The sequence below is a fragment of the Chiloscyllium punctatum genome, chromosome 3 (assembly GCF_047496795.1).
Source record: "Chiloscyllium punctatum isolate Juve2018m chromosome 3, sChiPun1.3, whole genome shotgun sequence".
NCBI classification, from domain to species: domain Eukaryota; kingdom Metazoa; phylum Chordata; class Chondrichthyes; order Orectolobiformes; family Hemiscylliidae; genus Chiloscyllium; species Chiloscyllium punctatum.
The window spans coordinates 137,623,543-137,767,721 of NC_092741.1; the positions used below are offsets into that span (position 1 = coordinate 137,623,543).

Here is a 144,179-nt window from a genome sequence, read left to right on the forward strand (position 1 = left end):
ATTCCCTACAGTGTGGAAACAGGCACTTTGGTGCAACCAGTCCACACTGAAGAGCAACCCACTCAGACCCATTTCTCACTGACTAATGCACCTTGCACTATGGACAATTTAGCACAGCCAATTCACCTGACCTGCACATCTTTGGACTGTGGGAGGAAACCCACACAGACAACGGGAGAACATGCAAACTCCACACAGACAGTTGCCCAAGGCAGGAATCAAACTTGGGACCCTGGTGCTGTGAGACAGCAGTGCTAAACACTGAGCCACTGTGCCACCCAGTCAAGCTGTCAAGCTTTCAAGATTATTATGAAGTCTCTAACAGTTACATAATTATTTTCAGGACATTGTTGCCAGCAAACCTAGAGAAAATTCACTGGAACACTCAAAAAATAAATTGCTTGCTTCCTTTGAGAAGTATAACTTCTTAGTTACATAAATATTGGAAATGTTGGGGTAGAAAAACACTAGTCATCTGAACTGGGCAGTTGGCAGCAGGAAGTTAGGTGACAAAACCTGAAATACATTCAAGCAGAGTTAGAAACAGCATGAAGAGTGTGTGGATAGATGGAATAACCTTCCATCAATATTGCTAAACAGTTTGTTCATTGAATCTTACAACAAATATCATTTGCTTAAAAAAGTGTTTGAAGACCACTGAGTACATGTAGCAGATAGTTGACAGAACATTATTTGTGTTAATTTTCTGCAGACATTCTCTCTCTTATCCGTCCACAACACAATGGGAGAAGTGTAGATGACCCAAGAAAAACAGTGTCTACCATGTAGTCGTTCTTTCAAAGATGTGGAGCACAGTCAGGAGAACGACTGTGGAAATTCAGCTCTCTTATGCATTGGCTATTGGTATAATTCAGTAAATATGATGATAGACTATACGTTAGAGTTCATATTTCTCACTTTTGAAGAATCAAAGAGAACGCTGCACAATTCTTTATCTTCTTAAAAGATAAACCATCATTCTTTTCAGCTCTTTTAGGGAGTTCAATCCCTGATTTGATATGGATTAACTGATAATACTCTTGAGCTAAAGACCTGACACATAATTTAAGTTGTTGCATAATGAATGTTGCATTGTTGGAGGTGCAGCCCTTTTGTATGAATGTGTAAGTTGGTCAGGTGGATGTAAAAGATCTATAACTTTATTTGAAAAAGTTAGGTTGTTCTCCAAACACTCTCTCCCATACATTCACTAAACAGGAACACTGGTTACTTACCTCAAGCATGCACACATGGTTTATTTTGGGAGCAGCTTGTCATAGTGCCCACTAGGGAACCGGCAATTCTTGATTTGGTGATGCGCAATGAGGCAAACTTGATTAGAGAAGTTAAGGCAATGGAACTTGAAAGAGGCGGTGACCATAATTTGAGAGAATTCACTTTGCAGTTTGTCAGAATCATAGAGATGTACAGCATGGAAACAGACCCTTTGGTCCAACCCGTCCATGCCAAGCAGATATCCCAACCCAATCTAGTCCCACCTGCCAGCACCCGGCCCCTATCCCTTGAAACCCTTCCTATTCATATACGCATCCAAATGTCTTTTAAATGTTGCAATTGTACCAGCCTCCACCACTTCCTCTGGCAGCTCATTCCATACACATACCACTCTCTGTATAAAAAAAGTTGCCCCTTAGGTCTCTTTTATAGCTTTCCCCTCTCACCCTAAACCTATGCCCTCTAGTTCTGGACTCCCCAACCGCAGGGAAAAGACTTTGTCTATTTATCCTATCCATGCCCTTCTTAATTTTGTAAACCTCTATAAGGTCACCCCTCAGTCTCTGACGCTCCAGGGAAAACAGCCCCAGCCTGTTCAGCCTCTCCCTATAACTCAAATCCTCCAACCTTGGCAACATCCTTGTAAATCTTTTCTGAACCCTTTCAAGTTTCACAACATCCTTCCAATAGGAAGGAGACCAGAATTGCACGCAATATTCCAACAGTGGCCTGACCAATGTCCTGTATAGCTGCAACATGACCTCCCAACTCCTATATTCAATACTCTTACCAATAAAGGAAAGCATACCAAATGCCTTCTTCACCATCCTATCTACCTGCGACTCCACTTTCAAGGAGCTATGAACCTGCACTCCAAGGTCTATTTGTTCAGCAACACTCACTGGGATCTTACCATCAAATGTATAAGTCTTGCTAAGATTTGCTTTCCCAAAATGAAGCACTTTGCATTTATCTGAATTAAACTCTATCTGCTACTTCTCAGCCCATTAGCCCATCTCGTCAAGATCCTGTTATAATCTGAGGTAACCTTCTTCGCTGTCCACTACACCTCCACTTTTGGTATCATCTGCAAACTTACTAACTACACCTCTTATGCTCACATCCAAATCATTTATATAAATGACAAAAAGTAGAGAATACAGCACCAATCCTTGTGGCACCCCACTGGTCACAGGCCTCCAGTCTGAAAAACAACCCTCCACCACCACCCTCTGTCGTCTACCTTCAAGCCAGTTCTGTATCCAAATGGATAGTTCTCCCTGTAGTTTGTGTGATCCAACCTTGCTAACCAGTCTCCCATGGGGAACCTAGTCAAACACTTTACTGAAGTCCATATAGATCACACCTACCGCTCAGCCCTCATCAATCCTCTTTGTTACTTCTTCAAAAAGCTCAAATCAAGTTTGTGCGACATTATTTCCCATGGACAAAGTCATGTTGACTATCCCTAATCAGTCCTTGCCTTTCCAAACACATGTACATTCTGTCCCTCAGGATTCCCTCCAACAACTTGCCCACCACTGAGGTCAGGTTAGTCAGGGAGAAGCTTAAATCAGATGTAAAGGAAGTTCAATTGAGTAAAGGTGACAACCAGAACATGAGGGAGGGGCTGGCCAGAGTTGGTTGAAAGGGGACCCTAACAGGGAAAACGGTGGAGCAGCAATGGCAGGAGTTTCTGGGGGGATTTCAGGAGGCACCAACAGAAATTCATCCCAATGAAGAAGCAACATACTCGGGAGAGGAAAAGGCAGCCACAGCTGATAAAAGAAGTCAGGGATAATGTAGAACCTAAAGAAAAAGCAAAGACTGTGTTGAAGATTAGCAAGAAGCCAGAGGCATGGGAGATTTTAAAAACCAGCAGAGGACAACAAAAAAAGTCATAAGGGGGAGAAGATGAATCATGAGGGCAAGCTAACCAGTAGTATAAAAGAAGATTGCAAGAATTTTCTAAGATATATTAAAGGTAAGAGAGAGGCTAGAGTGAACAATGGATCACTGGAAAATGATGCTGGAGAAACAATAAAGAGGAACAAGGAATTGCAGAGGAGCTGAATAGGTACTTTGCATCAGTCTTTATAGTCGAAGACACCAGTAGCAAAACAGAAATTCAAGAGAGTTAGGGGACAGAGTTGAGCACAGTGATCATCATTAAGGAGAAGGTATTAGAGAAGCTGAAAGGTCTGAAGGTGGATAAATCACATGGACCAGAGAAGGTTTACAATAATGATCCCGGGAATGAAGGGTTTATCATGCAGAATGTCCTCACGGGGGAGAGGGGCCAGCAAGAGGTCATTGTCCACATTGGAACCAATGATATAGGAAGGGAAAAGGTTGAGATTCTGAAGGGAGATTACAGAGAGTTAGACAGAAATTTAAAAAGGAGGTCCTCAAGGGTAGTAATATCTGGATTACTCCCAGTGTTACGAGCTAGTGAGGGCAGGAATAGGAGGATAGAGCAGATGAATGCATGGCTGAGGAGCTGGTGTATGGGAGAAGGATTCACGCTTTTGGACCATTGGAATGTCTTTTAGGGTAGAAGTGACGTGTACAAGAAGGACGGATTGCACCTAAATTGGAAGGGGACTAATATACTGGTAGGGAAATTTGCTCGAACTGCTTGGGAGAATTTAAACTCGTAGGGAGATAGTGAGGAAAGAGATTGATCTGAGACTGGTACAGCTGAGAACAGAAGCGAGTCAAATAGTCAGGGCAGGCAGGGACAAGGTAGGACTAATCAATTAACCTGCATTTATTTCAATGCAAGGGGCCTAACAGGGAAGGCAGATGAACTCAGGGCATGGTTAGGAACATGGGACTGGGATATCATAGCAATTACGGAAACATGGCTCAGGGATGAGCAGGACTGGCAGCTGAATGTTCCAGGATACAAATGCCACAGGAAGGGTAGAAAGGGAGGCAAGAGAGGAGGGGGACTGGTAGTTTTGATAAGGGATAGCATTACAGCTGTGCTGAGGGAGGATAATGATGGAAATATATCCAGGGAAGTTATTTGGGTGGAACTAAGAAATAAGAAAGGGATGATCACCTTATTGGGATTGTATAATAGACCCCCCCAATAGTCAGAGGGAAATTGAGAAACAAACTTGTAAGGAGATCTCAGCTATCTGTAAGAATAATAGGGGTAGTTATGGCAGGGGATTTTAACTTTCCAAACATCGACTGGGACTGCCATAGTGTTAAAGGTTTAGATGGAGAGGTGACCATAATTCTATTCGTTTTAAAATAGTGATGGAAAAGGATAGACCAGATCTAAAAGTTGAAGTTCTAAATTGGAGAAAGGCCAATTTTGACGGTATTAGGCAAGAACTTTCGGAAGCTGATTGGAGGCAGATGTTCGCAGGTAAAGGGACGGCTGGAAAATGGGAAGCTTCAGAAATGAGATAACGAGAATCCAGAGAAAATATATTCCTGTCAGGGTGAAAGGGAAGCAGGTAGTTATAGGGAATACTGGATGACTAAAGAAATTGAGGGTTTGGTTAAGAAAAAGAAGGAAGCATATATCAGGTATGGACAGGATAGATCGAGTGAATCCTTAGAAGAGTATAAAGGAAGTAGGAGTATACTTAAGAGGGAAATCAGGAGGGCAAAATGGGGACATGAGATAGTGCTGGCAAATAGAATTAAGGAGAATCCAAATATATTAAGGACAAAAGGGTAACTAGGGAGAGAATAGGGCCCCTCAAAGATTAACAAGGCGGCCTTTGTGTGGAGCCAGAGAAAATGGGGGAGATACTAAATGAATATTTTGCAACAGTATTTACTGTGGAAAAGGATATGGAAGATATAGACTGTCAGGAAATAGATGGTGACATCTTGCAAAATGTCCAGATTACAGAGGAGGAAGTGCTGGATGTCTTGAAATGGATAAAGGTGGATAAATCCCCAGGACCTGATCAGGTGTACCCTAGAACTCTGTGGGAAGCTTGAGAAGTGATTGCTGGGCCTCTTGCTGAGATATTTGTAAAATTGATAGTCCCAGGTGAGGTGCCGGAAGACTGGAGGTTGGCAAACGTGGTGCCACCTTTTAAGAAGGGTGGTAAAGACAAGCCAGGGAACTATAGACCGGTGAGCCTGACCTCGGTGGTGGGCAAGTTGTTGGAGGGAATCCTGAGGGACAGGATGTACATGTATTTGGAAAGGCAAGGACTGATTAGGGATAGTCAACATATCTTTGTGCGTGGGAAATCATGTCTCAAAGTTGGTTGAGTTTTTTGAAGAAGTAACAAAGAAGATTGATGAGGGCAGAGCAGTAGATGTGATCTATATGGACTCAGTAAGGCGTTTGACAAGGTTCCAATGGGAGACTGATTAGCAAGGTTAGATCTCATGGGATACAGGGAGAACTAGCCATTTGGATACAGAACTGGCTCAAAGGTAGAAGACAGAGGGTAGTGGTGGATGGTTGTTTTTCAGACTGGAGGCCTGTGACCAGTGGAGTGCCACAAGGATCGGTGCTGTGCCCTCTACTTTTTGTCATTTACATAAATGATTCAGATGTGAGCATAAGAGGTACAGTTAGTCAGTTTGCAGATGACACCAAAATTGGAGGTGTAGTGGACAACGAAGAGGGTTACCTCAGATTACAACAAGATCTGGACCAGATTGCCCAATGGACAGAGAAGTGGCAGATGGAGTTTAATTCAGATAAATGTGAGGTGCTGCATTTTGGGAAATGAAATCTTAGCAGGACTTATACAATTAATGGTAAGGTCCTAGGGAGTGTTGCTGAACAAAGAGACCTTGGAGTGCAGGTTCATAGCTCCTTGAAAGTGGAGTCGCAGGTAGATAGGATAGTGAAGAAGGTGTTTGGTATACTTTCCTTTATTGGTAAGAGTATTGAGTATAGGAGTTGGAAGGTCATGTTGTGGCTGTACAGGACATTGGTTAGGCCACTGTTGGAATATTATGTGCAATTCTGGCCTCCTTCCTATCGGATAGATGTTGTGAAACTTGAAAGGGTTCAGAAAAGATTTACAAGGATGTTGCCAGTGTTGGAGGATCTGAGCTACAAGGAGAGGCTGAACAGGCTGGGGCTGTTTTCCCTGGAGCGTTGGTGGCTGAGGGGTGACATAAAAGAGGTTTACAAAATTATGAGGGGCATGGATAGGATAAATAGACAAAGTCTTTTCCCTGGGGTTGGGGAGTCCAGAACTAGAGGGCATAAGTTTAGGGTGAGAGGGCAAAGATATAAAAGAGACCTAAGGGGTAACCTTTTCATGCAGAGGGTGGTACGTGTATGGAATAAGCTGCCAGAGGATGTGGTGGAAGATGGTACAATTGCAACATTTAAGAGGCATTTGGATAGGTATATGAATAGGAAGGGTTTGGAGGGATATGGGCCGGGTGCTGGCAGGTGGGACTAGATTGGGTTGGGATATCTGGTCGGCATGGATGGGTGTGACCGAAGTGTCTGTTTCCGTGCTGTACATCTCTATGACTCTATGACTCTATATGAGGAGCAGTGGAAGATTCTGGGTCTGTACTCAATGGAGTTTAAAAGGATGTGGAAGCATCTAATTGAAACTAAAGGAATACGGAAAGACTTGGACAGACTAGACATGGAGAAGATGTTTCCATTAGTCAGGGAAACTCGGACCCAATGGCACAGCCTCAGAATGAAGGCCTGACCCTTTAGAATGGTGATGAGGAGGAATGTCTTCACCAGAGGATGATGAATCAGTGGAACTCATTGGTGCAAAAGGCTGTGGAAGCCAAGCCTTTGAGTGTATTTAAGACAGAGATTGATAAGTTCTTACAGTAATGGAGTCAAAATTTATGGGGAGAAGTTAGGAGAAAGGGGTTGAGAAACATATCAGCCATGATAAAATGGCAAAGCAGTCTAGATGGGCAGAATTACCTAATTCTGTTCCTATAGCGTATGACCTTATCTCCTTCAAACAGCCATCTCACATCCTTGCAACTAAAGGGGCATTTCTCAAAGTCATGAACACTTGATAACATAGAAACCTCTTTGTCCTTTATAACCAGTCCAGTCTTCACCAGCCCTAGTGAACATATCAGCACCACAGTTGCAAATCCATTAGAAGCAAATTGCTATACCATTGCACATACTCTTTCTTTCAGATAATTCCAAAGTTGCCAATTAATCTATGCTTTCTTTATAGTGTTCTTCCCCTGAATATCTACATGTCTTTTTTGTGCTTTATCTGATACTATTTGAGGTTCAGATGGTTAGAGGATTTTGGTTACTCATGCTGTGAAAGAGATTCATAGAAGCAACATGGGCCTTGTCTCAGGACAAATTTCTCCCTCTGTTTGATATCACCTTCCAGCTAAGGGGAGAGCCGAGAGCAAGAAGTGGAGAGGAGTAGAAACCAATGGTGACATATACCACTCTTCAGAGACACAGTGATCATGCAACTATGAATTCTAGATCATATCATATGGTCCTCAGCATTCTCCTCACCATTTTTTTTCTCTATCTTTGCCATTTGTTGATGTGCTGGATTCACAGGAATAAACATTCCTGCTACCTTTTGTTTCACCCAATGTTCTGAGCAAACAGACAATGTATAATCTTGAAGCCAGTCGAGTCTTTCCCAAAAACCGAAAAAAACTGCGAAAACGGGAAATCAGAAATAAAAACAGAAATTGCTGGAACCCATTTCTGAGGAAAAGTCATTGGATCTGAAACATTAACTCTGATTAATTTCCACAGATGCTGCCAGACTTGCTGAGCTTTTCCGAGGAGAAAGTGAGGACTGCAGATGCTGGAGATCAGAGCTGAAAATGTGTTGCTGGAAGAGCACAACAGGTCAGGCAGCATCCAAGGAACAGGAGAATCGATGTTTCGGGCATCAGCCCTTCTTCAGGAATGAGGAAAGTGTGTCCAGCAGGCTAAGATAAAAGGTAGGGAGGAGGGACTTGGGGGAGGGGCGTTGGGAATGCGATAGGTGAAGGGAGGTCAAGGTGAGGGTGATAGGCCGGAATGGGTGGGGGCGGAGAGGTCAGGAAGAAGATTGCAGGTTAGGAAGGTGGTGCTGAGTTCGAGGGATTTGACTGAGACAAGGTGGGGGGAGGGGAAATGAGGAAACTGGAGAAATCTGAGTTCATCCCTTGTGGTTGGAGGGTTCCCAGGCAGAAGATGAGGCGCTCTTCCTCCAACCGTCGTGTCTCCCCTTCCTAGACCTTTCCATTTCCATCTCGGGTGACCGGATCGACGCGGACATTTACTATAAACCGACCGACTCCCACGGCTACCTAGACTACACCTCCTCCCACCCTGCCCCCTGTAAAAATGCTAGCCCATATTCCCAATTCCTTCATCTCCGCCGCATCTGTTCCCAGGAGGACCAGTTCCAAAATCGTACCACCCAGATGGCCTCCTTTTTCAAGGACCGCAATTTCCCCCCAGACGTAGTAGACGATGCCCTCCACCGCATCTCTTCCACTTCTCGCTCCTCCGCCCTTGAGCCCCGCCCCTCCAACCACCACCAGGACAGAACCCCACTGGTCCTCACCTACCACCCCACCAACCACCACGTCCAGCGTATCATCTGCCGTCATTTCCGCCACCTCCAAACAGACCCCACCACCAGGGACATATTTCCCTCCCCTCCCCTATCAGCGTTCCGAAAAGACCACTCCCTCCGTGACTCCGTCGTCAGGTCGACACCCCCCACCAACCCAACCTCCACTTCCGGCACCTTTCCCTGCAACCACAAGAAATGCAAAACTTGCGCCCACACCTCCCCCTTACTTCCCTCCAAGGCCCCAAGGGACACTTCCATATCCACCACAAATTCACCTGCACCTCCACACACATCATCTATTGCATCCGCTGCATCTGATGTGGCCTCCTCTATATTGGGGAGACAGGCTGCCTACTTGCGGAACGTTTCAGAAAACACCTCTGGGACACCGGGACCAACCAACCCAACCACCCCATAACCCAACACTTCAACTCCCCCTCCCACTCCACCAAGGACATGCAGGTCCTTGGATCCCTCCATCGCCAGACCATAGCAACACGACGTTTGGAGGAAGAGCGCCTCATCTTCCGTCTGGGAACCCTCCAACCACAAGGGATGAACTCAGATTTCTCCAGTTTCCTCATTTCCCCTCCCCCCACCTTGTCTCAGTCAAATCCCACGAACTCAGCACCGCCTTCCTAACCTGCAATCTTCTTCCTGACCTCTCCGCCCCCACCCCACTCCGGCCTATCACCCTCACCTTGACCTCCCTCCACCTATCGCATTCCCAACACCCCTCCCCCAAGTCCCTCCTCCCTACCTTATACCTTAGCCTGCTGGACACACTTTCCTCATTCCTGAAGAAGGGCTGATGCTCGAAACGTCGATTCTCCTGTTCCTTGGATGCTGCCTGACCTGCTGCGCTTTTCCAGCAACACATTTTCAGTTGCTGAGCTTTGCCAGCAATTTCTGTTTTAGAATCATTCTAAATGAGTTTGGTAAAGTTGTGAGTCCATAACTAATGTTTTAACAGGTGGAAATTCAGCAATCATAGTATCCCCAGCAGGTGAAGAGAGTACAAGGAGGGACTAAGGATAGCAAATGTCCAACTGGTACATTTTTTGACAAACTTTTCTTTGAGGTTCTGGGAAGACTGCAGCAATTGGCCTGACCGGATTTGTCTCACCCCATGCTCTGCAAACATAAATGATTCAAAATGGATCTCAACTTCCTGTACCTGCTGGTCAACTGCTACTTCACTTCCATTTTGGTCAGCCAACCAAGCGAGTACATGGAGCTGAGATCCAGATCAAATCATCATCCTTCACACCGTTTAGGTGAGATGATGCAGCACCGGTCTTGGAGTCCACCCAGCCACATCCTTACACAATGAACAATCTGGGAATCTATGAGTAATGATGGTGCTCAATTAGATGTCACTGTTTCAATCTCTGGATTGTTTAGAACCTCATCTATGACATAAAACAAAGGGAATTGCAAACAGTGACATTTTTCAATATGTTATTAAAAATTTGGTCAAGGATAACATCTAATGAAAGCAATGAGGGAGGACATTGTCCAATTGGGTTGCATTAAAATATGGCCATGACACACTTTCCCATTTCTGCATGTCTTTTTGTCTTCAGGTCAGGAGTAGTCCTTGTGATGGTGCATTACAGAAGCATCACGCTTCCCCAACCTGCAGGGATGTCATTTGTCTCATAAAAGGAGCACATTTTAAGTGAGCTGTCTTGATATTTCAAAAGCATAGACGAGATACCAATCAGAATTCCAAATTTACCCAATTCGCTGTCTGCACTATGATGTGACGAGCTGCATTTACAATGTACTCATTAGACATTTTTTAAAATTCTCATCAGTAGCAGATCAAACATCACAACCCAGACTATCACAGGACTACACCAATTTCTATATGTTGACCTTTGTCTCTGGAATTAAAATAAGGTTCAACTGCATTGTGCTTTATATTATGGGTTAGACACGGGCTGAATTCTGTCCATAATAGTGGGCCAGTGTTAAGATTTCATTCATACATCACTGAAATATTACACACTGAGCATTAATTCAATTGTGGTCAATTACACAATTAGATAATTTGCCTCCATGTGTATAGGGAAGGCATTTGAGCAGAACATTCCTCACATTTCAATTTGGACAAAGGCAAAAATCACACAACACCAGGTTATAGTCCAACAGTTTATTTGGATGTACTAGCTTTCAGAACGCTGATCCTTTATCGGGTAACTAATGGGCAGGATCAAAAGACACAGAATTTATAGCAAAAGATCACAGTGTCAGGCACTTAAAATGACATAATGAACCAACCTACATTATTATTAAGTCTTTCATCTTTTAGAATGTGTTGCAGGTTTCGGTTTATTAATATGTCAATCCCAGAACTTCTTTTAAGTCACAATCTCGAGACAACTTAAGGTTTTCTTAAAAAAAGTGACATCTCAGCTCAGACAATGCATTAAAGGTGTGAGGTTAGAGTCTGTCTGTATCCCAATCTTGAGTCAGATTGGTTCTATCTCCAAAGTAGGAATTTATAAAATGGATTATTAAAAAGTATTGATTGCCTACAGATTGTGTGCACTTTAAACAACATAGAATGTATCAGCAAATACAATTCTGCAAATACAAATTCACTCCAGAAACTTCTATGTGTGTGTGCGTGCATGAGAGAGAGAGAGTGTGAGTGTGTGCATATGAGTATATGCATGTGAGTGAGAGTGCATATGAAAGTGTGTGTGTCTGCTTGGTAGAGTGTGTGTATGAGAGTGATGGAGTGGAAGCCTGTGAGAGGTTGTACGCTTGGATGTGAGTGTGGGGGATGTATGTGTGTGTGTATATGAAAGAGGGCCTTCATGAGTATGTATGTAAGAGTATGTGTGTATGTGTGCATGCATGGGTGTGTGTATGTGTGTGTGTGTGTGTGTGATAGTGCGTAGTATGGTGGGGTCACCTGTAGTGTGATATGAACCCAAAGTCCCAATTGAGGCCATCCCCAAAGGTACTGAACTTGGCTATCAGCCTCTGCCTGGCCACTCTGCGTGGTTGTGTATTCTGAATTTTAGTTTAGACACAGGCTGAATTTTGTTCACAATAGTGGGCCACTGTCAAGATTTCATTCATACATCGCTGAAACATTATGTAGTGAGCATTAATTCAATTGTGGTCAATCACACAATTAGATAATTTGCCTCTGTATGTTTAGGGAAGGCATTTGAGCAGAATGTCTCTCGCTCCAATTTGGGATAGTGTGGGAGAGTACCACTAGGTGGTGCTCTGCAGGTATGAGAAGCTGAGTAACAATCCTTCAGATGTAACACATTAATTTATCATCGCTTTTACCATCTATCTTCAGGCCCAGATTGAGGGCAAGAGGCTGTCATCCAAGTCCATCATTTACCTTCATGAAAAGAATGTCAGCTCCCATCTCTAGAAATGTTTCATGGGGGTGAACAATAAGCATGCCATACAGGGCAGTTTGAAGAGGTGCTGACAAACCCATTGAACGTTTCTCTACACACATCCTGCTAAGAGCAATTCAGGTCACTGGGTGTTGGCACAGAACTCTGTTTCCTAAAGACTGTTTGGACTTGCCCAGTGGAGATTATAACTTCTATAAGCAGTGCGATGATTACATTTGTTTTTTCAGGCTTGTTCTATAATATCATAGCACACTGCTTGATGGATTGGGTTACACTTCTGGCTTCTGAAGCAGACATACAGGAATACAAACTATTTAAATCATATGCATTTCACTCTATTTTGCTCTAAACTTAAAATATACAGTGCAAAACAAGGTATATTTCCTTTAATTTACGAAATCCAGAATAATCGGTACAAGAATCAGTTATCAATGCATTGCAGTCTGTTTTAGGAAAAGAATCATTCTGAAAACCTTAGAGTGGATTTTACCCACCAATAGAAACTTTAGTTTAATAAATTCTTTAAAATAATTCTTTCACTATCAGAAATTGGATAAAGGTAGTGCAGGAGAGTTGTCCTTTCTTCTGCTTTCTCTACCCCTTATAAACTCAAACATATTTTAAGTAACTTGCATTTTTTTGCAGAACCTATATCATCCCAAGAGGCTTTGCAGGACTGATTTCCAACAAAAGGTGAACCACATAAAATTACTAGAAGCAATGTTCAGAGAAAAACATTTTAAGGAGCACCTTGAAGGCATAAAGAGGGATGAAAATATTCTTCTGTTCTTTCTGCAGGGTCCTGATGAAGGGCTACTGCCCAAAATGTCGATTCTCCTGCTCCTTGAATGCAGCATGACCTGCTGCGCTTTTCCAGCACCACATACTCTTGACTCTGATCTCCAGCATCTGCAGTCCTCACTTTCTCCTGAAGCTAATGGGTCAAGCCATGTCCTGATTTTTAATACAGTTTCCTGGACACGTAACTTTTAATTTAGTTATAAGGCTAGTTAATAAGGTTTCTAAATAATTTCTTTCCTTTTAACTCCATTCTTTTGCTGAAAACACCACTGATTCTTGCTAGAGCAGTAGCTTCGCTGGTTCCAAGAAATGGATGGGGTTGTCTTTAGGCGTGAAACAACACTACGTGTTAGCAGACTATCTAAACATGGAGACTAAAAATTGATCCTGTTCTCACTTGACAGCCACAGACATAGAGCCTACCTTTCTCTTATATATGATATCAATTAATGGCAAGTGTCCAATATTAGCTTCTCTTTTACTCATTCTGGTCTAGGACTATTCTGGCTGGTTAAGATTGGTTGGCTCCATTTAGGTGAGGGTTGAACCAATGAACCTTCTTCATCTGGAAAACCTATCTAATTATTGTAATAAACCAATCTTATATTTTTCTAATTGCTCCTGTTGACCACTTATTGGCAAAAGAGTGAGACTGTAGCTTCCTAAAGCCCTGATGGATAAATATTATCTAGCTTGGTAGCTATCTAGCAGAAAGGCATTGTGCTAAATTAACTAATCTCTGCCTGTTGGTGCAATTAATCTCAACGTCCCTCTGGTAGTGAAAGGAAAGGAAAGTTAGACCAGATTTTTGACCACCTACAATTATTTATGCTGTAAAGTGTGTACTTGGGTATGTACTACGTGTGTTTTGGTTTAAGTTAAACTCTATTAATCCAGTTGCAGTAGTTTTGGAAGTGTACTCTTTAGGAATGGTCATTGTCAACAAATTGCAAAGTGAAACTCACTGTTATCAGTTTTTGGTATGTTTCATACAATGATGCATATCTCACTTACGTTATGCATCATTCAGTTTTACTTTTGTTATAAATGTTCTGTTCCCATTTGGAGAAGATGAAAGGATAAGTTGCAATGATGTTAGTTTGGATGGGACTGGTTTACATAGGATTTTTACAGTAATGTTATATGTGGCTGAGGTAACCATACAGAGGATTTTGTAGCTGATTATATTGGATTTCTTTCAACAAAGACAAAAACCTCTGATTTTTGAATGAAGTAAACACAAGAAATGTATAGACGGAATCTTCCCAGGTATTGAATTAAATACACGTTGTTAAGAAAATTGTGAAAATCTCTTGAGGTGGTCAGGGAGGACCTTCTCAATACTATGAGGAAAAAGATCCATTTTCCAACAAAGTGTTGAATAGTGAGACAAAATTCTCACGGGTAAGCAGCGAGACATCTATTTACATGCATTGGCATATGTCAGCATGTCATTATTATCATGGCTAGGCTGCAAACTCCCAATCTTGTGGTTGGAGTTAAAACCACTTTCGCTCCCACAGCTGATGAAGGAAAATGAACATTTATTAACAAAAGTGATAATGTATTTACATTGATGCTTCACCTGTGCCAGCTGTGCATTCTCAGAAAACCTTCTTTGTTCTTTCCTACCCACAACACCTCTGTGCAGTCCCGGATTCTGCAGCAAGGGTAGAGGGGGGCCTGTCCTGAAGGGGCGTCTGTTGGGTAACCCTGTTTGTGACCAGCCATGCTGTGTGAGTTGATTCACTCTCATCAACTGGAATTTCCAGATGAGTAAGAGTGGCAGGCAGGGTAGAGGTTGAAGACTCGGCCATCTTTAAAATATCATGAGGGGAACCTTCTGGGAGGGCCTAAATGTGGTTCCTCTTCCAGTGGGTGCCCAGTGTCACAGCCCTGTCTTCGTGTGAGGAAGGAATGAGCTCAGGGTCATCTGCTCTGTCCTGCCGCCTTGCTGTTGGTACTGAGTGATGGAGCACAGGCCTCTGGATATAACCAGAGGAACTGAAGCTCCTGGACCTGGCTCTCTAAGACAGCAGTAACCTCCCCCCCAAGGAGGCAGCCAGACCTTCCCATTGTCAGTTGACAGGGAATGTTGATCGAACAGTCAACAAAGCAGATTGGATCTTGGCTTTATAATAGAGGTGAAAATGTGTTGCTGGAAAAGCGCAGCAGGTCAGGCAGCATCCAAGGAACAGGAGAATCGACGTTTTGGGCATAAGCCCTTCTTCAGGAATTAGTGGGCGGCACGGTGGCACAGTGGTTAGCACTGCTGCCTCACAGCACCAGAGACCCGTGTTCAATTCGCGCCTCAGGCGACTGACTGTGTGGAGTTTGCACATTCTCCCCGTGTCTGCGTGGGTTTCCTCCGGGTGCTCCGGTTTCCTCCCACAGTCTAAAATTGTGCATGTTAGGTGAATTGGCCATGCTAAATTGCCCGTAGTGTTAGATGTAGGGGAAGGGGTATGGGTGGGTGCGCTTCGGCGGGTCGGTGTGGACTTGTTGGGCCGAAGGGCCTGTTTCCACACTGTAAGTAATCTAATCTAATCTAATTTTCAGCTCTGATCTCCAGCATCTGCAGTCCTCACTTTCTCCTTGAAGATTTTTCCCTGTATAATAGAGGTGCAGAGTACAAAAGGGAGGAACTTATGATGAACAATGCTTGTGGTCCAATGGTATTGCTGGGGTCTTGTAACCTTTGAGTCAGCTTTCCCAGTGCCTCCAACAAACCTGCCTGATGCTCCTGTAGCTGTTTTTGAAGGCGGCAATGATTTCCCCATGGAGTCCTTCCCTGCCTGGGACCAAATAGCTGCAAGGGCTCTGGCAGTCCTCTGGGTGGCAGCAGCCTGGACTGTTTCTTCCACAGAGAGAGTGCAGAATGTTCTCAATTGGGAAAGGGACCAGTAGGAAGTCATTGTACACATTGGAACCAATGACATAGGGAGGGAAAAGGATGAGATTCTGAAGGGAGAATACAGAGAGTTAAGAGGGAATTTAAAAAGGAGGTCCTCAAGAGTAGTAATATCTGGATTACTGCTGGTGCTGTGAGCTAGTGAGGGCAGGAATAGGAGGATAGAGCAGATGCATGCATGGCTGAGGAGCTGGTGTATGGGCCAAGGATTCACATTTTTGGATCATTGGAACCTCCTCTGAAATGATCTGTACAAGAAGGATATTGCACCTGAATTGGAAGGGGACTAATATACTGGCAGGGAGATTTGTGACAGCTACTCAGGAGGATTTAAACAAGTAAGGGGTGGTGGGGGGGGGGGCGGGTGGGGAAGTGGGACCCAGGGAGATAGTGAGGAAAGAGATCAATTTGAGACAGGTACAGGTGAGAAAAGAAGCAAGTTAAATAGTCAGGGCAGGCAGGGACAAAGCAGAGAACGAGGTAGGACTGATCAATTATACTGCATTTATTTCAATGCAAGAGGCCCAACAGGGAAGACAGATGAGCTCAGGGCATGGTGAGAAACATGGGACTGGGATATCATATCACTTACTGAAACGTGGCTCAGGGACGGACAGGACTGGTAGCTTAATGTCCCAGGATACAAATGCTATAGGAAAGATAGAAAGGAAGGCAAGAGAGGAGGGGAAGTGGCATTTTTAACAAGGGATAGCATTACAGCTGTACTGAGGGAGGATATTCCTGGAAATACATTCAGGGAAGTTATTTGGGTGGAACTGCGAAATAAGAAAGGGATGATCACCTTATTGAGATTGTATTATAGAACCCCTACTATTCTGCAAGAAATTGAGAAATAAATTTGTAAGGAGATTGCAGTTATCTGTAAGCGTGGTTATGGTAGGGGATTTTAACTTACCAAACATAGACTGAGACTGCCATAGTGTTAAGGGTTTAGATGGAGAGGAATTTGTTAAGAGTCTACAAGAAGATTTTCTGATTCAGTATGTGGATGTACGTACTCGAGTGCAAAACTTGAACAACTCTTGGGAAATAAGACAGGGCAGATGACTGAGGTGTCAGTGGGGGACGACTTTGGGACCAGCGACCGTAATTCTAGTAGATTTCAAATAGTTGGAAGAGGATAGATCAGATCCAAAAGTTGAAGTTCTAAATTGGAGGAGGGCTAATTTTGACTGTAATAAGCAAGACCTTTCAAAAGCTGATTGGGGGCAGATGTTCACAGGTAAAGGGACGACTGGAAAATGGGAAGCCTTCAGAAATGAGATAACGCAAGTCCAGAGACAGTATATTCCTGTCAGGGTGAAAGGGAAGGCTGGTAGGTATAGGGAATGCTGGATGACTAAAGAAATTGAGGGTTTGTTTAAGAAAAAGAAAGAAGCGAATGTCAGGTTTGGACAAGATAGATTGAGTGAATCCTTAGAGTATAAAGGCAGTGGAAGTATATTAAAGAGGGAAATCAGGAGGGCAAAAAGGGGACATGAGATAGCTTTGGCAAATAGAATTAAGGAGAATCCAAAGGGTTTTTACAAATACATTAAGGACAAAAGGGTAACTAGGGAGAGAATAGGGGCCTTCAAAGATCAGCAAGGCAGCCTTTGTGTGGAGCCGCAGGAGATGGGGGTGATACTAATGGAGTCTTTTGCATGTGTTTACTGTAGAAAAGGACATGGAAGATATAGAATGTAGGGAAATAGATGGTGACATCTTGAAAACCGTCCATTTTACAGAGGAGAAGTGCTGGACATCTCGAAACACATAAAAGTGGATAAATCCCCAGGACCTGATCAGGTGTACCCTAGAACTCCGTGGGAAGCTAGGGAAGCGATTGCTGGGCCCTTTGCTGAGATATTTGTATCATCGATAGTCACAGGTGAGGTGCCGGAAGACTGGAGGTTGGCAAACATGGTGCCACTGTTTAAAAAGAGCGGTAAAGACAAGCCAGAGAACTATAGACCGGTGAGCCTGATGTCGGTGGTGGGCAAATTGTTGGAGGGAATCTTGAGGGACAGGATGTACATGCATTTGGAAAGGCAAAGACTGATTAGGGATGGTCAACATGGCTTTGTGCGTGGGAAATCATGTTTCACAACTTGATTGAGTTTTTGGAAGAAGTAACAAAGATGATTTATGAGGACAGAGCGGTGGAAATGATGTATATGCACTTTAGTAAGGCACTCAACATGGTTCCCCATGGGAGATTGTTTGGCAAAGTTAGTTCTCATGGAATATAGGGAGAACTAGCTATTTCTTTACAGAACTAGCTCAAAGGTAGAAGACAGATGGTGGTGGTGGAGGGTTGTTTTTCAGACTGGAGGCCTGTGACCAGTGGAGTGCCACAAGGATCGGTGCTGGGTCTGCTTTTTTCTTCATTTATATAAATGATTTACATGTGAGCATATGAGGTAAAGTTAGTAAGTTTGCAGATGACACCCAGCTTGGAGGTGTAGTGGGTAATGAAGAAGGCTATCTCAGATTACAGTGGGATCTTGATCAGATGGGCCAATGGGCTGAAGAGTAGCAGATGGAGTTTAATTTAAATAAATGCAAGGTGCTGCATTTTGAGAAAGCAAATCTTAGCAGGATTTATACACTTAATGGTAAGGTCTTGGGGAGTGTTGCTGAACAAAGAAGCCTTGGAGTGCAGGTTCATAGCTCCTTGAAAGTAGAATCACAGGTAGGTAGGATAGTGAAGAAGGTGTTTGGTATGCTTTCCTTTATTGGTCAGAGTATTGAATACAAGAGTTGGGAAAAGATTTACAAGAATTTTGCCAGTGTTGGAGGATTTGAAGAATAGGGAGAGATTGCATAGGCTTAGGCTGTTTTCCCTGGAGCGTTGGAGGCTGAGGGGTGACCCTATAGAGATTTATAAAATCATGAGGGGCATGGATAGAATAAATAGACAAAGGCTTTTCCCTGGTGTGGGGGAGCCCAGAACTAGAGGGCATAGGTTTAAGGTGAGAGGGGAACAATATAAAAGAGACCTAACTTTTTCATGCAGAGGGTGGTACGTGTATGGAATCAGCTGCCAGAGAAAGTGGTGGAGGCTGGTACAACTGCAACATTTAAAAGGCACCTGGATAGGTATATGAATAGGAAGGGCTTAGAGGGATATGGCCTGTGTGCTGGCAGGTGGGACTAGATTGGGTTGGGATATCTAGTTGGCATGGACGAGTTGGACTGAAGTGTCTATTTCCGTGCTGTGTATCTCTGTGACTCTGTGACCAGCTGCAGAGATTTTGCAATTACACGCTCACCGGAAAATGCTCCCAACTCTTACTAGCAGGACGACTGAGTGAATGAACTGGTGGAGGGTGCAGGAGGCAGACTTGCCTCTGAGGGATCTGTGGCATCTTTCTCAGACGAGGGGGGTGAAGACAGTGTGCAGGGCTGCCCTCATGATGGCAAAAACTGTGCTGATTCCACGGTGACCTGCAGGAGACAAAGAAGACAGTTTGGATTGAACAAGCCGTAGAAATTCACAAGATTAACAATACATGCACAGTAGCAGTAATGAGAGCATAGCACAGCATAGACAATGTTGATGTTTCAGTATCTCCACATGGACAGTCTTACTTCACACTGAGCACTATGGTGAGTGGTTTTCTCCCAGAATGAGACAAAGTGAGGGATTGTGTGAGGTGAAAGTGACTGATACAGATTTTACTGCTGATGCAGGTTGCGTAAAGATGGTGAGGTATCCTGAGTGAGTGTATAGGCAGAGTAGAGGCAATGCAGGGTTAATAGTCTGGGGTCCTTGGGTGAGTGAGAACAAATGAGGAGAAATATTTATGCAATAGTGCGAGGGATAGACCACAAACCTTGGCAGCGGACAGAAGATGGTGGCACATACTCTCACAGAGTGCAGAAGGTCATTGACCATATCATGGCAACACTGGATGTTCCTCCAGAACACCGACACTGCACTGACCTGGGTGGCAGCTTTGGGTCAGGCTTGCCGGGTCAGGTGTTGTGGTCTTCTCTGCCCGTCCTGGGTGAAGCTGACAGTCCTCCTCTGCATTACCTGTCCACCAGGTCTGCAAAGTGGGGACACCAATTATCCTCCATCCACCACATCTGGACCAGGTAGGGCAGCTCCACAGTTTCAGAGCTTGATTTGGGGTCCAACTTCCCTTTGAATAAAATGCCAATGCCAGGGCTCCAGGATATTCCGACAGTGGGAAGGACCTGTGACTTCACCAAGTGGGAGGATACAGTGAGCAATTGGAGAACCATGATATAATGTATTACACCACTGTTATCATGTAAACTTTACAAAAATATGAAAGAAAGTCATTTCTTTTCATTTAAGTTAACGTTCTCTTCACAAAAGTACAATTGTGCAGTCACAAATCGAAAATTGATTCGTAACTGCCACCATCACATAGGAGCGTCATGCTCAAAGTGTTTGGAATTGATCTTCTTCTCCTGTGTCCACACAGAAAGGTTTTTATTTGTGTGTCGCCTTGAATTGAATTAAACTAGAGTGTTGATGTTTGCTTCTCAATTACTTGGGCTCTGCCACCACTAATCATTTTGAATTTCTGTTCTGTGCCGAGATTTGCTTCATTTCTGATTCGTCAGGAGGGATTTTGTGTTTCAGTTTGCTGGACTTTGTTTACTTGTTGAGCTGTGGTATAGCTTGGGGGTGAAGGAACTTAGCTTGGGATGGCAGAGGGTTTCTGGAATGAGCTGGCAGTCACGCTGTAATTTAGGCACAATAGTGAACCATGGAGGTATCAATGTGTGATGGAGAAAAGAAATGGACTAATCATCAACTTTAATAAAATTAAGGTGATTCCTTTCATATGGAGAATGGGAAGAGGTAAGTCAAAATAATGCATACCATTGTAAAGGAAGTGCAAGAGTACAAGGACTGTATTAATACAAATATTGTTTAAGTTGGTAGTGAATGTTGATAAAACAGTTCATAAAACATATGGGATCTTGCCTTTATAATAGAGAAGTAGAGAATAAAGGGAGGAAGTTATGATGATCAACAATACCAACCTACATTTGCATAGCACCTTTAATGAATGGAGTGTCCCAAGATGGTTCAAGAGCCTTGTGAAACAAAATATGACAATAAGCCACATTGGAAGATATGAGGTCAGATGCCAAAGGCTTACTCAATGAGATAAGTTTTAATACGTGTATGAAAAGAGAAAAGTGCATTAGAGAGGCAGAGAGCTGTAGAAGATAAATCTAAAGATTAGTGCCGAGGCAACTGAAGGCATGGCTACCAATGGAGAAGGAATTACAATAAAGTTTACATATAAAATGCTTGTTTGGTCTCAGCTGGAGGATTGCAGCCAGTTCTGGGCACCACTCTTCAGAAAAGATGAGAAGATATCACAAAGGAGTTGGAACTGTTTCACGAGACTGCTTCCAGTGATGAGGAATTGAAGCAAGTAACTTGGAACTCATGGCAGGAGTCAAGGAAACAACTGTTTGAACACACAGCAATTGGATTTTGAGTGGCAGAAAATGTTGTGTCAAGGGTTGTGTGGATACAGCTTTTATTGGTTATAAGAAGATAGTTGATCTATGGAGAGTGATCAGTTATCAATGACAGAGACCATTTGCCTGCAGAAACCAGCACCATTCGTTCTCAGATAACTGAACAGATTGGAGCTGGGAACAAATTAAAGAGAGAAAGGTAGTCAGCCCTTCTTCAGCTTGGGAGTAGTCTCTGTGTTCTTTTCAGTAAAAACTAACTTTCAGCCTTGATGAAAACCAGTTCATCTTTTGTTTCAACCGTTGTGAGCTGTGACTTCTAACTGATAAGTCAGAGATTTCTTTTTTGTAACTGAGCCAACTGCCTGTGAGTCCTCATAACCAGTGGATAAAGATGACTAAAGCAACATACTGGCCAGCAGAACACTCATCAGGTTCATCTCAGCTACAGAGTCCGGAATAAAGATGACTGAGGTGTCTGTGCAAATAGGGGAGTTTAGAAGAGGATTAGTGTTTTAGAGATGGTGGTATAGTGGTTAAAATCTTTGGGATAGTATTCCCGAAGCCTAGACTAATGTCCTGAGGACATGGGTTTGAATCCCTCACGCCAGATGGTGAAATTCAAATTCAATTAAAATATGAAATTAAAACTCGAATGATGATCAAAAAAAATTGTCATAAAAGCCATCTAGCTCCCTTTAAGAAAGGAAATCTGCCACCTTTATCTGGTCTGGCCTATGTGTCACTCCAGACCCATAACAATGTTGTTGACTTTTAATTGTCCTCCAGTAATTAGGGATAGGCAATAATGGTGACCTAGCCAGGAGAACTGACATCCTTTGACTGAATTTTTAAAAGTATTGGCATTAAATTCTACTGATTTATAATTGTTTACCTGCAGCAAGAGTCGAATTACTTGCAAGAAATAGCAAACCTTGATGAGTGCAGAAATCTGCTCCCTGCTTCTTATGAGTCTTGGTTTGAAAGTTAGACAAATTATGGAACTTTGTGTGTTTTAAAATCATTAACGTATGTGATGACTCCGGGAGTAGCAGGGTTTGATTTCCAGAATGTTATCCAGGGAAGTCCAAGAGTAGATAGCAATCAGGATGGCAAAATGGTAACTAAGAAACTAAGAATGCACTTCTCCCATTCTGAATCAACACAACAGGGGAAATTTCAAAAATATGTTGGGTGTGAGATTGAAACCATGACGGTAAAACCAACAGCTCTTGACTCAGGTCGCTGTGATCATTAGATTTAGCCTTTTAACAAATGCATGCTTTTAGTGCAGTTTATTGTGGGAGGGATAGATTAGAAAAAGATTTTTTCTCCAAATCAGGTATGACAAGCTTACAGGAATGCAAATCGATCATACTTAGTTGATCGTATTTCATATAACAATGGTTTATTTGTTTATCTATTTATTCTTAATAAGAACAAGTCACTGAGTTAAACAAATATTATGATGAAAGATCATTTTTCTTTCCACCTTCATTATTGTTTTTGAGTTATCGCTGCATAAGAAGGTGAGCATGAATGTCATGATATTGAACAATCCCCCATTTATTAAAACAGACATTATGTATAAATATTACATTCCTTAGATAAATATGTGTCTGGGTAAATATTCATGAGGTGGAGGTGCCATTGTCGGACTGGGATGGACAAAATCCGAAGTCACACAACACCAGTTTATGGTCCAACAGGTTTATTTAGAATCAAAAGGTTTCAGAGCACTGCTCCTTTATCAGTTGACAAAGGAGCAGTGCTCCAAAAGCTTGTGATTTCAAATAAACCTGTTGGACTATAACCTGGTGACGTGTGATTTCTGACTGGGTGAATATTCTTTGTTTACAACAGTGGAGTATACTTTCAGTACAGCGTCATACTTCAGATGATCTGAAGTAGGATGGAATATGAGACCTTTATACCCAAAGGTCACATGCTATTTCTGCAGTTATGATATCATGAGCGTGTCTCTTAAGGTTGTACTGACATACTAATTATGAGACATAACACACTACTTGGATTCCTTTTTCTCCTTCAAATTTTTCTTTCTCACCTGAAAGCAGTCTTCCTGGTAGGCAACTCTACATCATCGTTGCAGTACCACATCTATATGTAACATTGAATTGTGAGCCAAGTTATAACAAATTAATTTAAAAGATTTTAAATCCAGTTGGAATGTTCAGATGTGATCAGTTGGACATACGTTCACCCGATGTAAATTGAGGGAATGTTTCCTCTCGTCTTTTCTTATCTTGGAAGCTGATAAATACTTACAATTTCATTCAAGTTTGTGAAAGTGGCCAGTCGTGTAAAATTTCATCCCTGAGCAGTGCTCAAAACTTTGCCCTTTGTGTAAACTTTAATGAACAGAAAATCCTGAGAGACACAGGCACACGTTCCGGATTTGTATTCCCAGAATGCAAAATCTCTGTGTTAGAAATGCCAAAGATGAACATTCATAGTAGGGCTATTTGACTCTAGGGATGATAGCTAAACCTAATTTTACACTTACCTGATTTCCTATTCCCCAATTTTGCAAAAGCAACACAATTCATGCTAGAAATGGCTGCCTGGTTTACCACATTAGCCTCCTGTAGAATGGGATTATTTTTTCCTAACACTCTGCATTCAGTACATTTGAATAATAAATCTGAACTTTTAGCCCAACTTTGTCCAGTTGCTACTATAATAGGGAAAGTTATCAAGTCACTGAAATATAAGAGATAGCAATTTTTAAAGGTTAGTGTCTGCTAAAAGAGAAAATATTGTTTCTGTGCAAAAAAGCTTCAAAATCATTTTAAAATATTTGTCAGGTTTTTTTTCCCAACACTGGGAGGAGGGGGTGGTGAAAAGTAGCGCCTTCATAGCAAATGGAACTTTATGTTTGAAATTTTGTTTTTGATGATTTATTTTATTTGTTTATGTCTATGCACAGCAGAGCAATAATTTATCATGGAAAATCTAAGGGAAGGGACTTAAATAATATTTGTAAACAAATTAATGAGTCTAAAAAGAAATAAACTCCTGGACTTGATTGTCTACACCCCAAGACATTAAAAGAGGTTTTTGTTGGATGTTTTGCTTCAAAAAGAGTATATTTTCCTGAAATGGCAATATTTATGCTATCCCTCATTACTTAAGAAACTCGGATTTGGATAACATGGTATTGAAAGGTCCAAGAAACACTCATTACTGCTTCTGTATAATGAAGTTAGAATTAGTTATGCACATGTCCATCAGGATGTAACGAGGTGATGTATTGGCTGTGCTGACTTACGCTTTCAAGTTGTTCCACCTTTTTGAGACATATATCAAATGTTTGCAAAAGTTTCTCATCACTTTCATCATTCACAGGAAGTCGGTATCATTGGTGGTCCAGCATATTGTCCATCCCTATTCTGGCCTACATGTGAGTCTAGACCCACAGCCGATGCAGTTGACTCTCACCTGCTCTCTAATCGTCCAGTGAGCAGGTAAGAGTCAACTGCATTGGCTATGGGTCTGGACTCACATGTAGGCCAGAATAGATAAGGATGGCAGTTTCCTTTCCTAAAGAACATTAGTGAACCAGATAGGGTTTTCTCAACAATTACTTCGGAGTCATCATTAGCCTCCAGATGTTTATTGAATTCAAATTACACCAACTGCTGGGGCAGGATTTGAATCTGGGTCCCCAGAACTTTACCTGGGTCTCTAGATTAACGCTGCAGTGATAATACCACTAGGCCATCATGTCTCTTTTATACTGACAACACATTGCGTGAGGTTAATGGTATGTATGGGTTGTTCATTTCGAGTAGATTCCCTACAGTACAGAAACAGGCCCTTCAGCCCAACATGTTCACATCGACCCTCAGAAGAGTAACCCACCCAGACCCATTCCCCTACCTATATTTACCCCTGACTAATGCACCTACCGCTACGGGCAATTTAGCATGGCATATTCACCTGACTGGCACATCTTTGGACTATGGGAGGAAACTGGAGCACCTGGAGGAAACCCACATAGACACTGGGAGAATGTGCAAACTCCATACAGTCGCCCGAGGTGGGAATCAAACCGGGGTCCCTGGTGCTGTGAGGCAGCAATGCTAACCACCGTGCTGCCCCAAAATGTACACATTCAAGGTTATCTCTGAACCTCATGGATGTATTTGTATTTAATTACCTTCTTAACACTTTCCTTGTTGCTAATGGTGTTGTACATCTTGTTGGACATCGGGCGTTATGCTCTGTGCTCTGGCTTGGCCTTTGAACCTAGCTTTCCTGCACATGTATGCCCAATGTCCTTTAGTGTTACATGTTTTGTCGATAAGAGGTAAAGGGGAATGGTTTTTGGTATGTATGACAAACCATATCCTGCTGATTTGGTCTACTTTGTTGATCATAACGACAATGTTGGCTACACCTACATTGTGCCATTGTTACTGGTCTGCCACTAGGCTTCACACTTGTGACAATTCTCAAGTAATGTGTCAACAGATGTTTTTTTCTCTTGCGCAGAACATCAGACCGAAAGGCTTTAATTGGTGTAAAGGTGATAACTGGCTCCATAAGCATCTCTGGGAGAAAGTGAGGACTGCATATGTTGGAGATCAGAGTCGAGAGTGTGGTGTTGGAAAAGCACAGCAGGTCAGGCAGCATCTGAGGAACAGGAGAATCAATATTTTGGGCATAAGCCCTTCATCAGGAATCTGATTCCTGATGAAGGGCTTATGTCCGAAACATCGATTCTCCTGCTCCTCGGATGCTGCCTGACCTGCTGTGCTTTTCCAGCACCACACTCTCGACTCAAAAAGCATCTCTGAGAATTTCTCTTCGGAAAAGCCACACTTATGCCCTTTGCCGTGTTATTGTCCGTCAAACGGGTCACAAGACCCTTGGGATTACTGTCTGTATGATATGAATTGTTATTTATTAATTCTACAGCTAATTGTTAGCTTGAACTGATCTTCAAGTACCTTCCAGATTTTTCTGAATCTTTCTGATTGTCCACAAAATGGCCTGATATAAGAATTCTGTGAAAGCCCTGTATGGCTGCGGGCAAGCAGAATATTCATATTTCTTTCCTTTGGGTCATTTATTCATTTGATCTGTGAAATAAAACAGTATACATTCTTGAGTAGCTAATTTAATAAAGGTATTATTGGCATCACTGTCTGTAATTAAATGTTTGCCTTCCATTTCTCTTTGAGAATCCCTCCTTCTCTTTTCAGAAGTAGAATATAGAGCAGTGTTTCTTTTTTTTATTGAATTGAGTTAGCTTTACTGTAACATGTACTCAAATGAGTACAGTGAAAAGTTTCTAAGTTGCCACTTACACCACCAACTCAAGTGCAAAGGTACTGAGGTACAATCCTTAGTTACAGAATAGAGAAAAAAAGTTACATTACAGCTATAGACAGTATAGCCATATATCAGAAAAACAAGCAAAATTAAAAAGACAAATGTCACAGTCTCTCTCCAAAGGTTCTCCACAGTAGATCAACACAGGGGGCCTCCACGTGTTCTGTCTGCTGACTGCTGACACGTTCCATGCCAGGCCTCTGACGCCATGCTCCGCACCAAGCCTCTGCCACCATGCTCTGCACTAGGCCTCTGCCACCATGCTCTGCACTAGGCCTCTGCCACCACGCTCTGCACTAGGCCTCTGCCACCACGCTCTGCACTAGGCCTCTGCCTCCACGTTCTGCACTAGGCCTCTGCCACCATGCTCTGCACTAGGCCTCTGCCACCACACTCTGCACTAGGCCTCTGCCGCCACGCTCTGCACTAGGCCTCTGCCACCACGTTCTGCACTAGGCCTCTACCACCACACTCTGCACTAGGCCTCTGCCACCATGCTCTGCACTAGGCCTCTGCCACCATGCTCTGCACTAGGCCTCTGCCACCACGTTCTGCACTAGGCCTCTACCACCACACTCTGCACTAGGCCTCTGCCTCCACGTTCTGCACTAGGCCTCTGCCACCATGCTCTGCACTAGGCCTCTGCCACCACGTTCTGCACTAGGCCTCTGCCACCATGCTCTGCACTAGGCCTCTGCCACCACGCTCTGCACTAGGCCTCTGCCTCCATGTTCTGCACTAGGCCTCTGCCACCACACTCCACACTAGGCCTCTGCCACCACACTCTGCACTAGGCCTCTGCCGCCACGCTCTGCACTAGGCCTCTGCCGCCACGCTCTGCACTAGGCCTCTGCCTCCACGTTCTGCACTAGGCCTCTGCTGCCACGCTCTGCACTAGGCCTCTGCCACCACACTCTGCACTAGGCCTCTACCACCACGCTCTGTGCTAGGCCTCTGCCTCCACGTTCTGCACTAGGCCTCTGCACCACACCCTGCACTAGGCCTCTGTCACCACGCTCTGCACCAGGCCTCTGCTGCCATGCTCCACACCAGGCGACTGGTCACTGAGATCCCCTGCTCCGGCCGCTGATTTTACTTTTCTCTCCTTTTTACTTTGTTTATATTGACTTATGTCTTCCTTTGTTTAGTTGCTAGTCTTTCACTTGCCTCAGTCCCTTTAACAATGCAATTTCAAGAGCTGTATTGGTGGCAAATTACAGCACTGGATTGGCATTTTCAAGCTATTAGCTGATGTTCCTGCCAAATAGAGAGTGCTGACATCACATGGGTTTCCACACATTCAAAGAAATAAAATGGCAGAACCAAATGAGGTCTGGGTAGAAGTAAGGCTTGTTAGCGAAGAAAATAGCTTTTGTGTTTTAAATGATATATTCCTTTAGGAGAACATTATAGCTTTACAGACAGCAACAACTTACCGCTTTTTCTGAAGAAAGGACCTGCCTGCACTGTTTTCCTTTTCAAGATGGACAAGGTCTTCCAACTAGCAAGAACTTGAATTTTAACCAGAAAGGAAGTAGCTCTGACCTCTGGTCAACCAATGCCTTATCTACATACCTATACTCACATTAGCTATTACGACTGACTATCCAAATTCTTTGATGCCCCAAACAAAGGGTTGACCTTGATGGTTCCATGATCCTAAGTTTTGCAGATTGTAGAATGGCATAAATCCTATAGGAGAATGTGAGGACTGCAGATGCTGGAGATATCAGAGTCGAAAGTGTGGTGCTGGAAAAACACAGCAGGTCAGGCAGCATCCGAGGGGCAGAAGGATCTACGTTTTGGGCAAAAGTTGTTCATCAGGAATCCTGTAGTTCTAATTCCTTTCAACCGCGATTGAATTCCAGCATTTAGTGTGAAAGAGAATCCTTTTGTTCTCATGTTTCCTTTTGTCTGGTTTGCAGCACTTGGAGGAAGATAGGGTCTTCCTTTATCTGAAGCACAGTGTTGGCGACTGGATTGTTCTGATCTTCACCACACCGTGGTACTCAAACCCAAGCTGGTGCACGTGAGAATGTTCAGTCTCTCACGCCATTATACTACAAAACATAGGAGCAAAAGTAGACCTTTTTTTGTCCCAAAAAGTCTGACTGCCATTAAATTAGATCATTGCTGCTCTGATAATGCTAACTATTCTTTCCTGCTTTAGCTCCATAACACTTGATTCCCTTACTGATTCATCTCTCCAGCTCAGCCTTGAACATACTTACCTACCAAACTCGAGATTCCACCGTAGCAAAGAATTCCACAGATTTGCTACCCTCTGATTAAAGAGAATTTCTCCTCATCTCTGTTTTAAAAGGGTGTCCCCTTACTCTGAGATTATGCCCTCTGGTATTAGACTCTCCCATGAGGAAAAATAAATCTGTTACATTTACCCTGTCAAGTCTCCATTAAACCTTTGAGTCAAAGCATTGATGGATGAGAGACACTTGTACCTGGCCTTTCCTCTAGCAGTAAGTTCTCTGCTGGAACCAATGGCCTTCCAGCTACAATATCCTCAAAGAAATGATCATCTTGGCCCTTCTGGTTTTTGTAAGTAAGAAGGTTGTGGAAATAAACTATTGTGTTAAAAACATTGCAATACAAAAATGACAACAAAACTGAATATACAAAACAAATCCAGACAAAGCCAAATGATAGGCAAAGAAAACTGTGCAAATAAAAATGCTTTTCACTGTTTAGGAATTCTGCAGGTGCTCTATTGTGCACAGTTACCAGTGAAATAGTGGATCAAAGGTTGTAACATGCAACATCAGACCTGTAGACATGAGATCCAGGACCTGTGATGAGACTTGCATTGAGCATCAGCTCTGCCTCCAGTGAATCCATGCTTTTGCCTCTGTAATACACAGCTCAGGGTGCACTCAGAAGACTGGGCTGCAAGCCCAATAATACAGCTTGCGTTCAAAACAAGTGAGATTCCAAGCTGTCAGTGAAGTCTCAGATAATTCGATCTCATGTGCACAATTATCAGCAGAAGCCTTTAGATAGCAGTTGTAAATGGGAACTCTTGCTGTCTATCACCGATACCCATCTTCCCACTGCTGCAGTCATTGTAGAGTCTTCTTTGCCATGTCATTAACAATTACACATAATGATCCAATGTACAAGTATGTCATTGATTTACAATGCAAACAATGGGAAAATGGATGGAAGACACTTCAAGTTTCGGTTTCTCCAAGAGAAAGGCAGTAGGGTGACATTTAAACAAACTTAACTCTATTGTATAAATGAGCAAGTATCAGATTACGACTAGCATTTACAATAGTGTGATTGAGATTTGGATTAAGAATTGAAAAGAAAATCTTTCTGTCTGAGAAAAAAAATCACAAGGAAGTTGTTTTTAAACTTAATATTTTAAATCATTACAAACTCTATAGCATTTTTTTGTGTTTACCTTGGAGACTGATGCTAAAATAGCATGTATACTGTAGCACTTACCTTACTGTATTATTATTCTTCAAGCCAATCTCATTGTATCTGATTATAAGCTCCTATAATGTATTTATTTATGCAAGTATTTATTGTATAATATTTGTGATGTACTTGTGCAGGAATGCTGCCTTTTTGTGTGTAAGTCATTGTTTCTCTCTGCTGCACATGCACAATACTGGCCCTATAAACAGCCATTTGACCTAATGGATGTTAATATCATAAAGCAGTTGCTACAATTTAATATAAATTGAAAATGCTGAAGTTATTCAATAACTCTTGCGGCACTTGTGGATTTTGTCAGAATAGACTCAGCCTGCTCTGATACTAGGCCATTGAACTGGACTGACTCCCTTTCCACAAATGCTTGCTAACCTGCTGAATATTTCCAACATTTTATCGTTTTGTTTCCGAGTTCTAACATTTGCACAAGTTGGCTTTTGTGCGACAACATAAAAGCTGTTTTCTCAGCTTTCCTTGTAGTTAAGCCAAAACGCTGACTTTGTTCAAATATACCTTGGTAAAATGATTACATATCTCTTGAGATACTATGCATTATTTAAAAATTGGTGGTTTGAACCACATTTAAGAGCCAGGAGAAAAGGTTATTTTATCCAATTAGTGTGATAACTACTTAATGATCAAAACACAGAAAAATGTGCCACACCACTGAGTAATAAACATGCTGGTGAAGAGTGGACTGTTTGATTGTTTGGCTATTTGTTGCTGCATTTCTGTACAATGTTAGGCTTGAAAAATCATGATTTGTTTGGACTTCTACAGCTTTGTTTTGAATAAGATCAATTTAGTTCAAGGAAATCCAAATGTTACACCATCAGATAATCCAAGGACTGTTTGATTCTATTCTAGTCCTGATTACATTTTAGCAATGACATCTTAAAAGCCTCTTGAATGAAGTTGAGTACAATAATAGTTGCTAAGAGCTGGACTTTATTAAACTGTCAGGTTAATGCTTGTTGGGAGTATAGTGAAGAAATGTATCTGTTGTGTTACTGTGTAAATGGTATTATCTCACTGTCCCTTCATCAGCTTTTCTCTTCTAATTCAATTATATTCATCATTGAATCTGTGGTCAAACTTTAAATTGATCTTACCTCTGTGGAATAGTCTTTATCGCGGTCTCAATTTTTTTTTAGAAAAGACTGCAATTAAACAATGATTTGAAGATGGGGCATAGAGCCAGTTTGTTTAATGACTGATGTGCACTCCTTGCTGGCTACCTGTCATTGCCCCTAGGGTAACTTCCTGAAGTGATTAGAGGCTGTCAGGTTGAAGCACCAATTAAAAAGAAGCAAATCGATGGGACACTACTCTGCGTCTCCTTGTGGGTGGTGAAAGAGCAAATCAGACAGAAGTCTGGCAGCAGGATATTGGTCTGCCCTGTCAGTCACGGAATGGCATGCGGCATCACAAAGAGCGAGACCCATAAAGGTTGTTTTCTTTTTTGTAAAAGGTGAGGTGAGCACGTCATTGGAGTTGCATTTACAATCAGCGTTCCTCTTTGACTCTGTCTTTAAGGGTCAGTGATTTAGGTTTTTGGTCAGAGTTCTAAATTTTATATTTTGCCCTTTCAATTTTTTTTTAGCATTGCAATCGACTTTATGCTAAATAAACCTTGGAGATTTGACCTTTGGCTTAAATTCTACACTCGGGAATGGCAAGGATCATGCTAAGATTTAAAGAAGCAGTTGTAAGCTGGCCAAGTAATACAGCCTAGGTATGTATAAGAAATATGCAGTCTGTAAATAAAACTGTTCATACTAGTGACAGGACTGAAGTGAATCTTGTTGCGTTTTTGAACACATACCTCTTCTTTCAACATCGACATTTTCAGATGATTTTTTGATTATTTCCATTGAAATGGCCAACTTCTAACAGGTAATTGCTTACTTGATTAAGGATTTAAAGTTAAATTGAGTTGGATAGCTTTATTATTGATTAATATATGCTAACCCCTAGATTAATTTTTCAGTTTAATTTTGCTTACACAGTTTCCCAGATTTTCGGATCTTGCCTGTAACTGTGAGTACACAGTGCAGGCAATGAGCTGAAACAATAATAGGGAAATACACCAATAGATACATAATATATACAGCCACCTTCTTACCTGCTTGCTGGAAATGATTGATTGATAGTATTTGGTAACTTTATGAAGTTTTCTCACTTGGTTATCACTTTGGAACTGTATGTTTTTTTAAAATTCATTCATGAGATGTAGGATTTGCTGGCTGGTTCACAATTAATTCCCATCAAAATTGTCCAAGAGAAGGTCCTGGAGGAGTCAGAAAGTGAGTTACTTAACTGGTCTTGCAATGACAATATTTACACAGATCATTCAGTTTGGTTTCTGTTCAATGGTAATGCCCTGCATATTAAAAATGGGGGACACAATGTATTGAACGACTAAAAGGTGATGATTGAGATTCTGTCTTGTTGGGGATGGTCATTGCCTGGTACTTAGGTAGCACAAATGTCGCTTGTCAGCCCAAGTCTGAGTGTTGTCCTTGCTGCATATGGACAAGGATTGCTTCGTGTCTGAGGAGTCGTGAACGGTCTTGAACATTATGCAGTCATCAGTGAACATCCCATTTCTGACCTAAAAATGAAAGGAAGGTCATTGATGACGCAAATGAAGATAATTGAACCTAAGACGCTACCCTGCAGAACTCCAGTTGTGATGTCCTGCATTTGACTGACTTTCAATTACCACAACTATCTTTCCTTGTTCTAGGTTTGCCTCCAGCTTCGGTTTTGCTGCAGCTTCTTTCTGTCACATTCAGTCAAATGCTTCCCTGTTGTCAAGGACAGTAATCCTCACTTCCCCTCTTCTTTGCACCAAGACTATATCGAGATCAGGACCTGTATGTATCTGGTGGAACCCAAACTAAGCACCAGGAAGCAGGCTATTGTTGAGTAAAGGATTTTGATCGCATTTTGCTGACCCTTTCCATCACTTATGATCGAGAGTAGATTGATAGGCAGTCATTGGTCAGATTGGATTTTACCTGTTTCTTATGGAAAGGACATACTTTTGTATATTGCTGTGTAGATGCCAATGTTGTAGCTGTACTTAAACAGCCTAACTCAGAGTGCAGCTAATTCTGAGTCACAAGTCTTCTGCAATACTGCCGAAATGTTGCCCGGGCCCATAATCTTTGATGTATTCAGTGGGACTACAGATGATTATTACAATGCTGGAGAGACAGAATGTCCTGAAGGAGGTCAAAAGAGAATCTATTGGTTCGAGTTAAGAAACAATAGAGATATTCTAAAGAACACCAACTCTTGGGAAAGACATGGCAATCAAAGCTTGCAGCAAAATTACAGGGAGTGTTAATTTGTTTCTACTGAACTTTTCAGGATTGACCTGTAGCTTGGATGGTTGATTTATCAGATGGAAACTAAGATGGTCAGCAATGACACTGCAGTAACAGCAATACTCACAGAAGCAGGAACAGCTGCAGATCAATGGTTACCGATGTTTAGCTGCCTCGATGCTCCTGAACACCAGTGTATCAGGAGGCTCAGGGTATCACATCAGGTCACGGTAGACATTTGCTACCTACTGGAATAAGACTTCAGAGTCTAGATTAGAGTGGTGCTGGAAAAGCACAGCCAGGCAACAGTCCAGCTTCCGTAGTTACACTGGCACCACTCCCCACCTCTTCCTCCACTACATTGATGACTGCATCGGCGCCATCTCGTCCTCCCGCGAAGAGTTTGAGCAGTTCATTAACTTCATCAACACATTCCACCCCAATCTTAAATTTACCTGGACCATCTCTGACACCTCCCTCCCCTTCCTGGACCTCTCCACCTCCATCAGTGACAACCGACTTAACACTGGCATTTTTTACAAACCCACCGACTCCCACAGCTACCTGGATTACACCTCTTTCCACCCTACTTCCTGAAAAAATGCTATTCAGTATTCCCAATTCCTCCGCCTCCACGGTATCTGCTCCCAGGAGGACCAGTTCCACCACAGAACACACCAGATGGCCTCCTTCTTTAGAGACCGCAATTTTCCTTCCCACGTGGTTGAAGATGCCCTCCAATGCATCTCGTCCACATCCCGCACCTCTGCCCTCAGACCCCACCCCTCCACCCGTAACAAGGACAGAACGCCCCTGGTCCTCACCTTCCACCCTACCAACCTTCGCATAAACCGCATCATCTGCCGACATTTCAGCCACCTACAAACGGACCCCACCACCAGGGATATATTTCCCTCTCCACCCCTTTCCGCTTTTCGCAAAGACCATTCCCTTCGTGACTACCTGGTCAGGTCCACACCCCCCCAACAACCCACCCTCCCCTCCTGGCACCTTCCCCTGCCACCACCGGAATTGCAAACCCACACCTACCCCCTCACCTCCATCCAAGGCCCCAAAGGAGCCTTCCATATCCATCAAACTTTCACCTGCACATCCACCAATGTCATTTATTGTATCCATTGCTCCCGATATGGTCTCCTCTACATTGGGGAGACTGGATGCCTTCTTGTAGAGCGCTTTAAGGGACATCTCTGGGACACCCGCACCAATCAACCCCACCATCCCGTGGCCCAACATTTCAACTCACCCTCCCACTCTGCTGAGGACATGCAGATCCTGGGCCTTCTCCATCGCCCCTCCCTCACCACCTGACACCTGGAGGAAGAACGCCTCATCTTCCGCCTTGGAACACTTCAACCCCAGGGCATTAATGTGGACTTCACCAGTTTCCTCATTTCCCCTCCCCCCACCTTACCCCAGTTCCAAGCTTCCAGCTCAGCACCATCCTCATGAACAGTCCTACCTGCCAATCATCCTTCCCACCTACCTGCTCCACCCTCCTCTCTGACCTACCACCTTCATCCTCACCCCCATCCACCTATTGTACTCTTAGCTACCTTCTCCCCATCCCCACCCCCCCTCCCATTTATCTCTCCACCCCGGAGGCTCCCTGCCTTTATTCCTGATGAAGGGCTTTTGCCCGAAACATCAATTTTCCTGCTCCTGGGATGCTGCCTGACCGGCTGTGCTTTTCCAGCACCACTCTAATCTAGACTTTGATCTCCAGTATCTGCAGTCCTCACTTTTTGCGCAAAATAAGACTGCAGCCAGCTGCCAAAGAGACCATCATCCTCAACATTTTTGTCCCTGGATCGTGTGGTAAGATCAGGTCGGTGCTCAGCAAAGTGAACATAAGGTTTATTAAATATAACACTGAAAATTGGAGGGGTTAGGAGAGAGCATTCCAGAGACCTCACACATTCAGATCCAGGTTCCATCTTATTCTAACATAGACCCTTAAACATATGCTCAGCACCTGTTATTACAGCCAAAGTGCAGTGAAACCTTTATTCCAGTGATCCTTCCAGGGGTCTGGCAGTGATGCTTGTTGAATTTGACAGTCGGTGGTGCTCAAAAGCACAATCCTTTTTGATACAGAAAATCATGAGGGGTCTGGGGAGACCTTTGTTCTATTCATCCATGGAATATGTGCATCACTAGCAAGGCCAGCATTTATACTTAATTGGCTTGGAGAATGTGGTGGTGGGCTGGCTTCTTAAACCGCTGTAATCCCTGGGAAGGAGGTACATCCACAATATTGATAGGAAGGGAGTTTCAGAATTTTGACACTGCAACAGTGAAGGGGCGGTGACATAGTTCCTGGATGGCGTGCAGCTTAGAGGTAAACTTAGATATGGTGGCGTTCCCATATATCAGCTACCCCTGTCCTGTGGGTGGTAGGGGTGATGGGTTTGGAAGGTACGTTCAAAGCAAAGTTGGTGAGTTGCTGCAGTTCAGCTAAACACATTTGCCAGTTTGTGTCTGTAATGGAGGGAGTGAATTTTGAAGAAGGTGGACAGGGTGCCAATCAATTGTACTGCATTGTTCTGGAATGTGCTGAGCATCTTAAACGTTGTTGGAGCTGCACCTTCCAGGCAAGTAAAATAATATCCCATCACCCCTACTGACTTGTGCCCTTGTAAATGGTGGACAAGACAGGAGATGTTTTTCAGAAGTAGCTACAGAAAACGCTTCCACTGTTGGAAGCATTGAGGATCAAAGGGCATCGATTTGATTTGATTGACTAACAAAAGAACCAAAGGTGAAGAATATTTTTGCTCTGCAAGTGGTTATCTTCTGGAATGCATTGTTTGGGAGTGTGGTGGAGACAAGTTAATTAAGGCATTGTAAAAGGGAATGAAGAACATCCGTAGATAAGAAATGTTTATAGTTTTGGGGAAAGAACAGCTAGATACGACGGGCCGGATTGCAGTCACAATGATCTGAAGTGAACCTGACAGACTAGGTGGCCTCCTCTTGCAGTGTTACCATTCAATATATCCATTCTACGACAACTAGCAACACAAAAAGTGTAAAAGATAGCAGTGTCTGTGTCCTTGGGTGACTACAAATCTTGGCTCTTACTAGTATTCCTGCATGGCACAGCTCCCATGATTTCAGCAGAGATAAAGGCAGCTGCTTATGTCCCTGCTCTGACTGCTAAGTCACTTTTGACTAATTTATCCTTGGTTTTGGAGCAAATGAGTACCTCCACAAAATACTACTGCATTTATTCGAGGTAGAACTGACTGTCTGGACATGAGACAGGACATCAATGACTGAGGGTTGTGTGGATGGTGACTACTATGAGAAATGGGAGTGTCTTCAACAGAGTTCTCACTTCTTTGAACATTTTTGCTCTTGTTGTACAGCAGCACTACACTATGCTGGAGAACACCTTGCTATAGATCAGTGCAAGATTAGAGTGATGCTGGAAAAGCACAGCAGGCCAGGCAGCATCCAAGGAGCCGGAAAAAAATCAATGTTTCGGGCGGGAGCCCTTCAATAAGGATGAGGCTGGAAGCCTTGGGGGTGGAGAGATAAATGGCAGTGCAGTGAAGCAAGGGATTGTCATACCTGCATTGCCTCACCAAATGTGCAATTCACTTGGTTCATTCCGATTTAAAATGACATCCTGAGTCTGTGCAGTTTGTGTCCAGTCCTGCATGGATTCCTTCGATTGCCTCATTTACATTCACACAGTTGGTCTCTTTATCCACAAAAGGAGATACCTTTTGCAATGGAATGCCGCTTGTATTTGTGACGGATTCCTCCAATCTCTCAACAATTGTGGATAGTAGATCTGTCAGCATGCACAATCATTGCTGCTGGTTAATCGTCGTCATTTTCATCGATGGCTCCTGGGCATACAAGAGCATGCAGCTGAACAGAGCTGGGAGCATCTACAGTGAGGCTAATGAACCTCACTGATATCTACCTGCATTTGACATTGCCATTTTGGGAAAGGATGGCTGTGCAGTTAAACATAAAAATCCAAGGATTGCTGTCTGACATGCGTCTTTCCACTGAAGCTTTGTAAAAATGCCATCTTATTGTTTGCCTTACCATTCAACTTCACTAAACAACATGGAATTCCTGTATTAACTTTGTAGATACGGACTGAACCCATCACAGAGTTCAAATCTGGTAGACTTTAGTTGAAATGTGATTCCTCAGTTCTTCAGGTTTTAATTATTGCTGTATCTTTTTTTAATTATTTTGGTTACATTCTGTTTCACTTTTTCTTTCCATCCCTTTTCCTCTCCTTTCATTCCAATCATTTCATCTCTCACTTACTTTCTGACCCCAGTTTGAATTCACTATTCTTACTCATGTTGCCTCGAACTTGCACCTGCTCATTTCACAATCTTTCAGTCCGATTGTTTAACAAGGAACACAGTTCCCTGATTCTCCGTAGAAAGTCCTGCCTTCAGCAACTTGGCATGCAAACCTCCTGGAAAGGACATCAAGGACAATTACAATGAAAGACACTGTTCACTGCCTTCAGAAAATTCTGGCTTATAATGCTTAAGATTGACTCAAAGTTCACTGACATTTGCTGTGAGCTTTATTAATTTTGCTTTGTCCATTTTCCTTTGAAAGTATCCACTCCTTACTAGGCTACCTTTCCATCCTTTAGTGCCTCACATAAATCACATTAATTCATATTGGCAGACTATTCAGCTGTGCAGGTCCTCGTAACTAATCCCTATATCCTGCCCCCATCTAATGTCACAAAATTACGGAATTAGAAGGAAAGTCAGCATTGTGTGACTCTTTCATTTACAGAGAAAGAAACTGCTGATAAGTTTAATCAGAGGGTCACAACGCCTCAGACGAGGGATTAGGTTAAGGGGGCATGGCAAGCTCAGCTGGTGCAGGGGTTGAACTTCCACTGTTGGCACCACTCTACATCACAAACTAGCTGTCCTGTCCAATAAGCTAACAGGCTGTCTAACAGACTATTACAGGACTGAAGGAGATCATTCAGTCGATCTACACTCGATGCTTCACGATGCCCCCGCAGGAACTGTAAAACCTGTGCCCACACCTCCTCCCTCACTGCTATCCAAGGCCCTAAAGGAGCCTTCCACATCCCTCAAAGTTTTACCTGCACATCCACTGATATCATTTATTGTATCCGTTGCTCCCGGTGCGGTCTCCTCTACCTTGGGGAGACTGGGCGCCTCCTAGCAGAGCGCTTTAGGGAACATCTCCGGGACACCCGCACCAATCAACCACACCGCCCCGTGGCCCAACATTTCAACTCCCCTCCCACTCTGCCGAGGACATGGAGGTCCTGGGCCTCCTTCACCCCCGCTCCCTCACCACCAGACGCCTGGAGGAAGAACGCCTCATCTTCCGCCTCGGAACACTTCAGCCCCAGGGCATTAATGTGGACTTCAACAGTTTCCTCATTTCCCCTGCCCCCACCTCACCCTAGTTCCAAACTTCCAGCTCAGCACCGTCCCCATGACTTGTCCGGACTTGTCCTATCTGCCTATCTCCTTTTCCACCTATCCACTCCACCCTCTCCTTCCTGACCTATCACCTTCATCCCCTCCCCCACTCACCCATTGTACTCTATGCTACTTTCTCCCCACCCCCACCCTCCTCTAGCTTATCTCTCCATGCTTCAGGCTCACTGCCTTTATTCCTGATGAAGGGCTTTTGCCCGAAACATCGATTTTGAAGCTACTTGGATGCTGCCTGAACTGCTGTGCTCTTCCAGCACCACTAATCCAGAATCTGGTTTCCAGCATCTGCAGTCATTGTTTTTACCTTGTAATCCTCCCTCACCATTGCCTTTCTTCCCGTACCATCTCCACCACCATCACGAATGCCCACCATTTGAGAGTGATGCGCTGTTCGGGTATCTTACGAGTTTTGCAATGTTGTTTACAAATCTTAGTTCCTTGCCTTTGTCTAAATCGCATACTGCTTTTCAGCTGAAAGATGGCAAGTGGTCTCTGCTGAAGCCTGTGCTAAAGATGCTCTGTAATCTTTCATGAAAAAATTGCATAAGAACCCCAAGAGACTGAAGCCATAGCCTCTCCACTGGCTTTACCAGAAAGACCATGTGCAAACAAAATTGAGAGCACAGTGTGGAAGGGATTGTGAGTGAGAGCATTATTCCTGCCAATTTTGAATTATTATTATTGAAGAGCAAGCTTGGAGCCTTTTTGCTGTGCTACCTTTGCAGTCATGCTGAACTGGTAACACCTTTAAATCAAATGCTTTGCATGTGACACCAATACATTTAAAGTTATTTTATTATGTGTTTTTGTAAAATTGTTTGCACAATCTCCTTGGCAACAGGTCTGAGAGACAGTCTGTTTTATGATTTTCAAATATATGTAGAGTTTATGATTGGTTTTGATATGAATATGACCACCTGTTATTTTTTTGAATGAGGCTAGTGGTTAGGAATTTAAAATAAACATTGGCAACGGTTCAAAAGTGATGCAAAGAGCAGATGCACAACAGTGCTGCAAATATAGCTGAATTGAGCAGACTGACTCCCGTAGATTTCAGGGAGTTTTCACAGTTCATAAGATGGCAAGATGTGGAGTGATATATATAAAACAGTTAATCATTGTGATACAGGTTAGGATTTAAAATGCAAACTTTTGTTGTTTCTCCCCTTTGGTTAGGTAGCTATATACGTATGGTATCTGTTGGGTTAAGAATTGTCGTGACAATTAGCTGTCGTCACAAAAAGGCAGAGGATCTCTCTTCATTAGGGAAAGACTCTTGAGAGTCATATATCTTGAGAGATATCATTCCACATCAAGCATGGGACAAGACAAAGAAGCAGATCTTCATGAACCACCACAGCCAGCAGAGGAATTGAACCACTGCTGTTGACATTATTCTAATGCCACGCTGAAGCAAATCAATCCCCACAAAGATTACAGTGGGATTTTAGGATCAGGTCACTAGTGTTATCAGTAGCTACCTTTGTCATTAAATATGTGTGTTTGTACATACGTTTGTGGACGTATTCATTTGTTTCAGGTATTTCATATTTTATAACTCGTGTGACCCTATCATTTAGCGAGAGCCTGACCTGGTTTTACTCAGATGTGGTCAAACAACCAAGGGTTTAAAATTGGACATTCTAAATGGATCCACAGCCAGAGAAATTGGGCCTGACTAAACAGCAGGCAGCAGCTATTGGTTTATAGCATCATGAGGGGCGTGGATAGGGTAAAGAGACAAGGTCTTTTCCCTGAGATGGGGGAGTCCAGAACTAGAGGGCATAGGTTCAAGGTGAGAGGGGAAAGATATAAAAGGGACCTAAGGGGCAACTTTTTCACGCAGAGGGTGGTACGTGTATGGAATGAGCTGCCAGAGGAAGTGATGGAGAATGGAACATTTCCAACATTTTTTTTAGATTAGATTCCCTACTCTTTGGAAACAGGCCCGTCGGCCCAACAAGTCCAAACTGACCTTCCGAAGAGTAACCCATCCAGACCCATTTCCCTACCCTATATTTACCCTTGACTAATGCACCTAACACCATGGGCAATTTAGCACGGCCAATTCACCTAACCTGCACACCCTTAAACCGTAGGAGGAAATTGGAGCACCCGGAGGAAACCCGTGCAGAAACAGGGAGAATGTGCAAACTCCACACAGACAGTCACCCGTGGCGTGAATTGAACCTGGGTCCCTGGTGTTGTGAAGCAGCAGTGCTAACCACTGAGCTAGCATGCTGCCCTGTTAAAAGGCATCTGGATGAATATATGAATAGGAAGGATATAGATGGATATAATCCCGAGCAAATGGGATTAGATTAATTTAAGATATCTGTTCGGCATGGATGAGTTGGACGAAAGGATCTATTTCTGTGCAGTACATTTCTATGACTCTATGACACTGTCTACTCCAGAGGACAGTGGAAACCAAGGTCAAAGAGGCCACAAAGCATCATCAGGAAACAGCTACACCCAGCTTGAGGGTTGTGCACTGGAGATGAATCAAATAGTTTTTCTGACACCTTGACTTCCAGCCAGGGAGGGCGTGTACTTTACACCTTCCTGGCATGGCAACAGTAAAGCTGTTGACATGAGCCCAACAGATGCTCTATTCAGGAAGCTCTGAGGTAATGGGGTGGGGGATTAGAAGACATACCTATAAGTGAGTGAAGAATCTAAATGAAGACTATCAGTGAAGACTCACAGGGAAGACTCGCAGGGAAGACTTGCAGTGAGATTTATGGCAGAAAATCATGTGGAAACTCAAGAAGACCCAGGAGAAGATCTACCCTGATCTACAAGACCCATGTTTGTGAAAAAGAGCCAGCCCAGTGTCAGAGAGGAAGGATATTCCAACAGCCTAGCTCAAACATGTAGATCATTGTGGGTAATAAGCTTTCTCAGATACACAGAGAGAGCTCGATGGAGAGTAAATATTGTGGGAAATGCTCACATGGTGCTTTTAGTAAGTAATATTTTGTTAATAAAATGGAGTTGAACCACAAACCAAATTCTGGGTCCCTTTGTCTACCTCAATGACAAGAATGCTTGGGTAAAATGGTTTTAATACATAAAACTGGTTGTAGTGTCCAAAGCACTGGGACAGCACATATTATTGTCCAAATCAGTTAAGAAGTTAAAAAAAGCAATATTGTTGGTAGTTCAGAATTGTGCTGGGTCCTTGGCCGATTACTAAAATGTTAACAGCTATTACCGAATGAGTAGAGCAATTTATGATGTTAGAGAAAGCAAGTCTGGATGGAGAAAGGTCACAAGGACACAATACTCTCAGGTTTTGGTAAATGACAAATTCTGAACAATAATACAGCACGATGAGCTCAACAGTGTTATCTCACAGCGACGAGAAATAGAATGAAGTCATACTTGAAATTAGCTCAATAACAGGAAAACATGTTTAGTGTTTAGTAACATCTTGTGTTAAGTTATTGAGATGAAAATGTTCCTGGAAAATTGCTTTTGTTTGGGAAGAAGAGGTGGCGTAATGGTAACGTCACTGGATTAGTAATCCAGAACCTCAGGCTAATGCTCTTTTGACATAACGGAGGGTAAAATTTGAATTTACTAAAAACCTGGAATAACCTAACCATTGTTGATTGTTTAAAATAAATCTGGTTCACTACTGTCCTTTGAGGAATGAAATCTGCACTCTTGTCTGGTCTGGCCTATAGTTGATTTGTCATAATTAGGGATGCATAATAAATGCTGCCCTCGGCACCAACGTCCAAATCTCATGAATAAATAAATCAAAAAATTGCTGTATGCAGACATCAGGATTGGAATTTAGTCTGTAGTCACGTGGGTGAAGTGACTTGTTAACAACACTAAAGCCAGTGTATATATTGCTGTTCACTTCAGGCTCAATCCACCATTTTACATATTCTTGGCCTTCTCTTACTGTGCTCTACTTGGAGTCTATGTTTAATCCCATAATGAAATAATGGCTGCTTTAGTCAAATAGCAAGCAAAGAAAGAATGCATTTGTACTGTGGCATAGATTCCACCAAAGTTTCATGACGTTGAGATATGTGATGTTCTCATATAAAAATATCTGCCTCACCTGTCATCTGTCTAACTGTGGGTGAAATTTCGTAAAGGTTCAGCTCAATAACTCATACGTCTGAGTCAGAAGGTGGTGGTAAGTAAATCTCACTCCAAAGATTTGCTACTAACATCTGAAGTACAGTTTCAAGCACTATTGAAGGCTTGTTACACTGCTGAAGGTGCTTTTCGGTGAAAGATGAAGCCAGGGTTCAGTCTGTCCTTTCAGGTGAACATAGATGGTTTAATGGCACTGCTTCAATAAAAAGGATATAAAAGTTCAATAGCACAGTGATCTGACCGATATTCAATCCTGAATAAACTCTGGAGACCTATATCTTTCTGATTTGGGATGAAAAAACTGGAGGAGAGAAACCTATGAAAGAAACCCATGTAAGGATGTGAAATCCCACATGAAAGTCCAGCAATGAGGCACCTGATTGGTAGCCAGGAGATTTTCTACCATATGAGGACATCCTGGCATTCAAGAGCTGTGACCCAATCAGAGGCTAGCAGCACCAGCAGTACCATGAAGGACATCATGATGGTTGCCAATGCAACAACGCAGGGCACTCTGGATGGAGGAATGGCCACAGAAAAGTTTTGTTGTTGGGGAGTGATGTAATGGTGAAGCTGCAGAGTTGGGGTTAGAGGGAGAAAGGGGTGTGGGGATAAGAAGCATGAGCAGAGCAGTGGCTCATAGTTGCCACTTCCCCATTTCTATGTCCAGACCTTGATTGTGCACAGATTAATGCAGAACAGTGCTCCCAACCTTAACCTCTGCACCCCAAACTGACAGGTGAGGCAGCATCCAAGGAGCAGGAGAATCGATGTTTCGGGCATGAGCCCTTCTTCAGGATTCCTGAAGAAGGGCTCATGCCCGAAACGCCGATTCTCCTGCTCCTTGGATGCTGCCTGACCTGCTGCGCTTTTCCAGCAACACATTTTCAGCACTGATTTCCAGCATCTGCAGTCCTCACTTTTTACCCCAAACTGACAGCCTGCCCTGACTGGGTCTGCAGCCAAATTGGTCAACACTTTCCTCTCCTGTATGAAGTTAAAATAAGTGCAGCCGAAGAAGGAATAGACCTTCATGTGGTCATTAACCTACTGGTAGAGATGATAAATAATGCCAGGTAACAGGAATGATCATCTGTGAAAATAATCCATCTTTTTAATTGATGCTATCTTATACCAGAGGGAATAATGTTTGCTCATTAAATCTCTCAACCCCACCTCACAAACAATTAAAATCGTATGTTAAATTTCCTTAATGCTCTCGGCTGCAGTGGAAGTACCTTGCATCTCAGTATCTCGTTCAGATACAAAGCAAAAAAAGATAGAGATTGAGGAATGAAGCAAGAGTCAATAAGAAAAGAAGGACAGGCATAATGTTAGAGTCAGAGAGAAATAGTCAGCCTCTGGGGGAGATGGAAGCATAGAGACAGCTAGAGACTTACAGAACATCATGTACAAGGGCAGAGAGAAAAAAATAAGTTCACTAAGGGTCACACTGATAAGACAGTGCACACATAGAGAAGGTGAGAAGAGAGATTCAGAGGGAATTCAGAAGAATGAAGCTACTCAGGATACCTGTTCTTAGAATCCCACCCAGAGGAGTATTGCATTTTCCCCAACACTCCCCCCCTTTAGCATATGACCTTGCTATTGTTGACCTTGTTATGGCAACTGTTCACCATAGTGTTAGGTGCATTAGTCAGGGGTAAAGATAGGGTAAGGGAATGGGTCTGGTTGGGTTACTCTTCGAAGGGTCGGTGTGGACTTGTTGGGCCGAAGGGCCTGGCTCCATACTGTACGGAATCTAATCTAATCTAAAAAGACATGAAAGAGTCAACCAAGTTGCTGTGGTCAGGACAGAGGTACCTTAGAATGTGTTCAAGATAATAATTTTGAACTGTAAGGAACAGTGAAAGTGCTGACAAATACAAATCATATCTCAGGAACCACAAAGAGCAATTAAATGTTCAGACTGAAAAAGGGAGAATAAACAGCACAGAGCAGTGAGAGAATTATTTCGTTTTGCTTCATCTCCAACCCCCTGCCTCACCTGGAATTAATAAAGGCATTTATTCACAAGTTAGCACAGGAACATTATAAAGGAAGGGATAGTCTGCCCAGGGACAAAATTGGTGCATGTTTCATGTGCCTGAACTTTTGAACAGTGAGAGACTAACAATATTTTTTTTCTCATTTTACTTCATTTACCTCAGTTTCCTATTTAATGCCCCATGGCCATACAGTCAGATCAATAGGGGAATCATGTTATCAATAATTCAATCACTTTGAAAATCGTTTGTCTGCTCTATTACAGTTTTAAGTGGTGCTTTTTAAGATTTTTTTTTGGATTCATAGCTTATCTAGTGTTAGACATTTCTGAAAAATGACCAAAGCCCTGTTTGCCGGAAATAAATCGATAAGTTTGCTCATCATGAATCAATGTATAGATCGAAATCTGCACGGTATGTAGTTACTTCATCCAATAGGCCATGCAGCTGCCTGGAAGTTTCACTCACACTGATTGACACATTACCTTCTGGATTTAGAAGTCTCTAATGCTAATTAACTTCAAACGACTGTGCAGCAGCAGGAAAAATTATGTAAATTATGCATCATTCTGCAGCCTGTGTGCCACTGGGTATGAGTTTTACCAAAAATCAGCTGAGCATTGATTTCAGGGTGTTTCATGGAGGGTTTTACTCTGTGAGCACCAGTGAGTTACCGCTTACAGTTCTCCACTGCTCACCTTGTTACTTGTGCACTACACTCCTATGGCATGGGGCTTGCACTATTGTGTGTTCACCAGTGGCAAAAGTACAGACCATGGCTGGGTCAGCCCAGGATTCCATTGGCAGTATATTTAAACCTAGCTGTGCAACAAGTTAAACACAGTCAGCCGCAGAACACTGGAGAGGGTAACAAAACCAGAAAAGATGTTGAGGACACATGAGTTACAATGGTGACATCTTAATGGAAATACAAGCTCACTTTCATCAATGTAATCGTAACTGTAGTGACAAGAATGAAGCTACATGGGATACCTGTTCTTAGAACTGAAAATGTGTTGCTGGAAAAGCACAGCAGGTCAGGCAGCATCCAAGGAACAGGAGAATTGACGTTTCGGGCATAAGCCCTTATTCAGGATTCCTGAAGAAGGGCTCATGCCCGAAACATCGATTCTCCTGTTCCTTGGATGCTGCCTGACCTGCTGCGCTTTTCCAGCAACACATTTTCAGCTCTGATCTCCAGCATCTGCAGTCCTCACTTTCTCCTCGAAGATTTTTACCTGTTCTTAGAACCCCACCCAGAGGAGTATTGCACTTTCCCCTCACACCCAGTGTATATTATTATCTTGTTATTGTTCAAGGTGGGAACATTACATGATGGAAAGTCTTCAAACAGTAGAAAATGTTAACTTTTTAGCAAGTAACAGGAAAAAGGAAGTCAAGCAATTTTTTTAAAAAAGCTGCTTTTGCTTTTTGGATTAAGACAGGGGTTGCTTGCCTATCAAGCAGTAACAAAGTTATAATCAATATACATCATACTCACATAGTGTGTGCTCTCTTTACCCAATGCAGATTTACTGGAAGCAGGTGTCAACTATGCCTTGTCTGGCTTGATGTGCTCTATCATGGTGAAGGTGATATTCCTCCTGCTTAGTATCCTTGTTTTCCTTCTCAGAAGATTGCTGCTCTCTCCCAACTCTTTAACATCCATCATATCCCATCTTTCCCTGCTCATTATGCAAATGCTAGGATTATACAGCCCCACCCCAGACTGATCCAAGAATCAAAACCTTATCTTTAGCAGGTCGACTGTCTGCTCTATGATGGCTCTGGTGGAAGAGTGAGTTGCAGTTACCTCCCTCCCCTTCCTGGACTTCTTCATCTCCATTTCTGGTGACAGACTCAAGACGGACATCTACTTCAAACCCACTGACTCCCACAGCTACCTTGACTACACCTCCTCCCACCCCCTTCCTCCTGTAAAAATGCTATTCATTACTCACACTTCCTCCACCTCCATCACATCTGCTCCCAAGAGGACCAATTGCACCATAGAACATCCCAGATGGCCTCCTTCTTCAAGGACCACAACTCCCCCTCCCACATGGTTCACGATGCCCTCCAGCGCATCTCCTCTACTTCCCACACCTCCGCTCTTGAACCCCACCCCTCCAATTACAACAAGGACAGAATCTTCCTGGTCCTCACCTTCCACCCCACCAATCTCTGGATACAGCACATCAACCTCCGCCATTTCCGCCACCTGCAAACAGACCCCATCATTAGGGATATATTTCCCTCTACACCCCTATTTGTGTTCCGCAGATACCATTCCCTCTGCAACTCCCTTGTTAGGCCAACGGAACCCACCAACCCACCCTCCATTCCCAGCACCTTTCCTTGCCACTGCATGAAGTGCAAAATCTGTGCCCACACCTCCCCCTTCAACGCTGTCCAAGGCCCCAAAGGATCCTTCCACATCCAACAGAGATTTCTCTGTACTTCCACACACGTCATCTACTGTTTCTGTTGCTCCCGATGTGGTCTCCTCTACATTGGGAGACAGGACACCAACTTGCGGAACGTTTCGGAGGAATATCTCTGGGACGTACACACTAACCAACTCCACTGCCCTATGGCCAAACACTTTAACTGCCCCTCCCACTCCACCAAAGATATGCAAGTCCTGGGCCTCCTCCACCGCCAAACTCTAGCCACCAGATGCCTGGAGGAAGAATGCCTCATCCTCTGCCTTGGAACCCTCCAACCACATGGAATCAATGTAGACTTCACCAGTTTCTTCATTTCCCCTCTCCCCAACTTATGCCAGATCCAACCTACTGACTCAGCACCACCTTTTTGACCTGTCCTACCTGTCCATTTTCCTTCCCACCTATTTGCTTCAACCTTCCTTTCCGATCTATCACCACCAGCCCCCACCTTCATCTACCTATTGCATTCTAAACCACCTTACCCCCTTCCATTTATCTCTCTGCCCCCTTGGGCCACCCCCTCACTCCTGATGAAGAGCTTATGTTCGAAACATCGATTCTTGTGGTCCTCAGATGCTGCCTGACCGGCTGTGCTTTTCCAGCACCACACTCTTTGACTCTGCATTGTATCTACACTCAACCTCAGTTAGGAGGTTGTTAATGGAGTCATCAACCAGAGTTTGAGAAACTAGCTTCTCCCTCAGTAACCATCCTTGTAAGGCATCTGGACCTTGAACTGAATAAAGATAGAACCATTGTTGCAGACTCCTGAGTACCTGGCACAGACTTCTAAGCTGCGTACCAAAGATCTTGGATGTCTTGTACAGAGAATAAAATATTTTTCAGTTGATTAAGTCAGCCCTTTATGATATCTCCCTTTCAAAGCAACAAATGTACAGTTTATCATGCCTCACACCTGGGTAAACCAGCTATGTTTGCAAAGCTCATTATTCCAGCTGTAGCACAGACCTCATCATGGGGAAATAGAGAGTCATAGAATCATTCAGCATTAAAACAGGCCCTTCAGCTGACCATGTCTATGCTGGCCAACAAATACTGCACTACACTAGTACCATTTGCTTATACTTGGACCATTGTTCACTGTGCCCTGCCATGTTCAGTATGCAAGGTGTTTCTTAAATTATGTGAATATACTTGCCTCCCCAACCTCTCAGGCAACATGTTCCATATTTCTACTGTCAGTTTTCCTCATATCTCCTCTAAACTACTGACTCTTCATCTTAAACTTATGCCCTCTGGTCTTAGACACATCTGCCATGGGGAGAGATTCACACAATTTACTCTCTTTATGCCTCTCATAATTTTGTATACCTTAACTTTCCTCTGCTCTAAGGAAAAGAAACCTACTCAATCTAATCTCTCCTCATAACCGTGACTTTCCAATCCAGGCAACATCCTGTTGAATCTCCTCTGCACCCTCTTCAGTGCAATCACATCCTTCGGGTCATGTGGTGACCGGAACTGCAAACAGTAGTCCATCTGTAGCCCAAACAATGTTTTATACAACTGTGGTGAGACTTCCTTACTCCTATAATCAATGTTCCAGCTAATGAAGGTAAGTATCCCGTAAGCCTTCTTCACCACCCAGTCTACCTTCAGGGATCTATGGACTTGTACACCAAGGTCTCATTGTTCTTCAGTACCATTCACTGTGTATGTCCTTCTCTTATTAGACCTCCCAAAATGCATCATCCCACACTTATCCAAATTAAATTCTATCTGACATTGCTCTGCCCAATTTACCAGCTGATCAATATCAGCCTGAGACCATCCCACCAATTTTCATGACATCTATAATCTTACTAATTATATCTTACACCCTCATATCCTAGTCATTAACGTATATAACAAACAGCAAAGTCCCAGCACCAATCCCTGCCCCTGCCACCTTTAAGGTCAATACCATAATTTGAATGGCTGCAGATTGAGAGAAGTGAATGCTCATGAGGCATGGGCAATCTCGTGCACCAGTCACTGAACTTAAGTGTGCACGTGCAGGAATTTGGAAAGAAGACAGACTTTATGTTGGTCTTCACAGTGAGAGGTTTAGAGTACAAGAACACTGGTATCTAGCTGCAATTGTGCATGGCGTTGGTGAGGCAACATAGAGTCATGGAATCCTAGAGATGTACAGCACGGAAACAGACCCTTCGGTCCAACTCATCCATGCCGACCAGATATCCCAATCTAATCTCGTAACACCTGCCAGCACCTAGCCCATATCCTTTCCTATTCATATACCCATCCAGGTGCCTTTTAAATGGTGTAATTGTACCAGCCTCCACCACTTCCTCTGGCAGCTCATTCCAACACATACCACCCTGTGCTTGAAAAGATTGCCCCCTTAGGTCTTTTTTATATCTTTCCCCTCTCACCCTAAATCTATGCACTCTAGTTCTGGACTCCCCCACCCCAAGGAAAAAAGTGTAATGTTGCTCTTCTTATCTGAGGAAGGATAGTCTTGCCATAGAGGAAGTTCAGTGGAGATTTGCCAAATTGATTCCTGGGATGGTAGATTGATGCATGAGGAGAGATTGAGTCAGTAAAGATTGTATTCACTGGGGTTCAAAAGAATGATGAGGGATTTCATAGATGGCTAAATGCAGGAAGGATGTTCCTGATAGTAGTGGAGTCCAAAACCATGGGACATAGACTAAGGATAAGGGTTAACCTTTTAAGACTGACAGGAGGAGAAATTTCTTCATCCAGAGCATGGTGAGCCTGTAGAATTCATAACCACAGAAAATGGTTAAGCCATTTTCAAGAAGGACGTGGATATAGGTCTTGTAGCTAAAGGGGTTAAGGGAAATGGGGGGATGGGCAGGATTAAAGTATTGAGGTTAACGATCAGCCATGATCATAATGAATGATGGAGCGATCTTAAGGGTTTGAATGATTTACTTTTACACCTATTTTCTGTGTTTCCATGTTTCTGCTTCACAGAAATTACTATAATTAATCTATAATGACTAATGACCTGATGAAGATCCATCTTGGCCAGGATTTGTATCCCACACAGTTGGTTACAGTATGCATTTCACATTAAAGTAGCCTGTCAGCTGCAGTACAATTAAAGGCATTAGTTTGTTCCAAAGGGCAGTATTGATGTGGACAATTTAATTGAAAGGAGATAGGCATGTGTGAAGAGACTGCAGCAAGAGGGGTGTATATTCAAAACCAACCTCCAAGGACAAAGGGAACTGTTACCTGTGGAAAGTACCCTGAAATTTTGAGGATCACTGGCCAAGGTGGAGGCCCAGAAAAACAAGCAATGAGCTGGAGTTGCCATGTAACTGCTGAGGCTTTCAGGTCAGAAATTATCGTTCTCTCGTTTACCTTTACTAGGAGAATCAGTGATAAGAGATTAATGCATACAAATATCCCTTGGTGATCACTAATGAAGTTCTCATTTAGGCATTCAAACCTTGGACAATCAGACTTTTCTTTCTCAATGTTGAGAATCTTAATTTTCTGATTTCACCATGTTTTTCAAACAGACTTGCCATTGTCTATACCATTCAGGGACTGGGTAAGTACAGTCCATTGTCTATACCATTCAGGCACTGGGTAAATATAGCCCATTGTCTATACCATTCAGGGACTGGGAAAGTACAGTCCATTGCTTGGAATTTCCTGTAAATTGGATTTAAATCCTAATTGGAAGATTTGAACTTTTGGATTCAGAGGTACCAAATTAAAATGTACGTCATTAGAAATTGTGATTTTAAGTTTGAAAAGCTTGGTTAATCAGCAGAGCATTATTTTTTCAGAGTGTCAGAATGTCTGACTCTCCTTTTTATGTGTTTATTTTTCTAGCAGCCACGTTGTGTGTGTGCAGGTGTGAGACACAGTGAGAGACACAAGTTGTACAAATCTTTCTTCAATTTTCGCCACCAGGAAGAAAAGAAACACCCGAGTGGCCAGTGACAAGCAATGCCCTTCTCATCAAAGGGCAATGCTGCGTGATCAAACAGTGAAGGGAAGGATTCAAGATGCAAACTAATATTGAACTGCTGAAGTTTTTGTCTTTTTGATTCATTGCTTCAAGTGATGTGGGTGGTGATAGCTCACCCAGCATTTGATGCCCTTCCCTAACTCCCTTGAAGTGAGTGACTGGATTGGCCATTTCAGAGGGTAGTTAAAAGTCATTTGGAGACCAGGCTGGTTAGAATGACAGAGTTCTTTCCCTCAGGGACATACATAAACAAGATGGGCTTTTATGACAATTTGAAATAGTTTCATTGTGGGTGTTGAGGCTGATTTTTGTTTTCAGATTCACAGAGTTTAAATTCCACCAGCTGCTGTGAGGGATTTGAACTTATGATCTCAGAGCAGTAGCTTGATCAACTTAATTTACGGGCTGACTATATTCACACTAAGCCACTCTGGCTGACATAAATAAATGTAGACTTGAAGTAATCAAATATGTACATCCTTTCCAAACTAAAGAAAGAACATGCATCACACAGCACCTCTTAGAATTTCAGGACACCTCAGACCACTTCATATCTGGTTAAGTACCATGGAACTTGGGCACTATTGTCGCAAACTGCCATAGACAATTAGTGCACAGAAAGATTCCTCAAGTGACAATGTGTTATATGAACAAATAATTTGCTTTCAAGTGTTCACTAAGCTACAGGATTGGTGTGACCACGAGACATACTAGACGGTTACCCAGAGCAGCAAAATTTAGGGAGTGACAAAAAATGAATTAACTATTCCTGAAACCTCAACAACACAGAATTTCAGCCAAATAGGTAAATGGCAGATTTTGGACATTAGGATGTTGGAAACCCCCTATTGTGAGTTGTTGCCAGTAGCAACCGATGTTTCTGACCTTTGAAAGTTATCAGATAGGCTTTTAAACAAAATCAGAACTGTCAATTCTTTCCTGCTCTTGGTGACTATCAGATGTTTTTGGTTAAAAGTAGTAACTATTAGTTAAACAAACAGGTTGCAAGTGCTGACTGAACAGAACTGCTCCTCCAATCACAGACACTGTCTCTCTCTTGCTCTCCCTGCTCCAGGTCCTCCAGTCACAGACACTGTCTCTCTCTTGCCCTCACTGCTCCAGGTCCTCCAATCACAGGATCCTTCTGTCTCTATCCACTACTCCAGCTACCCCAGAAACTGATTCTAATATTGGAGGGGTGGCACGGGAATAAAGGTAGAAATTTATCTTTGGAAATTAATGAGCGGCAATTTTGGCTAGTGATACAGGAGACTTGCAGCCTCACCAGATGTTTGCTATCAGTTTGATCCACTTGTCATCCTGCACAACAGTGAAGCCAAAAATCTGAATGAGAAAAAGACAGGAGGCAAGAGGCAGGCTGAACTAACTCCATACAGGCCGGTATCCCTTAACCAAGCCACTCTTTATTTACAAGTGTATAGTGATCAGAACGTCTGACACACCTGTTCATTATTTTTCGGAGTGTCAGAATGTCTGACTCTCCTCCTTTTTATTTCTTTTTTTCCCCAGCGGCCATGTTGTGTGTGTGCAGGTGTGAGACACAGTGAAAGACACAAGGTGTACAAATCTTTATTCAGTTTTCACCACCAGGAAGAAAGGAAACACCCAAGTGGCCAGTGACAAGCAGTGCCCTTCACATCAAAGGGCAATGCTGCGTGATCAAACAGTGAAGGAGGGGGCAGGGATTAAATCAAAATAGAGTTGGACGGGGAAATAATTTACTCCACTCCCTGCGGTGTCCACCTCTCCTTGAAAAGCTCCAGGGTATTGGTGGACACCGCGTGCTCCTTCTCCAGAGACACCCAGGCTCTGACATAACCGTGGTAGAGGGGCAGGCAATCGGCCCTAACGACCCCCTCCACGTCCCGCTGCCTGGACCTATTTATGACCAGTTTGGCCAGGCCCAGGAGCAGACCCACGAGGGGGTCCTCTGACCTGCCCTCCCCCCTCCGTACCGGGTGCCTGAAGATCAGGAGCATGGGACTGAAGTGCAACCAAAAACAGAGAAGAAGGCTTTTCTAAAAAGGGAGTGCAAGTGCCCACATCCAATATATACATGATCCACGGACTCCACAGCACCACAGGACAAGCAGTTGGGCTGGGAGTTCGTGAACCATCGCAATTTGTGGTTGCAGGGGACCACTGCGTGCAGCACCCTCCACCCCAGATCCCCGAGAGAAAGGGGGAGGACTCCTGCGTAGAGAGCCCTCCACTGGGGATCCCCACCGCCCGGTGGTAAATGGGCACGCCAAGGATGATGGAAAAGAGATTGATAGTGTGCAGCAGCAGTCAATACAATAAAAGGGACAAAACTAAAATTCCAGAAATAGCTCAGGTTCCCAGGGGAAGTACGGGACCTTGGGGCCAATGTGAAATTCCGTCCGGGCCGGGGTGAGCGTGGACGGGATCCCACCGCACACCTGAGCGTCCTCCAACTGGTGCACTACGTCGGGTCCGAGCACCGCTGTTTTAAGGCGTCGGATGGCAGTGGCCACGTACCGGATGTCTACCGCTGCCCTGCTCGCTATGTCCTGCGGCAGCGTCCAGCCCAGGCCCCCGGCACCCAGCACGTCCCCGACCCTGGTCGCCCTCGCCGCCACGGCCCTCCCCTCCGACAACCACTCGAACCCGCGAGTATGGAGGTGCGGATTCCTGAGTAACGGCTCCCTGACGACAGCCGCTACTCCAGCCGGAGGGTAGGCGCGACGCGATTCGACCATGTTCCAGACAGTGATCAGGTCCTGGTAAAAGACAGGCAGCGCCTTGAGGGCGACCTCCAAACCGTCGCGGTCGACGAACAAGAGCTGCGTGTCGTAGTTGAGGTTACGCACCTGGCGGAAAAAATACGTCGCCAGGGCGCACCACCTAGGAGGAGGCTCGACGTAAAGGTATCGCCGCAAGGTCTGAAGGCGGAACGTCGCGACCTGGGTGCGGACGCACACCAGCAACTGACCGCCCTCCTCAATAGGGAGACTCAGAACCTGCGCGGCGACCCAGTGCATCTTTTTGTCCCAGAAGAAGTCGACCAACGTTCTCTGGATGTCAGCGACAAAGCCAGGAGGAGGGACCAAAGTGACCAGCCGGTACCACAGCATGGCGGCCACCAGCTGGTTTATGACCAGCACTCAACTCCTGTAAGATAGCACTCGGAGCAATCCTTTCCAGCGGCCTAGGTTAGCTGAGACTTTGGCCTTCAACTCCTGTCACTTCGCCAGCCAGGATTCCTCAGCTGGGCTGAGGTAGACCCCCCGGTAGACGAGATGGGTGATACTCCAGCTGAACCCCCGTGACTCCTCCGGCAGGGAGACCCTCCTGTTTATAGCTGTCAGCCAGGGCTCCCTGATTGGACCAGGTTAACAGCCTCAACCAGAGCATAGGTATTCCATGAGGTCCACCTGGCTGGCCTCATTATAATCACAGCATGGGCTAAAATCCAAACCTTAGGCACGGGAGTCTGTACTAGCTTTGGGTGGGGTCTGTCTGAGTTGGAGTACGGCAGGAGTCTGTAGAAGGATGGAGTGGAGAGGGACATTTTACTAGGCAAGCTGAATGTAAGTCAAGGCTGCTTCATACTTTAGTACCGTTATTATTAAGAGATAAGTATTGACCAAGGAGAGCACTGCTGCCTATCAATATCAGCATGAGTTATAGTGAGGTGCAAGCTCAGTTAAACAGTCTTGTGAAATACTGCACCTCCATCAGGGTAGTGTCCCTTAGTCCTGCCGTGTAGACTCACCCTTGATTACACACTCCGTGCAAGTGGACTTGAACCCATAGGTTTCTGATTGAGGGGAAGTGCATATGCTGCTTGCTTAAGCAGAAGAATATGTCAACCCAACTTGAAAAGTTAGAATCTGTTTGAATTGGCCATTCAATTCAGCTGGAGGACCTAAACTTCAATTCTGCTCACTCACTGTTGCCAACTGAATACCCTGTACACTGTGGCCTGTCTTCCCCATGTGAGAGAGGTGAACCTCTCTTTTCAGGGGAGGTCTTGTTTATCTGTTCTAACTTCAGCAGGGGAACATCCCCTTAAGCATTTGTGTGGAAATCAAATCCTTGTGTATATATCTAGCAGACACAGCTTATTTATGAATGCACTGTAATCATTCACTTGGTAAACTCTTTAATGAAAACCAGTCAATTGGTAATTTATGACTTGTGCTGGTGGTGGAACAAACAATGAAATAGCATTGTTGTCGAGGGAATATTTTGTTCCCTACTTTCCAAACGTACCAACTCCCCATGCAATGGCCTTTGTACAGTCTTCAGCCAATGTGTAATGCTTTCCACCTGACAAGTGTGGTAACAGCTTACATTAAGTTTGTATATCACCCAGATGTAAATTGTATTGATTAATACATCACTTACAGCCATAAAGCGGCACAGTTTTGGTGTGATCTTAGGTCAAAATAATTAATTTACATCTTTTGAGAAAGAAACTACCTGAGAGTTTGCATCCAATATCCACATAGGCAAATGAGGAATGAAGTCTTTTTAAGGTTTTATGTTGCATTTCATTAGATTAGATTAGATTACTTTACAGTGTGGAAACAGGCCCTTCGGCCCAACAAGTCCACACCGAAGCATAACCCACCCATACCCCTACATTTATCCCTTACCTAACACTACGGGCAATTTAGCATGGCCAATTCACCTGACCTGCACATCTTTGGACTGTGGGAGGAAACCGGAGGAAACCCACACAAACACAGGGAGAACGTGCAAACTCCACACAGTCAGTCGCCTGAGGCGGGAATTGAACCCGGGTCTCTGGCGCTGAGGCAGCAGTGCTAACCACTGTGCCACCGTGCCACCCACCAAGCCTGATTTCAATCTTGATTGTTTTGAATTAAGCAAAGATTTGGGCAAAGTGCAACAGGTAAAGTAAAGCAAATAAACTGTGAGCATCCAAGTAGGGTTCACCGTGAGGAAACGCTGAGAGAGCAAGTGAAGAACATTTGGTTGCCACACTACCAGAAGGATGTGGAAACTTTGGAGAGAGTGCAGAGAAGGTTCACCAGGAGGTTGCCTGTTTTCAAGGGCATTGGCTATGAGGAATGGTTAAAACGGCTAGGATTGTGTTCACTGGAAAGACAGTAGCTGAGAGGAGACCTGATCGAAGTCTACAAAGTTGTGAGAGGCATAGATAGGGTGGATAGTCAGAGGCTTTTTTCCTAGGGTTGAAGTTGCAATTTCAAGGGGGTACAAGTTGAAGGTGAGAGGAGAAAGTTTAAGGGAGATGTGCAAGGGAAGTTTTTCATATCGAGAGTGGTAGGAGCGTGGAATGCACAGTCAGGAAAGCTGGTGCAGTAAGAGGCATCTGGATGGTTACATGAATAAGGAGGAAATAGAAGGATTTGGACCAAAGAAGGGCAGATGGTTTGTTTTTTAGCTTAGTTAGGGTATGATGATTGGCACAGGCTTGGAGGGCCGAAGGGCCTGTTCTCGTGCTGTACGTCTCTTTGTTTTTTATTCCTTGGGCCAAGTTGTGTGTGTGTGTGTGTGTGTGTGTGTGTGTGTGGATTCCTATCTTTACAAGTGCTCCCTGAAGTGCAGCTTTAGAGTGTAGAAATATCTGTAAAAGTGGATTGGGGATGTACCGTAACAGTCCTGAGAGGAAGGCAGATATGGAATGATAGTATCTGTGCACAGGGGACTGGATGTAGCTGGTGTCCCGTGGCTTGCAATTTGATATTGTTGCTAGGTGCCTAAATGGAAGTCTAGATGAACAAGTGACAAACCAGAGTCACCAGACACTGGCTCTGACTTTCTTGTCAAGAATTCTTAGTCTCTCATTGACTTGTGGTAGGTAGTAGGGTAGGAAGAGCCATAATAATGATGCTTGGTATGCAGTTAATGAAACTGAGAAGAAGCAATGACTCCTCTTAATAGACATCTCACTGCAGGAGAATGGGAATTTTTTCACACCAGTCAGAACATTTTGTAAAATGCAGCTAGTTGCTCCTAACATCAAGATAGTCCTGATTGAGCTCTCGAGTGATTCAACCAGATTTCTTGTCATTGCCTATATTGCTCAACGTCCTACAAAATTCTGCCTCAACTATTTGAAATGGATCAGTGCCAACAGTGCAGAAAGGTGATGGTTGACAGACAGATACACACTGCTCAAAATTGAATTATACTGTGATATTGCAAGAACTTAACTTGATGTGTTTAACTCAAGGGAAATCTGATGTTGCCCACTTTATGTTACCCAGAAGACCATTTCACCTCTAGATTTATTTATGTACTGTGAGTGGGATCTAGCAATCCTACCCAATAATCTCCAATGCCCAGGCTGTCTGAAACTAAATGCAATTGGATCTATTAAAGCATTTCAGGAACAAAATTTTCAGCAATACCTTTTAATTATTTGGTACATTCAGGTTAGCAAACTATTCAGAGCTGTTTACTAAGAGTGACATTATTAAGTTAAGACACCATACTTTTTTGACTTTGATTCACAGATAGAGAAATTAGGAAAGGTAAGGAAATGTTCGAACAATAAGGAAGTGTTTCAGAAGTACTCTAAAAGAGGAGAGAGATGTTGAGAGGCAGATCTAAGGAAACAATACACATACTAGTGAAATCATTTCACAGATGTCAGTATCCTGTAACCCTTTATTTATACTTAACACTGTTGCAACTTCCTCAGAGCCAGCATTCAGAGTGAACAGAACTTTGCACACTCCTGTTTATATCTGTCAGCCAGGGCTCCCTGATTGGAGCAGATTAACAGCCTCAACCAAGGAACCCATATTCTATAAGGTCAACCTGGCCAGCCTGACTACAACTTGAGCAAGTGCAATTGGAGGCATCGTTGGTGGTGTCCCTGAGAAGGCTCACTGGATTTATCCCAGGTCTGGATGGATTTTTGTAGAAGGAGATATTGAGCAGATTGGGCTTGTACTCATCGTGGTTTAGAAAAGGAGGAGACCGAATGAAATACATAAGGTTCTTTGGGGCCTGGCTGGGTTTTTGCAGAGAGGTTGTGGGAGAGTCTAAAACCGAAGGGGCTTTTGTTTTATTTGTTCATGGGATATGGCCATTGCTAATTGTGTTGGCATTTATTACCCATCCCTAGTTGTCCTTGAGAAGGTGGTGGTGAGCTGCCTTCATGAACTGCCACAACCCATGTGCTGTAGGTAAACTCATAATGCTGTTAAGGGTGGCATTCCAGTCTTTTGACCCAGTGACACTGAAGGAATTGTAATATATTTCAAAATTAGTTGGCATGTGGCTTATAGACTGTGGTGTTTCTGTGAATCTGCTGCCCTTGTCCTTCTAGATAGTTGTGGCCATGAGTTTGGAAGGTGCTCTTTAAGGAAACTTAATGAATTTCAGCAGGGCATTTGTAGATGGCAAAATCTGCTACTGAGTGTCTTGAATGGAGAGAGTGGATGTTAATGGTTCTGATACCAAGTGGACTGTTTTGACCTGAGTGTTTTTGCAGTGGCCATCATCTAACGAGGTGGCGAGAATTCCATCGGACTCCTGACTTTGTATCTTGTAGATGGTAGATAAGGTTTGTGGAGTCAGGAGGTAAGTTACTCACTACGGGTTTTCTAATTTCTGACCTGTTCTTGTAGCCACAGTGCAAAAATGGCTGGTCTAGTCAATATTTGGTCAATGGAAATGGAAATGAATGATGAAAATGCAGGATTTAATGATGGTAATGCTAAGGGAGCAATAGTTAGATTCTGTCTTGGTGAAGATGGTCATTGCCTGGCACTTGCGCAGTGTGAATATTACTAGCCACTTGTCAGTCCAAACCTGGATATTATTCAGATCTTGCTGCATTTGGACATCGACAGCTTCATTATCCGAGGAGTCACAAATGGCACTGAACATTGTGCAACATTGGCAGACATTCCTCTTCTGGCCTTACGATGCTGGAAAGGTTATTGATGAAGATGATTGGACTAAGGACACCGATCTATGCAACTCCTGCTGAGATGTCCTGGAGCTGACATGGCGTACCTCCACTTCCTAAAATCATTTTCTTTGTGCAAAGTATGACTCCAAACAGCAGAAAGATACCCCAAGTTCCCATTGACTCCTTGATGCCACAGTTAGTTAATATTGGGCTTGATGTCAAGGGCAGTCACTCTCACATAATCCCAGTTAGCCCATTTAAGACCAAGATGAGGAACAATTTCTTCTGTCAGAGAGGAGTGAAGTAGCGGGATTATTTACTGCAGAGGGCTGTCAAAGTTGGGTTTTTAACTCTATTCAAAGCTGAGATAGATTTTTAATCAGTAAGGGAATCAGGATTATGTGTTTAAGGCAGGAGATTGGAGTTGAGGATTATCAGATCAGCCATCATCTTGTTGGATGGCAGAGCAGACTCTATGGGCTGAATGAATTACTTCTGCTCTGACGTCTTAGTGTCTTACGATCTATATCCACCAACTGAAATCGCCCAGTTAAAATAATTTAGACCCAAACTTCCATTTCTTCCAAAAGTTGGGTGTCAATCTCTTTAAGATTAAATCGTTTGAGAGTTTACTTTTAACTTGTTTCCAGTGGTATAGGGAGATAGGAGAACAAGGAAATAATTGAGGATGGGAATCTGAAACCATTCTTGCAAATCCAATAACCTTGGTGTACAGATGGATCAATAGAACTGGCATCCTGAATAACCTTACGTGGACCAGCTTGCACACCTCAACTTCAAGTAATTTGTTTGGTTCTGAAAATGTGGAGAAGATCACAGCACAGCTCAATTAGGTTGATGGGTAGATAAAATGTCATTTCAAGATTGCATGCTGCTTTTGTTAAGCGTTAATATATGAAAATACAGATAGAGAGAGAACATCTTTATCTTATTCTTGGCCTTTCACAAATAGATTTTGTAAGTGCAGAGTAGGGCATGAGTGTATCTGCATTGAGTAATACATAGAAATACAGGAAATCCCTGATTTACAAATCTGACTTATGAACACTCATAGTTACAAATAAGATCCCATATTAATATTAATTTTATGGATCTGACATATGAATGGCTATTTGATATTGTATTCTGACTTGTGTACAAATCAATTTTCAAATGTACTCAGGAACAGATCCTGTTCTTAACCTGGGGACTGCCAGTAATATCAATTAATGAAAAAGTCTTGGCAACAAAAGCATGTACAGAGAGTGTGGAATATGAAAATTGCGACTCAGCTGAAATATAAATTTATCAAAAGGGTGATTGATTCATATGTAAGCAATTTGAAAACCACTATAAACTTGAAAAGGACTGACTACACTGTGTGGTTTAGCCAGAACGTTGAAAAAGTTACAGTTAGATCTTGAGATACATTTTAAGCATCCTAAAGCAACATCTGATCATTTCTTCTCCTTCTTTGCCATCAATAGTTCCTTGGCCATCCATAGTCTTCTTTTTTCATCTGTTACTCCCATAAAAAGGAATTAACTTGCTTTCTCAAAAACATTCTTTCAATATAAATACAGCTTTATATTACTGTAGCTTGAATTCTGCATCAAGATGGGAGATGTTCAGGTATAACTGGGCGGCACGGTGGCACAGTGGTTAGCACCGCTGCCTCACAGTGCCAGAGACCCGGGTTCAATTCCTGCCTCAGGCGACTGACTGTGTGGAGTTTGCATGTTCTCCCCGTGTCTGCGTGGGTTTCCTCCGGGTGCTCCGGTTTCCTCCCATAGTCCAAAGATGTGCAGGTCAGGTGAATTGGCCATGCTAAATTGCCCATAGTGTTAGGTAAGGGGTAGATGTAGATGTAGGGGTATGGGTGGGTTATGCTTCGGCGGGGCGGTGTGGACTTGTTGGGCCGAAGGGCCTGTTTTCACACTGTAAGTAATCTAATCTAATCTAATAACAACGTACAAACATGAGTTAGCTGTGGGAATAGACTATTTGGCCCCAAGTGCCTGCTCCAATGTTCAATAAGATCACAGCTGTTCTGATTGTTCCTTCAACTCCACCTTCCTGCCTACCCCATGTAAGCTTTCACCTCCTTATTTAACAACAGTCTACCGACCTGAAAAATATTCAAACTCTCTGCTTCCACTGCTTTTTAGCCAGTGGCAAAGACTTTAAGAACCTCAGTGCAAATATTTTCTCATCATCTCTGGTATTAAATAGGTGATGACTTATTTTTAAACAATAAATCCTAGTTATAGATTCTCCCACAAGTGAACACATCTTCTCTACATCCAGCCTGTCAAGCCCTCTCTGTGCTTAGTCAAGTCACCTCCTCCTCTTATAAATAACAACAGATAAAATTCTAGCCTTTCCAATCTTTCCCCATCAAAGAACCCACCCATTCCAGGTATTAAGTTTACAAATATTTTCTGAACTGCTTCGAGCGTGTTTAGATCATTCCTCAAATAAGTGATCAATGCTGGGCATTCCTAGACGTGATGGTACAGAGAACACCGAACGGAGAATTCACCACAAAGGTATACAGGAAAGCCATACACACAGACCAAGTCCTAAACTACGAAAACAACCACCCCAACACACACAAAAGAAGTTGCATCAAGACACTGTTCAAAAGAGCCACAACACACTGCAGCACACCAGAATTTAAAACAGAGGAAGAAGAACACCTATACAATGTATTCGCCAAAAACGGATACCCGCGCAATTTCGTCAACAGATGCCTAAGGGAAAGACAACGGAACGAGGACATGCCGCAACCCAAAGGACTAGCCATGTGACCATACACCAAGAACTATTATGGCCACTAGGACTCATAACAGCATACAAACCAACAGCCACTCTCAGACAACAACTCACCAGGACAAAGGACCCAATACCCAGCATGAGCAAAACCTATGTAATGTACAAAATCGCATGCAAGGACTGCACAAAACACTACATAGGACAAACAGCAAGACAGCTAATGATCCGTATCCATGAACACCAACTCGCCACGAAACGACACAACCAACTATCCTTAGTAGCCACGCACACAGATGACAAGCAACATGAGTTCGACTGGGACAACACTACTATTATAGGACAAGCCAAACAGAGAACAGCCAGGGAATTCCTAGAGGCATGGCACTCATCCACAGATTCAATCAATAAGCACATCGACCTGGACCCAATATATCAGCCACTGCAGTGGACTGCTGGAACTGACAACCGGAATCGGCAGAGACAAACCACTATGAATGCCAAAGTAAACAACACAGAAGTGCTTCACAGGAGGCTCCCAAGCTCTGAGGATGTCACGTAGACAGGGGACAAAACGTCTGAAACATAGATTCCCAGCTCGGCGAACAGAACCACAACAATGCTGTGCATAGTAGCCCCGATGTATTCTCACTAGTGCTTTTATACCTAGAGCATGATTTTTCTTCCTTTGTATTCAATATTTCTCACAATGACCAATAATATTCTATTTGCTTTCTTAATAATTTGCCAGAGCTGCTGTTATAGACCAGACCAGTCCCCTCACAATATTTTAAGAAGGTAGCCTTGACCAAACCTTTTTCTTATTTTTAATGCTATTATAAAGTGTCCATTCCAGATGAAATGTGGTTGGTCTAAATGTGTGATGTTAAGCAAATGTGATTTATTTATTTAAACATTGTAGTTAAAATGCAACCAAAGAAAGAGGAATTTAGAATAAATTAACTCTGTTGGAAAACTAAACAGAATAATAGATACAGTACCAATCATTAATTAACTGTTCCAATACAGTAATATCCCAAAGGCACACTTCTTGGCAAAAAGGCAAATTCAGACACAAACTCTCACATGCAGTTCTCCAATTCAGGAGGAAAAACACATCAAGAGAAGATTCAGAAAAATCAGAGACATTCGCTGAAGCTTCCATCTCTTTCAAGACGCCAATATCTTCTGATGTTACTGAAAAAAACGAAACCTAGAAATCTGGATCTGTGAGAGCAGGTCACACTCATTCAGGCTGTTAAAAAAACCCAAGGTCTCCCAAGCTGTTTGCTCAAGTCATCTTTAGTAACCAGTTAGGTAAAAACAATGACTGCAGATGCTGGAAACCAGATTCTGGATTAGTGGTGCTGGAAGGGCACAGCAGTTCAGGCAGCATCCAAGTAGCTTTGAAATCGACGTTTCGGGCAAAAGCCCTTCATCAGGAATAAAGGCAGTGAGCCTGAAGGGTGGAGAGATAAGCTAGAGGAGGGTGGGGGTGGGGAGAAAGTAGCATAGAGTACAATGGGTGAGTGGGGGAGGGGATGAAGGTGATAGGTCAAGGAGGAGAGGGTGGAGTGGATAGGTGGAAAAGAAGATAGGCAGGTAGGACAAGTCCGGACAAGTTATGGGGACAGTTACTGAGCTGGAAGTTTAGAACCAGGGTGAGGTGGGGGAAAGGGAAATGAGGAAACTGTTGAAGTCCATATTGATGCCCTGGGGTTGAAGTGTTCCGAGGTGGAAGATGAGGCATTCTTCCTCCAGGCGTCTGGTGGTGAGGGAGCGGCGATGAAGGAGGCCCAGGACCTCCATGTCCTCGGCAGAGTGGGAGGGGGAGTTGAAATGTTGGGCCACGGGGCGGTGTGGTTGATTGGTGCGGGTGTCCCGGAGATGTTCCCTAAAGCGCTCTGCTAGGAGGTGCCCAGTCTCCCCAATGTAGAGGAGACCGCATCGTGAGCAACGGATACAATAAATGATATTAGTGGATGTGCAAGTAAAACTTTGATGGATGTGTAAGGCTCCTTTAGGGCCTTGGATAGAGGTGAGGGAGGAGGTGTGGGCGCAGGTTTTACAGTTCCTGCGGTGGCAGGGGAAAGTGCCAGGATTGGAGGGTGGATTGTTTGGGGGCGTGGACCTGACCAGGTATTCGCGGAGGGAACGGTCTTTGCGGAAGGCGGAAAGGGGTGGGGAAGGAAATATATCCCTGGTAGTGGGGTCTGTTTGGAGGTGGCGGAAATGTCGGTGGATGATTTGGTTTATGCAAAGTTTGGGAGGGTGGAAGGTGAGTACCAGGGGCGTTCTGTCCTTGTTACGGTTGGAGGGGTGGGGTCTGAGGGTGGAGGTGCGGGATGTAGACGAGATGCGTTGGAGGGCATCTTTAACCATGTGGGAATGGAAATTGCGGTCTCTAAAGAAGGAGGCCATCTGGTGTGTTCTGTGGTGGAACTGGTCCTCCTGGGACCAGATCCGGCGGAGGCGGAGGAATTGGGAATACGGGATGGCATTTTTGCAAGAGGTAGGGTGGGAAGAGGTGTAAACCAGGTAGCTGTGGGAGTCGGTGGGTTTGTAAAAAATGTCAGTGTCAAGTCGGTCATCATTAATGGAGATGGAGAGGTCCAGGAAGGGGAGGGAGGTGTCAGAGATGGTCCAGGTAAATTTAGGTCAGGGTGGAATGGGTTGGTGAAGTTGATGAATTGCTCAACCTCCTCGCGGGAGCACGAGGTGGCGCCAATGCAGTCATCAATGTAGCGGAGGAAGAGGTGGGGAGTGGTGCCGGTGTAATTACGGAAGATCAACTGCTCTATGTAGCCAACAAAGCGACAGGCATAGCTGGGGCCCATATGTGTGCCCATGGCTACCGCTTTGGCCTGGAGGAAGTGGGAGGATTCAAAGGAGAAATTGTTAAGGGTGAGGACCAGTTCGGCCAAACGAATGAGAGTGTCGGTGGAAGGGTACTGTTGGGGAGGTCTGGAGAGGAAAAAACGGAGGGCTTGGAGGCCCTGGTCATGGTGGATGGAGGTGTAGAAGGATTGGATATCCATGGTGAAGATGAGGCATTGGGGGCCAGGGAAACGGAAGTCTTGGAGAAGGTGGAGGGCGTGGGTGGTGTCTCGAACGTATGTGGGGAGTTCCTGGACTAGGGGGGATAAGACAGTGTCGAGGTAGGTAGAGATGAGTTCAGTGGGGCAGGGGCATGCTGAGACAATAGGTCGGCCTGGGTGGTCAGGCTTGTGGATCTTGGGAAGGAGGTAGAACCGGGCAGTGCGGGGTTCCCGGACTATGAGGTTGGAAGCTGTGGGTGGGAGATCTCCTGAGGTGATGAGATTCTGTATGGTCTGGGAGATGATGGTTTGGTGATGGGGGGGTGGGGGCATGGTCGAGGGGGCAGTAGGAAGAGGTGTCCTCGAGTTGATGTTTGGCTTCAGCGGTGTAGAGGTCAGTGCGCCAGACTACCACTGCGCCCCCTTTATCCGCTGGCTTGAAGGTGAGGTTGGGATTGGAGCAGAGGGATTGGAGGGCTGCGCGTTGTGAGGGTGAGAGGTTGGAGTGGGGGAGGGAGGTAGACAGGTTGAGGTGGTTAATGTCCCGGCGGCAGTTGGAAATGAAGAGGTCAAGGGCTGGTAATAGGCAAGCGCGGGGTGTCCAGGTGGATGCAGTGTGTTGGAGGTGGGCGAAGGGGTCCTCGGAAGGTGGGCGGGAGTCCTGATTGTGAAAGTAAGCTCGGAGGCGGAGGCGACGGAAGAATTGTTCGACATCACGGCGTGTATTCAATTCATTGATGCGTGGACGGAGGGGGATGAAGGTGAGTCCTTTGCTGAGGACTGATCGTTCGTCCTCAGTGAGGGGGAGGTCTGGGGGGATGGTGAAAACTCGGCAGGGCTGGGAGCTGGGATTTGGTGAGGATGTTGAGCTGGGAGTGGGGGCGGAACCTGTAACTGGAGTGGGTGTGATGGCGGGGGGAATGGGGGTGGAGTCATGAGCAGGGGTAGTGTTCCCTTTGGGCTTCTGGGGGGTGGGGATAGTGACAGTGGAGTCTGTGGGGGGCATGTCAGCAGAATGCCAGTGAGTGGCGCTGGTGGGGGCGGAAGTGGTGGTGACCACGGCAGTAGGGGTGGCGGGGATCACTGAGCATGTGGCATCAGCGATGATGTGAAGGGCTGAAGTGATGTCAGATGTGATGCATGAGGAATTGTGAGGGGTGGAAGTGGTTGTGGGAGTGGCCATGATGGGGGCGGAAGTGACATCATCAATCAGTGTGGGGGTGGCAGCTGCATCAGCCGCATGGCTAATGGTGGAAAAGGTTCCAAGGCCAGGGGAATCTTCTGGAATGTTTGAGGAGTGCTGGTTATGGAGGTGGGTGGACAACCCACCCTCCAATCCTGGCACTTTCCCCTGCCACCGCAGGAACTGTAAAACCTGCGCCCACACCTCCTCCCTCACCTCTATCCAAGGCCCTAAAGGAGCCTTCCACATCCATCAAAGTTTCACCTGCACATCCACCAATATCATTTATTGTATCCGTTGCTCCCGATGTGGTCTCCTCTGCATTGGGGAGACTGGGCGCCTCCTAGCAGAGCACTTTAGGGAACATCTCTGGGACACCCGCACCAATCAACCACACCGCCCCGTGGCCCAATATTTCAACCCACCTCCCACTCTGCCGAGGACATGGAGGTCCTGGGCCTCCTTCACCGCCGCTCCCTCACCACCAGACGCCTGGAGGAAGAACGCCTCACCTTCTGCCTCGGAACACTTCAATCCCAGGGCATCAATATGGACTTCAACAGTTTCCTCATTTCCCCTTCCCCCACCTCACCCTAGTTCTAAACTTCCAGCTCAATAACTGTCCCCCATAACTTGTCCGGACTTGTCCTACCTGCCTATCTTCTTTTCCACCTATCCACTCCACCCTCTCCTCCCTGACCTATCACCTTCATCCCCTCCCCCACTCACCCATTGTACTCTATGCTACTTTCTGCCCACCCCCACCCTCCTCTAGCTTATCTCTCCACGCTTCAGGCTCACTGCCTTTATTCCTGATGAAGGGCTTTTGCCCGAAACGTCGATTTCGAAGCTACTTGGTTGCTGCCTGAACTGCTTTGCTGTTCCAGCACCACTAATCCAGAATTTAGTAACCAGTTCTCTACCCCTGCCTGCCAACTTCTCTTTCAAAAAAAACCTAGGACAAAATAACCTCTTAAAGTGACAGCATCATTACCCTCACTTGAGCCTTTTGCAAGACACCCAGGTCCCGCTGCAACTCAGAGCTCTGCAATATCTTGCCATTTGGATAATTTGCTCGATCTTTCTTCATTCACTTCACTAATCTTTTATTTTGTAAGTTATTTATGTCCTCTTCAAAATCTAACTTCCTACCTATCTTTGCACCATCAGCAAATTGAGCATGCTATCCAGTTCCATCATCCAAGTCATTGATCTAAATTGTAACCAGTTGATTCTCAGCACTGACACTCTGTCATAACATTCCATTACATTTCACTAATTAGTAAAACATCTACTTAAGCCTATTCTGTGCTGCTTGTTAGTTAATCAATCTTTTCTCTGTTCCAAATATGTAACCCCTACACCATGAACTTACATTTACTGCAATGACTTTTGATGTGGCACCATATTAAATGCCTTCTGAAAATCTACATACTGTATCAAATGTCAATTACTTCTTTATTTACTGCAAAGCTCTTCTTCAAAGAACTCTGATAAAATGGTTAAATATGATTTCCTTTTCTTGAAACCATATTGACTCTGCCTGATAACCTTGAGTTTTTTAAATGATTTAATAATCTAATTTAAAAATCTACATTATATTTCCCAGTATAACATCTTTACTGGTACCTTTGAGCATTTTCCCCTGATGTTAAGCAAACAGGACTATAGTTTCCTGCTTTTTGTCTCCATCCTCTTTTGACTGAAGAAATTCCATTCACTTCTAATCTGATGGAACCTTTTCAAAATGTAGGGAATTTTGGAATTTTTTTCCTCTGATTTGCTGGTGTGGTAAGTCTTCCTAATTGTTCTCACCATTGGTACCTTAAAACTGGGAGGCTAGTGTGCATACCTTACTTGCATGGTAGTTCCTTTAATTGTAAAGCCTCACAAAACCATTTTTCCTTTTTAGAACTCAAATATGCAACTCTGCATGCTTCCAGTTGGTGACAGATGAGATGTGCTCAGAAGGCATGTTTTGTATGAATTATGGGGTGCTGAGAGTAACAGGAATCCTTTCCCTTAACAATTTAGTCCAGTCCATACACCCTACCTGAACCCCTGACAATGGATCTATTTTTTCTTTGAACAGGGGCAAGTGTGACTATATTCCCAACATTGTGTCAGCCCAAAGCTAGCTGTATGTTAAAACTGCCCTCCTTCAGTGTGAACTGTAAACTCTGTTATGACTATTGCTAAACCAGCTACCATACTCTGTAGAAATGTCCATGGAGAGCAAATCGGCCACAAAGGGTGATCACACAGTCTGCTCTACTGAATCCTACGGAAAATAGACCACCAGTTAAACATTGGAAAAGCCAAAGTCATTGGGTAGGATTTAAGGGTCATAATGAAGAGCTCATCCATTGGCTGGAAAATCAGTGGCAACCATATTATGGTCATTTTTGTGAGGCCTTCTGGGAATTAATACTAATTCAGCACCTAGCTGCCAAAACACCAGTAGCATACCAGAACTTAAAGAGAGTCAGGGGCAGAGGTGAGTGTGGTGGTCATCACTCAGGAGAAGGTGCTGAGGAAGCTGAAAGTCTAAAGGTGGATAAATCACCCAATCCGGATGGAATATACCCCAGAATTCCGAAGGACATAGCTAAGGAGATTGTACAGGCATTAGTGGTATTCTTTCAAGAATCATTTCAGTCAGAGAAGGTCGCAGAAGACTGAAAATTGGTTAATGTAAAACCATTGTTTAAGAAGAGAGGGAGTTTGAAGATGGGAAATTATTGTCTGGTTAGTCTGACCTTGGACATTGGCAAGATTTTAGAGTCTGATATCAAGGATAGGATTGTACAGTACTTGGAAATGTCTTATAAAATAGGGCTGAATCAGCATGGCTTTGTCAAGGCGACCTCAGACCTAACAAATCTGTTGGAATTCTTTGAGGGCGTAATGAAAAAATAGAGAAAGGAGAGTCAGTGGATGTGAGTTATTTGGATTTCCAGAGGGCCTTTGACAAGGTGCTACATAGGAGATTGCTAAATGTGATAAGAGCCCATCGTGTTAGGGGCAAGGTGCTGAACTGGATAGTGGTTGGCTGACAGGCAGAAGGCAGAGAGTAGGGGTAAAGGTCTTTTTCAGGATGGCAGCTGGTGACTAGTAGAGTTCTGCAGGGATCAGCATTAGGACTACAACTATTCACATTAGACGTTAACAATCTGGACAAAGGAATTTAGACATTGTGCTAGGTTTGCTGATGACACAAAGATAGTTGGACCGCCAAATAGTGTTGATGGAGCAGTGAGGCTGCAGAAGAATTTGGACAGTTAGGAGAGTGGGGAAAGAAGCAACAGATGGGATACAATGTTGCAAAGTGTGAGGTAATGCACTTTGGTAGGAAGAATAGAAGTATTGACTATTTTTCTAAATGGGGAAAGGCTTCAGACATCCGAAGTCCAAAGGAGTCCTAGTTCAGGATTCTCTGAATATTAGTGTGCAGGTTCATTTGGCAGTTAGGAAGGTAAATGCAATGTTAACATTCATTTCAAGAGGTCTAGAGTACAAGGGCAGAGGTGTATTGCTGAAGCTGCAAAAGGCTGTGGTCAGACCTCATTTGGAATATTATGAGCAGTTTTGGGACACATATCTAAGGAAAAATGTGCTGATATTGGAGAGGATCCAGAGGAGGTTTACAAGAATGATTCTAGGTATGAAGGACTTGCCATATGAGGAATGGTCAAGGTATCTGGATCTGTACTCGATGGAGTTTAGAAGAATTAGGGGTTATTTCATTGAAACTCACAGAATACTGAAAAACGTGGATAGAGTGGATCTAGTAGGATCCAAGGGCACAGTCTCAAGAGTGAAGTGAGATGAGGAGGAATTTCTTTATCCAGAGGGTGGTGAATCTGTGGAACCTCATTGCCACGGAAAGCTGTGGGTGCTAAGGTACTGAGAGTATTTAAGACAGTGCTAGGTAAGTTCTCGATTAGTAAGGGGATCAAATGGTTCAAAGAGAAGGCAAGAGGTTGGAGTTGAGAAACGTATCAGCCACAATTGAATGGTGAAGCAGTCTCAATGGGTCGAATGGGCTATTTCTGCTCCTATACCTTATGATCCAGTTTCCTGGTTTAGCTGTTTGGTATTTGCCCAAAGAATGCGTGGAGTCAGGTGGACATCCCTCTTCTGAGAGTCATTGGTTAACCAGAGGCTGCTACTAGGTCCACCAGAGGCAGTGGACATTGCAGTGCAGTGGGAACACTGGATCACTGCTAAATCCCAGGAGGTGGGGTGAATGAGGCAGGTTTTTCAGGCTCAGGCAGAAAGACACTGGTGAGGGGGTTATTGGATGAAGGGGTGTCACTTTAAAGAGAGAAGACTTACTTACTCTGAGTCCTTCCATTCCCACTGGCACGTTTCCATTAGCACAGGATGTCCACTAAGGAAGGACCACCGCTATTGGGCCCTATGCTAACTGCCAGCCATAATGTAGATTCTGACCATTACTGGTTAAATAACGATGATAAGATGAAGCCCTTAGTTAGGTCAGAAGGTAGCAGGATCACCATCCATACCTTCCCACCAATCTTCATTCTCTCCTAACCCCACTCTCAACACCACCTCTTACCTCAAAATCAACTTCCAGCAATGTTATTAATTTCAACCAATGTCTTTGGCCTCTGTTAAAAAAATTCTATCACCTTGCATTAATTAATTCTTCTTCTCTCGTCATGTACTCTGGATGAACTAGATTATATGCAGCTTCACTGTTCTATTCAATTTTGACCTGCACTCGAACACTCTGTTAAAATCTATTAATTCCCATTACCAAGACTCCATAGGTCCACCACTGTAACCCCATGTGTTGAGGTCCATCTACCTGCTGATTTCTCATCAGTGACTTTATCACCTCCAAACTCAACTGTTCTAAACTTTTCCTGCTGTTCTCTGCCCTTTGTAAACTTCAGTTCATTGAATACTCCATACTCCTCACTCATCATTCCTGTACTTGCTGACTTCAGGTGCCTTCCATTCCTTTAGTTTTTTTCATTTCGAAATTCCGATCCCCACATTTGCATTCTTTTTCATGATCTCGTCTCTTCTTTGCTCTCAGCTCTCTCCCAATAGTATGACCCTAGGTTTCTCTCAGGACTCCTTGTTCCTCCATTGCTAGCCCCAGAGTTTGGAATTTATTCCACGAAACTCTTTATCTCCCTCTACTCTTCTATAGTCTTCTTTAAAAGCCTATACCTATGAATAATATATCACCATGCCTAACATATCTTTGACATATTCCTCTTTTTGCCTGATTACACCTTTTATGAAGTGTCAGAGAGGTGGATTACCACAAGTAGTCATCATTGTTACATGTTGTCATTTTGTGGAGGGAATCTAATGATAGCAAATTGGTAACAAGACAGAAACATGATGCACTGATACTCCTTTATGACATTCTATACCTTTTATAAGAGAAATACCACAAGAATTTATAAATAACCCAATTCCTCCACATTCTTGGCTTGAAAATAACTCAACAGCAGCACGTTCGAAGAATGATTGCAAGCTCAGAAATAATTCCAGGGATTGTTTGTGCAATCAGAAACCCTTTGGAAATGTGCTACGAAACTCATTTGTTCTTTCCCAAGATACAAATACCGAGAAAACTAACTTCTGTGGATTGATTTACTGTGAACAAGAGTAAAGAGTCAATGGAAATCAGACTGAACTCAATTACAAAATAAAAATAAATGTGCTCTCATATGTGTAACTAACACAGAAAACATATGACCTCATCTCCTGGAAAATGTCTGATTGGCACACCCTCTTTGGATCATGTAACATTACCACATCTTAACTAATTTCTCAACTCTTTAGAGCCGACATACACTTCTGCAATGAATTGATACTCGGCTATGCCAGAAAGTATTCAAAATAACAACAATAACTGCGAGGCCTGCTGTTTATCCTGGGTAAAGTTTAACATAGCAAGAAACAAACAGCTAATATGAGATCATAAACATACCAGTAATTTACATTTACATAGGCCTTAATATTAAACATCTTTGACCTTATGCATATGGTAGGAGCACTAAACCCTCCTCAGAGCAAGTAATTGGGTTGTTCATTGTTTCTGCTGCCAGAGTGAGTTCCAAAGGACTGAACTTTACATTGCTTTGGCCAAGTGTCAGTTGTGTTGACTTACTCAGAGTGTTTTTTGCCATGAGGCCATTGCAGGTTTTCTCAGAGAATCTTATCAAGCATACCCCTACACCTAGGGTGTCCTTCATGAACAATTCGAATCTCATCTTACCATGCACCGTTCCAGGAACAACTGTTAGGCTATCCTGAAACTGCCCAGCATCCCTGGCACCCACACCATGTTTAAAAGGTCACTGTGGATCTGGACAGGGCACTGTCAATCTGGAGCCACCCTGCATGGCTCTGGAAATTTGTTTGAAAAGTGGAATTTTGCATCCCACTTTGCAAGGAGGGACCTGGAGGTGCTGGTGAATGGGCTGGTGTAAAAGCAAGTTGTCCTCCTTCTCCAGGACCAGCAGTAGAGGTCATGACAGCAGACCATGTCAGCCTGATCAATGTAAACTTAGCTATCTCGAAGAGCACACAGCAGTAAAGGAAGAAAGTCAATGTTCTCCATCACTCTGCCAGTGTAAATGTCACCATTTCTACCAATATCTCAGATTCACTCTATCTACTGTACTGCCTCCCACCAAGGCTCATGCTGTACCACTCTCACTATTACAACACCTTCTCTCACTCGATTTCACCCACCCCAATGCCTGATACTAATAGCCCTGCATGCCCTCCATGCTGCCTACTCACTCACTGGGACACCTGCACCAAAACTAACAGCTCCCCTCTTCACCACTTGCATCTCCTGTAATACCTGTGTCTCTCACATTCCAGAAGGGAAACTGCCCACAATTGGGAAGAAAGAGTCAAAACGGATGGTAGGCTTCCCAACCTTCATTCCTCACACCTCACATGGTTAGAATTCTGACCCTGACTGCCCTGAGTGGCTGACTGTGTCCAAACCTTTGAACTGGAATTGGAGGCTGCCCTCAAGTTGCTGTATTGGTAACACCTGGCTTAAGGCAGTCACCCTTGACTTAACTAAGAATTGTTGACAACCATGACAAGCTTCCTGGCTTTGTGTCAATGTGCAATAGCATGACGATACAGCACTGCTGTTGGCTGATGAGACAAAGTGCACAAGGCCAATGCGAAGACATGCAAGACAGAGGTGCTGTGAACATCCAGGCTGAGTGGGTGCTATTGCCCGAAAGTACAGCTTGGTTCACTTCTAAGCTGGGTGCATGCCCCTGAGTGCCAAGTGCCCTTGCTGCACTGATAGTTGGTACAACTCGAGGTGCAATATTGAAGTGCAGACATGTATGTTAACATTAAGAGCATTTAGAGGCTTGCACCCTAAATGGTAACATGCTGCTGCCTAGCTGGAAACTCACTGTGCCGCTTGGCAAAAGCATGGAAGATGCATCTCGCACCTCAGTGAAATTCCTGTCCATTCCTGATGAAGGGCTTATGCCCGAAACATCAACCCTCCTGCTTCTCAGGTGCTGCCTGACCTGCCGTGCCTTTCCAGTGCCACACTTTTCGACTCCAATTCTACAATGTATCTAACTTTAACTCATGTTTATCAGAGCCCTAGAAAATATAATTTTGGATTTAAACTATTGGAAGGAAGAGAGAGTATGTGATGGCTAGAGGTAGCTTGTATACTAGTGGACAGATTACAACTGTTAAACTTGGATCAGTTGGAATTTCTGCAGGATGGAGACTGGAAGCCACCAGCATAGGGTGGTGAACAAAGGTTAACAATAATAAAAGTGTGTGAAAGGGTTTCATTTCCAATATTCTACCTCTACTGCTTAACCAATCTCCCAACGAGGCTCATGCTCTGCTCCTCTCACTATTGCAACATCTCCCCACAATCACTGTCACCCACCCCAATCATGCCAACACGAACCCTGCATGCCCTCTGTGCTGCCCATTCATTCACCTAAGACACCACCTCAACTGCGCCAAAATTAACAGACCACCTACAACCAACTTCCATCTTCCATAATACCTGCATCTCTCATATTCCAGAGGGAAAACTACACACAATTGAGAAGAATAGGGCAGAGTCAGACCAGCAGTGGAAATAAAAGTTAATGGACAGAGCGGGACACAGAGGTAATGCATTGTTTTGCTCATCCTGAGGAAGCCAAAGGAAATTGGGCCCACGAAGGGGGGTTTCTCAGGGATCAGCAATAATGATAGCTTCAGTCTTGCTGATATTTAATCAGAAAAGGTTCTGTCTCATTCCTAAGCAATTTTGGACAGGGAGATGAAATTTCATCTCCAGCACTCCTAAATTCTGATGCACTGTCCTGGGATGTGAAGCTCTGCTGCAGGAGTTTTAAGCGTACTGATCGCAGTTGAGAACACTGGACAAACTGGATATTTGTTAATGAGATTAGATTCCCTACAGTGTGGAAACAGGTATTTCCGCCCAACCAGTCCACACCGACCCTCCGAAGAGTAACCCACCCAGACCCATTTCCCTCTGAATAATGCACCTAACACTATGGGCAATTTGGTGTGGCCAATTCACCTGGCCTGCACATCTTTGGACTGTGGGAGGAAACTGGAGCACCCAGAGGAAACCCACGCAGACACGGGAGAACATGCGAACTCCACACAGACAGAGGTCCAAAGCTGGGATCGAACCTGCGACCCTGGTGCTGTGAGGCAACAGTGCTAACCACTGAGCCACTGTGACTCTTAATAATAATGATAATCTGTATTGATCGACCACGATCTTTTAAAAAGAAATTTGCTTGGAAGAGCCAAGGGTAAGAAAATAAGCAATTGGATTCCAGTTCAGATTGAAATGCCAATAAACGTTATTGTGCAGTCTTTAACAAAACACACAAAAAATTAAAACTAAGTGGGTATATTGAGTAAAGTACGATTTTAAACCGTCTATTTATATATGCAATCTAATCTCTGATATTCAGGGTCAACATGAAATATAGATAAGCCAACAGACAAACTACAACCAAACACCCCACAGACTCTAAGTTAAATGTTGCTCTTTTCAAGATAGATCCCTCCCACACATAAGTGACATGTTGGGTCATCAAATTGTGTTAAAATCCTTCACAAGGGATTCCAACTCGTCATTTCTTAAGATTGAGCTTTGGAATGCTTTTGACTTGGAGTGCCTCAACAAGTGCTCACAAATTGCTAGTTCAATCTCCTCTTAATTCTGAGACCAAGATCCCTACAACTCCTGAGCCTGCTCCCAAGCATCTAATTACTGGCACAATTTCACCCTTTCACAAACATTTAGCTGTACCGAGCTGAGTTTTTCTCAGTGCCAACCGTTCTCTGCCACATAAAGTAAATATTGATATGAGCTTCCTTCATCTCACTCTCAGCTGCACTAAACTATCAATGGCACCCAAGACTTCTTTTTAACCTTTAATCTTTTTTCACAGGATAGAACCATCATTCCCTAGTGCTTCTCCTGAGCCCGAACTGCCTGGGGTCGGCTAACAGCAGCACTTACTATTTGGAGACACTTCTGTTTCAACACTCTCAACTCCAAACTGCAACTAATTCCCCTCCCAGCAAGCACATAGATAAATTGAACGCAGACATCCTTCTTAAATTGCACTAATTTCCATGATGGTGTGGCCAGCCTTGAGTTATTTTATCTTGACTTCAAGATTAAGCATGCCTCATTTGATCTGTTGAAGTAAATGTGTTTTCATTCAGTGCTTTGAATTAATTGAGAATTAACTCACAAATGAAAAATCTCTGGATACTGTCACGACTGCAAGTACTCTTAACCTCTTAAAGCAACATCAGCCTAACATTTTAAGTTTAATAAACTTCAGCGTGCTTCAAAAGAGGAAGTTGTGGAGGCTAGTACAATTGCAACATTTAAAAGGCATCTGGATGGGTATATGAACAGGAAGGGTTTGGAGGGATATGGGCCAGGTGCTGGCAGGTGGGACTAGATTTGGTTGGGATATCTGGTCGGCATGGACAAGTTAGACTTGAAGGGTCTGTTTCCATGCTGTACATCTCTGTGACTCTATGACTCTAATTGCATTTATTCCATTATTTCGTGTTAAACATTAAAATCGAGGGCTAAAAATTATATACTCAAATGTGTGAGACATTTGCACCATAGACATGAATCTTTACACAATATTTATTTACGTGTTAAATTTATTTAGGCACTATTGTCATATCAGAATACATTGTTAGTATTATGCACTCAATGTAACATGTTAGTAAATTAAAGGGACAGTTACCTGAACAGCAAATATGAAATTTATACAACTACAACTTGCATTCCTACAAAATGTTTAATTTAGGACAATGTCCCATAATGCCACTTTAGAGTGTAAACAAGCAAATTTTGACACTGAGTCATACAAAGAGCAATTAGGACAAGTGTCAAACATCTTTACCAAAGAGATAGATTTCAAGGATCATTTTAAAGAAGGATAAATAAATGCAAGGGTTGAGAGACCAAATTCAGGTTTAGACAAGCAAAACCATTGTCGCCAATTATAGGCTGATGAAACCTGGGGACATATGACTGATCAGAATTAGAGAAGTGTGGAGATTTTGGAAGGGTATGGGACTGGGAGGATGTTGAGATAGAAGTGGTGAGGTTGTGAAGAAATTTGAAGGTGAGGATGAGGAGTTTAACTGTGAGACATTGCTGGACTGGAAGTCAAATCCAGATCAGCAAGTATGCTGGGTGAGTGGAGCTGGCATTTGAATTTCAGATGTGCTGAGTCTTATAAAAGGTGATAACATGACAGATGCCTTAAACCTATGATGCTAAACTAATGATGTGTTCTACCATTAGTGCGACTGAATATACAAAAAAATACAGTGAAAGAACTGACACAGGCTCAAGTGTTATATAATAAGAAATTTATGCCAGAGAAAACAAACTTTAAATTACTTACAGTGTGGAAACAGGCCCTTCAGCCCAACAAGTCCACACTGACCCTCCGAAGAGCAACCCACCCAGACCCATTCGCCTCCGTTTACCCCTTCACCCTAACACTACTAGCAATTTAGCATGGCCAATTCACCTAACCTGCACATTTTTGGACTGTGGGAGGAAACTGGAGCACCCGGAGGAAACCCACACAGACACGGGGAGAATGTGCAAACTCCACACAGTCAGTCGCCTGAGATGGGAATTGAACCTGTGTCTCTGGTGCTGTGAGGCAGCAGTGCTAACCAGTGCCACTGTGCTGCCCTAACTTGTAGTAAAAGATAAAGTGATGGCAAGAAATGAAAGATATTGATATGTGTTTTCCAACGTGTGTGACCAATGAAGCCAACAACATATATTTCAATGAACAAAGACCAATGTTTTTCTTGAACACAATGATTCAGGTAAAGTGCCGGCAAAATCACTGACAGCAATTTCTTCAGTAATCGGGAAGGCATCTATGCCTCTTTAAGTAGCAAATGCAACCTTTGAATTTTTATTTGTGCCTGCAGTTCCTCAGTTCAGAAAACAGTGAGCTCCTGAAAACATGTCTTATGTAAACCAGGCATTCATTCTCAATATTTATATAGTCAGGATCAAATGGTACAGTCTAGTTTTTGTTGAACGCAATAACTGTAAAATGTCACTTCACTTTTTGCAGGTGTTTGGGGATAGAGAAAACTGAGAAAAATGGTATTTGCAATTTAAAGAAAATGGTTACTGCACAGCTAGCTTACAAACACTTCTTATGTTTGAACTAAAACTCTCCTCTAACTTAAAAGTGTTGTTCCAGAAAAACACTTGAATTTATTAATTCCTAATGTGATCCAATTTTGATGCAATGAATTATATTCACAAGATAGGCAACTGAAAAATCTCCATTCCACAGCCAATCAAGAAGAGAAAAGAGAAAGAAATTGAATAGCAGGCAAATTTTTCATTAAATAATTTCACTGACTGTAACTACGCTTAGATGGTACCATTCTTAGTTGGTAGCATCGCTTTCCCTTGACACAGATTTATGCTGGTTCGCACATCGATGCTTCAGCCAGAGCCAATGGCTGGCTGTCATTACTATCATATTGAGATGCTCTTTAGCTCAGACATACAGACAAGCTGCTTGTCATGCTTGTCAGTAGGGGCATGTCCGGGGAACATGTCCGGACGTACAGCACACTGAGACATCAATGTAACTTTTACAACACGTGCCAACTGCCAGTGTGACAAATGCTCTAATCGTCCATTCGACCAAATGGACATGTCAAAAAACTGGTAGGCATAGTCCTGCATCCAGTCATATGGGTGCAGCTGTTGGTCGGTGGGTACCAGTAATGTCAGTCACGGGCACAGTCCACACAGAGTCCAGGGCCTTTGCCATGATCAGTCACTCACTTCGGGTGCTCATGGTCAGGGGATCTGTCTGACTGCACTCCAGAGAATACGGAGTGGTCAGCTCAGTTGGTCCAGCACTAGCAGCCACAAAAACCCCACACTGTCATTTGGGTTCTGTTTATTCAAGCTTAGGGGTTGCTTGTCGAAATTGAACATGAGTCTGGGACGAATGCAGTCCTGGGATCTGTCCGTCGATCCTTAAATTCCATCAGGCTTTAAGGTGGAGCCTATAAGGGCAGTGGGAGAATCACTTACGGAATGGGTGACAGTGTCAAGGCAGGAGGGAAAGCAAAGGCATTTTTACAGACGTGGATAAGGATGGTGACAGGGAAAAACTCAAGATGAATGGAATGGGTGGAGATTATGAAACTACATAGGAGGGCGTGGCAGGCTAGGGGAGGGGGAATAGGTTATTGGCAGTGACCATCATTGTGATAGGGGAACTGCAGAGGAGCATAGTGGGGATCAACAAAGTGCAATATTGGGGTTCAGAAGGCAGAGAGATCAGTTGGAGGTAAATGGTAGGTCTCCACATTAGGGGTAGCTTGGTGGGATAGCTACGAATAGCCTGTCAGGGTATTCAACGAGGTAAAAACACCCCCATTCACCTATTGCAATCTATGCGACTTTCTCCCCACCCCCAACCCCCTTCTCACCTCTCCATTCTGCAGGCACCCTGCCTCTATTCCTGATGAAGGGCTTTTGCCGGAAATGTCGATTTTCCTGCTCCTCAGATGCTGCCTGACCTGCTATGCTTTTCCAGCACCACTCTAATCTAGACCCTGTCAGGGTACAGCAAGGTCATAGGAGACATGGAGGCAGATGGAGAGAGGGGTAAATGATGACTAGGCAAGACCCAGTGATGATGGTGTCTCCTGTGAGCTGCATTTTCTGCTATTAATTTCTGTTCTCTCAATGTGAAGTCCTGTTAGAAAATGGCTGAGATAATGTCCAATATGGGCTGAGGAAAAGGGTAAGTTCTGTGTTTTTTGGACACTGCAACATTGTTGCAAAGCCCAGGTACTTTTAATCTACAATTGATTCATCGTCTATTTGCTGTGCATGAGGAATGAAGGTACTTAGGTATGAAAGGCTGGTCAAAGATGATGTACAACATCAGTGATTGCAAATTGAAGTTCGACATTTCAATAATTTGGAAGTTACCACCACTGACACTGAAAAGAGCAATGTTGGCTGAAGTGGAACCATTATTCATTCAAGTTCCAAGGATCCTGTGTGAGCCACACAACGTCACCTTATCATCTATAATGTAAGTGTTACATTGGTCTGCACTGAATGTAGTGACAAGTTGAGCATTTGATGTGGGTTTAGGATAGGAAGGGTGTCAGAGTGCTGCAGGTAGCTCCTTCTCAAGAACATTAAGTGGTCCTTGGTGGTCACTTCACCTTCACCAAATTACTGCACATGCTGAGCTTGAATGTGATGGATAAAGGAATCATGTCCCTTATTCTCTGGTCTCAGCATGTCTCAGTGTGTGGTGAAGTGTGCTCAACCCTCATCACCAGGGTGTGCTGCCAATAACCGTTCTGAGATCTAAAGAATTCTTTTGCTCCTTCTGTTCATATTTTAGGTCATTTGCAATGAGTCATGGTCTCGCTGCTGGTTGGATGTTGGTAACTGTGGCTGTCTATATAGAAAGGTGGAGATGGTGCTGAAGGACCAGGGCTGATGGCAAGCCTAGAAGCAGCAGCTGACAATATGGAGGATGAGGAGTAGGCAGCTCAGTCAGAATTCATAGCTGCTCAGTCCTTCAGGATGAATGTGGTGCACAGGAGACCCAGTGTTTTCTATTACAGGCCCCATTTCCAGGGAATAAGGGAGGTGCAGTGCCAACACAGTGTCCCTATATCCTGGGACACTGTAGTGGAAGTATTCTAGATGCTAAAGCAGGACCACACAGGACCACTCATTTACCAACAGCAGACGCAGCATGCAATAGACGATGCTAAGTAATTCCACATCAGATGGATCAGATCTACCACCTCTGTGGTTCTGCAACAATGGAATAACTAAAGTTCTACAATCATTCTACAAATAGCAGGGGGGGTCCAGTACAATCATGCAGAAGATATGCCTTATACCTTTGGGTATAAGTATCAAGTAGATCATCCATCTTGACCTCCTCCTGACAGCTCCAAAAATCACAGCTGTCTCTCTTCACCCAATCAATTCCCTTTACATGATATCAAGAAATGACTGAGAGCACTGGACACTGCAAAGCCTATAGACCTGACAGCACGTTCTTTTTTTTAACATTCGTTCATGTGAGTTGGGTATTATGGGCACGAGCCCTTCTTCAGGCTCATGCCCGAAACGTCGATTCTCCTGCTCCTTGGATGCTGTCTGACCTGTTGCACTTTTCCAGCAACACAGTTTCAGCTCTGATCTCCAGCATCTGCAGTCCTCACTTTCTCCTAGTTGGGTATTATGGTTGGGCCAACATTTATTACTCATCTCTAGTTGCCCTTGATAAGGTGTGGTGAGCTACCTTTTTGAATCAAGTGTTGTAGTTAGACGCCCCCAATGTCATTACGGAAGAAGTTCCAGGATTTTGAGCACAGTGGCTCAGTAGTTAGCACTGCTACCTTACAGCATCAGGGACCCGGATTTGATTCTAGCCTCAGTTGACAGTCTGTGTGGAGCTTGTACATTCTCCCTGTTTCCTCTGGGTGCTGTAATTTCCTTTCACAGTTTAAACAAATGCAGGTTAGGTGGATTGGCCATGCTAAATTGCCTATAATGTCCAGGGATGTGTAGGTTAGGTGAATTAGCCATGGGAAATGCAGGGTTACAAGGATTGGGTATGGAGTAAGGGTCTGGTTGGGATGTTCTTTGGAGGATTGATATGAACTCTATGGGCCAAATGGCCTGTTTCCACACTGGAGGGATTCTATGATTCTATGACTTAATGATATTGAGGGAACATTCTAGCAATAGTACCAAAGAAATGAGCTCCTGAAATTACTGCACCCCTAACCAGGCAGTTCCAGAAAAGCTACAAAACTGATATCTTCCAGAAATGTGGAAATGTGCCCTGTGCACAGAAGGAATAAGCAGGGATTGCTGACCCAGTGAATTGCTGCCCTTATCAGTCTATTCTCAATCATCTGCAAAGTGATGGAAGAGATTCCGTGGCACTTGGAAAGGATTGACTTGCTTCCTGGTGCTCAGTTAGGTCTCCTTCAAGGCCACCCAGCTCCTGACCACATTACACCCTTGGTCTGACCATGGAGAAGAATCTGAACAGTGTGTGCAATGAGAGTGACTGCCTGTGACTTGAAGGCAACATTTGACGAACAATTGCATCAGAGTGCCCTGAGTAAAACTGGACTCAATGGGAGCCAAGTGAAAAACGCTCCACTGGTTGGAGTCATATTGAGCACAAAAGAAGATGGTTGTTGTTATTGGAAGTCAATCATCTGAATCCCAGGATATTAGTGCAGGAGTTCCTCAGGGTAGTGTCTTAAACCAAATCATCTTCAGCTTCTTCATCAATGACTTTCCCTCCAATGAAAGGTGATCGCCCAATATTCAAGACCATTCCCGATTCCTTAGATATCTAAGCAAACCTACACAGCAAGACCTGGACAGTATCCAGGCTTAGGATAACAAGTGGCAAGTAACATTCACATCACCTAAATGCCAGTTAATAATGACCTCCAACAAGAGAGAATCCAACAATCACCCTTTGATATTTAAAGGTATCACCATCGCTGAAATACTTGCCCCCCCCCCCCACCCCCCAACATCACCAATATCTTCCTCCCCGCTATCTCCATGAAAATCCTGGGGGTTTCCACTCAGCAGAAACTAATTGGACAAGCCACTAAATTACTTTGGCTACAAGAGCAGATCAGAGACCAGGAACTGTGTGGAGCAAGTGAGGACTGCAGATGTTGGAGATCAGAGTCGAGAGTGTGGTCAAGCAGCATCCAAAGAGCCAGAAGAATTTACGTTTTGGGCATAAGCTCATTCCTGATGAAGTGCTTATGCCCGAAATGTTGAATCTTCTGCTCCTCAGATGCTGCCTGACCTGCTGTGCTTTTGTAGCACCACACTCTTAGCTAGGAACTGTGTGACCTGACTCCTCAAAGCCTATCCGTTGTCTACAATGTACAAGTCTGTCGTGTGATGGGATATTCTCCATTTGCTTGGATGGGTACAGCTTCAATGGAACTCAAGAAGCAAAACTCCAACAAAGTTCTGCTCCATTCAAGACAAAGCAGCCTCCTTGATTGGCAGCCAATTAATCACCTTCATTATTCACCTCCTTCACCACTAACACACAATGGAAGCAGTGTGTCCCATCTACTAGACGCACTGCAGTAACTCACCAAGACTTCCTAAAGACCATGCTCCAAACTTGTGGCCTATATCATCTGGAAGAACAAAGGTGACAGATACTTGGGAACCTCCCTGGCTGCAAGATCACCTCCAAATCACACAGCATCCAGACCTGGAACTATATTGTTCTCCCTTTCCACTTGCTGAGTCAAAATGCTGGAACTCCCTTCCTAATAGCACTGTGGGTATAGCTGCACCACAAGAAATGCAAACGTTCAAGAAGGCAGCTCACCGAAACCTTCTCCAGCTCAATTATAGATGGAAAGTTGATGCTGGCCTTGCCATGCGTTGACCACATCCCATGAATAAATAAAACAAAATCCTCTGCGTGTAATCAATGGAAGGGATTTAAATTCACATCTTGCTAACTCAGAAGCAGGTGTACAGCTGTTTAGAGCACAATGTTATCCTAGCCTTCAGGGAGAGATGTTAGACATTTGAGTAGAATTGGCTGATATTTTCTACTATTCAGAAGAATAAGTGGTGATTTTATTGAAGCATATAAATTTCTATGGCGCTTTGACATAATAGTTGCTGACAGGCTATTTTCCTTAGTCGGAGGTTATGGTACAAGGATAGAGGTTTGTCTATTTAGATTGGGAAGAGGAACATAGGATCTGGAGTAGGCCATTTGTGTCTGTTGCACCAATCGATGAGACCATGGCTGATCTGTGATCTAACTCCATATACCTGCTTTTGGCCTTATCCCTTAATACCCATATTACAAATCTTAGATTTAAAGTTAACAACTGACCCAGCATCCAGTGACATTTGTGATACAGAGTGCCAAAAATCTATCATGTTTTGTGTAAAAGTGCTTCTTAACATCTCTCCTGAATGATCGGATCCTAATCTTCTGACAATGCTCCTTAGTTCTAGAATGTCAATATTATTTATTTTTATCAAACCTGTCTTTTCCTGATAATTTCTTGAAGGCTTCAATCAGATCACCCCTTCACCTTCTAAACTTTAGAGAAAACAGGTCCAATTTGTATAATCTCTCCTCTTAACCCCTGAAGTTTCAGACATCATTCATGTAAACATCCTGTCTCCAAGGTCAGTCTAAGGGTGGAGTGCTCAGATCTGCTCACAGCACTCCAAGTGGGGTTGACCCTGGGTTTTGAACAACTGCAGCATAACTCCTGGATGCTCGTGCTCCAGTCTTCTCGATGCAAAAGCCAGCATTCCATTAGATATCTTGATTATTTTCTGCATCAGTTCATGACATTTTGAAGATCCATGCACCTGAACCCTCAAGTCTCTTTGGATATCCACAGTATTTCACTTCATGTGATCGAGAACATAAATGGAAAGGAGACAGGGGAATGTCTTAATTCTAGGTTGTGCATTATTTGGAATTCTCCACTTCAGAAAGTTAGCTCAGTCAGAGAATTCATTCAAGACAGAGATCAACATTTTTCTGGCACTAAAGCAACCAAGGGATTTGGGAATTGGAATTGACGTGAAGATCTATCCTGATCTTATTGAATGAACAAGCAGGCTTGATGGATTGTTATGTCCTACTTCTGCTAAGGTTTATTATTATCTAAGTCTTTCCTCAGACAGGGAAAGAAAATCACCAGTGAGTAACTTACTTACAATCTCACTCTGCTTCTGTGTGGAACAAGTGTTGTGCTTGACATTCTGGGTTAGATTTTCAAATCTCCATGAGACCAGGACTGATTCCAGGTGTTATTTGAAGAATCACAGTACCAAAGATTCTCTCAGGATCCTGGCGGTCCATTCTACATCTTTCAAAGTGCAGATGGGGAGATAGGAAGGGGAAACCTGCTTTCTACCATGACTTCCATTAGGAGTTTACTAAGGGACAAGGGAGATAGGGAAAGCAATTTGAACAGTCTGATGCCTGTTAATGCAGTACTGTTAGGGTCACGATGAAGTCAAAGAAAGTTTTGTCATGTGACAGTCAGGGTTACTGGATCCTTGAGTAATTCAATGTCAATATGGACATTATCATAGTCTGGTCTGGTTGATCTATCCTCCTGGCTCACTGATGAGATGCTGTTCTATTTAGCAAGGTAACAAAGATTATCTGCTACAGCTGTTATCTGGTGCCAGGCAGGCAATCCTGGATTTGTTTGGAGCCGCTCAGCGTCAAGAATTAGGTTCTGAGCTCACCTTCTACCCATTGAGGTATTTTTGATTTAAATATCATCCCACAACAGTGACAGAGTTGACGCCTGCACCCAGAATTAATTTGGTATCAGGTTCCATTCCTATTTTGAATCCCAGCCTCCTGGCTATAATAATTTGTGCATCTTTCAAATGCATTTGTGATACAGACTTCTGAGTTCAGACTTTTTACTGAATTACATCATCTAATTGGTATAACGGGATAACTTATTTTAATACACCAGGGCATTCCTTTATGAATACCAAAGATGCTCAAGGCTGATATTACATTCAACAGACAAGCATTGATAGAACAAAGTTGTGTGATCAAGTGTTCTTTAATACTGTTGTTGCACTAAGTTAATATCTCAGAAATAAATTTTCATTCCAGTGCTCCTCCCCATTTTTCCAAGGGGTACAATTTCTGATAGTCAATACCACTGCATTTGAAATTCTGTAATATTTTGACAAACTTGCTTTCACTCTCTGTGCACCTATCAGCTAAAGGTCCTTTCTCTAATGATCTGGTAATGTGTGTTTCACTTTAATTCAAGTACAAATATCTTTCTTGTTTTTTAAAAAAAAGTCCACACACAGTCATAAGTCTGAAATTTAAACCCGAATAAAAGTTCAAGTCCGTATCAGTTTTAAAACAGAACAGTTTTTTTTTCTGATGGGAAGGTGATTAATTGCACTCCAAATAGAACATTGCACATACAAACCATTTCAAATTCAAAATTCCATCTGATTTAGCTTTTATGGAAAAAGGAGGGAATGGGGAGATTTCAAGCAGCACAATGGATTCAAAATTCATCTATGGTGATAGCATGAAGCAGGTTTGATTGATTGATTGATTGATTGTTGTCAAATGCACCGAGATGCAATGAAAATTGTTGTTTTGTGAGCTATATAGGCAAATCATACCATACAAAGTGCATCAGGCGAGCAGAACCGATGAAGAGCATATGCCTGAAACATCAATTCTCTTGCTCCTTGAATGCTGTCTGACCTGCTGTGCTTTTCCAGCACCATACTCTCACCTCTGATCTCCAGGATCTGCAGTCCTCACTTTCTCCTAGCAGAACAGAGTGCAGAATACGGTGTTACAGCCGCAGATAAGGTGCAGAAAGAAAAATTAAACTTAGCATTTAAGAGGTCTGTTCAAAAAACTGATAACAGTGGAGAAAAAGCTGTTCTTGAATCTTTCCACAAGCACACACACACACACACACATTCTCTCCCTTTCTCACACGCACACATACATACGTTCTCACACTCTCTCTCCCTTACATAGACACATACACACACACACAGAGACAGACAGACAGGCAGACACACACACACATATACAAGTCAATGGGGTGAATTTGCATTAACAGAATTATATTTGCAGATACATTCTATTTTATTCAAAAAGCACACAATCTGTAGGCAGTCAATCCCTGTGACATTTTATAAATTCCTTCTTTGGAAATAGCACCAGTCTGACTCAAAATTGGAATACATACAGATTCTAATCTCACATCATGAATGAGCTGAGTTGTCACCTTTTTTTGTAAAACCTTAAGTTAGCTCAGAAATGTAGCTTGAGAGAAGTTTTGGGATTTACCTATTAATGAATCAAAACCAGCAATCCATGCTAAAAGATGAAAGACTTAACAGCAATCTCAGTTTGTTCAATATATCGCACCAGTTGTATGACATTATGAAATTTTGTTTTAAATTCTGTGATCTACGATCCTGCTCTACTAACTATCTGATGAAGGAACAACGCTCCGAAAGCTAATACTTCCAAATAAACCTGTTGGATTATAACCTGGTGTTGTGTAATTTTTAACTTGGTCCACCCCAGTCCAATACCAGCACCTCAGCATCTTGAATCTTTTCATACATTTTTTAATTATCTGCCCAACGGAAGAGGGTGGAAGAGAGTATAACCAAGGTAGTGGGGGTCTTGGATAATGTTGTTTGCTTTCCTGAGGAAGTGGGAAGTATAGTTGGAGTCAATGGATGAAAGGATGGTTTGCATGATGGACTGAGCTCTGTTCATGACTCTATAGTTTATTGTGGTGTTGCCATACCATGCTGCATTGCATCCAGACAGGATGCTTTCTATGGTGTATCTATAAAAATTGGTAAGAATTCTTGTGGACCTTCCAAATTTCCTTAGCCTCATGAGAAAGTAGTAATGTTGTTGTGCTTTTTTGACTATCATGTCAACATGGGTGGACCAGGACAGATTGTTGATCACTCCCAGGAACTTGATGTTCTTGACTATCTCCACCACAGCACCATTGATGCCGACAGGGGTGTGCCCTCCCCTGTGCTTCCTTTGTATGAGATTGTTCAGTGTAATAAGTTCCATTCAATACTAAGGGCCCCCATTAAAACCCATCATCAATGCTGTATAACTGGCAGCTGGTGACATATTGTCGAGGTGGTAATTTACCCGCTTAGTCAGAATTTTACCATCTACGAGATCTTGATTTTTGTTTTTGAAGTGTGATGGTTGACAAAATAGATTGATAGAAAAGGTGCTATTTAGGCTGTAAACAATATTATTTTCAACTGTAAGATCTCAGTTGAAGAAAAGCAGCAGAAACAATTTAGTTAATGATCTATACAAGAAAGGAATGGTTTGTCAAGTATTCACAGGCAGTAGGGAAATTTGGCCATTACTGGTGTATATTGAAAAGTTACAAGTTTATTGAGCCAAATTTTTCATTGATTGAAATAATGAATGGAAACCCAGAGCATGTTGCAATTACTTGTGGATATGTACTACTGTTGGGTTTAGTTACTCATTGTTAGAATGCATGTAAGAAATGATCTCTGTTGTATTGACTAAAAAGAAATCACTGTCGTATAAATTGAAAATGACTTTTATTCTATGATTTGAAAGTGACTTCCACTGTACAGCTTGAAAATGACCTCTAGTCTAGATATTGAAAATGACCTATGATATAGACGTTAAAAAAGTTATTTGCAAGTTGACAATTCCACCAAAGACAAGAGTTGCCAACAGAAATTGCATTTGAGAAAACTGAACACACAGAACACTTTAAATGTCTGAGGACTGCTTTGCAGAATCACTTTATAGTTTCAAAGCATTTTAGACAATAACGAATAAATTGGATTAGGAAGTGAAAGGCTTTTAGGAAACTGTTATGAAGATCTTCAGTGCATCTATCGGAGCCTGATTCCAGATGTGCTGCTAACATCTGTGTTACACTGTTAAATCAAATTGTGATCTTTAGTGTAAACATTTACTCTGCATATTAATCAACTCCCAAAAACACATCACTCCACCGTCTGTACATATAGATAGCAATTTTCATGTTTCATTGGGTAATTCATTGCCAATACAATTTATATGATACACCAGAAGAATGCGGGTCTTCCTCCCCGCCCCCAATTCCAGTTGTAGTCATGTACACAAGCCAAAGCTGATATCACTGGAGTTTGTCAGCTCAGAGGGAGTTGTAATTACTATTACAGGGTAGGGTGAGTAACCATAAGTGCTTGTACCTCCATTGACTGTTTGTCCCAGTGCAGATAAATACACTTGGTGCTTGCCCTCCAGCCAGATCCCATCAGCCCCTTAGGTAAGGGAGCCATAATATATATCTGTTTAAAATGAATATTCTTTATTTTGAGGGCCTAACATCTTTCTAGCTAGAGACAAAGATGCTCAATCTCAACAGGAATGTGGGCCTTGAACATTACACCAAAGAGGCAGGAATTCTAAACTTAACATCAAGTCCAACACCAATCTACAGGATATTCATCAAATCTGGCTGGCACTCGAATACAGTTATTTAAGATAGCTGCATCATTAGGGGAGCCATCATTTGGATGAGGTATTAGAACAAGACCCTTATAAGATTAATATAAATGATCTCCAATCTAACAGATATCCTTCAAACAATATGACTGAAACAAACTGTACAGTCATGATCACACTGGTGTTCGTGGGAACTTGTCACATTCAATTTGGCTTCTATGTCATTGACTACATTTCAAAAATGCTAATTTAAGAGTATGGGGCAAGCTGAGGTCAGGAAGATGCTAAATAAAGGCAAGACATTATTTTTATTGATTGGAGGTATCACAGCTGTAGAGCATGGTGGTATAGTGGCAACGTTATTGATGAGGAATTGAAAGGCCTGAACTAATATTCCCAAGGTAGGAGTTCAAATGCCACCACCACCTCAGCTAGTGGGGTTTAACTAGCTTAACTTAATGAAGTTGAGGTATCAGAAAATAAGTGTGCTACCAACCAGCACTGACATAGCAATAGCCTGATCTTTGAGTTTAGGTTTTGCAAGGGTATGTGGTTTTTCACCTCAATACAGCCTTGGTTCAAATATAGACATGAATGCAATTTTTTAACATTTGAGCCATCAAGAAAACTGAATCAAATTGAAGTTGGTTTGAGATGGGGTTGTTGGTGACCAGCTATCGCAGTTAGACGATTTTGTCAAAACAGTGCTCTCTGCCCAACCATCTTCAGGTGCTTCATCAATGATCTTCCATCCATCATAAGATTAGCAGTGAGATTATCTTTGATGATTGTACAGTGTTCAGTATCACTCATAGCTCCTCAGATATTGAAGCAGTCCATGTTCTTATGCAGCAAGACCTGGATGACTTTCAGGGCTCAGCTGATAAGTGGCAAGAAGTATTCACTCCACACGAGTGCCACATAATGACTGTTGTTAGTAAGAGTAAAATTTAACCATCTCTCACTGACATTCAGTAGCATTACTATCACTGAACCCTTCATCATCAGTGTCCTTCAGGTTATCATTGACTAGGAACTTAACTGGACCCATCAAACATTACAGCTATAAAAGCAGTTCAGGGAATTCTGAAGTGAGTAATTTATCTGCTAACTCCCTGTTCACCATCTACAAAGCACAAGTCATGAATTTGATGGAATACTCTCCACTTGCCTGGATCAGATATGATAATGCTCTTAAGAAGCTTGATTCCTTCCAGTATTAAGCAGATTGGCATCCCATATAGCGAATTGCACATTCAATCCCTCCACCATTGGTACAGGTCAACCAGTATAAAAGCTGTACCAGAATAACTCACCAAGATTCCTTTAATAGCATCTGCTGCACTTACAATCTGTACTGTGTAAAATCACAGGAGTAGTAGATGTATGAGAGCATCACCACCTGCAAGTTTCCTCCAAACCATATACAACCCTGAATCGGAGCTACATCACTGCTCCTTCACAGTTGCTGAGTCAATATTTTGGAATTCCATTCCTAACAGCTCACTGAGTGTACCTACATCACATAGACAGCAGCAGTAACAGAATACAGCTCACCATCTTCTCATGAGCAATTGGAAATAGTCAATAAATGCTGGCCTTTCCAAAAATGCCCACAGCCCATTACAAAAATTAAAATTCATCACCTAACAGCAATATCTAAATGAGCTGAAAACCCATAGATTAGTATGTCTACATATTCACCAGGATGTGCTCACTTCTGACCTTCAGTGATGACATCCCAATGACCAATTCAGATGTCACTTATCAGCAAGGCCACAAACTGTAGAGCAGTGCATTTGTTCCAAAGGGACATGACCATTGGAATTATGCACTCTGTGGCTAATATCCACTCTATGGTTGTATATATCACAGGTCTTCAAGGGGTTTTTGCCATGATCCAATATTGGCTCTCCAGAGTGCTCCCAATTTCACTGGATCCATATGCAGTCCACTTCCTTCATCATTCTGTCTCTATCCTTAAGCCATTGGTCCTTTTAAAGATAATTTGCTCTTTATTAGAGCTGCATAGAAACTGTCAGGAAAGGCCAGTAACTGGTTTATATCCATCTTGGGCTAATCCTTTGTTCTTTTGCCATGGTTCTAGTGGGAATGTGCTCAAAGAGTCATGGATGTTTAGGCTGGTTTACCTTTCAGCATGGGTCACTAAAGAATGACCACAAACAGGGAGTAGGCTTATTTGCTTCTCTCTGTAGCTCAAGATTGCAATGGCCAGTTATCTGAATATTGACAAGGAATCAAATGCGAATGTAAGATTTCTTAAGGAAGCAGTCCTGACATCATTCTTAAGCTATTTGCTGACAGGCCTATGTGCTGCCTTTGGCTTTATGTAAGTCAGGAACATTAAACACTCAAAAGTGTGAAGACAGCTCAGTCCCGCAGAGCAGGGCTCAGCAAACTTAGTTGTTAATCTGAAGAAAAGTCTTGTGCAAAGTGAAACAAGCTAACAACTGGTGAAGGAGGAACTGGTAGTGAGAGGGAAGCAGGATATCCCTCCACTACATTAGCTACTGGGAGGAAGAAAAATGGATTGGAACATGGAGTCAAATGCCCCTTCCACATTCCCATATAAATCGATTTTAAACAAAGTGATTATGAATTTAAATGGAAAGTCAATGTCGTAGACCTAATGGGGCAGCACGGTGGCTCAGTGGTTAGCACTGCTGCCTCACAGCGCCAGGGACCCAGGTTCAATTCCAGCCTCTGACGACTGTCTGTGTGGAGTTTGCACAATCTCCCTGTGTCTGTGTGGGTTTCCTCCGGGTGCTCTGGTTTCCTCCCACATTCCAACGATGTGCAGGTCAGGTGAATTGGCCATGCTAAATTGCCCATAGAGTTAGGTACATTAGTCAGAGGGAAATGGGTCTGGGTGGGTTGATGTGGACATGCTGGGCTGAAGGGCCTGTTTCCACACTGTAGGGAATTTAATCTAATTCCCTTTCTCTGAAAACTGAAACAGCAAACACTAAATTAGAAGAAATAATGCTTGAAAAATTGCATTAGGAAACAGGATTGAATACTAATCTGTCATCATTCTGATTAATATATATGTTGCTCTGGAACACATTCTAGGTAACTTGCAGTTAATTCAAATGACTGATGCCCAAATTTGTGATAATGTACAACTATTCATCCATTCTTCAGTAAGAGATCTCACAGCTCAATAACTTGCATTAAAATACAAGCAAAATATAGAGACAATATGCCACATGTTTCAGATATCATTTCAGAAGATTATACATCAGGGCCTTGTAAAGTTTTACAATTAAACCATAGTATGCAATGCAATATAACTTGACATTATGATAATGATTTTACATTATGTGGCTTTGCCTCTTGAGCTGCACAATGGCATGTTGTTCCTTCACTTTTTTAATTCCTTCTTTATTACAGGGAAGGCATCTTCTTCGAATCTGTATTTAACTTGAACAGTTTCTTTTTCATTGAAATTAAGTTTTAAATTTGAAAGGTCAAAACCTCAGAGAATTATCATACTAGGTGGCACCCTGTGTCAGGGAAGAGCATGCCTTGATTTTCCTGTTAATTAACTTAATCTAGTACTCTGTTAGACTCAATGGAATGTGACAGACCTAATCTGCCATTCTGAAAGTGATCATTGATTAGTGAGATGTGGTCAATGATACTGGTGCTTTCTGGGATTGCCTTTGTTAATTAAGTTTGTTCATTCAGACAAAGCCCAGGTACACAAAGACAGCAGATTACAAGCAAAATACAATCTGACAGAAATTCTAGAATGCTGACAGTGGGAGAAAGGCCACAGGTAATATTTCTAAATTACATTTGGTGACTTTATGTTTGAGCTTCTAATTTCTTGCGATTATTATCATATCTTACATGGTCACACATTCAACTGGGTCAGAAACCAGTTAAAAACTGGTTGAAAGAAAATCAGTTGAGCAATGTGGTCAGTCTTTTGCATGGTACCTCTGATTTCTCTTGAGTTAAATAGATGCAGTATCGATGACATCACGAGTCCACATGGCTTTTGTCTACATGGGGTAAGTGGTCGCCTCAGCCTTTGAAACATTCTGGTTAGATTGGCAGTAGGCTGCAATCTGTCAAGTACCAGTAGCCTGGCACAAATACCCTGTCTGCAAATTAATTACCCACCAACTATTTACAAAGAAACGAGAATTGTAACATTTCCGAGATTAAGAATCTAAGGACAGAAATTAACTGGGGGGGAGACCAAATCACTAACCCCATCACTCCCCGCCAACGGAATTAAAACAAGGCTGGCCCACAGATGCAGCTCCCTGAGAATGGGTGGACCATTTCCACACTCTGGAGTTTCTGGTCAATCAGTTTCATCAGGAGCTCCAGCAGCACTGTAGCTCCATTGTGGATACTATAGTTGGTTCCAATGTTACATTCCCAATCGATTCCTGATCCAGGTAAGTCAGGAAGCATGCGGAGAGAAAGGTCAGTGACCTCAGGGAGAAGATTGGTGGAGAGAGTGTGGTGTGAGGGTTTGGGTGGTAGGTTCTGAAATCTGTGGAAGGCAAGGGAGATACGAGTTTGTGGGTCACCATAAAGTTCACTTGGCAAATATAATGCACCTTTCCAATTCTTCTGGAAAATGGACAAAGAAATGGGCTTCACTTTCTCTGTCTCCTTAGCCTGTTCACATCAACAGCATTATGGTTTGGGCAGGATAATATTGGAGTCAATTCAACTTTTTACAAGTTCAAATGATACAAAAAAAATTCATTTGGCACACACCAAGGCACAGTGAAAAGCTTTGTCTTGCGAGTAATACAGGCAGATCACATAATTAAGTAGCATAGATAGTAAATAACATGTAAACAGCGGCAAAAACAAAAGCACAGGTACAGACGAATGTTAAGAGTTTGTGAGTCCATTCAGTATTCTGACAACAGTAGGTAGAAACTGTTGTGAAACTGTCTGGTGCGTGTGTTCAAGTCTCTGTATCTTCTCCCAATGGTAGAGGTTATAGGAAAACATCGCCAGGGTGGGATGGATCTTTGAGAATGCTGGCAGCCTTTCCTTGACAGTGGGCCTGGTAGATGGATTCTTCAGATGGGAGGTTGGCCTTTGTGATTGTCCGGGCTGAGTTCACAACTCTCTGTAACCGTCTCCAATCTTGAATGGTACCGTTGCTATACTAGGTAGTGATATATCCAGACAGAATGCTCTCAATGGCGCATCTATAAAAGTTGGCTGTCATGCCAAATTTCCTCACTGCCTGAGGAAGAAGAGATGTTGTTGGGCCTTTGTAACCAGTGCGTCCACATGAAGAGCCCAAGAAAGCTTGTAGTGGATGACCACTCCCAGGATCTTGACACTCTCCACTCATTCCACCTCTGTGCTGTTAATGTGTAAGGGGGCATGAGTAACATCCCGCCAAAAGTCAGTAATGAGTTCCGTGATTGAGAGATTGACATTGAGAGCTAGGTTGTTCTCAGTCCATGATGTAATATCCAACCTGAAGAGTCTGTAAAACATGTGGGTGGTTTGGCAGTCCTTCCAGGCTTTTTTAGAATCTCTACAGTGTGGAAGCAGGTCATTCGGCCCATCGAGTCCACACTGACAGTCTGGAAAGCATCCCACCCAGACCCACACCTGTAACTACATTTCCCATGGCTAATCCAGCCAACCTACATATCTGTGGACATTATGAGCAACTTAGCATGGCCAATCCATCTAGTTTGCACATCAGTGGAAGGAACTGGACCATCCAGAGAAAACTCACGCAGACATTGGGGGGAATGTGTAAACTCCACACAGATAGTCACCTGAGGCTGGAATCGATCCCAGGTTCGTAGTACTGTGAGGCAACAGTGCTAACCACTGAGCCACCATACCATGATGGTATAAACTTTCAGAGATCCAAACCTCATACTTGGGTGTTGTCAACTTGTGAATGTGTTGATCTCTGCTTGTTGTCAGAATGTTTGTTGTTGGCATGAAGGGGTTTTGTTATCTGGGGTATCTGTGTTTGTGTTCTGTAGTATTTTCAAGTTCTGAGTTTGCCCATGGGTTGTGGGCATATATTGTTTCGCTGCTCGTTGGATGCTGCCTGAACTGCTGTGCTCTTCCAGCACCACTAATCCGGCATATAGAGGAACCTGCAGCAGTAGCCAAAGCATGCAGCGTACTTAGATCCTGTCAAGTCCCAACACTCAATTGAACAGCATTAAAGAGAAACAGAGGTTATACAAATCCTATGGTTGCAAGAGGCTGGGAGCTTTTCAATAGATAATTCCTGATTCCTCAAAGCTTGCCAATGATCTGCAAGGTACAAATCTGGAATGTGATAGAATAATCCCCACTTGTCTTGACTGTGCAACTCAAAGAACTCAGCACCATGCAGAACAAAGCATCCTGCTTAAATGGCATCTCCACCACCACCTTCAATATTCAGTCATCTCATACCATAGAGTCAGCAGTGTGTACCATCTCTGAAATGTACTGCAGTAACTCACTGAGGGAGCTTCAAAAGCACCTTCCAAACCTGCTACCTCTATCAGCTAGAAGGGCAAGAGTAGCAAATGCATAGGAACACCAAAGTTCTCCTCCAACCAATACAACATCCTGATTTGGGTCCATTCAGTAATTGGGCCCTACTGATGCCTCAGCTAAATACCAAGAGGTTAATTGTGTATGTAGAGAATGGTGACCATCAAGGTTTAATTTGTTCTCTGTGAGTTAAGAGAGTATAGATCTGAACAGCTTCCTTGACTGTACATGTATATAAAGATTTATTTTATGAAGTAAAAATAAATCTCCTAAACTCACTAATGCCTGAACGTTAAAATTCATGAATCCTTGAGTTCCCCCAAAGTCTCCAACTCCATATCTCTCTCCTCTGATTCACTAGTCCATATTTCCTGACCAGGTAAGTTTCCAATAAACTTCAGTGGGAAGGTTAACAGGAGAGGTTGGAAAACAAAAGCTTGAATCAATGCTCTTGGGTCTGGAATGCAGAGTCAGGATATCTTAACTTGGTAAAACATGCGCTGAAAGGTCAGATCTATGTGCTAGATGGTTGGGGGTGTGGGGGGGGGGGGTGGTGGTGGAAGAGTCAAAATAGGTGACGCCGAATGAATTTGAAGTCTGCAGTTGTGGGCAGGCTGGAAAGATGCCAGCCACGACTCCCTGCCAGCTCATCAAAGGTATGAAAAAGCTATTAACAACTCTAACACATGTTACAAGAGCTAATTCCTAATCTCTAATGTACCCATGAATCCATGCCATCTAATGCCATGACATGGCCCACAGCAACGTGCTAGGGCCCCTCCCACCTGCAATGGCAGCCTATACCTTGGCACAGACCAACCTTGGTGCTTCCATGTACCATAGATTTGTGAAATGAAAGCCACGCCCAGAACATTGCATCCCTCCCCCCTCTCAAAAATGGTGCTGGCTGGATTTAGAGCCTAGATTTCCATTTTTACTAAAGCGAACATTCATGTCAAAGCTTGTTGTAACTGCTAATTTACTAACATTCGAATGTTTTTCTGAGGGATCCACATTTTGATTTTCACATTGAAATATGAGTCCTAGAAGATGTTTGATTAATTTTTTGCCAGCATCAGCATTTAGTGTTCACAGATGTGGTCAACAGTGAGTTGTTTCTTCTGACCTCTCAATATGATTCAAAACAGGACCATCTTCTGTACAGCATCGATTTTCTGTTTCCCATTACGGACACACCTGCAGCTTCTTCCATGCTTCATGCTTCAGGATGGAGCATGGAGTGGGAGGGAAAGAGTTAAATCAGAAGCATGTTATCGTTCCTTTAAACGTGCTGTAAGGCTGCCCTGTCACTTTGCTGCAGAAGAATGATCCCACAAGCCTAGAGGAACATGTGTGTATGCTGTATAAAAGAAGTAAGACAGCAGCAAGTCAGTGAGAGTCAATGTTCATTTAAAAGCTGTGCAACCCATGGACTTTCCAGACTGGAAATGGGCAAGACTGTTCAACCCCTTTCCATGTTGGAACATCACAGCTCTCAGCTTGGACAGGATCAAAGCTCATGACTCAGATATGAAATGACAGGCTTCTAATCCAGTACTCTCAAGATACAAAAGTATTAATAATAGTTATTGTGGTTGATATTTAAATAATATACTGTCAAGTTTAGTTTAATCCCGACATCTATGCCTTTTGTCTCTTGCATTAAAAAAAAGAAAATAAACCACTTTGCAGCAGGATGATTTTTTTTTCAAAGTTGTTCTGTAGAGAAATTTATAAAACTAATTCCTATTTGACAATCTTGTTCAGTGTTTCTGTGAACTTTAATTTTGATATTTCGGAGAGAGAACGTCTGATTTATAAATGGTGCATGACAACTATCAGATCATAACATGCTTTTGTATCTTTTAGAAAACAGAACAAATTGCTAGTAAGAGAAGTTGATCACTGGTGAAACAGAACTTACATAGATAATTCAGGTTTATGTGTTTTTACAACTTATTGAAAACTGACCTTTTCCCCAACTGTTAGTTGTTTTGTGAAACATAAAACCATCCTGTAATAAATAACTCACATACAGACAAGTCAGAGACAGATAGGAGTTTAAGATTGACAAGAAAAAGGGTTCGAGTGTGTATGGAGGATGGAATCAGGAAAATGCAAGCAAGACAGGACCGCAATTTATCCCGCCAAAACATCTGCTTTTCACACCAGTGCTGCATGAGGCTTTGCACTTACAAACCCCTCTGATGAAGCAGAATGTCAATTTCAACATGTTATTGGTCAATTAGAGTCATTTTCACAAATTTCCTTTTTTCCCCATTTAACTTCAGATCTTCAGGTTTCCTGCAAGTTGGAGTATTTGCCAGTGAGAAAAAGGAAAGAGAACCATAGCAATTGATGCAGTTGAATCCACGTGAGGGAAATATTCTGATTCACACCTCAGTGCTTTTCGCAGTTTCCAGCTTACTATTTATTCATAGCTCTTGGGTTAAGACATAACCTTTCTGTTCTGATCTTGTCTTTTGAGCCATCATATCCATGGGAAATACTCAGGGATAGACAGAGAGAGTATTCTAAAGAGTTCAAAAGAGAATTATTTAGTGAGAGTTAAGAAATAATAGAAATACCATTTATACTGAGTGAAGTCTATGGTTCACCAATTATTGGGAAGGTTGTAGATGATGATAATTACAGACATGTGCAAAACAAATAGAGCTGTGATAATCTGGGAATTTGATTGTTCTAATATGAACAGGGATGGTAAAGGTGTAAAAAAGACAGAAAAGCAAGTCTTTCTGAAGTGTATTCAGAAGAAATTTCTTTATCAAAATGTTTCTTACCCTTCTGGAATAAGGCACATTGAGATCAAGTTCTGGGGAATGAGTTGGGTCAAAAATATCAAATGTGATTTGGGGAACATTTAAAGAACAGCCACTATAGTGTCATAAGGTTTAGATTAGCAATTGAAACAGACAAGGAGCAATCCAGGGAATAAGTCTCATTGAACAGGCTCAATTTGAGTTGGGGAAAAACAGATTTGGCTCAGGTCAATTAGATTCAAAATTGAATATCAAAAATAGAAGAGCACGATTTGCTGTTTTTAAAAGAGGAAATGGTTTGGAAACAGTCAGTGTGCCTACGAGGGGCTGAGGTAGAATAAACAAAACTCAGTGACCTTGGATGATGAAGGAAAGAGAGTGAAATGAAACAGAAAATGGAAAAGTATGTTAGATTTCAGGTTCGATCATGCACGTGAGAACCTGGCTGAATTTAGATTAGAACAAAGGTAAACGTGGGGGGCTGCAGGATGTGCTCCTGTGCTGTATTGTATTATTGTATTGTAGAGAAATCAAATAAGAGGTGATGGGAAAATTTGAGAAAGGAATTCAAAGGTATTCTGCAAAGTCATAAATTGAACAGTTGTCGGAACAGAAGTGGTGGAACAATTAAGGATCAGAAATGGGACTTACACACAGTGGCAGCTGGGATATTAAGTGAAAACTTAGAATCTGTTCACACTTGTGAATAAGATGCTGCTAAAGTCAGAGAATCATAGACATACACAGCACAGAAATAGACCCTTCGGTCCAACTCGTCCATGCCAACCAGATATCCCAACCTAATCTTGCCCCATTTGCCAGCACTTTTTTTTGAAGAAGTAACAAAGAATGGAGGGTTGTTTTTCAAACTGGAGCCTGTGACCAGTGGAGTGCCACAAGGATTGGTGCTGGGCCCTCTACTTTTTGTCATTTACATAAATGTTTTGCATGTGACCATAAGAGGCACAGTTAGTAAGTTTGCAGATGACACCAAAATTGGAGGTGTAGTGGACAGTGAAGAGGATTATCTCAGATTACAACAAGATCTGGACCAGATGGGCCAATAGGCTGAGAAGTAGCAGATAGAGTTTAATTCAGATAAATGCGAGGTGCTGCATTTTGGGAAAGCAAATCTTAGCAGGACTTATACACTTAATGGTAAGGTCCGAGGGAGGGTTGCTGAACAAAGATACCTTGGAGTGCAGGTTCATAGCTCCTTGAAAGTGGAGTCGCAGGTAGATAGGATAGTGAAGAAGGTGTTTGGTATGCTTTCCTTTATTGGTAAGAGTATTGAGTATAGGAGTTGGAAGGTCATGTTGTGGCTGTACAGGACATTGGTTAGGCCACTGTTGGAATATTACGTGCAATTCTGGTCTCCATCCTATCGGAAAGATGTTGTGAAACTTGAAAGGGTTCAGAAAAAATTTACAAGGATGTTGCCAGGATTGGAGGATTTGAGTGAGTTAGGATATCTGATCGGCATGGACGGGTTGGACCGAAGGGTCCGTTTCCATGCTGTACATCTCTATGACTCTATGACTTGACCCATATCACTCTAAACCCTTTCTATTCATATACCCATCCAGATGCCTTTTAAATGTTGCAATTGTACCAGCCTCCACCACTTCCTCTGGCAGCTCATTCCATACACGCACCACTCTGCACAAAAACATTGCCCCTTAGGTCTATTTTATATCTTTCCTCTCTCATCCTAAACCTTTGCCCTCTAGTTCTGGACTCCCCCACCCCAAGGAAAAGACTTTGTCTATATATCCTACCCGTGCCCCTCATGATTTTATAAACCGCTCTAAGGTCACCCCTCAGCCTCCAAAGCTGCAGAGAATACGTCCAGCTTATTTGGCCTCTCCCTACAGCTCAAATCCTCTAACCCTGGCAACGTTCTTGTTAATCTTCTCTGAACCCTTTCAAGCTTCACAACATTCTTCTGACAGGAGACCCGAATTGCACACAATATTCCAGAAGTGGCCTAACCAATGTCCTGTACAGCCGCAACATGGAACTAAGAAATAAGACAGGGATGACCACCTTATCAGTCCTACCTTGCTCTCTGCTTTGTTTCTGCCTGCCCTGACTGTTTGACTCACTTCTTTTCTCAACTGTACCAGTCTCAGATTGATCTCTTTCCTCACTATCTCCCTGGGTCCCACCCCCCACCCCCCACCTTACATGTTTAAATCCTCCCAAGCAGTCCTAGAAAATCTCCCTGCCAGTATATTAGTCTCTTTCCAATTCAAGTGCAATCTGTCCCTCTTGTACAAGGTCATTTCTATCCCAGAAGAGATTCTAATGATCCAAAAATGTGAATCCTTCTCCCATACAGCAGCTCGTCAGCCACACATTCATCTGCTCTATCCTCCTATTCTTACCCTCACTAGCTTGTAGCACTGGGAGTAATCCAGATATTACTACTCTCGAGAACCTCCTTTTCTGCACCCTCTCTGAGCCATCCTTGATTCTGGCACCAGGGAAGCAACACACCATTCTGATTTTTCGCTGCTAGCCACAGAAATGTCTGTCTGTGTCTTTGACTAGAGTCTCCTAACACAATCGATCACTTGGAACCCGATATAACCTTCATTACATGTGAGCCCGTCTTGATACTAGAAACTTGGCTGTTCGTGCTACATTCCCTTGAGGATCCATCACCCACTACATTTTGCCAAAACAGCATACTTTGTTTGAAGTGTGGAAACCCACAGAAGACTCCTGCACTATCTGCCTACCTCTCCTACCTTTCCTGGAGATAACCCATCTATGTGACATTACCGCTAACTGTCACTCCAATCAATCCATTCGATCTTATAGGATTTGCAACCAATGAGATTTATTGCTGATATAATCCTCAGTAACACATAAATTGTTTCTAAACTCCAACTTCTGGCAAGAAGAGCATGTCACTCTACTAAAGGCCGTTTTTGCTCCTTCCAATTTACAGACCCAGAAAAATAGCGCAGTCTTATTGCTCTACAAAACACTGCTCCAGGCCAACTTAATACTTATGGCTTATATTTTTAAAATTTAATCAAGAGACAGATCTCAATAAAACATAGAATCAAGAAACAACCCACTGTACACATTGTTGTGGACTTACAGCAAGGCTGCACTTAAAATTATATAATTACTTGTTTCATAGTGCAAGAGCAGGTAATTGAAAGACTGGTCAAGCTAAAGATTGATTAAGAGGTGATTTTGCAAAGGTTGGCTGTGCGTAAAATTGTTAAGTCACACGGTATGATAGCATTCATCTGAGGTCGAGAGGAAAGCAAGGGTAAAAATTACACAGGCACTGCACAAAATCTTCCAATCCTCTTTAGATACAAGGGTAATGCCAAATGACGAGAGAATTACAAATGTTATTCGTTTGATCACAATGATGTGCCAGTAACTAGAACCAGCCAATTTAATCTCAGTCTTTCACAAAGGATAATCTGGGACAAAATTAATAGTAAAAATAATTTGGACAAGTGCAGATTAATTAAGAAAAGCCTGCATGGATTTATTAAAAATAAATGATGTTTAACTAACCTGTTTGAGTTTATTTTTTGATGAGACAGGGAGTGTTAATGAAGGTAACGTGCTTGATGTGGTGGAGATGGACTTCCAAAGACCTTTGAAAAAGTGTCATAGATTTGGCAGCAGAGTTGAAGTCCATAGAATCAAAGAGAATCAATAGGGAAGTGGCAAAGATGGCTGATTGATGGGAAACAGTCACGTGGTACAAGGTTGTTTTGTAGACTAGAACATGTTAAAAAGTGGAATTTCCCAGGAGCTGATTCATAGATTGATATGCTTGACACATATTATCGACCTGGTGTGAGATGTACAGTATATGATTTCAAAATTTGCAAATGCCACACAGCAAAGTACAGTATCCAACTGAATGTAGTTTGGAAAACACCATGCCCTCCATTGAGGCTAGCTCAGACTCCCCTATGAGCTCATGCTAACTTGTGATGGGTGAGTCACTTGGTGTAAACCCAATTCTTTTTTGCAACAGGTTCCACTAAACCATTTTCTGGCGTAAAACCAGCATGAGTAGCCTCTTCTGTTGTTGGCAGTGACCTGGACAACTCCTTGCCAGATGCAAGAAGGTCCCTTAGAAGATAAAAGACATGAATGAATGCTGTGAAAGTAAGTGTATTTGAAACTATTACCATACGTGTGATCATAGTTCACTCACTGTTTATATCAAGTTAAAAATCACACAACACCAGGTTATAGTCCAATAGGTTTAATTGGAATCACTAGCTTTTGGCAGTTCTGTGAAAGCTAGTGCTTCCAAATAAACCTGTTGGACTATAACCTGGTGTTGTTTGATTTTTAACTTTGTAGACCCCAGTCCAATGCCTGCACCTCCAATTCATGTATATCAAGTTAGCATAACTGCACGCTGTATTCTATGTGACTGTCTGATATTTAATTGAGACACCAGATAGCTGCAAGCTTCTCATTTCTCAATCTCTGACAACCACACAAACCAAGATCCTGCTGATTTCTCATGCCTGGTCTTGTAAAGCTGCTAATTATAACATAGCTACAGGGCAGGCTCTGGTTCTCCCTCATGCTCAGTGCTCCCCTGTCACTTAAGGAATGAGTGAGGAGATCTATGAATGCGGGTGAAAACAACAAATGCTAGAGATCACAGCGAGTCGGACAGCATCCATGGAGAGGGGGCAAGCTAACATTTCGAGCTTAGATGATTATTCATCAGAGCTGAAGTAGAGTGGAGGGGTCAGCATTTATGCTTTAGTTGGGGGGGGGGTGTTGTGTGGTGAAGAGGAAGGGTTGGTGCTGAAGGTAGTGGGTATAGGATGCTGGTGGAGAAAAGAGGTTGATAGTTCAGATTAAGTGATCGGAATGTGAGAATGGCAGAACAATGGTGTGTCTAACTACCAGACTGGAAAGGACAGTAAGTGGGATGGAGGGAGGGGAAGACATGATAACAAGCTAAAAGAAAGGGAAGAAATGCTCACTTTTTAAAGGTGTTGAACACAATATTACACCCAGAAGGCTGTAAAGTGCCTAGTGTGAAGATGAAATGTTGTTCCTCTAGTTTGTGCTGTGATTCACTGGAACACTGCAGCATGCCAAGGACAGACAAGCGAGCAGGATGTTGTGTTAATTGACCGGTTACAGAAAGGTCAGGTCATGCTTACGCACAGAATGGGGGTGTTCCGCAAAGTGGTCACCCAGTAACGGCAAATGTTGAATAGAGGGATGTAGCATTTCTGTTGAGTAAGCTGAAGAAAGTGAGTGCCATTGAGGGGAGATATGGAAACGTTAAGAAATATGTGACAGAAAGGAATGGGTTCACTCATGTTGGTGCGAAGAGTTTTGTTTTGGAATTCGCTAGAGAAGAAAGCATGGAGGATGGGTCGATGGACCCGTCAAAGTGTAGGTTCATGTGCCATTTCTCTTACCTCCTGCTATGCCTCCTGTTATAGAGTCAAAACGTCATAGAGATGTACAGCACGGAAACAGACTCTTTGGTCCAACTCGCAATGCTGAACAGATATCCCAACCCAATCTAGTCCCACCTGCCAGCATCCGACCCACATCCCTCCAAACCCTTCCCATTCATATACCCATCCAGATGCCTTTTAAATGTCGCAAATGTACCAGTCTCCACCATTTCCAAGATATAAAAAAGACCTAAGGGGCAACTTTTTCAAGCAGAGGCTGGTGCATGTGTGGAGTGGGCTGCCACATTGAATGTACATTAGATCCAGGAATGTGGTAACAGTGTCTCAGTCCTCCACAATTGGCACAGCTCTGAGTAGCATTTCTATGGGTGTGACATTGAAGCCAGCCTCAACTTCTGACCTTCTATAACAAAAACAATAATATCTTAATATAAGTTACACTTCTCCCATCACAAAACATCCCGAAGTAGTTCACAGGGGCATTATTAAACAAGAAATGACATCAAGCCACATAAGGAGACAGAAGGTCAGATGACCAAACATTTATTCAGAGACAGAAAATTTAAGAGGTGAATTAGAGGAGGAAAATGCAATTGAGAGACAGAGAGATGGAAGGAGGATGTTCTGAAGGAATGGTCACCAATGGTAGAGTGATAAAATTGGGATGTGCAAGAACATTAATAACACAGATATCTTTGACGTTTGTGGGGCTAAGTGTTATGAGTCTGAAGGAGATTGTAGAAATAGACTGAAATAATTTGAAAATGAGGATGGTTTTCTTGAGTGCATGTCTCTCTCTCTCTCTCTCTTCTTCCCACCTTCGATTGCTTCAAGTTACATATTTAAAATGTTCCTTGTTATTGTGTGGTCTACGTTGAATTCATGCAATATGGTATCATGCATGCAAAATTGGTGGGAAACCTGGAAATCATTTAAAGTGCAATGGCTGTGCTCAGATGGGAAAAGTAAAGTCAGCATGGTCCCAGGAGGCCATCCAGCTGCTCTTTCTTTAGGGAGAGATGACAGTGGTGAGTTGAACCTCAGAGTTAACAAGCCTTAGACAAGGGAAAAGATTGAGAAGGTGGCACCTTCATGGTGACTTCAGCTTGTATGGGAATGAACCAATACAGTTAGCATCACTTTGCATCATAAACCAGCTGGCCAGGCAACTGAGCGAAACTGCACCCACCACCCCATCCCAATTAAATGGACGAGTGTCAGGGCATTGTATGTAACAAGACATCTTGTTTCTGATTCCATCGCTGGGTTTGACAGACACTGCCTCAGTGGTTGTTCAATGCTTTCGAAATATTAAACCAGATCAGCCAAGTTAGTATAGGTTTGAGACATATGGTCAGCACTACAAAAGTTGCTTCCAGGTGGAAATATGTGGAATTTCACAGAGAAGTATTTTAGCAATGAGGAAGCCAAAAATTATGGATATTAACCAGAGTTAATGCAGAAAATATATAACCTCGTATGAAATTGGTGTGGAATTTAAATTTTGTGTTTAACTTGAGTTAAACAAACAGAATTGTCCCTCTTGCTGTGGTTCGTGATGCTAAGCCTTCATTTCCCATCATTCCCCCTTCATCCCTTGCTCATCACACAATGTAAACAACAATAGTTTGCGAAATTTATGTTGCGAATGTGCACAGTGTGCTAATCTTTATGTGGCTTTTAACTGCTTTAGCTTTTCTTTTAAAAGATTCACTTCAGGAATATTAGAATATCCATCAAATAGGAGGAATCAATCAAAAAGAAAACAATCTGTGTAATAGGAAGGTAACATTTCATTTTGAGACTTGTGAATAGTAGGCAATGAGCACTGAATATTGTTCTGGAGCCTGACCAATGTTAGAGCCAGCCAAGAAATGCTTAGGTCTGTCACTGAATGCAGAAGAAATCAATAAACTCAATTTATAAGCACTTACAGGACCTGGCAACTTCATTGGAAATGAAAGCAGTATTTCTACTATTGCCTCATGCTCAAGTTCTTTACTGGTATAATGATGTATCTTCAAACAGCCAAGCTGTTAACTGTTGTGTGTGGTGAAAACTATATCTGCTCCCTTTGTAGTGAGCTCTCTTCGTTCAAAAGAATTGGACTGAGGTATTACATTGTTTTTATCTTGGACCATCATGAAATAAAAATGGGCTCCGATACATTCTAAAACATGGTTGCCTTGCATATCCATCTCTAATAAAAAATCTAATTGCCTTTCACCTCAAAACGGCTCTTAGTCCAATGTTCCCTGCTGTTGGTTTGTCCATATCATGTTCTTGACTATAACACTGGCACTAATTCTGAAATCTCAACTATTTTAGGACAAAGAACAAAGAACAATACAGCGCAGGAACAGGCCCTTCGGCACCGACACATTTTGCCCTTCCTTACTAAAACTGTCTTCACTTACAAGATGCGTATCCCTCTGTTCCCTTCCTATCCATGTGCTTCTTGAATGTTGCTATTGTGTCTGCTTCCACTAACTCCTCTGGCAGCATCACCCAAGCACTCACTACCCTTTGTGTGAAAAACCTGCCTTGCACATCCCTTTTAAATTTACCCCTCATACCTTGAACCTGTGTCCTCTAGTAATTGACCCCTCGACCCTGTGAAAAAGCCTCATACTTTCCACTCCATTCCTGCCATTCACAATCTTATAAACGTCTATCAGGTCACCCCTCAACCTCCAGCATTCCAGTAAAAACAAACTCAGTCTATCCAACCTTTCTTTGAAGCTAAAATCCCCCAAACCAGGCAACATCCTGGTAAATCTTTTCTGTACCTTCTCCAAAATATTTTGTAGATAATTGCTACTCGGTGCTGATCAAGACAGTGCTCCTCTTGTTTTGAACTTGTAACAACTCTTCTCTGATATTTTTCTCTCTTTTGTCTTACATTGTCTGTTTGTATTGATACAACCACATACACAGTCAATGGAAATCCCAACGATCTCACATTTGCTGCCATTTACACAACTGCAGAGTAGTAAGGCCCCAAGTGAATGTCTTTCCATGATGGTTCAGTGGATAAGCACACCACCTGTTTGATATTGAGTCAAATATAACAGGGAACTCCCACAGGGATCAATTCTTAGCTTATGCTGAAATGCTGAACTCAGATATTTTTCCAAAAAATGTATGTTATTCATAACATTTGCAAAGGTACATTATGTAACAGTTAAAATTTGACATTACATCAAGAGCAAAACAGTTCTCTTTCAGTATGGTACTTGAGACTCAGAGGTGCTTCCCAATGGCAGGTCAGCTTTACAATTTACATTTACTTTCACACATTCTGTGGTGTATATGTCCTGAGGTGTTTTTATGTGGGTTCCAGCTGCTTGGTGCTGTAAGCAGGGAGAGGATAGACAGCGGCCTTTGCCAAATGAGTGTTCACAGTCACTGCTCTAAGCTGCATTACATCTCTCAACAAACAATGCTGGGCTTCGGAATGTGGTGGGCTGCAATAACTGTGCATGGACAGCTCTTTACACAGCAACACCAGGAGGTATTGGACAAATCCCAGGGAATAGCCGTCAAAACGGAGACTCCTGCATGACAGATATCCATGGAATGAACCTAGAGAAAAGCCATCTCTTTCTGTACCATCCTTGCAGTGAAAAGTTCTTGGAAGAGTACAGTTGGGGTCCCTTCATGACTGCAATGGGCCGTGATGGCATGTCTGGTGGCACTCTCAATGTGCAGGAAGGATCAGATAATATATAGTTCTATAAAATCTTTAACTTTTGTGACACCTCCACGAATAGCAAGTCTTGATTTTTCAGTGCGCCAGCCCAGTGGGAGGTAACATTTTTTTAAGAGTTAAGCAAAACAAGCACAGAATGTGCTAGAAGCAGTGAGTTACTCCCCTCTTTTACCAGGTAAACAAGTAGGCAGTGGTCTATTGGATTTAGCATGCTATCTCTATGGTCCTGCCAACTACCCTTTCCCCCGCTCACCCAAGCTGGGGAGCATACAATTTACCTCAGTGTCTTTTTATTTTTCTGTACTTTTGATTGCCGGCTAAAATGGTGAAAGAACTATTTTAAAAACCAAAGAAAGCTGATGGATTACTGCTTGTTTTTAAAAGCAAGTAGCTGATACTCATTGTAAATGTTGGCGATTAAAGCCGTTTTAGAAGGTGCAGGATCCAAGACTGTGTACTAATGGAGATTGAGTTAGCAATAAGCAGCTGATTGGTCTGCAGACCATTGATCAGTTATCAGTGACAAAGGTCTTCCACCTGCCAGCAATCATATGATTGTTTTTCAGGAAATGGAACAGCTCATGGCTCTGAACAAGATAGAGAGAAGCCATCCGAAAGTGACCAGGTCAGGACCTGCATCTGTTTTCTGCATCAAAACCCACTTTAAAACATGAAATATCAATGGGGATAGTTCTCTCACCAGCAGTGCAAATCAACAGCTTAACAACAGATGAAAATTCACAAGGAACGTGTCCAAGGTTTCGCAGAATGGTTTCACAATTTATCTTCCAAGGAGTGGCTGATTGTGTTTTTTCCTATGCACCACAAGGATAATTTTCCAATCTTGCAATCATTGTCAACAAATAGTCTCTTCCAAAATTTTCCAAATAATAAAGTGCTCTCAAGTATGATGCAAGTTCATCGCAATATTGACAACATGTTAGTTTGAATTGTTATTCATGCTCTTCACACACCAGTTGTGTTGAGATTACGGGAGAGGATAAAGTTTGATGAGTAATCCAGGGTGTGAGTTGTCATCTGAGATGTGAGTAACTCACTGCCTCGAGGGAATTCTGTGCTTTACTTTTAAAAATGTTACCTCTTCCTGGGGTAGTGCAATCACTATAATTAGGGAAGGGCAACAACTGCTGGTCTTGCCAGTGATGCCCATATCCCATGAAACATTTTTTTTGAAAACTAGCTGCTGGTAAACAGTTCAGAATTAGATTAGATTCCCAACAGTGTGGAAACAGGCCCTTTGGCTCAACCAGTCCACACCGACCCTCCGAAGAGCAACCCACCAAGACCCATTTCCCTCTGACCAATGCACTGAACACTATGGACAATTTAGCATGGCCAATTCACCTGACCTGTACATCTTTGGACTGTGGGAGGAAACTGGAGCACAAGAGGAAACCCACTTAGACACAGGGAGAACATGCAAATTCCACACAGATAGTCGCCCGAAGCTGGAATTGAACCTGGGACCCTGGTGCTGTGAGGCAGCAGTACTAACCACTGAGCCACTGTGCTGCCCATGTTGGCATTCTGATGCCATTTAGTCAGAGGAAAATTAAAAGACAATATAAAATATGGAATACATAGACCATTGAAGGTGGCAAGCCAACTAGATAAATTGTTAAACTATTTGCAAAATCCAAGACTCATTCATGTTCATCTTTTGTTAAGTTGTAGATTTGCACTCCTGATGAGAGAGCAATCCCCAGTTGTGTATTATGTATTTAGAAAACTGGACATTAATTGCAAAAAAGTCACAGACTTATTCAGAAGGAACAAGTTTGTGATTTTGTTTCACATAAATCGTGCAGAAAATCTCCTCCTTACTTCTCTTCCATAAGTGATCCTCCAGTAAGTTTGTTCATACTGATGATTATCATAACCATGGGCAATAAATATTGACACCTGGATATTACAGTGTGCTGCTGAAGAATGAAAAGATTGTTCATTAGGAAGATGTTGCTATAATGACAGCCACTGGCCAGTGTATTGCTGTTATCAAACAAGCATATTCCCCATGGCATAATGTACTTCAAAGATTAAACAAAGCATCGACTGACTCGAGATTGTCACAGTGAGTAAGTGCATGTCAAAGAATGAGACACAGAGTTATCTAGACCTGGTCACAGATCTATTATTATTTTTACAGTTTCCAATGTTAATTTGAAATATACTCTTACAAAGTGCTGATGGTAACAGCCTTTTGGTTAGATTCCCTACAGTATGGAAACAGGCCCTTTGGCCCAACAAGTCCACACCAACCCTCCTAAGATTAACCCACCCAGACCCATTCCCCTATCTATATTTATCCCTGACTGATGCACCTAACACTATGGGCAATTTAGCATGGCCAATTCACCTTACCTGCACATCTTTGGATCATGGAAGGAAACTGAAGCACCCAGAGGGAACTGCAGACACAGGGAGAATGTGTAAACTCCACACAGACAGTTGCCCAAGGTGTCAAATGAACCCAGGTTCCTAGTGCTGTGAGGCAGCAGTGCTAACCACTGAGTCACCATGCCGCCCTGGATGCACACTATTTTAAGGAATAACATCAAACAACATCATAATGAGACATGCCCTACCATTGTTTCTGTATCAGTTTCATTTCTAAGGTATGAATGACATAGTTTGAGAAAAAAAAAATCCTTCTTCAGTCTGATTTCAGTTGCAAACAGCAACAGGGGCAATTCAACTGGTCTCTGTCCCCTCGCAATGGCAGAACCCAGCAGAGAGTTCTACTGCCCATTGTTATCAGTGTTGTAAATGTATGTGAATGACTTTCCCACCATTCTACCACTGGTGGCTATATTTTTAATCTATAACGGCCTATGGTTTGGAATGCCATCCCTAAAACTGTAGGATTATTTTGTAACACTGTTGCCTCTGATGAACAAGGTTCCACTTCAGGGATTGAGTTTAGAAGTCACAATTTCACACTCCAATGCTACTTGTCTGAGGATGTAGCGTTCAACTGAGGCTCCTTCTGCCCACTGAGAATGGGTATAAAATATCCCAAGGCACTATTTGAAGGAGGCCAGAATATTTATCCTTGATGTCCTGGCCAACTTTTATCTTGCATGCAAGATTCTATTACACAAACGGATTAGCTGAGTCATTAACACATTGTTGTTTATAAGGGCCTATTGTATATATATTGACTGCCATGTGCACTGTATTACAACAGGGACGACAACTTAAAGTAAAAATGCTTATAAGTCTGTAAAGTGCTTTACTCTAGTAGTAACGACCAATGGAATATAAATATACATCTGTATTTCTTTTATCACCCTCTTTCTCTCTTTCTACCTCAAAACAATAATGTTGTTATTTAATCTTCTGTTTTAACATTTCTTTCTTTGGCCGTATGCCAATTTTGATCAGATTTTGTCATAATGTCAGAGGAACCCCAAGCTATTTATGAATATATTTAACTTTTAATTTAAATGTGTGTTTTTCTTTCAAAGGAACATATCACCTAAAAATGACCATTCAGTGGTTGTATATGGAGAGAGAACAAAATGTCACACCAGACAATGTTTCAAGGAAGCTTCAAATAAATAGACTTAAAAGGGAGAAATACATGACAAAGTGAAATGTCATTTCCTCGGAATTATCTCAGACAGTGGGCAGGATGGGGCAAAATACCGCAGTCAGGTCTGATTATTTCTAACTAATAAAATTGACTGTTTTAAATATGTTATAACATTTAAACACATAATCTGTATCTCTCTTGGTTTGGTTTAACAGTTGCATTCAATGCCTGGTTTCAGTTTTCATCCTTTTCCGATGTCATCCTAGTTTGTCTAAGGTGAATTAGCCGGCCAAATAAAGTTTCTTGACAACAAAGTATTTTCTGTAAGCTTTCTACTTACAGCTGAGGAGATATGCACATTTTCTCAAGCCACTTATCAGAGCTTTTGCTCTCGTCCAGTTCTCTCCACATAATCATATGACACTGGTCTCAACGTTACATCAGCACACATCATCATCATTAGCTATTCTGAAGATGCCTCATGACTCAACAATTTCCCAGCTTGTGTCAATGTTCACATCTACAGACTTAAAAATAAATGAATTTAATATTATGTTTCATTAGTTTTCAACATGGAGGCATTCTACATTCAATTAGATAATTTAAAAGAAAAGAACATGAATTTACTTAAAGTACATCTTAATTATCACAACAGCTCTGCCAGAAATATAACACAGGATCTGTCACAGCTAAGCAATCCATCTGGGTGAGATGTAGTCTTTTTATTTTTTGAACAGTTTTTGCATTCCAAATGGCAGTGCCATGAAATACTATCAGCTATGTAACATGTACAGACAGACTCCAACATGAGATTTTAAATGACTTAAATGATTGACTCCATGGTGCAGCTGTCTGGGGCTGTAATCTAATTCTGTACTGTTCACTTCTGGAGTCCAAATAATTCTGGCCCAGCAGCTCCAGAAGTCATCTCAACGTTTAAAAACCGTCTCCAAATTATAGAACTTAATGTAGCTTTTGAATCCCTTATTTGTATCTGAATTCGTGGAGGAGCTAATCCTAGGAAAAGTTGAAGTGGAGAGTTATTGAGACAAGTTTTAGGAAAATTCTGCTTTTAACCCTGCAAAGCAGAATCAATTCCTCCAAACAGATGAGATGCTGCTTTATCTCATTGCTGTTTGTGGATCAGAGTCATAGAGTCATAGAGATGTACAACACGGAAACAGACCCTTTGGTCCAACTCCTCCATGCCGTCCAGATATCCCAACACAATCTAGTCCCACCTGCCAGCACCTGGCCCATATCCCTCTAAACCCTTCTTATTCATGTACCCATCCAGATTCCTTTTAAACACTGCAATCGTACCAGCCTCCATCACTTTCAATAAAGGAAAGCATACCAAACACCTTCTTCACTGTCCTTTCTACCTGTGACTCCAATTTAAAGGAGCTGTAAACCTGCACTCCAAGGTCTCTTTGTTTAGCAACACTGCCCGTGATCTTACTATTATATGTGTAAGTTCTGTCCTTCCTGTAGCATTTGTAACCTGGAACATTAAGCTGCCAGTCCTGTCCATCACTGAGCTACATTTCTATAATTGCTATGATATCTTGCTGTATGTATATTTACTGCCACAGAACTTTACATTGCAACTATGATGGTATTTCTAAATCCTCGTCAGCCATAATGCCCTATGAATATCCTGAGGTCATGAATGGTGCTACATCAATGCTTTTCATATTTATCTGTTTTCTTGCCATTTTCTAATGTACTCGTTGAAAAGCCTAACTTCACATTGGGATTTTCGTCCTTGAAGGGATTGTCCTCATACAGGAATCATTTCATGGGTCTGGGAGTGCATGCTGGCTGTTTTTTGATAATTCAATCAAGATTCCATTTTTCATGTCCAAACATAGAAAGGGAGGTCAGTTTATAGTGATGATGTGGAGGTACTAATGTTGGACTGAAGTGGACAAAGTTAAAAATCGCACAACACCAGGTTATAGTCTAACAGGTTTAATTGAAAGTACAAGCTTTTGGAATGCTGCTCCACCTTTATTGCCTTGTCTGAGCTGAGATACCACCTTTTTTTATAAAACCTTAAGTTATCTCGGAAATGTGACTTGAAAAAGGTTTTGTGACTTACATATTAATGGATTAAAACCTACAACTCATTCTAAGTGATTAAATACTTAACAACAATCGAGGCTTGATCAGATTGCATCAGTTGTATGACACTTTAGATCTTTTACTATAAAGTCTGTGTCCGATGATCTTGCCCCACTAGCTACCAGATGAAGGAGCAGTGTTCTGAAAGCATATACTTTCAAATAAAGCAGTTGGAATATAACCTGGTGTTGGGTGATTTTAAACTAAGTTTATAGTGATGCAGTTTCCCTTAAATTACAGGAAGCCAACATCCCTGAACCAAATACAGGGCTGAATCAGTTTCCCCATCCCAAGAATGGACACGTGGGAATAAAAACAAGTGCCAATAGCCTTTTATCAAGATAGAGGAACCAAATAGTAAGGTAAACATTGTAGAGCCGACTCCTAGGCACCGGACCTCTGGAAGCAAGCAAAAGTGGCACCAGTATAAAAGTAGCTTGTGGGAATATTTTTGAACTGCAGGACATCAGAACCATAGACATACTTTCCAAAATTATAGGCTTCAGGATTATGGCCAGTGCTTAATCTACAAACTGCAGCTTACCTGTGTGTTTGATTCATTCAACACCCAAAGGAATCAATCATTAGATGTTGTGAGGCTAGGTTTTTATGTTTATTGATGATTAATGGGAGCAACTCTCCTTAGTTTTTTCTTCCAAACAATTCTTCTTGTGAAGAATGCCACTTTGTTCTCAGGGTCAATATCAGCCGATTGCAATATGCTGAGGACAATCACTTCATACAGTCTAGAGATGTACAATGCAGAAACAGACCTTTTGGTCCAACTCTTCCATGCTGACCAGATATCCTAATCTAACCTATTCCTATTTGCCAGCACTTGGCCCATATTCCTCCAAACCCTTCCTATTCATATACCCATCCAGATGCCTTTTAAATGTTGTAATTGTACAGCCTCCTCCACTTCCTTTGGCAGCGCATTCTACACACATGCCACCCTCTGTGTGAAAAATTTACTCCCTTAGGTGTCTTTTATATCTTTTCCCTCTCATCCTAAACCTATGCCCTCTAGTTCTCAACTCCCCCACCCCAGGGAAAATACTTTGTTTATTTATCCTATCCATGCCCCTCATGTTTTATAAACCTCTATAAGGTCACCCCTCAGTCGCTGACAGTCCAGGGAAAACAGCCCCAGCCTATTCAACCTCTCCCTTTAGCTCAAATCCTCCAACCCTGGGAACATCCTTGTAAATCTTGTCTGAACCCTTTCAAGTTTTACAACATCCTTCTGATAGGAAGGAAACCAGAATTGCACGCAATATTCCAAAAGTGGCCTAACCAATGTCCTGTACAGCCGCAACATGGCCTCCCAACTCCTATACTCAATGCTCTTACCAAACAGCATTCACTAAACAGCTAGTCTCCCAAGACATTTGTATTAGAGTAGCAAACTAGGTGCTCAGCAGAAGCCTATAATATTTGAGAAGCACTGGATTTCCAAACAAGTATCCACTTTCTCGTAAAAGGAGTCAGATATGAGTGGACATGCTTTCCTTCTGATCTAGAATCCGTTTCTATAACAGCCACAAGCCTGTTATACAAAGGACATTGTTGTTAGTTTTGACGGTGGTTTTAATACCTAATGTGCAGTGTGAATGGCTTTCCATGTGTTCCACATCATTTCACAGGGTATTAGAATTCCTATAGTGTGGGAACAGACCCTTCAGTCCAGCAAGTCCACACTGACCCTCCAAAGAATATCCCACCCAGACCCATTCTGCTATGTATACTGCTGACTAATGCACCCAACCCACACATCAGTGAACATGATGGGCAACTTAGCATGGCCAATTCATCAAACCTGCTCATCTTTGGATTGTGGGAGGAAACCAGAGCAAACCCATGTAGACATGGGGAGAATGTGCAAACTCCGCATGGACGGCGGCCTGACGCTGGAATCAAACCCAGGTCCCTGGCACAGTGAGGCAGCAGTGCTAATCACTGAGCCACCGTGCATAACTTACATTGTTGCAAATAGAAAGCCCCTCTCCTGTTCTATGGTGTCTTCATAAGTGTATTTGCTGTTTCATTTAATTTTCACAGATGGTTTGCAAACGTGTTCTTACAATAGTAAAATATGTGCTAAACCCAATGGCCAAAGCTTCTTTATTTTAAATCCTAACCATACTTGCTGTTGAATGACTGGTCGGTCAATCCTGAGTAAATTCTAGACATGAGAATAGCAGCTGCTAGTCAGTCGCATGAAAAACAACAACACCTGGCCTCAAGATCTTGGCAATTCCTATTTGGAGTTGCCATCATGAAGAAAGAGCAATGAGGATCATCTAGCAACTGATAGTTAAGATGGTTGGTATTAAATAGTCCCTTTTTAATCCACATGGCAGCCTTCCAAAGAAGGAAAACCGTATGAAAACTTTAAGTGGATATCAATTTATGCACCAAAGAAGCCAAAGAACATAGTCTCAGTTGGTTGCTTTTAAATCTATTTTTGTCAATGTTGAACCACCTTTATACTCTTTAATTAAAGCACTGAGAATTTATATTTCCTTGTCTTGTTTTCTATCGCCTTCCTTTAATCTTACATTTACCTGGCAATACCCCCTCAGATGGATAACACTACAGTACATGGAATGTTTTCTTTTACAGAAGCCTTCCCACATCTGAAGGACAATTTAAACATCTCTGTGTTGAATATTCAGACTAATGAAAGGAAAAGTAAACGAAGGGCTCCTTATTTATCTGCAGCCAGAGTCTTTCTATGTTTCCCCACAAACCCAAGCCTTCTGCTTCTCATATCTCCACTTTATGTTCATTGCTGTGATGAAGCTTTGAAATCTAAATTAAATCCATTTTCCAAGCTCCCTTTATGGTGTTCCATATACAGTAAGTAGCTGCCATTTAATGTCAATTAGTGAAAAATCACAAGTAAAAAAAGAACCTCTTAAAGTTTTTATATTGAGATTTTCTGTTATATAGACTCTGTGAAGATGTGGAGGTGCCAGTGTTGGACTGGAGACAGACATGCTCTCCTTCTCTCTCTCTCTCACACACACACACACACACACACTCTCTCTCTCTCTCTCTCTCTCTCTCTCTACCCCCCCCCCCCCCCCCCCGCCTCACATGTATATATACACACACACACACACACATATATAAGTCTCTGAGGTGAATTTGTATTTGCAGAATTGTATTTGCAGGTACACTCCACATTGTTCAAAATGTACCCAATCTGTAGGCAATCAATATTTTTTGTGATTCATGTGACAGTTTATAAATTCCTACTTTGGTAATAGAACCAGTCTGACTCAAGCTTGGAATACATACAGATTCTAACCTCACACCTTTAATGCATTTTCTGATTTGAGATGTCACTTTTTTTATATAAACCATTAAGTTATCTCAGGAATGTAACTTGAAAGAAGTTCTGGGCTTTACATATTAATGAATCGAAACCTGCAGCCCATTCTAAAAGATGAAAGACTTAACAGCAATTTAGGTTTGTTCAATATATCGCATCAGTGTATGACACTATGATCTTTTGCTATAAATTCTTTGTCCTATGATCCTGCTCCACTAGCTACATGATGAAGGAGCGGTGCTCCAGAAACTTGTACTTCCAAATAAACCTGTTGTACTGTAACCTGGTGTCATGTGAGTTTAGACTCTGTGAAGTCCTTTATTGTATACAAGATTGTACCGGTGACAGGAGACCTCGGGAAGTTTTGTCTATGAACCTCAAATTGTCTGTCAGTGAAGCCAGTGGTCTATTATCTGATGAATATTATCACAGCTGAGCATGGCTCTGTCTTCACTTGTTGATTGAATTCCTTCACTCCAACCTCAGACACTGGACAGTGACCAGGAATAAAGATTCAAGCTGATTTTCTACTTCCTACCCTCTTGTGATGAGAACAATTGCACTACCATTATCATCACCCCACTGAGACCAGATAGGTCATTGCAGAAAATTGAAGAAGGGAGCAGAATCTCTGGGGAGCAGCCTAAGATATTAATTTTAATGTATTTATTTTCTAAACAAACCAGGAAGTGCAGAAAGTGCCAATGTAGAATCCTTATAGTGCGGAAAGAAGCTACTCATCCCATCAAGTCTGTGCTGACTCCCTGAAAAACATCCCACCCAAACCCAGCTCCCTACCCTATCCCCATAACCCTGCATTTCCCATGGCCAATCCACGCAGCCTGCACACAGCAGACAAATTCAGCATGGCCAATCCACCTAACCTGCACAGGTATGGATTGTGGAAGGAAACCTATGTAGAACAGACAACTTCTGCACAGACAGTCACCCAAGACTGAGATTGAACCCAGGTCACTAGTGCTGTGAGCCACCATGCCAGCTCTGGGTTAGAATCTGACAGGGGAAGGGATCAATCTGATAAAAGTACTCAAAAGCAACATCAATCTCAGAAGAAAATATATGTTCATGTGACTGTAACAGTAGAAGTGGTACAACAGGTAACTTAGGTAACAAGAGGCTCTCAACAGATAAAATACAAAGTTGATGTGTGAGGGCTTAAGACTGAGTATAGAGTGTGGCCCATAACTATCAAAATCAAACAGTCTATTTTCAATCCCTGTCCACACTCACATGGAGAACCGCCTCTTTGGTTAAACCCAAAGAGGGTCATTTCTAACTCTAAATACATACCCCAAGAGTAAACATAGCTTTCAGAACAAGGGAGGGTCATTGAATTGAATGCGGCTTTAGATGTGTGTAACATGAGTTTTGAACACACAGTTGGCCTAAAGATCCTTGATTGCACTAGAATTGGGTGATTTCAAACACAAATTTAGGTTAAGGTGATAAATAGAGACCGAGTATGTGCAGGGAATCAAGCCTGTTGTTTACACCTGGCCAAGGAAATCTTTTGCCTGCCTGCACGGTGGTTAGCATGGCTGCCTCACAATACCAGGGACCTGGGTTTGATTCCAGCCTTGTGGAGTTTACACATTCGCTGTGTCTGCGTGGGTTTGATTAGATTAGATTCCCTACAGTGTGGAAACAGGCCCTTCAGAGGCCTCCAAAGAGTAACCCATCCAGACCCATTTCCCTCTAACTAATGCACCTAACACAATGGGCAACTTAGCATGACCAATTCACCTGACCTGCACATTTTTGGACTGTGGGAGAAAACCGGATCATCCAGACAAGACATGGCAAGAATGTGCAAACTCCACACAGACAGTTGCCCAAGACTGGGATCGAACCTGGGACCTTGGTGCTGTGAGACAGCAGTGCTAACTACTGAGTCACCATGCTGCCCTTGCTTCGGTTTCCCCCTGCAGTCCAAAGATGTGCAAGTTAGGTAAATTGGCCATGCTATATTTTCCCAAAGTGCTCAAGGATGCGTAGGTTAAATGCATTAGTCAGTGGTAAATGTAGAGTAATAGGGTAAGGGAATGGGTCTGTGTGGGTTACTCTTCAGAGGGTCAGTGTGGACTGGTTGGGCCAAATGGCCTGTTTCCACATTGTAGGAATTCTATGATTCTTCTCCCCATGAGACATCCACACCCCTTTCCTCCAAAGAAAGTAGGTTTCATTGCTTCTGTTGCCCATCTCAGTGCCTCCCCCTCACCATCACCAGCGACTGCTGGATGTTTTGGCACACCTGCTCAACTGCCTGCCCTTATCCCTGCAACCTGCTGCTTGAGGTCCTGTTAGACGTGGTTGACCACTTTAATGAAACCTTCAATTTTTGACACTGCTGTTACCTATCTCAATTTACGAGGAAATCTGCTGTAAAGTTCCTTTTCCCCATCACCCTATCGGGCTCCATCTCTGTTTCCATTTCTGGGGATACGCTAGTCACCATTATACAAAACAAACCCACCAATCTCACAGTTACCTTGACTGTACATTCTCACACATTATGTCCTGTAAAGACTCTATTCCATTCTCCCCAGTTCCTCCCCATCACATCTGTTCCGATGACGCCAACTTCAACAAGGGAGGCTCCACAATGTCCACCTTCTTCCTCAATCAAGGATTCCCCAGCACTGTAGTTAACTGCACCCTCAGCTGGGTCACCCTCCCAGCCTGATCGTTAGCCACTCTTTTATCTGTTCAACTCTTTTTCTCATTCTTTGGGTTCTACCCCACCCACTGTTTATGTCTTATCTCTGCACCCCCATTCTAACTTGTGCATTTAAAAAAAATTTCCTAGCCACCATCAGTTTTGAGGAAGGGTCACTGAACATGAAATGTTAACTCTAATTTCTCATAATAGATACTGCCAGACCTAACGAGTTTTTCTAGCAATTCCTGTTTTTGACCCTATAGGGCTGTCATATGTGTTCTCTTAGGAGAAAGTGAGGACTGCAGATGCTGGAGATCAGAGCTTAAAAATGTGTTGCTGGAAAAGTGCAGCAGGTCAGGCAGCATCAAAGGAGAAGGAGAATCGACGTTTCGGGCATAAGCCCTTCTTCAGGAATGAGGAGGGTGTGCCAAGCAGGCTAAGATAAAAGGTAGGGAGGAGGGACTTGGGGGAGGGGCGTTGGGAATGCGATAGGTGGAATAAGTTAAGGTGAGGGTGATAGGCTGGAGAGAGGATGGGGGCAGAGAGGTCGGGAAGAAGATTGCAGGTCAAGAAGGCCGTGCTGAGTCCGAGGGTTGGGACTGAGAAAAGGTGGGGGGAGGGGAAATGAGGAAGCTGGAGAAATCTGTATTCATCCCTTGTGGTTGGAAGGTTCCTAGGAGGAAGATGAGTCGCTCTTCCTCCAGGTGTCGTGTTGCCATGGTCTGGCGATGGAGGAGGCCAAGGACCTGCATGTCCTTGGCAGAGTGGGGGAGTTAAAGTGTTCAGCCATGGGGCGGTTGGGTTGGTTGGTCCGGGTGTCCCAGAGGTGTTCTCTGAAACGTTCCGCAAGTAGGCGGCCTGTCTCCCCAATGTATAGGAGGCCAAATCGGGTGCAGTGGATGCAGTAAATGATGCGTGTGGAGGTGCAGGTGAATTTCTGATGGATATTGAAGCATCCTTTGGGGCCTTGGAGGGAAGTGAAGGGGGAGGTGTGGGTGCAAGTTTTGAATTTTTTGCAGTTGCAGGGGAAGGTGCCGGGAGTGGAGGTTGGGTTGGTGGGATGTGGATCTGACAAGGGAATCGCGGAGGGATTGGTCTTTCTAGAATGCTGATAGGGGTGGGGAGGGAAATATATCCTTGATGGTGGGGTCCATTTGGAGGTGGCGGAAATGACGAAGGATGATCCGATATATCTGGAGGTTGGTGGGGTAGTAGGTGAGGACTAGTCAGGTTCTGTCCTGGTGGCGATTGGAGGGGCGGGGTTCAAGGGCAGAGGAACAGGAAGTGGAGGAGATGCAGTGGAGAGCATCGTCAACCACGTCTGAGGGGAAATTGCGGTCTTTGAAGAAGGAGGCCATCTGGGTTGTTCGGTATTGGAATTGGTCCTCCTGGGAGCAGATGCGGCGAAGGCAAAGAAATTGGGAATATGGGATGGCGTTTTTACAGGGGGCAGGGTGGGAAGAGGTGTAGTCTAGGTAGCTGTGGGAGTCGGTCGGTTTATAGTATATGTCCGTGTTGAGTCGGCCATCCGAGATAGAGATGGAGAGGTCTAGGAAGGGGAGGGAGGAGTCTGAGATGGTTTCAGTAAATTTGAGGTCGGTGTGGAAGGTGTTGGTAAAGTGGATGAACTGTTCAACCTCCTCATGGGAGCACGAGGCAGTGCCGATACAGTCATCGATGTAGCGGAGGAAAGGTTGGGGGGTGGTGCCAGTGTAGCTGTGGAAGATGGTCTGTTCCACATATCCTACGAAGAGGCAGGCATAGCTAGGGCCCATGTGGGGCCCATGTGGGTGCCCATGGCTACTCCTTTGGTTTGGAGGAAGTGGGAGGATTGGAAAGAGAAGTTGTTCAGAGTGAGGACCAGTTCAGTCAGTCGAAGGAGGGTGTCAGTGGAAGGGTACTGGTTGGGTCGGCGGGAGAGGAAGAAGCGGAGGGCTTTGAGGCCTTCGTGATGGGGGATGGAGGTGTTTAGGGACTGGATGTCCATGGTGAAGATAAGGCGTTGGGGGCCGGAGAAGCGAAAATCGTGGAGGAGGTGGAGGGCGTGGGTAGTGTCCTGAACGTAGGTGGGGAGTTCTTGGACTAAGGGGGACAGGATCGTGTTAAGGTATGCAGAAATGAGTTCGGTGGGGCAGGAGCAGGCTGAGACAATGGCTCGGCTGGGGCAGTCAGGTTTGTCGATTTTGGGCGGGAGGTAGAAACGGGCGGTGAGGGGTTGTGGGACTATGAGGTTGGAGGCGGTGAATGGGAGATCTCCTGAGGTGATGATGTTATGGATGTTCCGGGAGATGATGGTTTGGTGGTGGAAGGTGGGGTCATGGTCAAGGGGGCAGTAGGAGGAGGTGTCCGCGAGCTGGCGTTTAGCCTCAGCAATATAGAGATCGGTGCGCTAAACTACCACCGCACCTCCCTTGTCTGCCGGTTTGATGATGAGGTTGGGGTTTGAGTGGAGGGCTGCACGTTCCGAGGGTGAGAGGTTGGAGTGGGTGAGAGGGGTGGAGAGGTTGAGGCGGTCAATGTCACGGCAGCAGTTGGCTATGAAGAGATCGAGGGCGGGTAAGAGGCCAGCACGGGGTGTCCATGTGGATGTGGTGTGTTGGAGGTGGGAGAAGGGGTCGTCAGAGGGTGGGCAGGAGTCCTGGTTGGAGAAGTAAGTGCGGAGGCGAAGGCGGCGGAAGAACTGTTCGATGTCTTGCCGCGTGTTGAATTCGTTAATCCGATAGCGTAGGGGGATGAAGGTGAGGCCTCTGCTAAGGATTGATCTTTCAATGTGTTCTCTTGTTAAACAAGCAAAACTGCTTTCCTATAAATGCCAGTACAGGTTTGGTTAAATAATGCAAGTGAAGTTTTATGGCAACATCCTTTTGGTTTTCTAGTGATTTCTCTTCTGCATATCAGTAAAAGAGGTCATGGGTATGGCTTTGTTTGTCACAAGGAGATGACTATTCCTTTGCAATTTTTTGTACACTGGACCTTTCCAGTAAAGCACAAATTAAATGAAATGTGAAGCTAACCATTGATTACATACCCAAGTGAATTCCTTAAATCTTAGGTACAAAGCAAGTTGCTAACACATGCATCTTCTGTCTGTGAAGGGTTTGTGTCACATCTTGCTTCAAGGCAAGCATTCAAGAACGGATTCTGACTCATGTAACCATGTTTAAAGGGAAGCATCTCCTCACTTACCCATTTCCAACTGCAGCCCCACTTCAACAGATTCAGAAGTAACTCTGTGTCATTACTTTTCCCACAGTCTCGAAAGTAGAAAAGGAATATAGGAGTTGGGAGGTCATGTTGTGGTTGTACAGGACATTACTTCGGCCACTGTTAGAATACAGCATACAATTCAGGTCTCCTTGCTATAGGAAAGATATTGTGAAACTTGAGAGGGTTCAGAAAATGTTTACAAAGATATTGCCAGGGTTGGACGGTTTGAGCTACAGGGAGAAGCTGAAGAGGCTGGAGTTATTTTCCGCAGAGCATCGGAGGATGAGTGCTGACCTTATGGAGGTTTATAAAATCATGAGGAGCATGGATAGGGTAACTAGACAAGGTCTTTTCCCCAGGACAGGGGAGTCCAAAACTAGAGGTCATAGGTTTAAGGTAAGAGGGGAAAGATTTAGAAGAGATGTAAGGGGCAACCTTTTTGGGCAGAGGGTGGTGCGTGTATGGAATGAGCTGCCAGAGGAAGTGATGGAGGCTGGTACAATGGACAACATAACAATGGATGGTACATGAGTAGGAAGAGTTTAGAGGGATATGGGCCAAGTGAGTTTAGAATATCTGATTGGCATGGGCAATTTGGACCAAACGGTCTGTTTCTATACTGTCCATCTCTATGACTCTACATTGTGTCACTATAGTTTTACACAAACAGTCTTATTTCTGAAGTTTCACTGGAACTCCCTTGATGCATAGAGGAAAGAAAACATTTGAATAATGACTTCACCTGTATCGAGTAAGCCAGCAAAATGGAGTCAGCAGTTTTGCCCTGACTCACTGTGGCTAGGCTAGTCTCTAAAAATAGGTGCAGGTTTTGTTTACACTTGTCTCTGCCAAGGTTTCTCATCAAAGGAGTGTGCTGTTGAACTGATTGCCCTCTGGCAAAACAGGAAGCAAAGCTGTAGTGTGTGCTCTTAGAGTGATACTTTGTGAAGGAGGCTGTCTGAGAATGTGCAAAGAGGGAGGTGCAAACTGATGATCTGACAATGAGTGACAGGAAGCTCTGAAAGCCAATAGTTATTAGGCTGCCAGGTAACTCAAAACCAAACATTGGTAGGACTGTATCACTTCCTGCCTATGAATGCTGCTGACTGAATGGTTAGTCAAACTATCAACATTAATGACTGATAACCTCATCCAGATAAACTATAGCTTTCAAGATTTGGAGATGCCGGTGTTGGACTGGAGTGTACAAAGTTAAAAATCACACAACACCAGGTTATAGTCCAACAGGTTTAATTGGAAGCACACTAGCTTTCGGAGCGACGCTCCTTCATCCACTACCATCTGATGAAGGGGCGTCGCTCCGAAAGCTAGTGTGCTTCCAATTAAACCTGTTGGACTATAACCTGGTGTTGTGTGATTTTTAACTTTATAGCTTTCAAGAATACCTTACACGTTAAATCAACAAACTAGACAGACTAAATAATTAAACAAAGGATCAGTGAAATGGATAACAAAAAGTCAGACAAAGCAAATCGTGCAAAATTAATCTATGTTTGGAAAGGTCACACTTGCATCAAATTTGTATAATTATTGTTGAAATGAAATTATTTGCTCACTGAGACTTTATTTGTCAGATCAGGAAGGTATGATCCCCTTTTGCATGCATGTGATGTAATTTATAAATGCAACAGCAATAGTTTCCAGAAGTGTATTCAGCTATTTTGCTATTGAGTAACAAATAATTGTAATCATGATTTGGAGATGCCGGTGTTGGACTGGGGTGTACAAAGTTAAAAATCACACAACGCCAGGTTATATCCAACAGGTTAAAACAGGAAGCACTAGCTTTCGGAGTGCCGATCCTTCATCAGGTTGTAAGTTAATTGTAAGTTATTTGTTGCCATCGTTATCATCGATAAACTTTCCTGACTTTATGCTTAAGTATCTATGGGGAATTTGCCACCTTTTTCATGGCTGTATATCCAGATGCATGTGCAAACTGGAGTACCTCTATATTGGAAAGACCAAGCACAGACTTGGGGACTGGTTCATAGTGCGTCTGCGCTCTGTATGCTCCAATTAACATCATCTTCCAGTTGCCATGCATTTCAACTCCCCCACCCACACCCCTGGCGATATGTCCATCCTGGGCCTCCTCCGCCGTCAAAGTGAGGCCGCGTGCAAACTGGAAGAACAACACATTATATCCACCTCAGGAGCTTACAGCCTAATGGCCTCAACATAGAGTTCACCAGTTCCAAAATCTCCCCACCCCCAACCTTGCCCAGCCCTCCCTCTCCTCCCCGCCTCCTTGACCTAACCTAACTTGTCCAACTTCCTTCTCACCTATCCTCTCCACCCTTCCCATCAACCAATCACAATAATTCCATACTTGCATTCACTTATTGCCATCACATCTACCTTTCCCACATCCACCTATCACCATCCCACCTACCTTTTCCCCAGCCCTACCTCCCTCTCAATATTTATTTCTGAGCTCCCTTCCCCCTCCCCAGTCCTGATGAAGGGTCCTGTCCCGAAATGCTGACTTTCTTTCTCCTCCAATGTGGTCTGACCTGCTGTGTTTTTCCAGCTCCAGATTTTATCAACTCCACCTACGTTTCCTGATGACTCTGCCTCTACACAGTAACAAGGATCAGGGTAAATTCTATTAGGAATTAGCTATTACTGATTAAGACAAAAGTAAAAGGTTAGTGGGTTACATATTGCAACTCTTTGACCGTGACTTGCCTGTTGTACAGTGCCTTATGACAAGAACTTATTAGAAAAGCCATAAAAATATTTGTTGGAGAAACAACAAAAGCTTGTATTTCAATAAGAAATTTCAATTCACTTTACAGAATTGTGAAAAGCAGGAGCAATAAGACATAAGACGTAGTGATGGAATGAGATATATTTCGGATACTTTTGAAAACAGGTGCTAAGCAGTTCCAGATGACAATCCATTTGAGCTACAGAGAAAATAAAAGGTGTATATCAGGATCATAAATTAATGTATTAAAGCTGTGAGCCCAGGATACCATAAGAATAGTAACCCTGAATGAAAAAATCTTCCATAGTGATACAACGACAAAATTCAAGAGGCTTAAATAGTACTGAACCATGAAAACCAGGTATCTCTGCACAATAGGTGGATTGATTGCATAATGTCTTCATTTCCAAACTTTAATAATTCCAAGCGTAATTAACTGTATTACACCTCACAAGCGTAGCATACTAGATAACATGCTCACTAACCCACCGCCAACACAAAAGTTAAAGATTTTGAAAAGTATACAAAGTTCCCCAAATTGCCTGTCTTTAGAGCACAGGTTATATTTCTGGACTTACCGAAAGTTGATATTGTTTCAAATAGATAGATTCTACTCAGATAAACAATTGTAAACCATTGATGTATTGTTCTTCCAGTTAAAACTCTCACCTCATTCTAAACTCTCCTTCTATACACATTTTGAGACTATACAGACCAAAAAGAAGCATAGCTGAGGGAACATCTGGGATGTTCAATGAATCTGTGCACAGAGTTTGTTGAGATTATTCTTATGCTCATCATGCTGCTGCTTCTTGATATTTTCTGTTTAGATAATTTCACCTGTTAGCAGAAGGCACAGGGTAACTGGTTTACAGTTAGATTTACTTGATGCTACCTCGACTAGAGGTTTGAATTATAAGGAAAGGTTGGATAGGCTGGGAGTTTTTTTCCCTGGAGTGTAGGAGACTGAGGGGTGACCTTATAGAGGTTTGTTAAATCATGGGGCGTAAGGTAGGTCATAAGGTAGATCACCAAATGCTTTTCCCCAGGATAGGGGAGTCTAAAACTAGAGGCCATCAGTTTAAGGTGAGAGGGGAGAAATACAAAAGGGTCCAGAGGGGGAACCTTTTCACACAGAGGGTGGTGAGTGTCTGGAACAGTAGGTGTGGAAGCGAGTACAATTTTGTCATTTAAGAAACATTTGGATAGGTGTGGAGGGATATGGACCAAATGTAGGCGAATGGGACTGGTTTAAATTGTGAAAACTGAGCGACATGAGCAGGTTGGGCCAGGAGGCCTGTTTCCATGCTGTGGAGTCATAGAACTGTACAGCATGGAAATGAACCCTTCGGTCTGGCTCATCCATGCCAACCAGATACCTTAAATTAATCTAGTGTCATTTCTACAGCTGAATAAACTGTGGATATTTTTTCTGGAGTATTAGTGTCTGAGGGGTGACCTTGTTGAGTTTATAAAATCATGAGGGGCATGGATAGAGTCAATAGCCAAGGTCTTTTTCCCAGTGTAGGGGAGTCCAAAACTAGAAGACATTGTTTAAAGATGAGAGGGGAAAGAGTTAAAAGGATTAACTTTTTCACGCAATAGTTGAATGTATGGAACAAATTGCCAGAGTAAGTGGTGGAGGCTGGTATAATTGCAGCATTTAAAAGGCATCTGGATGGGCATATGAATAGGAAGGCTTTAGAGGAATATTGGCCAAATACTGGCAAATGGGATTAGGTCAGATTGGGATATCTGGTTGGTGTGGACGAATTAGACTGAAGGGTCTGTTTCCATGCTATATAACTCTGTGTGTGTGTGTGTGTGTGTGTGTGTGAGAGAGAGAGAGACTGTAAACTATCAATTACATGTCACAGCTTGCAGCAACTGAAAAGGAGAAATAAGTTGGTTATCTTCAGACTTGTGATTCTTTTTACTACAGAGCAAAAACAGCTCCACCTCCAGAGGTATGGGATTCTGTCAAAACTATCCAACTATCTGACAGTCAAAACTATAGTTGTTGCCAGGCAAGCAGCCTTTGTCATCAATATCTGATCACTAGTCCACAGACCAATCAGTTACATATTGCCAGCCAAAGCTTCATTGGTATATAGGTCTTGACTCCAGCTTGTCTTCAAACTAGGCTTTGACAAACATCTGTGTAAACATGAAATTAATCAGGTTACTTGCTTTCAAAAGGAGTAGCAACCTTCAACAATCTTTGCTTTTTTTGAAATAGTTCTTTTCCTATTTCAGTGCACAAACAAAAATTCAGAAAAATAAAAATGTATAATCTTACAACTGAAATGCAATGTAATTCTCTGAGCATCTGGGATTGTGCTATTCCTTCTGTTATCAATTTGGAGTAGCTCTGTGCAACAAACAATAGAATCCTACAGCAACTGTACTTCATAATATTTGTTTTTCTAAAATGTTGGTGGTGCTGTGTTTGCTCTTTTGATGTTTTTTTTGAGTGCAACTTGTATATTTTAAAACTTACTTTCGAGATTTTTGTTTTCTGGTCAAAACAGATATTGTTCAGAAATGTACTGGAGCTATGCACATAATATTTCTAAGATTTTACAGAATAGAAAGGAGTTTAAGAGAAAAGGTAGACAGAAAAGTATTTTCAAAATATAAACGCTAATGGAATTTGAGAGTAGCTAGGCATCTAACTGCAACATAGTGTCCTCAAGCAGCGAGTAAGTCCAGTTAACATTAATAATGAGGCTGCTCTTAAAACTCCCTAAGCAGGTATTTCATAGTTAAAGAACAAATGAAAACACATTATGGAGACCAGCAAACATTAGAAACAAATGTGGTCATTAAAGAATGGCTTGCAAAGTTGACAGTGACTAAGGAGGTGAGCAAGTGCTGCAAGGCTACCCAAAGCCAGCTTGCACTATAGGATGCTACTGACAGTGGTAGGAAAATGGAGCAGCTCGCTCAAACTTTCTATTGCCTCTGCTTGCATGGTTCACATCAGAATATCATATCGTCACCCAGAGTGTTGCCAGCTCATGTCTCAAGCAGGTGAGTGGTGCATTGACCAGTGTAGCTGGATTTCAATTTCACTTCTGACCTGATCAGCAGAAGGAGATTGAAATGTGTTTCCAAAGGCACAATGAGATCTCCAAGCTGCCAGTAGGGTCTCGTTCCATTTCATTTTCTCAACAATGGTATGATCATTAGTTTCTCATAACTTTGATCCGTGATTGATCTGATGCTCCCTCTTCCAACTCAGTCGCTGCATCCTCCACACTGTATTTAGCAGCCAGGATACTTCCATTGCTGATGGCAGAGACTCTCAGAATGTTGGGAGATGTTTTAATTTTCAGGCCCTTGAGCGAACTGTTGGTTCCCTGAAATAGTTCCAAGCAGAGCTTGCACTGTCAGATATTCTAACTTCCACAGATGGGAACTAAGTAATTTTGCAGATTGGCCATTTGTTGTATAACTTTGCAAGTTTTCTTTCTAGGGATGCCCTGAAAAGAAAAGGCTTCCACTTATCTAGCAGCTTTCATAAGCTCAGGCCAACTCAACCTGCTTTACAGGCCATGAAGTGCTGTTTGAATTGTAGTCATGGCAGAAATATAGCTATCAGTAAAGTTGAACACAACAAATTTCTATAAACAGCAAGAAAGTCGTTGGCCAGGTTATCTATTTTACATATATTTGTTCAGCAATAAATATTTGCAGAATTCTGCTGAACTTTTTCAATAGTGTCAGGGAACCTCACACACATGTGGAGGTTGTAGCAGTAATGGGTGGTGTGGTGGCTCAGTAGTTAGCGCTGCTATCTTACAGTGCCAGGGACCTGGTTTAATTCTATGCTTGGGCAACTGTCCTGGTTGAATATGTATGTTGTCTGTGTGGGTTCCCTCCAAATGCTTTGGTTTCCTCCCACATTCCAACTATGTGCAGGCTAGGTGGATTAGCCTTAGGGAAGTGCAGAGGTGGGAGTCTCCAGGGTAACTTGCCCAATTATTTGTCCTTTTCACAACCTTCTTGCCACCTCCAGGAAGGGTGACATGGTGCTGATAGTTCTAAAATTTGTAATAACTTCATGCCTCTATGGGCATGATGTATCTCTTCTAGCACTGCTGTTGCCAATGATAGAGATCTCAAACTAAACATTTCAATTCAATAAAGGACAGCCATTTTACCAGTCTAATAGGTTATAAAGGATTGTGGACTAAACTACAGTGATATTTCTAGCTGGTCATGATGGAAGACAATGGTTGACAATACTATGTGCAACACAGCAGGATACATTGAAACCTGTCGTCCAGCAATAAGTCACTGTTCATAAGCATCCTCTTTGTCTCACAATTGAAAAGTGGTTCGACCTTTTGTTTACAAATGTTGGAGATTCTAGTTAACTAATAACATTGTTTCCTGTGGGTGTTCCTGAGGAGTTGATTATGCCGTGACCAGCCTAAAGTGTCACTTCACTGGAGGGTGTAAGCACAAAAGGCAGATACCTACTAGATAAGTCATTTCTCAGAGTACCATTGAAGGGGTTTGATCAATACTTGGCTTATACTGTGGGAATTGCAGGACACATTTAGTGTCCTTTGTCCAAAGCAGCTATCAGTTGCTTATCTAAATGATGTGTGTTAACTCAAGAATGTCACCCTGGGGCAACATGCCTTGCTTCTGAGGCAATGATGCTTCCTTTCCACCCTCTTATCAGGCTGCTGCAGTCTGGGGAGTGGATGCTTCTAAATCATTTGGAAGGAGAACATTCCTGTCCGTGATTGCCTATTTCACGCGGTGTGGACACCACTGCACACAAATGATTTGTGGAAAGACAGGACCTTCATCCACTTGGTGGGTGAAGTGGTACAGAGGGTTCTTTTACTTAAAAACAAAAATTGGCTCCAAAGAAAAAGTATGATCCTAAAGTTAAAATTATGATAATCCAGACTTGCATTTCCTCACTTGCACCTAAACAAAGCACCATAAAGCAGTTACATTATTTCTTAAATCTTGCTTTTTTCAATATGTCTTAACTTTCTTCTTCCCCCAAACCCTGCCTCCCCCATCTCCCCCAATCTCCACCTTGCCAATTTCTTACACAGAAACCTGTTAAGAAATAAACAAAAAAAAAGAAATCCCTGAAGCAGCTCATCAAGGGTGGTACAATGGCTCAGTGATTAGCTCTGCAGCCTCAGAGTGCCATGGACCCAGGTTTGATTCCTGCCTTGGGTGACTGCCTGTGTGGTATTTGCACGTATTCCCTACGTCTGCATGGGTTTCCTCCCACAGTCCAAAGATGAGGTGGATTGGTCATGCTAAATACCATTGCCCATAGTGTGCAGGTTAGGTGGATTAGCGATGGGGTAGGTATGGGTGGGCTGCTCTTCGGAGGGATGATGAGCCAAATGGCCTGCTTTCACACTGTAAGGATTTTCTGAAGTCTGGCAGCATCTGTGAACAGAAAACAGCAGTGACATTTTGAGTCCAGTGACCCTTCTGCAGAACAGTTGTGATGAAAGATTGGTCACTGGACCCAAAACACTGGCTCTGCTTTGTCTCCACACGTGCTGCCAGACCTGCGGAGCTTCTCCAGGATTTTCTGTTTTTGTTTCAGATTTACAGCATCTGAGGTTCTTTGTTTCATTTTGATTTCTTGCCCCACTATTAGCCTAGCTGGTTCCAGCACCACTAATCCAGTATTTGAAAATCACCATGGATATCCAATCCCTCTACACCTCCATTCGCCATGACCAGGGCCTCCAAGCCCTCAGTTTTTACCTCTCCCGACGTCCCCAACAGTACCCTTCCACTGACACTCTCATTCGTTTGGCCGAACTGGTCCTCACCCTTAACAATTTCTCCTTTGAATCCTCCCACTTCCTCCAGACCAAAGGCGTATCCATGGGCACATGTATGGGTCCCAGCTATGCCTGTCTCTTTGTTGGCTATGTAGAACAGTTGATCTTCCGTAATTACACCGGCACCACTCCCCACCTCTTTCTCCGCTACATTGATGACTGCATTGGCGCCACCTCGTGCTCCCGCGAGGAGGTTGAGCAATTCATCAACTTCACCAACACATTCCACCCTGACCTTAAATTTACCTGGACTATCTCTGACACCTCGCTCCCCTTCCTGGACCTCTCCATCTCCATTAGTGACGACCGACTTGACACTGACATTTTTTACAAACCCACCGACTCCCATAGCTACCTGGATTACACCTCTTCCCACCCTATCTCTTGCAAAAATGCCATCCCGTATTCCCAATTTCTCCGCCTCCGCCGTATCTGCTCCCAGGAGGACCAGTTCCACCATAGGACACACGAGATGGCCTCCTTCTTTAGAGACCGCAATTTCCCTTCCCACGTGGTTAAAGATGCCCTCCAACGCATCTCGTCCACATCCTGCACCGCCGCCCTCAGACCCCACCCCTCCAACCGTAACAAGGACAGAACGCCCCTGGTGCTCACCTTCCACCCTACAAACCTTCGCATCAACCAAATCATCCACCGACATTTCCGCCACCTCCAAAAAGACCCCACCACCAGGGATATATTTACCTCCCCACCCCTTTCCGCCTTCCACAAAGACCGTTCCCTCCGTGACTACCTGGTCAGGTCCACACCCCCCTACGACCCACCCTCCCATTCTGGCACTTTCCCCTGCCACCGCAGGAACTGTAAAACCTGTGCCCACACCTCCTCCCTCACCTCTATCCAAGGCCCTAAAGGAGCCTTCGACATCCATCAAAGTTTCACCTGCACATCCACCAATATCATTTATTGTATCTGTTGCTCCCAATGTGGTCTCCTCTACATTGGGGAGACTGGGCGCCTCCTAGCAGAGCACTTTAGGGAACATCTCCGAGACATCCGCACCAATCAACCACACCGCCCCGTGGCCCAACATTTCAACTCCCCCTCCCACTCTGCCGAGGACATGGAGGTCCTGGGCCTCCTTCACCGCCGCTCCCTCACCACCAGACGCCTGGAGGAAGAACGCCTCATCTTCCGCCTCGGAACACTTCAAACCCAGGGCATCAATGTGGACTTCAACAGCTTCCTCATTTCCCCTTCCCCCACCTCATCCTAGTTTCAAACTTCCAGCTCAATAACTGTCTCCTTGACCTGTCCGGACTTGTCTGACCTGCCTATCTTCTTTTCCACCTATCCACTCCACCCTCTCCTCCTTGACCTATCACCTTCATCTCCTCCCCCACTCACCCATTGTACTCTATGCTACTCTCTCTCCACCCCCACCCTCCTCTAGCTTATCTCTCCACGTTTCAGGCTCACTGCCTTTATTTTTGATGAAGGGCTTTGGCCCGAAACGTCGATTTCGCTGCTCGTTGGATGCTGCCTGAACTGCTGTGCTCTTCCAGCACCACTAATCCAGTAGATGGTAAATCCCTGTCATTTTTAAAAGGTCCCAGCACTGTATCACAGCATAGACATAACAACTTTGAAAAATGATATGGTGCATGCATAGAATTTATTTAGTACATTTTCTACAATTTAGGTTTGTTGAATTTACTCATCACCAACACATGGGCATCATAAATAGAACCTATTTTCATCAGTTTTCTTCCCCAGTTAATTTTTGTTTTCACTCTACTTCTCATTTGAGCCACCCTTCCTCTTGCCACCGTTTAACCATAACTTCCCGCTGAGCTTTGTCTCTCTGAACTTCCTTGTACTCGGTTTTCTTCCATATCCCCCCCTGTTTTGTAACTCGAATTCCTCTCTTGGTCCCACCTCCTCTGAACCACCTCCATCCGGTTCCATCATCCACCAACCCACCTAATCACAGACTTCTTTTAATCCACTTCCGAATGACACGACCAGCCAGCCCCTCACCCCTGTCCAGCTCCCCCTGATCCAGCTCCCCCTGAACCAGCCCCTCACCCTGACCCAGCCCCTCACCCCTGTCCAGCTCCCCCTGACCCTGCTCCCCCTGAACCAGCCCCTCACCCTGACCCAGCCCCTCACCCCTGTCCAGCTCCCCCTGACCCAGCTGCCCCTGAACAAGCCCCTCACCCTAACCCAGCCCCTCACCCCGACCCAACTCCTCCTGGCCCAGCTCCCCCTGAACCAGCCCCTCACCCCTGACCAGCTCCCTCTGATCCAACCCCTTACCCCTGATCAGCTCCCCCTGACCCAGCTCCCCCTGACCCAGCCCCTCACCCCGACCCAGCTCCTCCTGGCCCAGCTCCCCCTGAACCAGCCCCTCACCCCTCTTCCAGCTCCCCTGAACCAGCCCCTCACCCCTGTCCAGCTCCCTCTGACCCAACCCCTCACCCCTGACCAGCTCCCCCTGACCGAGCCCCTCACCCTGACCCAGCTCCTTCTGGCCCAGCTCCCCTTGAACCAGCCCCTCACCCCTGATCAGCTCCCCCGACCAGCTCCCCATGACCCAGCTCCCCCTGACCCAGCTCCTCACCCCGACCCAGCTCCCCCTGACACAGATCCTCACCTCTGACCCAGCTCCCCCTGACACAGACCCTCACCCCGACCCAGTCCCTCACCCCTGACCCAGCCCCTCACCCCTGACCCAGCTCCCCCTGACCCAGCCCCTCGTCCCTGAACCAGCCCGTCACCCCGACCCAGCTCCTCACCTCTGACCCAGCTCCCCGTGACCAAGCCCCTCACCCCTGACACAGCCCCTCACCCCTGACCCAGCCCCTCACCAGTGACTCAGCTCTGCCTGGCCCAGCCCCTCACTCCTGGCCCAGGCCCTCACCCCTGACAAAGCTCCCCTGACCCAGCTCCCCCTGACACAGCCCCTCACCCCTGACACAGCCCCTCACCCCGGACCCAGCTCCCCCCTGACACAACCCCTCACCCCTGACCCAGCTCCTCACCTCTGACCCAGCTCTCCCTGACTCAGTCCCTCACCCCTGACCCAGCTCCTCCTGACCCAGCTCCTTCTGACTCAGTCCCTCACCCCTAACCCAGCCCCTCACCCCTGACCCAGCCCCTCACCCCTGACCCAGCTCCTCACCCCTGACCCAGCCCCTCACCCCTGACCCAGCCCCTCACCGCTGATGCAGCTCCTCACCCCTGACCGAGCTCCCCCCAACCCAGCTCCTCACCTCTGACCTAGTTCCACCTGAGCCAGCCCCTCACCCCTGACCTAGTTCCACCTGACCCAGCTCCCCCTGACCCAGCTCCCCCGACACAGTCCCTCACCCCCAACCCAGCTCCACCGACCCAGCTCCCCCGACCCAGCTCCCCCTTACCTAGCCCCTCACCCCTGACCCAGCTCCTCACTTCTGACCCAGCTCCCCTGACACACGCCCTCATCCTTGACCCAGCCCCTCACCCCTGACCCAGCACCCCCTGAACCAGCACCTGACCCGTGACCCAGCTCTCCCTGACCAAGCCCCTCAACCCCAACCCAGCCCCTCACCACTGACCCAGCACCTCACCCCTGACCCAGGTCCCCCTAAGCCAGCCCCTCACCCCTAAGCCAGCTCCTCACCCATGACCCAGCCCCCCTGACAGCCCCTCATCCTTGACCAATTCCCTCACCCCTGACCCAGCTCCCCCTGACACAGACCCTCACCCCTGACCCAACACCCCCTGATCCAGCCCCTCACCCCCGACACAGCCCCTCACCCCCTGACCCAACTCCCCCTGATCCAGCTACCTTTGACCCAGCTCCCCCTGACGCAGCCTCGCACCCCTGGCCCACCCCTCACCCCTGACTCAGGCCCTCACCCCTGACCCAGCCCCTCAACCCTGACCAAGCCCCTCACCCCTGACTCAGCCCCGCACCACTGACCCAGCTCCCTCTGACCCAGCTCCTCAACCCTGACCAAGCCCCTCACCCCTGACTCAGGCCCTCACCCCTGACCCAGCTACCTCTGACCCAGCCCCTCAACCCTGACCCAGCCCCTCAACCCTGACCAAGCCCCTCACCCCTGACTCAGCCCCGCACCACTGACCCAGCTCCCCCTGACACAGCCCCTTACCCCTGACCCAGCTCCCCCTGACACAGCCCCTTACCCCGAACCCAGCCCCTCACCCCTGACCCAACTCCCCCGGCACAGCCCCTCACCCCTGACCCAGCTCCCCGGCACAGCCCCTCACCCCTGACCCCGCCCCTCACCCCTGATCCAGCTCCCCCTGACACAGCCTCTCACCCCTGACCCAGCCCCTCACGCCTGACCCAGCTCCCCCTGGCCCAGCCTCTCACCCCAGACACAGTTCCTCCGCCCTGACCCAACTCCCCCTGAAACAGCCTCTCACCCCTGACCCAGCCACTCACCCCTGACCCAGCTCTGCCTGGCTCAGCCCCTCATCCCTGACCAAGCCTCTCACTCCTGACTGAGCCCCTCACCCCTGACCCAGCTCCCCCTTAACTAGCCCCTCACCCCTGACCCAGCTCTGCCAGGCCCAGCCCCTCAACCCTGAACAAGCTCCCCCGACCCAGCCCCTCACCTCTGACCCAGCCCCTCACCCCTGACCCAGCCCCTCACCCCGACTCAGCTCCCCCTAAACAAGCCCCTCACCCCTCACCCAGCTCCTCACCTTTGGCCCAGCTACCCCTGAGCAAGCCCCTTACCCGTGACTCAGCCCCTCACCTCTGACCCAGCTCCCCCTAAGCCAGCCCCTCACCCCTGACCCAGCTCTTCACCCCCTGACCCAACACCCCCTGATCCAGCCCCTCACCCCTGACACAGCCCCTCACCCCCCTGACCCAACTCCCCCTGATCCAGCTTCCTTTGACCCAGCTCTCCCTGATCCAGCTACCTTTGACCCAGCTCCCCCTGACCCAGCCTCGCACCCCTGGCCCACCCCTCACCACTGACTCAGGCCCTCACCCCTGACCCAGCTCCCCCTGACCCAGCTCCCTCTGACCCAGCCCCTCACCCCTGACCCAGCCCCTCACCCCTGACCCAGCTCCCCCTGACCAAGCCCCTCACCCCTGACTCAGCCCCGCACCACTGACCCAGCTCCCCCTGACACAGCCCCTTACCCCGAACCCAGCCCCTCACCCCTGACCCAACTCCCCCGGCACAGCCCCTCACCCCTGACACAGCTCCCCCGGCACAGCCCCTCACCCCTGACCCCGCCCCTCACCCCTGATCCAGCTCCCCCTGACACAGCCTCTCACCCCTGACCCAGGCCCTCACGCCTGACCCAGCTCCCCCGGCCAAGCCTCTCACCCCTGACACAGTTCCTCCGCCCTGACCCAACTCCCCCTGAAACAGCCTCTCACCCCTGACCCAGCCACTCACCCCTGACCCAGCTCTGCCTGGCTCAGCCCCTCATCCCTGACCAAACCTCTCACTCCTGACCGAGCCCCTCACCCCTGACCCAACTCCCCCTTAACTAGCCCCTCGCCCCTGACCCAGCTCTGCCAGGCCCAGCACCTCAACCCTGAACAAGCTCCCCCGACCCAGCCCCTCACCTCTGACCCAGCCCCTCACCCCTGACCCAGCCCCTCACCCCTGACCTAGCCCCTCACCCCGACCCAGCTCCCCCTAAACAAGCCCCTCACCCCTGACCCATCTCCTCACCTCTGACCCAGCTACCCCTGAGCAAGCCCCTTACCCGTGACACAGCCCCTCACCCCTGACCCAGCCCCTCACCCCTGACCCAGCCCCTCACCCCGACCCAGCTCCCCCAAACAAGCCCCTCACCCCTGACCCATCTCCTCACCTCTGACCCAGCTCCCCCTAAGCCAGCCCCTCACCCCTAACCCAGCTCTTCACCTCTGACCCAACTCCCCCTGACAGAGCACCTCACCCCTGACCCAGCTCCTCACTCCTGATCCAGCCCCTCACTCCTGACCCAGCCCCTCACTCCTGACCCAGCTCTCCCTGGCCAAGGCCCTCATCCCTGACCCAGCCCCTCACTCCTGACCCAGCTCCCCCCAACCCAGCCCCTCACCCCTGACCCAGCTCCCCCTAAGCCAGCCCCTCACCCCTTACCCAGCTCCTCACCTCTGACCCAGCTCCTCATCACTGATCCAGCCCCTCATTCCTGACCCAGTCCCTCACCCCTGACACACCCCCTCACCCTGATCCAGTCTCTCACGCCTGAACAAGCTCCTCCTGACCCAGCCCCTCATCCCTGACCCAGCCCCTCACCGCTGACGCAGCTCCTCACCCCTGACCGAGCTCCCCCCAACCCAGCTCCTCACCTCTGACCTAGTTCCACCTGACCCAGCCCCTCACCTCTGACCTAGTTCCACCTGACCCAGCCCCTCACCCCTGACCCAGTCCCTCACCCTTGACCCAGCTCCTCTCCCCTGACCCAGCCCCTCACCCTGACCCAGCTCTCTCGACCCAGCCCCTCACCCCTGACCCAGTCCCTCACCCTTGACCCAGCCCCTCACCCCTGACCCAGTCTCTCACCCCTGACTCAGCTCCCCATGACCAAGCCCCTCACCCCTGTCCCAGCTCCCCTGACACAGTCCCTCACCCCCAACCAGCTCCACCGACCCAGCTCCCCCGACCCAGCTCCCCCTTACCTAGCCCCTCACCCCTGACCCAGCTCCTCACTTCTGACCCAGCTCCCCTGACACACGCCCTCATCCCTGACCCAGCCCCTCACCCCTGACCCAGCACCCCCTGATCCAGCACCTCACCCGTGACCCAGCTCTCCCTGACCAAGCCCCTCACCCCTGACCCAGCCCCTCACCACTGACCCAGCCCCTCACCCCTGACCCAGGTCCTCACCCCTGACCCAGGTCCCCCTAAGCCAGCCCCTCACCCCTAAGCCAGCTCCTCATGCCTGACCCAGCTCCCCCTGACACAGACCCTCACCCCTGACCCAGCTCCTCACCTCCACCCAGCTCTCCCTGACCCCAGTCCCTCACCCCTGACCCAGCTCCCCCTGACCCAGCTCCTCATCTCTGATCCAGCCCCTCATCCCTGACGCACCCCCCACCCCTGACCCAGTCCCTCACCCCTGACCAGCTCCTCATCCCTGACGCAGTCCGCAACCCCTGATGCACCCCCTCACCCCTGACGCACCCTTCACCCCTGATCCAGTCCCTCACCCCTGAAAAAGCTCCTCCTGACCCAGCCCCTCATCCCTGACCCAGCCTCTCACCACTGACCCAGCTCCTCACCCCTGACTCAGCCCCTCACCCCTGACCAAGCTCCCCCCATCCCAGCCTGTCACCTCTGACCTAGTTCCACTTGATCCAGCCCATCACCCCGACCCAGCTCCTCTCCCCTGACCCAGCCCCTCACCCCTGACCCAGTCCCTCACCCTTGACCCAGCCCCTCACCCCTGACCCAGTCTCTCACCCCTGACCCAGCTCCCCCGACCAAGCCCCTCACCCCTGTCCCAGCTCTCCTGACACAGCCCCTCACCCCTGACACAGCTCCCCCCGACCCAGCTCACCCTGACCCAGCTCCCCTGACACAGTCCCTCACCCCCAACCCAGTTCCACCAACTCAGCTCCCTCTGACCCAGCTCCCCCTGCCTCGCCCCTCACCCCTGACCCAGCTCCTCACCCCTGACCCAGCGTCCCCTGACCCAGCTTCCCTTGACCCAGCTCCTCACCCCCGACACAGCTCCCCATGACCAAACCCCTCACCCCTGACCCTGCCTCTCACTCCTGACCTAGTTCCACCTGACCCAGTCCCTCACCCCGACCCAGCTCCTCTCCCCTCCCCCAGCCCCTCACCCCGGACCCAGCCCCTCACCCCTGACCCAGACCCTCACCCCTGACCCAGCTCCTCATCTCTGATCCAGCCCCTCACCCCTGACCCAGCTCCTCACCTCTGACCTAGTTCCACCTGAGCAAGCCCCTCACTCCTGACCTAGTTCCACCTGACCCAGTCCCTCACCCTTGACCCAGCCCCTCACCCCTGACCCAGCTCCCCCGACCAAGCCCCTCACCCCTGTCCCAGCTCCCCATGACCAAACCCCTCACCCCTGACCTAGTCCCTCACCCCTGACCCTGCCTCTCACCCCTGACCTAGTTCCACCTGACTCAGTCCCTCACCCCGACCCAGCTCCTCTCCCCTCCCCCAGCCCCTCACCCCGACGCAGCTCCCCCGACCCAGCCCCTCACCCCTGACCCAGTCCCTCACCCTTGACCCAGCCCCTCACCCCTGACCCAGTCTCTCACCCCTGACCCAGCTCCCCCTGACTTAGCCCCTCACCCCTGACCCAGCTCCTCACCCCTGACCCAGCTCCCCCTGACTTAGCCCCTCACTCCTGACCCAGCTCCTCACCCCTGACCCAGCTCCCCCTGACCCAGCTTCCCTTGACCCAGCTCCTCACCCCCGACGCAGCTCCCCATGACCAAGCCCCTCACCCCTGACCTAGTCCCTCACCCCTGACCCTGCCTCTCACCCCTGACCTAGTTCCACCTGACCCAGTCCCTCACCCCGACCCAGCTCCCCTGACCCTGCCTCTCACCCCTGACCTAGTTCCACCTGACCCAGCCCCTCACCCCGACCCAGTCCCTCACCCTTGACCCAGCCCCTCACCCCTGACCCAGACCCTCACCCCTGACCCAGCTCCCCCTAAGCCAGCCCCTCACCCCTTACCCAGCTCCTCACCTCTGACCCAGCTCCTCATCACTGATCCAGCCCCTCATTCCTGACCCAGTCCCTCACCCCTGACACACCCCCTCACCCTGATCCAGTCTCTCACGCCTGAACAAGCTCCTCCTGACCCAGCCCCTCACCCCTGACCCAGCCCCTCACCGCTGACGCAGCTCCTCACCCCTGACCGAGCTCCCCCCAACCCAGCTCCTCACCTCTGACCTAGTTCCACCTGACCCAGCCCCTCACCCCTGACCTAGTTCCACCTGACCCAGCCCCTCACCCCTGACCCAGTCCCTCACCCTTGACCCAGCTCCTCTCCCCTGACCCAGCCCCTCACCCTGACCCAGCTCCCTCGACCCAGCCCCTCACCCCTGACCCAGTCCCTCACCCTTGACCCAGCCCCTCACCCCTGACCCAGTCTCTCACCCCTGACTCAGCTCCCCATGACCAAGCCCCTCACCCCTGTCCCAGCTCCCCTGACACAGTCCCTCACCCCCAACCCAGCTCCACCGACCCAGCTCCCCCGACCCAGCTCCCCCTTACCTAGCCCCTCACCCCTGACCCAGCTCCTCACTTCTGACCCAGCTCCCCTGACACACGCCCTCATCCCTGACCCAGCCCCTCACCCCTGACCCAGCACCCCCTGATCCAGCACCTCACCCGTGACCCAGCTCTCCCTGACCAAGCCCCTCACCCCTGACCCAGCCCCTCACCACTGACCCAGCCCCTCACCCCTGACCCAGGTCCTCACCCCTGACCCAGGTCCCCCTAAGCCAGCCCCTCACCCCTAAGCCAGCTCCTCATGCCTGACCCAGCTCCCCCTGACACAGACCCTCACCCCTGACCCAGCTCCTCACCTCCACCCAGCTCTCCCTGACCCCAGTCCCTCACCCCTGACCCAGCTCCCCCTGACCCAGCTCCTCATCTCTGATCCAGCCCCTCATCCCTGACGCACCCCCCACCCCTGACCCAGTCCCTCACCCCTGACCAGCTCCTCATCCCTGACGCAGTCCGTCACCCCTGATGCACCCCCTCACCCCTGACGCACCCTTCACCCCTGATCCAGTCCCTCACCCCTGAAAAAGCTCCTCCTGACCCAGCCCCTCATCCCTGACCCAGCCTCTCACCACTGACCCAGCTCCTCACCCCTGACTCAGCCCCTCACCCCTGACCAAGCTCCCCCCATCCCAGCCTGTCACCTCTGACCTAGTTCCACTTGATCCAGCCCATCACCCCGACCCAGCTCCTCTCCCCTGACCCAGCCCCTCACCCCTGACCCAGTCCCTCACCCTTGACCCAGCCCCTCACCCCTGACCCAGTCTCTCACCCCTGACCCAGCTCCCCCGACCAAGCCCCTCACCCCTGTCCCAGCTCTCCTGACACAGCCCCTCACCCCTGACACAGCTCCCCCCGACCCAGCTCACCCTGACCCAGCTCCCCTGACACAGTCCCTCACCCCCAACCCAGTTCCACCAACTCAGCTCCCTCTGACCCAGCTCCCCCTGCCTCGCCCCTCACCCCTGACCCAGCTCCTCACCCCTGACCCAGCGTCCCCTGACCCAGCTTCCCTTGACCCAGCTCCTCACCCCCGACACAGCTCCCCATGACCAAACCCCTCACCCCTGACCCTGCCTCTCACTCCTGACCTAGTTCCACCTGACCCAGTCCCTCACCCCGACCCAGCTCCTCTCCCCTCCCCCAGCCCCTCACCCCGGACCCAGCCCCTCACCCCTGACCCAGACCCTCACCCCTGACCCAGCTCCTCATCTCTGATCCAGCCCCTCACCCCTGACCCAGCTCCTCACCTCTGACCTAGTTCCACCTGAGCAAGCCCCTCACTCCTGACCTAGTTCCACCTGACCCAGTCCCTCACCCTTGACCCAGCCCCTCACCCCTGACCCAGCTCCCCCGACCAAGCCCCTCACCCCTGTCCCAGCTCCCCATGACCAAACCCCTCACCCCTGACCTAGTCCCTCACCCCTGACCCTGCCTCTCACCCCTGACCTAGTTCCACCTGACTCAGTCCCTCACCCCGACCCAGCTCCTCTCCCCTCCCCCAGCCCCTCACCCCGACGCAGCTCCCCCGACCCAGCCCCTCACCCCTGACCCAGTCCCTCACCCTTGACCCAGCCCCTCACCCCTGACCCAGTCTCTCACCCCTGACCCAGCTCCCCCTGACTTAGCCCCTCACCCCTGACCCAGCTCCTCACCCCTGACCCAGCTCCCCCTGACTTAGCCCCTCACTCCTGACCCAGCTCCTCACCCCTGACCCAGCTCCCCCTGACCCAGCTTCCCTTGACCCAGCTCCTCACCCCCGACGCAGCTCCCCATGACCAAGCCCCTCACCCCTGACCTAGTCCCTCACCCCTGACCCTGCCTCTCACCCCTGACCTAGTTCCACCTGACCCAGTCCCTCACCCCGACCCAGCTCCCCTGACCCTGCCTCTCACCCCTGACCTAGTTCCACCTGACCCAGCCCCTCACCCCGACCCAGTCCCTCACCCTTGACCCAGCCCCTCACCCCTGACCCAGACCCTCACCCCTGACCCAGCTCCCCCTAAGCCAGCCCCTCACCCCTTACCCAGCTCCTCACCTCTGACCCAGCTCCTCATCACTGATCCAGCCCCTCATTCCTGACCCAGTCCCTCACCCCTGACACACCCCCTCACCCTGATCCAGTCTCTCACGCCTGAACAAGCTCCTCCTGACCCAGCCCCTCACCCCTGACCCAGCCCCTCACCGCTGACGCAGCTCCTCACCCCTGACCGAGCTCCCCCCAACCCAGCTCCTCACCTCTGACCTAGTTCCACCTGACCCAGCCCCTCACCCCTGACCTAGTTCCACCTGACCCAGCCCCTCACCCCTGACCCAGTCCCTCACCCTTGACCCAGCTCCTCTCCCCTGACCCAGCCCCTCACCCTGACCCAGCTCCCTCGACCCAGCCCCTCACCCCTGACCCAGTCCCTCACCCTTGACCCAGCCCCTCACCCCTGACCCAGTCTCTCACCCCTGACTCAGCTCCCCATGACCAAGCCCCTCACCCCTGTCCCAGCTCCCCTGACACAGTCCCTCACCCCCAACCCAGCTCCACCGACCCAGCTCCCCCGACCCAGCTCCCCCTTACCTAGCCCCTCACCCCTGACCCAGCTCCTCACTTCTGACCCAGCTCCCCTGACACACGCCCTCATCCCTGACCCAGCCCCTCACCCCTGACCCAGCACCCCCTGATCCAGCACCTCACCCGTGACCCAGCTCTCCCTGACCAAGCCCCTCACCCCTGACCCAGCCCCTCACCACTGACCCAGCCCCTCACCCCTGACCCAGGTCCTCACCCCTGACCCAGGTCCCCCTAAGCCAGCCCCTCACCCCTAAGCCAGCTCCTCATGCCTGACCCAGCTCCCCCTGACACAGACCCTCACCCCTGACCCAGCTCCTCACCTCCACCCAGCTCTCCCTGACCCCAGTCCCTCACCCCTGACCCAGCTCCCCCTGACCCAGCTCCTCATCTCTGATCCAGCCCCTCATCCCTGACGCACCCCCCACCCCTGACCCAGTCCCTCACCCCTGACCAGCTCCTCATCCCTGACGCAGTCCGTCACCCCTGATGCACCCCCTCACCCCTGACGCACCCTTCACCCCTGATCCAGTCCCTCACCCCTGAAAAAGCTCCTCCTGACCCAGCCCCTCATCCCTGACCCAGCCTCTCACCACTGACCCAGCTCCTCACCCCTGACTCAGCCCCTCACCCCTGACCAAGCTCCCCCCATCCCAGCCTGTCACCTCTGACCTAGTTCCACTTGATCCAGCCCATCACCCCGACCCAGCTCCTCTCCCCTGACCCAGCCCCTCACCCCTGACCCAGTCCCTCACCCTTGACCCAGCCCCTCACCCCTGACCCAGTCTCTCACCCCTGACCCAGCTCCCCCGACCAAGCCCCTCACCCCTGTCCCAGCTCTCCTGACACAGCCCCTCACCCCTGACACAGCTCCCCCCGACCCAGCTCACCCTGACCCAGCTCCCCTGACACAGTCCCTCACCCCCAACCCAGTTCCACCAACTCAGCTCCCTCTGACCCAGCTCCCCCTGCCTCGCCCCTCACCCCTGACCCAGCTCCTCACCCCTGACCCAGCGTCCCCTGACCCAGCTTCCCTTGACCCAGCTCCTCACCCCCGACACAGCTCCCCATGACCAAACCCCTCACCCCTGACCCTGCCTCTCACTCCTGACCTAGTTCCACCTGACCCAGTCCCTCACCCCGACCCAGCTCCTCTCCCCTCCCCCAGCCCCTCACCCCGGACCCAGCCCCTCACCCCTGACCCAGACCCTCACCCCTGACCCAGCTCCTCATCTCTGATCCAGCCCCTCACCCCTGACCCAGCTCCTCACCTCTGACCTAGTTCCACCTGAGCAAGCCCCTCACTCCTGACCTAGTTCCACCTGAC

At 44.9% G+C, this 144,179-nt stretch overlaps 1 long non-coding RNA gene across 1 annotated transcript; it reads left to right on the forward strand.

Annotated features, from left to right (window-relative positions):
- Positions 1 to 31,712: 31,712 nt before the first annotated feature.
- On the forward strand, positions 31,713 to 111,460 carry LOC140465630 (uncharacterized). The gene is made up of 4 exons (XR_011955129.1): positions 31,713 to 31,905; positions 102,453 to 102,586; positions 108,157 to 108,215; positions 111,079 to 111,460. It is a non-coding gene; the product is annotated as an uncharacterized lncRNA (long non-coding RNA).
- Positions 111,461 to 144,179: the final 32,719 nt, after the last annotated feature.